The 120,309-nt window shown below is 50.6% G+C and overlaps 6 protein-coding genes, 1 non-coding gene and 1 pseudogene across 11 annotated transcripts; 5 read left to right on the forward strand and 3 right to left on the reverse strand.

The window, feature by feature from the left end:
* Positions 1 to 22,042: 22,042 nt before the first annotated feature.
* LOC141741658 (prolactin-releasing peptide receptor-like) lies at positions 22,043 to 24,668 on the reverse strand. Its single transcript, XM_074582516.1, has 2 exons — positions 24,301 to 24,668; positions 22,043 to 23,201 (listed from the first exon to the last, which is right to left on the reverse strand). Exon 2 carries the CDS (start codon positions 23,132 to 23,134, stop codon positions 22,043 to 22,045), a length of 1,092 nt encoding a protein of 363 aa, XP_074438617.1. The 5' UTR covers positions 23,135 to 23,201; positions 24,301 to 24,668.
* Positions 24,669 to 33,011: 8,343 nt separating this feature from the next.
* Positions 33,012 to 39,704, reverse strand: CCDC32 (coiled-coil domain containing 32). Of its 4 annotated transcripts, none has more exons than XM_074586649.1 (4): positions 39,638 to 39,704; positions 39,065 to 39,314; positions 36,724 to 36,880; positions 33,012 to 34,885 (listed from the first exon to the last, which is right to left on the reverse strand). In XM_074586649.1, the coding sequence occupies exons 2-4, from the start codon at positions 39,303 to 39,305 to the stop codon at positions 34,747 to 34,749; spliced, it is 537 nt and encodes a 178-aa protein (XP_074442750.1). In that variant the 5' UTR covers positions 39,306 to 39,314; positions 39,638 to 39,704; the 3' UTR covers positions 33,012 to 34,746. The 4 variants fall into 4 exon arrangements, with proteins under 4 accessions (XP_074442750.1, XP_074442749.1, XP_074442752.1 ...); XM_074586648.1 differs by having other exon boundaries at positions 39,611 to 39,675; XM_074586651.1 differs by lacking the exon at positions 39,638 to 39,704 and adding an exon at positions 39,491 to 39,605.
* A 46-nt stretch (positions 39,705 to 39,750) lies between these two features.
* On the forward strand, positions 39,751 to 45,502 carry LOC141742991 (protein-L-isoaspartate(D-aspartate) O-methyltransferase-like). Of its 2 annotated transcripts, none has more exons than XM_074586647.1 (8): positions 39,751 to 40,270; positions 41,464 to 41,568; positions 41,860 to 41,891; positions 42,396 to 42,500; positions 43,167 to 43,287; positions 44,003 to 44,088; positions 44,307 to 44,476; positions 44,811 to 45,502. In XM_074586647.1, the coding sequence occupies exons 1-8, from the start codon at positions 40,156 to 40,158 to the stop codon at positions 44,821 to 44,823; spliced, it is 747 nt and encodes a 248-aa protein (XP_074442748.1). In that variant the 5' UTR covers positions 39,751 to 40,155; the 3' UTR covers positions 44,824 to 45,502. The 2 variants fall into 2 exon arrangements, with proteins under 2 accessions (XP_074442748.1, XP_074442747.1); XM_074586646.1 differs by having other exon boundaries at positions 39,806 to 40,270; positions 45,394 to 45,502.
* Positions 45,503 to 45,860: 358 nt separating this feature from the next.
* RPUSD2 (RNA pseudouridine synthase domain containing 2) lies at positions 45,861 to 50,658 on the forward strand. The gene is made up of 3 exons (XM_074586653.1): positions 45,861 to 46,325; positions 47,090 to 47,386; positions 48,088 to 50,658. Exons 1-3 carry the CDS (start codon positions 45,876 to 45,878, stop codon positions 48,898 to 48,900), a joined length of 1,560 nt encoding a protein of 519 aa, XP_074442754.1. The 5' UTR covers positions 45,861 to 45,875; the 3' UTR covers positions 48,901 to 50,658.
* Positions 50,659 to 53,268: 2,610 nt separating this feature from the next.
* On the reverse strand, positions 53,269 to 53,350 carry TRNAS-GCU (transfer RNA serine (anticodon GCU)). The gene has a single exon. It is a non-coding gene; the product is annotated as a tRNA-Ser (tRNA).
* Positions 53,351 to 56,848: 3,498 nt separating this feature from the next.
* Positions 56,849 to 82,755, forward strand: KNL1 (kinetochore scaffold 1). The gene is made up of 25 exons (XM_074586654.1): positions 56,849 to 56,985; positions 57,398 to 57,437; positions 57,682 to 57,741; positions 59,304 to 59,365; positions 59,844 to 59,893; positions 60,374 to 60,413; positions 61,634 to 61,671; positions 62,012 to 62,064; positions 63,480 to 68,732; positions 69,522 to 69,666; positions 70,640 to 70,707; positions 70,841 to 70,939; positions 71,762 to 71,877; positions 74,030 to 74,120; positions 75,602 to 75,718; positions 76,295 to 76,382; positions 77,132 to 77,200; positions 77,592 to 77,631; positions 77,748 to 77,849; positions 78,308 to 78,408; positions 78,679 to 78,747; positions 78,894 to 79,003; positions 79,552 to 79,670; positions 81,012 to 81,134; positions 81,246 to 82,755. The coding sequence occupies exons 1-25, from the start codon at positions 56,951 to 56,953 to the stop codon at positions 81,349 to 81,351; spliced, it is 7,194 nt and encodes a 2,397-aa protein (XP_074442755.1). The 5' UTR covers positions 56,849 to 56,950; the 3' UTR covers positions 81,352 to 82,755.
* Positions 82,756 to 84,507: 1,752 nt separating this feature from the next.
* RAD51 (RAD51 recombinase) lies at positions 84,508 to 96,650 on the forward strand. The gene is made up of 10 exons (XM_074582517.1): positions 84,508 to 84,623; positions 86,036 to 86,148; positions 86,617 to 86,754; positions 87,839 to 87,956; positions 88,488 to 88,579; positions 89,459 to 89,553; positions 93,524 to 93,637; positions 94,441 to 94,570; positions 94,831 to 94,952; positions 95,425 to 96,650. The coding sequence occupies exons 2-10, from the start codon at positions 86,062 to 86,064 to the stop codon at positions 95,546 to 95,548; spliced, it is 1,020 nt and encodes a 339-aa protein (XP_074438618.1). The 5' UTR covers positions 84,508 to 84,623; positions 86,036 to 86,061; the 3' UTR covers positions 95,549 to 96,650.
* Positions 96,651 to 114,388: 17,738 nt separating this feature from the next.
* On the forward strand, positions 114,389 to 116,127 carry LOC141741660 (cytochrome P450 1B1 pseudogene; annotated as a pseudogene).
* Positions 116,128 to 120,309: the final 4,182 nt, after the last annotated feature.

A 120,309-nucleotide genomic window follows, 5' to 3' on the forward strand; every position in this document is an offset into this window, starting at 1 on the left:
TATTACATGTTTTTCCAGGGCTATTGCATGTTTTCCTAGGGCTGCTGTGTGTTTTATCAGGGCTATTACATGTTTTTCCAGGGCTATTGCATGTTTTCCCAGGGCTGCTGTGTGTTTTATCAGGGCTATTGCATGTTTTATCAGGGCTATTGCATGTTTTATTGGGGCTGCTGCATGTTTTATCAGGGCTATTACATGTTTTCCCAGGGCTGCTGCATGTTTTCCCAGGGCTGCTGCATATTTTCCCGGGGCTATTACACGTTTTATCAGGGCTATTGCGTGTTTTCCCAGGACTATTGCAAATTTTCCCAGGGCTGCTGGGCGTTTTCCCAGGGCTCCTGCATGTTTTATTGGGACTGCTGCGTGTTTTCCCAGGGCCGCTGCATCTTTTATCAGGGCTATTGCCTGTTTTCCTGGGACTCCTGCATATTTTCCAGGGGCTATTGCATGTTTTATCAGGGCTATTGCAAATTTTCCCAGGGCTGCTGCGTGTTTTCCCAGGGCTATTGCATGTTTTATCGGGGCTGCTGCGTGTTTTCCCAGGGCTTTTACATGTTTTCCTGGGACTTCTGCCTGTTTTCCCAGGGCTGATGCATGTTTTATAAGGGCTATTGCATGTTTTCCCAGGGCTATTGCAAATTTTCCCAGGGCTCCTGCATGTTTTATCAGGGCTCCTGCATGTTTTATTGGGACTGCTGCATGTTTTCCCAGGGCTGCTGCATCTTTTATCAGGGTTATTGCCTGTTTTCCCGGGACTCCTGCGTATTTTCCAGGGGCTATTGCATGTTTTATCAGGGCTATTGCAAATTTTCCCAGGGCTGCTGCGTGTTTTCCCAGGGCTCCTGCATGTTTTGTCGGGGCTATTGCATGTTTTATTGGGGCTGCTGCGTGTTTTCCCAGGGCTTTTACATGTTTTCCTGGGACTTCTGCCTGTTTTCCCAGGGCTGCTGCATGTTTTATAAGGGCTATTGCATGTTTTATTGGGGCTATTGCAAATTTTCCCAGGGCTGCTGCATGTTTTATCAGGGCTATTGCGTGTTTTCCCAGGGCTATTACATGTTTTCCCAGGACTTCTACATGTTTTCCCAGGACTTCTGCATGTTTTATGAGGGCTATTGCATGTTTGCCCAGGGCTATTGCATGTTTGCCCAGGGCTCCTGCGTGTTTTCCTGGGTTGCTGCGTGTTTTACCAGGTTGCTGCCTATTTTCCCGGGGCTGCTGCGTGTTGTATCGGGGTTACTGCCCGTCTTGCCAGAGTTGCTGCATTTTTTTCCTGGGTCGGTACATGTTTTTCCCGGGCCGCTGCATTTTATTGGGACCACTTTTTGTTTCATCAGGTCACCGGGTGTTTTGCCCGGCTGCTGCGAGTCTCACCGGGATCACCGCCTGCTTCCCTGGGGCTGCTGCGTGTTCTATCGGGGTTGTGGCACCTCTGGCCAGAGCTGCTACCCGCTTTACCAGGGCTCTCGCACGTTTTTCTGGGCTTGCTCTGTGTTTTACCAGCTTGCCGCACGTTTCGCTGGGATCGCTGCAGATTTTGCTGGGGCTGGAGTGTGTTTTATCAGAATTATTGCACGTTTTGCAAAAGCCACAGCACGTTGTACCGAGCTGCTGCATATTTTACTGGCATCGGTGGATATTTCGCTGGGGCTGCTGCATATTTTGCCCAGATTTTGCACAACTTGCCAGAGCCGCTGTGTGTTTCCTGCGCGTTGCTGGCTTTGCTTCGGGTTTTACCAGCTCACCGCGTGCTTTTCCCGGTTTGCAAATTTTTTCTGTGTACGTTTTACCAATTCGCTGCATTTTTTTCCCTATGTCCCCAGCGCGAGTTTGGCCAAGTTGCTGCGTCTTTTCCCGGCTCTCTGCGTTTTTCCCCGGCCGTTTCCCTCGGACGCTGCACGCACCATCCCTTACACCCTCCTTGGGCTCCCGGGGCTCGGATCCACCTGGCTGGAAATACGTTTAAAGCAAACACCGTCCCTTCCCGTTGGCTCCGGAATTGCCGACCGGGGGGTTGTGTTGCACATTATTTTTCCGAGGGCGAGCGGAGCCCCGGCGGCGGGGGCGGGGGGGCTCTGCCAGCTGCTCCCCCACATCCCCACGCAGCCCCGGGGGACTCGGCAGAATTCCCCATCCCGCCGGGATTGCTGGCAGGAAGCAATCTGGCAGGCAGCATCTTGAGAGGAGACTAATGCCTTGGAGCCCCTGAACCGTTTAATTGCCAATAAATACAGCCCGCGTGTAAATAATTATGGAGACCCGGCAACTGTGTCGGCTTCGGTGGAAGGAAGGAGCTGGCAGCCTGAAAACTCCCTGGGGCAAGTGTAGAAATGAAGATTTCTTGTTAATACAGGAGGAAGGAGAGTCAATAAACCTGCCCGGATACCTCCCGGCTCCAGAGGGTGACGGTCCCTGCCGGGGCAAGGAGGGCCAGGCCCTGCCCTTGGCTGAGTTTGAAGCAAATCTTAAAAATTCATCCTTTTGCCCGATCAAGCTTTGCCCAGGCTCCCATTGTAGCCCAGCGTGACTATTGCAATACCCCTTTTTAGCCGTGTTTTGGGGGTTAAAGAGCTGCAAGGCTCTCAGTCCAAAACTTTGGCCCTTTATCAGCATCACGTACACGCCGGCAGCAAATGCAGATTTTTTTCCCTTCGGAGCCTTGGTAAAACCCGCAGTGACCCTTCGTCCCCCTGCCAAAATACTGCTGCCCCCGTCGCCCGCTTCTCTCATGCTGCTGTCCCGTTTCTCTCTCAAATCCTCCTTTTTCAGGACATTGAGGAAAGCGTTACCAGCGCCGGGCTCGCTGGTGAGCTGCCCCCACGCCTGCTGCGTCCCTGCTGCTCTCGCATCCACCTTGTTCCTCTCTGAGTTTAAATTTGGCCAGTTTGGGGCTAGACGCGAGTGAAAAAAGCTGAATTTTGGCAAGTCTGGGGGCTAGGTGATTTTTTTTCCCTTGTCTGTGTGTACCAGGAGAGGGCCGTAAGCGTTGCCCCGGGTCCGTGCCAGGGTGGCTGTGTGTGTTCCCAGCCCTGTGCCCCCCGGGGTATCGCTAACGCCAGGCTGGGGGGGGTTCTCCAGACCTTCACACCCCGAAAACGCCCTGGGCTTGTGGCCGTCTCCAGGCACCGTGCCCGGTTTGTGGCGCCTCACGCGCTCGGGTCCACATACCCGGATTTCCACCATTTTTATCAAGTGCATCCCTCCGTCCCACTGACTCCCTAATTCCATTCACAGCGGAGGACAGGAGGGATATTTACAGCTGGGTTGTATTTTGGGGGGCCGGCAGCGGGAATTGGCAGAGCTGCCAAATGCTCATCCAGATTTTAGTCTCGGATCTGAGGGGGGGCTCCGCGCCCCGAGTTCTGACCTCGTCTTGTCTCTCCCCAACTCACAATTAACCACAGGCTCCCATGGCGGCGGGGGGGGAGGGGGGAAGGTTTTTCCGAGCTGTGCACTGGGGTAAGGCAGGGGGTCGCATCCATCGCTGAGCAAAACCTTCCCGAACGTCAGCGATCCCGGGGGCTTCTCCGGGCTCCTGGTGCCGGGGGTGTTTGCGGGATCGGCTCCGTGTCTCCGAGCGACGTGCGGCGGGTGGGGATGGAGCAGCAGCAGCAAAGCTCGCACCCCCCTAAAAACATCCCGTGGGTGGCACTGGAGCTCCGTACGCACGAAGTCTTTGGATTTTCTGGAAAGTCGGGTTCTCTTTAACGGTTTTCCTTTAAAGCAGCTTTATGTTTCATGAATTTAATTTCAGTGGGATATGCGATGATGCAGAGCTTTCTCTCCCTCGGCCACTTTGTCCTTATCTCTTCCATTCGGCCCCGACCTCCTTTATCACGCGGCGCCAGTTTCCTTTCGTTCTGGCCCTGGGGCTCCCGGGAACACACGGGCACGCTGCTGGCTGGAAAGCAGCTTGTGAGGAGTCACCGCCCGCCGCCTAAAATTCACCCTTGGGCCTAGTTGTGTGCCGTGGGAAGTGCTGGATTATACATCTGATAAAAAAAAGTATCCCCAAAACCCTGCATCGGCTTATCGGCGCTACAGCTTTGCGGGGAGCGGGGCTTAGAATCAGTCTGCGTGGAGGCGGTGGGCTAACTGGGAAGGCTGGCGCCGATGCTGGGAGGCAACACGGCTCTCTGCCTGGGCAGAGGGATGGAAATCAGAGACCTGGGGCAGGGAAACGGCGGATTTTGGGGAGCTGAGCTTCGTCCCGGCTCTGCCCCTTGTGCGTCTCCACCGTGGGGAGGCTCTCGGTGCCTCCCCCACCCTCGGCCGTCGTCACTGCTGTGTCCAGAGGCTTGCAGGGGAACGGGGACTATCCCTCCCAGACCGGGGATGGATTTCACCGAGTTTTAGGTGGTTCCAAGAGGCGGGTACGGCTGAACGGGCTCTCCACAGTCTTTTTATGGCCAACAGAAGCAGTAGGCACCTCCGGAGCACAACATCTGGGCAGGTTGAGACACCCGGAGCTGAGGCTGCTTCCAACCCACGTGAAAGCTGAAGCCAAGCAGCTGCCAGTGATGCCGAATTTTGGAAAGGGGTGTCTCAGGCCGTGTGTAGGGTAGTTATTGACGCGTAGCCGCGTCCGGGCTCGGAGCAGGGCTGGAAAACCTCGGCACCGCCGCGTTTCGCCCCCTGCAGCTGCCCCGGTGCCGTTGTCGGGCCAGGCAGGGTGTCACCAGAAGAGCCCCCGCTGCCACCTCTGAAGGAGCCACATTGGTCCAGCAATTTGGCTTTTCCCCCGCGTTGATGGGTTCCTATAGCAACCGAGAGCCACTCGCCGCCGCTTTTGCCTTTATGACAATGAAAGAGCGCTCAGACTCATTTTCTGAAATTAGTGCCAGTCACCCCGCACGCTGCGGGGCCGCTTGCGTGGCGTCAGCGTGATTACACTAATGAGCAGCCGGTACATTGGCTGGAGCAAAGCACAGGCTGGGACGGCCCCCCACGCCTGGGACCCTGCAGCTGCGGGACCCCACAGAGGGGTCTCTGCCCCACGGATGTAGAATCATAGAATCACGGAATGGTTTGGGTGGGAAGGGACCTTAAAGGGCATCTCATTCCACCCCCTGCCCTGGGCAGGGACACCTCCCACCAGCCCAGGTTGCTCCAAGCCCCGTCCAACCTGGCCTTGAACCCCTCCAGGGATGGGGCAGCCACAGCTTCTCTGGGCAACCTGGGCCAGGGGCTCACCACCCTCAGAGTGAAAAATTTCTTCCTCTGATCTCATCTCAATCTCCCCTCTTTCAGTGGAAAACCCTTCCCCCTCGTCCCACGGCTCCCCTCCCTGATCCAGAGTCCCTCCCCAGCTTTCCTGGAGCCCTTGAGGGCCTGGAAGGGGCTGGAAGGTCTCCCCGGAGCCTTCTCTTCTCCAGGCTGAACCCCCCCAGCTCTCTCAGCCTGTCCCCACAGCAGAGGGGCTCCAGCCCTCCCAGCATCTCCGGGGCCTCCTCTGGCCCCGCTCCAACACCTCCGTGTCCTTCTGCTGTTGGTGCCCCAGCGCTGGGGGCAGCGCTGCAGGGGGGTCTCCCAGAGCGGAGCAGAGGGGCAGAATCCCCCCCTCGCCCCCCTGCCCACGCTGCTGGGGATGCAGCCCAGGATGGGGGGCGGTTCTGGGCTGAATCACCCCGAGTTCCCTGCTGCCAAGGATGACAAACCAGGGGCTGCAGGACAACCCCCCCGCCACTGCGGTGAATGCCTGGGTCTTATCTTTTCCCCTAAAAAAGGTGAATATTAAAATGAGGTAAAAGCCTTGCCCTGGTTGTGGGGTTTTTGGGGGGGCTCTCCCAGCGCTGCTCCATCCTGGCGGTGGTACCGCCTCGGGGGATGTGGCTGTGGGTGTCTGGGATCTGGCACAAGGCACCCATCTCCCACCACCGGCTCGGGGGGCAATGTGGAACTAAGTACAGCAAAAGCCAGGTTTGCTCCGAGAGAGGGCGTGGTGACCGCGGAGCGTAATTAAGGAGCTTCTTGCCATCTGCCACGGGAGCGGAACGAAGGGTAAACTGACTGAATGAAAAGTAAACCTGGGTTTAAGACATCTTCATTAATTTGCAGCAGCAAGAGCTTGCTATGCTTAAAGAAATTAAAATGTGAGCTCTCAAAAATCATCTCGCGGCGCGCTGAGGAGGAGGAGACGCCGAGGGAATAGGGAGCGAGGCGGAAACGGGGACATTCATAAATCAGCCGCGGCACTTCCAATAATTCCCCAGCACTGAGGGATCCGGCAGGTCGTGGAGAGGGAACATCCTCCCGGAGAGGCCGGGTTTGCCCCACGCAGCGAGACCCCGGGCTCTGTGCCGCGGGGGGCAGCGGGACACGGTGGGAGGTGTCTGATACCAGGATGTGCCACGTGCCCGCTGGAAACTGCCCCCTACGGCGTTACCAGCAGCGCTTTCGGTCCCAGCCCTCGGAGGGCTTATCGTCGCAGGCTCACATCTTGGAGTTAAACAACATGATTTGTTTGAGTTAAGCGAAATAATTATCCCAGCTCTTTGGAAATCAGGCTGTTAGGCGCTGGCGGAGGCAGCAGGGGTGGGGAGGAGCATGGGCTGGAGAAAGTCCACTTTGAAAGGCAGCAGAAGAAGTTCAAGGAATAAAAATAGGCTATTGTATATATTATTTCATGGGCTATAAAACCAAGGGGAGTGTTGGGTGCTGTGATGGGTGCTTTCCCTGCAGGCTGCGTTTCAGAGGTGGTTGTCCACAAGCCCCGCGTGAGCCCGGCCAAGGGCTGTGACGGTGTCCGAGGGGGTCCCCAAGCCCTCAGTTCACCAGGCGAAATAAGGCGGGAAGGGAAGGTGGTGGTACAACGGCTCGTCCTTAGAAAGCTGCTCAGTGTTGCCTTTTGCGTGTCACGGTTTTCGTTCTCCTTAAGGTATAAGAGAGGTTGAGCGCGGTTTACACGAGCTGCATTTTTAACGGTAGAGCGAGTCTCTCCACGTAGTATCAGCTCCCTCCTTCTACAGTCCAACTTACTGCCGTCAGAAAAAGCGATCGCTCGTCTTTGTCAGCTCTATAACCCCATTTATTTCAAAAGAGACTATCTGTGGGGTGGGGTCGGCCGCCGCTGGCTCCGCTGCGTCCTTCGCGGGAGGTGGGGGAAGAGGATGGGGCCGGAGGGCTGTGGAGGCGAGCAGAGGGTCTTGCGAGGAAAGGAATTGCTTTTTAAGGAGGGAGTTCAAGGGGAGAAGGCTTTGCTCTGAGCCAGCTCTTCTGCCGGCGAGAGGTTTTCTTTGTATCGCTCCTGAAGCCGCAGTCGGTTGGGACGCAGCAGCGAGGAGGACTTCTGGGTGGTGGGAAACCGGCCGCAGGCGCTGCAGAAACACCGTCAGCGGTTGGTAGCAAAAAAAAATCTGCTGAAGTGAAACATCTGGGCTCTCTCTGGGGACGGGCTGCCCTTCCCCGGACGGTGTCTCGCCGGAGAAGCCCCCGCGCTCGCAGGAGACGGACGCCGAGGGCTTTGGAGGCCGCTCCAGCCATGTGAGTGCCCCGAAGCACGGCTCTGCCGTAACGCCCTTTGCCTGGAAATGCCGTGACCGTAATTATAATCCGTCATTGAACCGCCCGGTGATATTGTACCGGCAGGTCAACGTCACGGGGCGCAGGTGAGGCAGTCGCTGTGTTTCATGCAGTGGCTTCAGTTGGTCTGAGATAAACAGTAAGGATTCGTCTACTGGGGAAAGCCAAACTGCTGTCGGTGCATTCCATGTGCTCTGTGTGTGTCTATACTGCCTATAAACACTTCTTTTTTTTTTTTTTTTTCCTGGGAAATGCTTCTTGCAATAGGGCTTCACCAAACTAAGCTTTGCCCGAGCTCATAGGACCTCTTTTTTTGAGAGGTGGCATCCCTGTACCACTAGGCATCTTTCATAGCTAAAAAAATGTCTTTGGGGCAATTAAACCTCCTAATGTCATCTGAATAATGCTCGAGGAACACCTGCAAAAGGGGTCTGCGGCTCGATGAAGATGCACGAAAGGATGTTTGGAAGAAAAAGCGGGTAAGAGAGGCTCAGACCAGGACCCCCCCAAAAACCCCAGCAAGAGTGACTGAATAAATAATGAAATACGGGGCCCGTAATGACTGTTTCTTTTGCTCGGTCCTTGGAGTACAATAGAAAACCCCCAGCAATAAATGAAAATAGCGGTGTTTAATGAGCGGAGCACGGCATTCCGGCTTGTTGGCCACCCGCAGCCGGGGCTTTCAGGGTCGTTACCTTGCGCCGAAAATAGACTCGCCAATGGTCTCCATCAGGTTCCGCTGGACAAAAGAAGGCAAGAGGTGGTGTCGATAAAGTGAAAACGTTTCCCTGCTGCTCTGCCCCATTATCTGTTCAACTTCCATATGGTTTAGGGGAAAAAAAAAACCCAAGCCCCATGAATTCCTACCTTGAGGTAGGACAAGAAATGGGAGACGACTTGCCTCTGTCAGATTGGCTTCAGATTCATGAGTGGGGGCAAACCGGAAGGAAAAAAACCTCTTTTTTCCCCCCCCTTTGGTGGAAGCTTTGGCCAAATTCTTCTTCCTTCTGAGGCCCCACGCCACAGAGCCCCGAGCAGCCCCTCTCCCAGCTCCGGCCGAGCGCCGTGGCTCCACGGGAAGATAAACGGGGTAATAACTGCTTCTCCCGGGTACAAAGGTTTAAAGTTTGTCTTTCTGCTTCCTCACTAAAGCAGCTGCTCTCTAACCCCTTCCTGCAGCAACCTCTCGGCCAAAGCTGGTGCTGGCAGGGTCTCCCCAGCGCCACCACCTCTCCCACCAGGCTTCACCCGAGCACGTCACCCCCCGGCCCCAGCCCCAGCACCTCCATCCGCCACCAAGAGTTACCCAGAGCACCCAGCAAGACGCGCAGCTCTTGTTGCCCAGAAACAAACATCTTATGAAGCCATTGGGAATATTCTAAGCCCTTTTCTTCTCACCCCAGGGCCCTGTGGGACGGTCTCGCCACCGCAGGGAGAAGCACCATCGCCTTTTGGCCCTCCTGGAACCAGCCTTTTCGCAGAGTTTCTCCTGCTTTTCGGAGCTGAGCAGTGATTTAGTCAAATTTCCCCTCTTTTAGGTGTATCTATATTTAACTTATTCTGGAGGCGGTTTGACTTGCTCTTCCTGAGCTCTTGGAGATCTCAGATCCCTTGGGCAGAGCCCCAGCGGGTCTCCGCTCTCCTCAGCCGAGCCATTCGCACATTAGGGATAAAACACTTACTCCAGGTAGTTCCAGCGTGAAGCCTTTTTGCCTGCGGAACGGCACAAACCACATGGAAACGCAGGCGGCGATAATCGTCTTTCTTCCTGCAAATTTCCACGTGAGATGAATAAATCCAGTTCCTCGAGTTCTCCACGGAGGTGGGATTAATAGGTTATGAACCACCCTGGGTGATGCTGGATTTGGTGCACCTGGTTTCCGAGCATCTCTTGGAGGTCCCTCTGGGTTGGAAAGGCAGAAGTATTGGGGCACTGAGATTTGTATGTGATGGTCATCCCCGAATTGCTCCGCATGCTTATCTGGAAGGTGTTGCCTGCCCTGGTTTTTCCCAGCCTTTAGCTCTGTCTGAAAACCCAGTTCCTAAGGTTTGCTGGATCACGGTGTACCAGTGGGAGATGCTATTATGGTTTAATGTATCTGGATTTCAGAAGCAGCGCTGGGCCTTTGACAGCTCACCCCGTCAATGCAGGATATCGGCTTGCGGCCGAAAAGGTGACACGGAAAATATCGATGGGGGAAAATGAGGTTTGAGGCAGGGATCGATTTGCGGAGTGCGTTGCTCGGTCTGCAGCTTGTTCCTTGTCGTCCTGCGGTGACCTGGGGAGCGAGGAGCTGGGCTGTGCTCTGGCAGTTCTGATGTTTAACAGCTGTTTCAAGACTACCTACATCGGTGGTTCCCAAAGGAAGAGCTGTGACTCCAAGGAGCCCCAGGGCAGCCACAGACGATGGGGGGCAATCGCCGAACGTGCCTGTTGAGCGCGTTCATCCCTCTGCATCCCTATTCTGCATCCCGCTGCGTTACAGCATCTCCCCAAAGGCTTTATAATTCAATTCACCGAGAGCTCGTGCCTGGAGGGGACAAGCCGGAGGACCAGGCCAGGCGGGTGGGGGCGCCCCCCCCAGCCGTGGGTGTTTTGGGGCTGGCAGCGAGCTCGGCGGCTCGGCCGGCCGCTGTCTGCGGGCAGGAGGTGTGCGGTGCCGAGCACTCGGAAGGCAGCCGGGCTGGCAGCGGTGGGTCGGGCGGCCCGCGCCCAGCCTGACCCCGCCAGCGGCCTCCGCCAGGAGGAATGACTCACTTTTTCCCCGGGGTAAATTACTTGGTATTTCTGCAGAAGTGAGAGCACCGCGGTCTGCCAAGTCCCACAGGGGCTGGCGGGGAGCAAATTGCTGGAAGAGGAGCTCGACGGCGTGAGATGGTTCAAAGCCAATTTGGCTGATGATGCCAGCTAAGCAGAAACGGGGCCAACTGGCTTCCTTAGGGGTGATCTCCTGGGAACTCCAGCCCCTTTGCTACCCGAGCCTCTCGCTTAGGACCCTCACAACCCTTAGAAACTGGGGACTGTGAAGAGAAGCAAAGAGTTGTTGTTTGTGTTTGACTGTTCCCTCTTTACCTGTACTAGATGAGGAGAAATGAGTCCCAGAAGGAAGTGCCCGTGGCCAAGGAGCGAGTGTCCTGGATGGCATTGCTGGTGGAGCGAAGGCAGGACCTGAGCCTGTGACCTCTCTACATCAGGGTTAAGACGTTCAAGGCCACAGAGATTCATCTGTGGCAGAGCAAAATGACACACCCGAACCTAAACGACGAGGGAACAGCCCTTCTCATCCAGTGCAGCCCCAGTGAGAAGTCGTCATCGCCATGATGGACTCTTTCTTGGACCTCTCCCACCTGTGGGCTCCTCAAGGCTCTCCATGGCCCTCCTGCCATCCCGAAGGGGATGCTATCCCACAGTCATCGTGTGGGGAACCGATGAGGTCCTGCCAAAGCAGTCTGTGCCTCCCAAAAACACAGGAGGAGGGACCGTTGCTGAACCTGCTGACTGTAGGGGGGAGCACCAAGAAGTTGCTAGGACCAGAGCACTACTAATTAAGGTCAACCACGTACCTCCTCGACTATCCAATATTCATAGAAGGTGATTCATCTTTAGAAAGAAGCCATTACTCCTTATTTCCACAGAAATTGCTCATCTCAGCTGTTGGCGGGGCCTCTGGGAATGAGGAAACCTCCGGGAGGCTGACAGCACCGTGCTCATCTGAGTGAGGGTTTGCGCCAGGACAAAACAGGGTCAGCTTGTGACCGCAATGGGGTCCTGTGGAAGCCCTTCACTTCTGTTGTGTGACCACCTGGCAGCAATTCCCATCTCTGTAATAACTTAGTGGAGCAGGGATGGGTTTATTTTTATTTCTCTGCAGTCGGCGTAATAGAAGCAAAAGCGGTGGGGCACCTCGTTAGCCCTCCCATCTCTTCCCCATCGCTAACCACTTCTCATTCAAGCTGAACACTGTCTCCAAGGGATTTTGGCCATCGGACTTTTCCATTGGCTTCTGCTGAGCCCCGGCTACTTTAGCGTTACTGGTAAATGCACGGCATTCGCTTCTGGGGTTGGCTGGGGCTTTGGGCTTCAGCCCGAGCTGACGAGATGGGGGAGAGGGGGCAGTTGTGTTTGTCTGCGTGGGGGGCGCTCTTCACCGGCACCAGCCACCGAGGGACCCATCACTCAAAAACACGCAGCCCCTGCTTCAGACAACCCATCGCTTTGCTTTTTCAGCATCCAGGGGAGCGTCGCAGCCCTACTCTGCGTCTTTTGGCGCAGCCGGCCACGTGTCCCACTGCCGCAACGGACAATGGGCCAAGGCAAACGGCATTTCCACCGGGAAGAGCGTGACATGAAAGGAGTGTTTAGATCTGCTGCCTGCCCCGGCGCTCCTCGGGGGCTCGGCCGGGCGAGGAGCCGTTGTCTCTCTCCTCGCAGGGCGGAGGAGGGCACAGGAGATATTTATTCTGCGGCACTCGGCGCTCGTGGCTAATAAGAAAGTCAAACTGGGGCTCAGAGCCAGGAAGAGTCTTTAATATAAGACAACAGCTAAGCAAACAGACATCAGCGGAGAAAGCTTCGGCAGGAGGGAGAGGGATCAGCGCGTCTATCTGCTAACGTGCTTGGGCAACCACTGGCTTCCACCCAAACTGCTTGGGAAGGAGAGGGAGGATATTTCAACTGCGAAATGTCCAAATACCCGCCCAGCTGCACCCTCTGCTCCCACGTTTTTAATTCCCACTTTATTTGTTACCTCCAGCCGTGGCCAGGAGCCCTCTGCAGGGGTATATGTGTATTTACCGCCTGCTGCTGCCCTTCGTAGCTATCCTTTTTGCATTCCAAAATAGCTACGTGTGTGAATAAAGAAGAGACCCCTTGGGAAAGCGGCTGGGGAGAAGAGCTGCCTTTCTGCCAAGAAAAAAAGTCATTGCTGGAGGCCTGAGTTGTAGTAACTGTGTTTTTAGCTAAAAGAAGTGAAAATAAGCTTGGTTTACTCACGCACACGTTGCAGACCTGCCTCTTTAGCTTGAACCAAGACCTGAGAAGAAAGAGATGGGCACGGTTTGTACGGCCCATGAAATCTCTGCTTACAGAGAAATGCGAGAGCTATTTTGCAAGACCTGTCCAGGAAACCAGAAATTAAGGGATCCCTGGCGAGAGTCACAGTATTGTTCTTAATAAACCAGGAGACAATAATAAAATAAAATACATCAACATTTCCTAAGAATTTTCCAGCCAAGGTCCTCCACGAACAAAATTTGTCTAACGGTCACAATTCAGCAGAGGGGGTTCTCTTTTATTGGCTGTTTTGTCAACTGCAGTCGCATTCATCACTGATGACATCAAGACAGAACAAACATAGTCAAGGGGGGGCTAAAACCAGTGGAAAATTACCAGGCTAATTTTGTTTGCTGTGCCTGATTGGAAGACAAAGGAGGAAATTTCCAAGAGGCGATTCAGTACACGTGAAAAAAAACCAGTGATCCTTCATGGCCATTTATAGCTAATGCCACACCTCAATTCATTCTGAAGGGCAGGACAAAGGACTTCATCATTTGCAGCTGTGGGAGAGACCTGAATGGTAATCAAATAACGGTAATAATACCTTGCATGTATGTAAGCTCTTTCAAATGATAATCTCTCGAGCGCTTTCTAAAGAACGGCACCGTAATAAATAATATTATCTTCCTCTTAGAGCTGTAGACATCTAAACAGGCTAAGGCTAAATGGCCTGGGCCCGTGCTGTTGTTAAGCCTTCTGTAGGTTTGTCTCTAATATTTTCTTTTTCAGAGGTCTCTGGTAAGAAGAACCCTGTTGGCCGTACCCTTCCACTTCAGAAAGTTTGCCAACTTTCTCAACAGCGCGAGGCAGGGAGAGGTGAGAAATGAGCGGGTTTGGGGAGGCTGTGGAGAACGTGGGGTTGCTCTTCCACGCCAGACGCTAAGATGTCCCTGCCCGAAGGTGATGCTGGGGGCGGCGCTGGAGAAAAAGGGTTGTGATTCGGAGGACGGTCCTTGGAGGAGCCCTCAAACAACTCAGTCTGGGACGCGCCAGCAGGCTGGGATCTGGAGGGTAAGGAAGAAGCCACCACATCACCGGAGGTGGGGGACACGTTGGAGGATGGGCACGGAGGACAAAACCAGACTCGCTCGAAACAGGCAGGCTAAACTGACATACCTGAACTACTAAAATCACTGATTATGATCAACTTAAGGAGGATCACATGAGCACAAGGAAAACAGCAATCCACCCCAATGCAGTATTACCAGTTTCTGAGCCAATGACAACTCAAAAGAGATGATCTTGAATGCTCCTGGGCCATCTTCCAGCAGATGGGAGAGCTACCGGCCACCAAATCTCACTAGTGAAGAGGATCATGAGGTCTTTAGGTACCTATCCATAGTATGTTGGGAAAGATCTACATGACTGTGAGGGTTTCACTCCAAGGAGTACGTGTTGGACGTCCCATGCCACCATCGAAATGTCCTGGGTATCATAGAGAACAATTAAATAAATCAAAAATATTGTCCTCAGCTGAGAAGTGGATCTTGTACCTCACCTCGATGGTTAAAAAAGGATCAATCTCAGCATTAGGCATTACCTGGAGCTGAGACGTGCAATTGAGAAACGATTGGACATTTGCAATGTGCAAAGACCCCCAGCCCGTAGGTCTTTATCAGTTTTACCAAATCAACTGATAAAACATTTAAGCCGGATGCGAATTGCGGGGAGAGCTGCTTACAAAGGTCATACCCTGCATTCAAGACTCTCATGCTAATTAAAAAACCCCTTTATCTGTCTAACTTTTGGCTAATTTAGTACCTCTTCAGCTCCTGGCAACAGGCTGTCGCAAGGCTGTTTACGGGTTGTTGCTGAGACCAAGAGCAGCACCAAGCTGGCAAGAGCAGCGGCTCACGGACTGTATTCTAAATGACAAGAGAGTTTGCAAGGAGGAAAGTGTCTTAATAACGGAGGACAGTTCAACAAAATTATCCCTTTTATAGCCACCAGTTTCTGGTAGCAAAAGCTAACAGTATCTTCTTGAGGAAAGCTCTGCCGCATCGGCCTCCAAGCTTGTTTTCATCACCCGTTTATCTAATTCACTTTCATTAAGTAAACAAATTATGTGTTCTTCTTTATATATCCAGTTTCTTTGAATCGGAGACTGTGGCTACTGGATTTCTGGAGTGGTTCTGAATTTATTCTCAGAAGACGCTCGGGTTTGACCTCACCCTCGCAAAACAGTATTTTCCCATTTCCTGCACGTAATTTGGGGAGATGAGCAAAACATCTCAATGGGGAACCTGGGGGTGGGGGGTTGTTCTGGGTGCTCAGTAACGGCAAATTCTAGTCCGGTCTGGAAAGATGGAAGAGGAAACCTTGTACTCTTTGCGGATGGGTTCTCCAGGACTGGAGAATATATATTTTTATATTTTATTTTTTTTTTAATGAAACACGTAAATTGTTTCAGATTATGGGAATGAAGGGGGGGTGAGCCTCCCCTTTCAAAGCCGCCCACCTCATCGCATTAGCGCCTCCCAGGCGGAGTGGGAGGAAAAAAGCACAAGAAGAGCTATTTAGGGCAATTTAAGGGGTTTTAATTGAGAGTGAAGTAATAGAGTTTGAGATGGGAGGAAATTAAGAGAGAAAGAATCGACACTGGGTAACAGCCCACCGTTGGTTGGTTCGAAGGAGGACTAATAGCCCAAGGCAAGTAGTAAAAACCCCATCCTTTTAGGTCAATTAATGCTAAATGGGAGCAAATAGTAGGAAGCCTGGACAAACCCTGCAGTGAGGGGGTCCTGTCCTTCCACTGTCTAGGTTCATCTGCTGTCTGTTTACAGTTATACATTTTTATAAAACACAGAAACTGTGAACTCTGCCCGTTCAGTAAATGCCTCTCACACAACCTTGAACTTAGAAGAGGTTTGATTTGACTTTGAAACTGCAGGGATTTTTACCACTCGATGAAATTAATAAGAAAAGAAAATGGACCTGCCGGAGAGGGACGTCGTCTTTTCATTTTATTTGCCTGAACTTAAACAGATGGTGGAATGCTATTTGCATATTGCAGGGAATTGGCCCGCTTTTCTCAGCAGCCGTTGGGGGAAGAAATGGGTTTGCGTCTCTGGCCACGTCCTCCTCCCCTGGAAATGAAGCTGAACGTTGAGGAGAGCAGCAAACTTCGCATGGTCTCCGAAGAACGCAAAAACGTTGACCCTTCAGTACTCTCAAGACTTGCCGGCGCGGCTGTTGTTATCACACGAGTCCATTTTTGTGTGAAAGACGACAATTGAGCAGTTTTTGCACTCTGGTTCTTGTCCTTTCTCGCAGCGGTTGAATCCGTCGCGCTCATGGGGGACAAGCCCGCGGGAGGATGGGCTGACGCCTCTTTGGGGGATACCATGGACATGGGGATGAGCTTTGGCATCGCAGCAGCCACCTGTGATGCCAGGGGCCACAACGGCTTCATTAACCCCCACATCTTAAATGAGACCTTGAGCAGACCAAGTTTGGTCCGTAGACCCACACGTGGATAAAAAAGCATCATTCCCAGCTCCCACAAGCCCCACTCTTAGGAAATCCTCCTTCCTGCCAGGATTCTGCAGGTTTTTCCCCACCAGAACCTGCGTCTTCTGTCATTGCTGCTGGAAAAAAACACTCGGAGCCGTTGGGGATGGCAGCGTCCCCAGCCTGTCCCAGCTGGGTAGCAGTTAGAGAGGGAGAAATCCCTGCACGCGCTCCCCGCGGCACTGGGGTAAGGAAACAAGGGCTGACGCAGGAGTGAATTCCTTATGGAAGGCTTTACATCGCAAATGCTCAGACTCTTTGGTTTGTCTTCTCTGCATCTTTAGCCAAAGGTCAAAAAGATTTTGGTTTGGCTCTTGTTTGCGCTGAGACTAAGCCGGAGGAGAGCCTGGCTCGGAAAGCCCCGAGGTGTTAAATAACCGCGCGCTGATGATGTTCTCCAGACTGCTTCATCCCGCGGGGGGAAACAATCCACATGGAGCCCGGAAAAGCTTCCTCCTGCCGCGGAACAGCAGCAAGAGCCGGGAAGCGAACATCTGGCGGGGGATGCTCCAGCCTCATTCACCCCCAGCTGACCTTGACTCGGGTCCGTGCTTCGGGGTGCGGGTCCCACGGCCCCCGCAGGACCCCGAACCTCTCCCCAGCTTCTTCATTTGCTCCTCTTGGAAGCTGAAAAATTAAAATCCCCTATCGGCAGGCATGCCTGGGCTTTGCTGGCAAGACCTTGGCATGGGGAGAAGGGGGGGGCAGGCAGAGCGTGCTGCGAGCCCGGGCCGGCCCGGGGGGCGGTGGGGGCGGGGGGAAGATGCTCCCCCACCGTTCCCACGGAGAAGGTCGCCCAAAGGTTTAGCTCAGCTCGTAGGATAAGGGAAACGGGGATTTGGGGATTTCTGTGGGGCGTTGAGCTCTGCAGCCCCAAGCAGCCCAGCCCGGCGGGGGGAGTTCGGTGGGGAACGGGGAGCCCTGTGCCGCCCTCCCCCCTCTGCAACTGTTCTGAGCCTCTAGGAATTATTCTTTTTAAGCTGAGCCTCAGCTGAAGAACCACACACACCCCCCCCCCAGAGATGTGTGCGATGTGGGGGTGCTTTGGTTCCCTCCGGGGCAGGTCGAGGTGGGGATGGGCTTGTCCCGGAGCGGGGGGACATCCCAGGAGAGCTGTGGGCAGCAGGGATGGGAAAGGAGAGAGGCAGGAAAAGCTGGAGCGGGGACGGCGAAGGGAAAAGACACCCTGGTCCTCTGCCCAAAGGAACTGCCCAGGGCACCCCAGCCCCCCTCCCCCAGAGCCCCCTGAGCACCCGCTGCCACCGGGACCCCCCCCATCACCCCACCGCTGCCCCACACCATCGCAGTGTCGAACCACGGGGATGTTTCACATCCGCACCACGTGCGAGCCCCAAAATACACCAGCACGAGCCCACACCACGGGCTGGATCCAGGCGCCCCCGCACGCTTCAGCTCCCTCCTGCAGCGGCGCTGCTTTTTTTTTTTTTTTATAATAGATATTCACTTTTCCACCTTTTTAAGGATTTGTGTGGGGTTTTTTTTTTTTTTTCCTCCTAGGCTTTGAGCCTGATTTTAACTCGTGTAGCAGAAAGCTTTCAAGCCACGTGGCGAAACGAAATAAGCCGCACGGCTGGAGAACAGAGACGCAGGGAGCTCCGCGCTCCTGTTTAAAACAGGAGTCGGAAAACAGACCATGAAAGGGCAGGTTTGCGTTCGCCCTCTGTGCTCTTCGGCGTCGGCTACAGAACGCAACCGCAACAAAGCGACGCTGTAAATAAGCCGGGGGAAAAAAATTCTCATATAGATTTTTTTGGGGGGGCTTTATTTTTGCTGTTGACTCACAGGCAGCGGTTGCGCTCGGCGGAGCTGGCTCTGTGCCCCCGCTCTCCTCAGGAATCGTGGGATGGGATGGGATGGGATGGGATGGGATGGGAGGGACCTTAAAGATCGCTGGGCTGAAACCACAGCTGCCAGGGACCCAGCGACTTAATCACTTTTTGCTTAATCATTTTTCCGAGCGAATTGAAAGTAGAAATCATCATACGGCGCAAGGGCGGCTGGGTGCCAGCCGTCGGCAGGTTGTGTTGGCCGCCTCCAGCCCTGGCTCGGGTCCCCCCCCCTGCCGGGGTCTGGCAGGCAGGGGGCCTTCGTCCCCATCGCGGGGGGCACTTACAGCCACCTCCATTCTCCCCCTGAACCTGCAGAAAGGCTTTTAGTCCCTCCAGGCAATTTTGCACCTTCCCAGTGGCCGCTAAATGGAGAAAAAGCTCCGTTCCGCCCGGGCTCCTGGGAGATGGGACCGCGGCTCCTGTCCTCAGGCACTCAGAGCTCCTCCTCGCGCCGCAGCAGAGACTTAAAGCGATGCTGGCTGCAGGGAAAAGCCCCGGAATGCGCCCCAGTGAATAGGAAACCCCCAGAGTTCAACCGCAAATAAAATACAGCATTAAAAAAAAATGGCTTTTAAACCTCGTTACCATTTTCTTCGCTAGGTTTTTGCGCTGCCTGCTGACATGCTGCTATCGGTTTGGGTTTTGTGTCACTAATGGGCAACTTTATTGCAGGAGAATGTGCCCCCAAATTTGGGTTTGTGCCTTTTCCTGTAAAACACTGGAAATTCTCACTTTGCTTTGTGGCTCGTGCCATTTGCCCTGGCTCCGGCTCGCTGCGGCCGTCGGCAGCATCCCGTCCCCGTGCCTGGACGCCACGGTTCTGGTGGGGAAGGTGGAGGTTGGCGTCATCCGTCCCGTTTCCGCGGGCCGAGGCTGGGTGGCTAACCCAGGAGCCCGCGGCAGGGCTGGGAGGCAGCGAGGCGAAGCGGGGGATGACGTTTTGGGGGTCTCCTGGCTCAGCCGGGGCTGCCACAACCTGGCACCGGCGAGAAGCGGGTTTTCCAGCCAATGTGACGTGTCCCACGGGGCTGGGGGGGAAGCTGTGGGGCTGTGAAGCCCCCACTTGCCTGCAAGTGGCCACTGCCGCTAAGCGGTAGCCCCTACCAAGCCCCTGGTGGTCTGCTCTGGGATCGTAGCCCTCAGGGCGACCCGGCGGCAAGACGGCAGTGGCCCGGAGGCTGCCCTCGTCCCCGACACCAATTACTTGCTGCTGCAGATTTCGGATAGACAGATACGGCGTATTCGTTGTGCTGTGGCGAGAAATCAAAGTGAACGACAGCACGACTTGAGTCATTACCTCGTTAAAAAATATCCCAGACCCCGAACGCCCGGCCAACCTCTTCTGTGCAGCCAGAGCTGCCGCCGTGCAGAGCTCTCTCTCGCCAGCCCTCGCTTCTCCAGCCCCGGTCTCGGGCTCACCCCCGGGCATCTGCCACCGCCAGTGACGGCCACAGAGGCGAACATCTCCCAGCCCCGGGGCTGCCTGGGATGCGACTGAGCTGCCGACAAGGAGAGCTTATTTTTCTCGGATTCGAATCAGCACAAACACGCAGCCCGAGCTTTTTAAGGCTTTATGAGAAGGCGGGAGAAGCAGTGCACCGCCTGGCTGCTGCGCGACGGGCCATGCGGCCTCTGCCCCCAGCGCGACCCAGCGTGGCCACGGGGAAGCCGCCAGAAGCCAACAGAGCCGGCTGCTGTGCGGGTACACAATGATGGCCACGGGCATCCACATCGCGTTGCATTTGGCAGGTCCCCGTCCCCACTGGTTGCACCACAGACGTTAGCATGGTCGGCCTAGGGCCACCACGATGGTCCCCACAGGCAGGCGAGTGGGCAGCAGCTCACGCCCCGGCGTAACGAGCGCTGATCAGGGATCCTCTAAGGGTCCAACCAGCCGCATCTGCACCAGAGGGTGCCAAGCTGCTCTCTGAAAGCAGGAGTGGTGGCCAACGCCATGGAGAGCGTTCATGCGGCGGTGAGGACATGCTGCGCAAGGGTTTAAAGTTCTGTCCTCAGGCACAAAGAGCGGTGGGAGCTACATGGCTCAGCCCCACGGAGCACAGCAGCAGATGGTGAACTGCAGGCATGGCCTTGGGTGGCCAGCAGCTGTCGTGACCCTGAGACTTGGTGCTCATGGCGATGCTGGTGCCTGTGGGCTGTCCCCAGAGGCTCCTCCTGGGAGACCAAGAGGTTAAAACCGAGTTGGGCATCCAGGTGCAAAGGGATGGTGCCTTCTTGGTGTGCCGCTTGCAGGGACCGGGCTGAAGAGCCACAGATGGAGACACCAAGCAGCGTCCAACAAGAAACCCACCCTGTATCCGGCAGCGTGTGGGTTAGAGCAGCCCATCGCCAGTTTCCACACCTCCACCCAAAGGGTATGCAATCTTAAACTACCCTGAGAGCAGAGACCAAGGCATCTTCCCCAGCAAACACATCACTTGAGAACTTCCTGGGTGCCCCATCCCCTTGAGTCCTACTCGGCTACGAAGAACAGCGGTAATTTCACCGGCGACATCTGCCGCGTTGGCTGCACGCTAGCAGATGGAGAAATCGGATCCCTCCAGGCTGGTTACACCAGCGGCTGTCTCAGAAAGCCAGGCAGGTTACGGAAGTCACCCTCGTTCAAAACAAGCCATCTGCTTTCAGTGGCCACGCGCTCCCACACGGTCTCTGACTGAAGCATGCACATTTCTGAATGTACGCTCTCCTTTCACCAGTGAACCGCAACTTAAAAGAAAAAATGCAGAGCAATTTCACTGCTACCTGCGAGAGCCGGTGTTCTTCCAGAGGCAGAAAGGGCTATCTGTTGCTTAGGAACAATCTTTACCCTACAAAATGAAGACGTGTGCTCTCCAAAGAGTTTTTTTTAATCGCACCCAGTGTGTGTTCGTCTTGCTTAGAAGCTGATGCACCTCCTAAATAAACCACGGGGAGAAGTTTTTGGGCTCCGATATGTGCCTGCTATGCCCAGCCATGATTCAAGATACCCCATGCCCAACCACGAGTTGAGATATAGGGTATAGAATCTACACCCAACCACGAGTTGAGATATAGGGTATATACTCCATACCCAACCATGAGTTGAGATATAGGGTATAGAATCTACACCCAGCCACGAGTTGAGATATAGGGTATAGAATCTACACCCAACCATGAGTTGAGATATAGGGTATAGACTCCACACCCAACCACAAGTTGAGATATAGGGTATAGAATCTACACCCAACCACGAGTTGAGATATAGGGTATATACTCCATACCCAACCATGAGTTGAGATATAGGGTATAGAATCTACACCCAACCATGAGTTGAGATATAGGGTATATACTCCACACCCAACCATGAGTTGAGATATAGGGTATATACTCCACACCCAACCATGAGCTGAGATATAGGGTATATGCCCCATGCCCAGCCATGAGCTGAGATATAGGGTATATGCCCCATGCCCAGCCCTGATGTGCGATATGCTCTGTAAAAGCCCAATGCAAAGCTTGCTGGCCCCAGGCAGCCCCCACGTTCCTGCCCTGCCGCGGCGCTCCCTGCGGGGCTGCGGCTCAGGCATCGCTCCTCGGCACAGAGAGCAAGCACAGAAACAGAGGCAGACTTTGGCCATGCCGACGCGGAGGCATTTCTGAAAACTGAGGCTCGCAGAGAACTACACCAAGCTAGTTGCGTGTCTGGTCCTTAATCCCGATACTCATCCGTTGCTCTGTTTCAATGAGCCAAGCAAGTGTTGTTTCACGGACACATCTTCCCAGCCGCCTGTTGCAGAGGGTGAGGAGGAAACACCTACTGCTGCTCCGGTGCGGCTGCATGGGGACAAGCACGTATGTCCCGCTCTGAATTACTCTGCCTTTGCCCGGCTGCCATGTTTGTTGCTGCACCACTTTGTTTCCCCCAAAGAACAAAACATCCTTGAGCTGCGCAGAAGGGCTGCTCCTCAAGGACACAAAGCCCATTGCTTTGTTCACGCTCCTGGCCAGGCACAAGAGACGTCTTCTGGGAACAGCCACGTACCACCAGCCACCAGCTGCTAGGTCCAGGCTAAAGCAAAATGCACACCAGGTCCAAAAGCAAAGTTGATCTCTCGTGGTCCTTCGGTTAAGCGAATCTAGCTTGCAAGGCTATCTTATCCGAGACCCCGGTAGGAGCATCTGCCAGGGTGGAGCAGGTATTGAATCGAGAAGCCTTGCAGGACATAACGCTGGAGCTCTTCTTCTTGCGGTAGAAGTAGCTGCTGAGGTGGAACCAGAACTTGTCATGGAGGGAGGCATAGATGAAAGGGTTGTAGCAGGCAGAGCTCATGGCAATCAGGTGACACGAGACCTGGATGACGTTGACATACCTCTTGTCCAGGATAGTGAACTCCTCGTCGATGTCTCTGATGAAGTTCACCACCTGGAGGGGCAGCCAGCAGATAGCAAAGCACACCACCGAGACAGTGAGCACCCGGAAGGTCTTCTGCTTCGTTTTGGTCCACTTGTCTTGGCAGGGATAGGCAGCGCCCGGGACGTTCCTCCTCCGCAGGTGGTAGGTGATGGCACAGAAGGAGACGGATACCGCCAAAAGTGGGAGCATGTAGGACAAGAGAAGCATCAAGCAGGAGTAGAGCAGCCGCTCTCTCTCTTCGTGCTTCCAAAACTCTTCGCAGATGATCATGTCGTGGCCGATGGTGTTGAGATCCAAGTAGTGGGTGTGCAGCGACGTGGGAACAGAGGCCATGATGGAGAGTAACCAAATGCAGGCCACCAGGCAGACGCAGGACCGGCGGCTTATCCTCCTGCGGATGGGGTATGCCACCACGACGTACCGGTCAATGGCAATGGCAGTGAGGGACAGCACCGAGACGAAGACGGTGGCGGCCTGCATCAGGGTGACAAAGTAGCACATGAACATCCCGTAGAGCCAGCCCCGCACCTCGAAGGCGTAGGAGACGGTGAGGGGGACGCAGGCGAGGCACATGATGAAATCGGCCGCCGCCAGGTTCCCTATGAGGAAATTGGTGGTGCAGTGCAGCTTCTTGGTGAGAGCGATGAGGAGGATGAGGAAGAGGTTCCCCGTGCACGCCACTGCCACCAGCGTGGCGTAGAGCGGGATGAAGAGAGGCTTGAGCTCCAGGAGGAGGTCCAGGCCGGTGAAGAGAGGGGCCGAGCCATTCTGCCAGGAGTCGTTGGGCAGCTGACTGTGCGCCATGCCGACTCTCCTGCCGCCGATGCTGCCTCTCCACGCCGTAAAATCAGGGGAGACGAGACCGTCAGCCCTGCAGGGGAAAGAAACGTGCTCTGGTTGCGCTGGGCAGAAGAACCCGTCCCCAGGCTCTGGGTGCTCTTGCACAGCCCCGTAGCGATGCGCCGGCTGATTTTAAAGATGCTGGGACTTTTTAAGAGCAAACGTGCCCCGTGGCAGCCACAGCACAGCTCCGTGACGGAGAAAACGGGGAATCTGGCTAGGAAAGAATGGTTAAGCTGGCTAGGAAGTGGTTCACCAGCCGGGCGCAGGTCTGCGGGGAGCAGCAGGACAAGGGGAGCAGCTCGGGATGCCTCACGGAAAGTCACCCGGCGGCTGCGCTGGCAGAAAGCAGCAATAAAGGGCGCTCCGGCATGTTTTGCTTGGCGTTCCCCCCTCCCCCCCCCCCAGCCCCGTCGCGACCCGCCAGCCCCCGGCTCAGCAGAAGGGTCCTCTCCCCCCGCTCCATCCCAGCCCACCCCACCGTTCCCCGTCCCACGGGGTTATTTTTCCCCCCCACGTTGGTTTTCTCTCCGCCCCGCGGAGCTCGGGCTGCTCCTGCCCCGGGGGGGGATCTCCTCCTGCCTCGCCCTGTCGCGACAGCGGCGGGGGGGGCCGCCTGGCTGCCGGCCCCGGCGGCGGGAGGGGGGGCGATACCAGCGGATTCTGGCAGAAAGTGCAAGGAAACCAAGAATTACCCCCAGGACCCTCCTCTTGGACCCCACACTGTCACAGTACCATTTCACCCCCGCACCGCGACCCGGAGAGTCTTCCTCCTCCCCAGCGGAGAGTCAAACCAGCCTTAATTAAGTACCCCCCGGAATGAGCGGGGGGATGCGGTTTTTCCGCTCCAGGAGAGCGGTGCCGCCGCCGGAGCCCGTTCCCGGCCCGGGGAAACGCCGCCCGCTCCCGACTTCCAGCCGAGGGGCCGCTGCCGTCGGTCATTTAAAGACCAAAACACCCGGCGTCGCCCCCGCACCCAGCGGAGCCGGCACCCTCCTCCCCCCGGCCACCCCCGGCCGCGCCCCGCGGGGGTCCCGGACCCGGCTGCCCCCGAGCGCCGCCGGGGACCCCCCGGTGTCGGGGCCGGCGGGGACCCCCCGGTGCCGGCGGGGGTCCCGCAGCGCCCTTACCTGGCCGGGCTGGGGCCGGGGGGGCTGCCGGTGGTGCCGGGAAGGCGGTGAGGAGCCGCCGGGCGATCCCCAGCGGGGAGCTCCGGCAGGCGCGGGTCGGGCTCGCATCGGCGGCCGCTCGGGGGGGTTCTGCTGGGGTCGGGGTTTTTGGTTTTTTTCTCTCGTTTTCTTTTTTCCTGCGGCGACGCCCGAGCTGTCAGCCCGCCGAGCACCAGGGCGATCCCACCCCCCCCTCACCAGCCCCCGCCGTGCCCGGGGTTCCAGCTGCCGGCGGGGACGCGCACGTCCCGCCCCACCGCTCCGCAGCCGGAGCCGCATCTCCCCCGTCCCCGCATCCCCCCCCCCCCCCCCCAGCCCGGCGGGGACCCCCGGGGGCGCCCGGGGAGCGGAGCGCTGCGCCAGGCGGGGGGGAGCCACTCCGGGGACAACCCCCCCCGCCACCCGCCCCCGGGGCCGGCTCCAGGCGCCCCCCCCTCGGCAGGGAGCGGAGGGCGCTGGCGGGGGACGGGGAGGCGACGGGCTCCCGGGCGGCGGCAGAGGCCGCCCCGTCGGGGGTCCTGGCCCGGGGGAGCGGGCGGGGGCGAGGGCGGCGTGGGGCGAGGGCAGAGTGGGGTGAAGGCAGCCGTGGGGCGAGGGCAGCCCAGACATGGGACGAGGGCAGCTGTGGGGCAAGAGCAGAATGGGGTGAAGGCAGCTCAGCCATGGGGCAAGGGCAGCCATGGGGCAAGGGCAGCTGTGGGGTGAGGGCAGAGTGGGGTGAAGGCAGCCCAACCATGGGGCAAGGGCAGTGTGGGGAGAGGGCAGAGTGGGGTGAAGGCAGCCGTGGGGCGAGGGCAGAGTGGGGTGAAGGCAGCCCAACCATGGAGCGAGGGCAAACATGGGGCGAGGGCAGCTGTGGGGTGAGGGCAGAGTGGGATGAAGGCAACCGTGGGGCAAGGGCAGCCCAGCCATGGAGTGGGGGCGGCTGTGGGGTGCAGGCAGCCATGGAGAACAGGTAGCCATGGGGTGCAGGCAGCCGTGGGGTGCAGGTGGCCATGGGGCGAGGGTGGCCCAGCTGTAGGGTGATGGGCACCCACCCACGGGGTGCGCGTGGCCCAGCCGTGGGGCGAGGGCACGGTAGGGTGAGGGTGGTTCAGCCACGGGCCGATGGGCACCTGACCATGGGAGAGCGTGGCCCAGCCACGGGGGGCCACCAGCCCACAGGCGTGGGGTGCAGCGTGCGCGCCATGGAGCTGGGCTCCCGGTGCACCCCAGCACCAGCCTGTCCCCAAAACCAGACGGCTCCAGCCCAGGAGCCAGCGCGGAGGCAGCGGGGAATCGCATCCAGCCCCCAGCCGTGGGGCGGGCGAATGAAAATCCCGGTTTGCATTTTATTGAAAGAAGAATAGCGGGGAAGAAAAGCGAAGCCGGGGCAGGATCCCATCCGCCGGGAGCTGGTCCCACCGACCCGCAAGGCTCTGGGTGCTCCCCGCCTCCGGCCGATCCCCCCCATCCCTCTTTCCACCACTGGGAAATGAAGTAGAATTGCCCCAAACGCGGACGGAGCCGGGGCCAGCCCTCGTACCACTGTGTTTCTCCCCACCAAAGCACCAGCTTTTCCCAGGTTTCCAGGAATACCTCGGGTCACCTTTTCTTACGGATGCACTCGAGAGCCCCGGCGCTGGCGGGGTGGGCCCGGAGGCCCATCAGGAACGGATGACCTTTTCAATCGACAGGCATTTACCTTCAAGGTAACTTCAGCATTGACATTTTTAAGAGCTAGGGGAAAAAAAAGCTTCGTCACTAAAACGCTCTTTGCACAGACGCTCGAAAAAGCTCCGGCAACGCACAGTGAGCATTTAGGGACACGCAAGAATCAGCATTAGATTTATATTTCTTGGCTGTTTTTTTTTCTGTGTGCGTTTACAAATAATGTAAATATCTTTAAAACCAGATAAGCCCGGTCTCTCCGCGTGCTGTTGGCTCGCAGGATGGAGCTGTCAGGATGCGCAATGGCAGGCGTGCGGGGTCTTTTATGGAATTCCCCCCCCGCCACCACCTCGCTCCCCGCGGGCTGCAAGGCTCGGTTCTGCGGAGAGCGGGGTGTACGGGCTCAGGACGTCCCCCAGCCACCATCCAAGGCGATTTTCGCCAAAAAAAACCCCAGTACTTTTGGATTCAGCGCAAGCACGATCCATGCGGCTGAGGTGACTAAAGCTGTTTTGCTGTTAACCTCAGCGCGTGCCTGAGCCACGTGCTGCCCCCAGCCCAGGGCAGCCGTAGGGGCAGAGGGTGGTTGGGGTTATTTTGATGAGCTTTCTCCTTTTTAGCAGACATTTTCCGTGCAGGTGGGGCCGTAGGAGCAGGTCTTTAAACCGGGTTTAAGGTCAGGCTGTTCCGGCAGGGCTGGTGGAGGAAAAGCCCCCAAAGAGGTGGCGGAAAAGCCCCCAAAGCCGGGGCTTTCCTCTGCTAGAATGGGGCAATTAGCCCCAGGGGAGCTGCTGGGGCATCCAGCTGTGCCTGGAGCAGGGGAAGGTGCCGGAAAAGGTGAAACCAATTCCCCCAATCAGATATAAAAGGTTATCCCAGGCCTTTTGTGTGAGGAATTGTTCTCTTTCAGTAGCTCTTTTGGCTCTGGGGGGGCTGAAGCAATTTGTTAAACTTAGAAATAGCCGTTAAAGTGCTTCACAGAACTTTAAAGGGAAAAACATTATGGGGGGGGAACCCCCAAATCGGGCTTCTTCTGCTGGTGGGGAAGAGCTGTGTTCCGTGATGAGGTTTCCATCTTGCCGTTATGGAGCAAAGGGGGCTCTGGCTCCCATGGAAAAGCTGGATGAGGCGGATCCTGCGCCGCAGGTGGGGCCCAGGAGGGAGAAGGGGAGACCCAAAACTGTGAGTACCGAACGCTGGAGCTGCTGCTCTGCCTGTCCCTGTCTTGGGGGCACCTGTCTGATGGTGAGCTGGGGGGGGCGTGGGGGTGAAAATGTGAATCTCTTCCCCAAACGTGTCCCCTCTGGCTGCTGGGGAGGGGGCGGGAGGAGCCGGCAAAGGCAGGCGGTGGGATGGGGCGGCTGTAGGAGAGCAGGTGGGAAAAGGGGAGGAAAAAAAGCCTTTTGTCAGGCTGAAAGCTGGAAATAAGAGAGGAAATTAAAAAAAAAAACACAACAGGGTGGCTGGAGTCAGGCTCCTGCCATACAGCGCCCGGCACAAAGCTCTTGGCAACCGCGAGCGTCAGGGCTCTGCGGGAGAGGTGTCGGGGCTCTGGCCTGTACCCAGCCCTGCCCGGCGGCTCCAGGGAATTAAAAGAGCCGGGAAACGGTCCCGGCGAGGGGAAGGAGCTGGGGCTGGTGGGAGGATCAGCGTGGCAGAGCCCCGTGAGGGCCCCCCCAGCCCCGTCCCCCGCTCTCTGCCTCGCCAGGACCAGGGCCCCGCGCTGGGGATCCGCTTTCTGCCCAAACGGCACGTTTGTAGGGTGGATGTTGTCGCATAAGGCAGTTCCAGGGAATTCCTTCCTTTGCTTGGTGTTGCTCAGGGCCCTTCCCCATCACCCGGACGCGTGCCGGAGCCGGGGCTTTGCCGTCCCGGCAGCGACGAGGGATGAAATTCATAAAACACAGGGACCCGGGGGGAGCAGCGTCGCTCCCGCAGCCAGGCCAGAGGGTGAGGGACGAGTCCCTGGGCCCAAACACAGCGTCGGCATCTGGGAAAAGTGGTTCAGAGGCACAAAATGTCATCCCAGTGCCAGGGTCTGGACTGTCAGGGTGACTCGTGGAGGCACCACGGTGTCCCCTTGGAGCGCGCCGGGGCTGCGGATCCTCCTCATCCTCCTGCAGCCTCTGCCGCACCAGAGGAGCTTTTCCCACTCCGTTTTTTTTTCCTTTCAGAAATGATTCCCAGCTTATCTCAAGCTATTGAGTTGCCATGCGGTCGATGGATATGCGGAGAAAGACTCTAGAAAGAGGGGCTTGGGAGAAATTAGCCTTAATTGGGCAATTATTACTGAGTGGTACCGGGTGACTGTAAAAAGAGGCAGCGAGTATTGCTTTGGTATTGATTTCAGTGGCGGGATGATGTTCATAACGCACCACTCCTAACGAGATGCGAGTGGCGAGCAATAATATCAGTGCCCAGTGACTGTAGTAATTACTTCGCTTCCATTACATTATGCAAGAGTGTTATGACAAGCTTGGTGGTAACGAGAGCCGAAACTAAAGCCAGGGGTAATTACGTTGCTGGCCCGAGCTGAGGTTAAGAGAGGGCAGGTGAACGCCCGTCGGAGGCTTTGTGCCCCCTGGTCTGGTTTCGGGGCGGAGGGAGCCCCCAGCAAAGCTTTGTTTGGCTTGTGGCCGGGGCAGGGGATGTGGCAAAGCAGGGAAAGAGTAAAAACAGGTGGAAAATGTTTGGGAATGGGGAAAAGCCTCCCTGGCCAGCCCAAGGGCTGAACTCCCCTGGGCTCTCGGGTGGTTTGGGGTCGTTTACCGCGGAGCAGGGGGGTACGAAGGTGCCGGGAGGGCAACGAGCATCCACAGTCCACCCTGGGCTTGGGAAGTTTGTGCTGGAAAATACAAGCAGCCGCTTTCCCCCAACCCCCACAAACACCATCTTTCAGCTAAAATACTCTTATGAAGTTGTTTTGTTTTTATTTTACTAGAAGTGTCGGGACAAACGCTGCAATTTGAAAGCTCTCAGTTACTCAGAAATACGCTGCCGTGAAACTGCTTTGGAGCAGTTATTGCCCCCCGTGAAAAGGTCGGGGCTTTGTAATTATTTTTTTCATTTTCCTGTGGAAGGAAAAGCAAATCTTTGCTTCTCCACAGGCATCGCTTTGAAGGCAGATGTACTAATTACCGTGAGCCCCATGATAAGGGAGCGCAGAGGAACAGGGCTCCTCGTTACTTAACGTGGCCGGGGTACCTGGCTGCCACAGCCAGAGCGGGTCGTCGCCGTTTTCCTTGGAAGCCTCTGATTCCACGTGCAGGATCTTTTCTTTCGCAGCTTACTTAAATAAGGGGAAATCAAAAATAATAATAATCATCGACTGGAATTATTTTTTGGGGGGGTGAGAGGAATGGACGCTGTCAGACCAGCCCTAGGAGAAGCTCTGCAAAATTATGACTTTTGGTGAGCGAAGGCCGTGGCTTTGTCTGGATCTGATGGATGCGGGTGTTATTAAAGCCGGCCGGGAGCGAGCGCTCGGCCCCGCCACGTCGTCAGCAGGAAGAAAATCAGCTTTGTCTCTGTATCTCGGTCTGGCCGAGAGCTGCTGCTGATCTTAAAGAGCAGAACGATCCGATAAGGGAAGCAGAAGGCTCTTAAAAGCTCATTTGAGATGAGAGATGGGGTTTGAGCGTGACAAATACCGGAGCGGGGATGGTGCGTCCACCCCGGGGTTCGGCTGGGTCCAGGGCGACCCGCAGCGACGCCGGAGCCTTTCCCTTTGCACATCCTTCTCCCGGAAAAGCCTTTTCTGACCTGATCCGTACCGCTTCCAGAGACCCCGGAGGTTAACTCGCTCTTATTCCAAAGCTCCTGCAGTTTCTGTCTCGGGAGGGGTATGCAGGGCGGGTGGGAGAGCTGTGGCCCCGCTCCGTGAGCTGGCGACGCTTCTGGATGCGGCGGTGCCCGAGGAATCTGCTGTGACATCCCGTGCCCGTCCCGCCCCGTACAGACAGGACAGGAATCGGCGTTTTCTGCGATTTCATCCTTCTCTTTGTGCATCAGTCACCAGGTTGGCTTTTAGAAACAACTGCAGGTTCCAGCGGCTGCAGGACATCTCCGGAGAGTGACCGGAGCGGGACCACCCGCAGCCGCTCCTGGAGACGTCACTTTGGTCACCGTTCCTGCCAAATGGCAATCCCGGCCCCGACCTTCCTCCCGCAGCGGGTTGACGTTTTCCCAACCTGAGGTCCCAGAGAGCCCGTCAATTAAGAGGCAGCACGGAATACTCCCAGCATGGTTACGCGCTGCTGCCGGCTCAGGCTTCGCTCGGATTGATTTTGTCGGTTCAAGAACGTGATGAACTGCCTCTTTGCCCCGGGTGGGTTGGGGGGTCCCTGGGGGAGCGTGGGAGGATCAGACTCTGTGTTTATCAGCATTTATCACACACCGACAGACGGGGCCGACCCCATGTGTCCGTCTGTGTCACGGGAGGTGGGTACCCGGGCATGTTTTCCCATGAATATGCGTGAATCCGAGCGGTGGGCTTGGATTGTGCTTGATAGGGACGTTTAATGGATGTTTAGAATCCTAGAGCTGCCCAGGCTGGGAGGGACCTTTCAGACCATCGGGTCCAACCACCAACCCAACGCTGACAAACCCACCACGACCCCACGTCCCTCAGCACCGCGTCTGCCCGGCTTTGAAATCCCTCCAGGGACGGCGACCCCACCACTGCCCTGGGCAGCCTCTTCCAATGCTCGACAACCCTTTCGGTGTCAAAATTGTTCCTAACATCCGTCCTAAACCTCCCCTGGTGCAACTTGAGGCCGTCTCCTCTTGTCCCATGGCCTGTTCCTTGGGAGAAGAGACCGACCCGTTCTGGCTACCCGCTCCTCTCGGGGAGCTGTAGAGAGCGAGAAGGTCTCCCCTCAGCCTCCTCTTCTCCAGGCTGAACACCCCCAGCTCCTCGTAAGACTTGTTTGTGGTTGATTATATTCCACAGAGACACTAATCGGCCTCAGCCATTGCCTGATTATGTTTTTTTCCCCTGGTCACTCACTGGTTTAGGTGCTGCCTTCCACTGTTCCCCTCCCCAGGCTCTCCCCACTGCCCGATGTCCCCGTTGTCCCGGCTGTCACTTTGGCTGGTGACACCCGAGCGATGGCCCTTGCGTGCTCTGACGGGGCAGCACTCGGATTCTCTTACATTTCACTTTATTCCACTCCATCTTGAACACAAATCACTGGCAGCCTGAGGCTGGTGATGTTACGACACCGGAGGGATGCAGCTCCCTGGGATGTTTAAGGGGGCAGAGAAATGCTGTTTCGTGCGGAGAAAAGGGTGAAGTATCATCTTTCTGAGGTCTTTGCTTGTGCTTAACAGTCTGGACCCGATGCTTTCAGACACGGCTGCCGTGGGCCCGTCGGCACCTACTGAGCGTTCGCTTTTCCCTGTCGCTGTGTTGTTATCCACGGCTCCTCTTTTGTTCAGGTTGGCGCATCTCCTGGTGAGGGAATTATTTCCACCAGGAAGGCTGCTGTTGCTGTATAAGCAAGGAAAATCCCTAGCGGAGACACTGCTTGTACCAGCAGTAGCTTGTCTGACCGATAGGAGCGAAACAGCTCGCTTTTCCTAGAATAAACCGTAATACTTTGAAGTAAAGTCCTTCTAGTTAAACCACGTGTGGCATCACCAGCGAGTGCAGCTACAGTGCCTGGACGCGTCGTGTTTCCTTGCATATTCCCATTTTAAGTGATCTTGTAAAGTTTGTAATGGTTTTACCAGAGGAGTTCTTGCTGTCCTTCTGGTGGTTTAAGCCTAGGACCCCCCCAAGTCTGACTTCTCCTGGGCCGGTGTCCCGAGGGTGGGCTCCCAGCTGGTTCTTCTGGACGCCTCTGCGCCGCAGCCTCCACCGCACGCTCCCCCTTCCCTCGGGCAGCATCGGTCGGGCTGCTCAAGCGTAAATGCTTCTGTACAGTAAACGTGTGGTTAGGTTAAAACTAGATCAAACCCATAGCTTTTCTTTTTTAAAAAACACCACCACTGTTGTGTGTTGTTAAGCAGATAGCTCAGGTCTCTCCATCCTGCTGTTCCCGTCCCGGCTGCGCTAGAGTGAGTCAGGCAGCCTGTGGAGCGGGGCTGCAAACAGACGGGGCTGGATCTATTGCTTGATCTGAAGGCAGTCTCCAATTAAATGCCAATCTATGAGCGCGTTGGCAGGTTTAATTCTCTGCTGGGAAGATGACGCCACGGTGCTTCAGGACCTAATTTACCATCTTGCGCTGACATTACCAATCAACAGCCGCAAACCGGTGTTTCTTCCCGACTCGTGTCCAGCATGGCAAGCGAGCAAACCCACGCTCGGCTGTCCTCTCCGGCTTCCCTGGCCATACCGGAGCCCATGGAGCTGGTACTGCACCACCGCAGCCAACCGAGCCCTGGGCAGCCCAGCCACGGCGCTGCCGGAGCGGGAGCTGGGTGCCCGTGGGGACGGGGACTTCCCTTGGATCTGGATGTGGCTCTCGATGGGCTCTTGTGACCAGCACTGGTTCTCTCCTCCACCACAAAGCACGCGTGCGACTGCCTGGCCTCCATCCTGCTAGCCACCCGTTTGTTCTGGTCTCTCTCTTTTCCTGGAAGTCCCTGGACCTGAGGAGAAGGAGCAGAGCGATAGGACTGGCTCCCCGCACCCCCGGGGAGCGCCTTACCTGCAGAGCTGCTCTCCCTGCCGCGTTTAAACGGATCCTCCCAGGAAGCGACTCGGACAAGCTGGGGTTCTGGACAAATGGAGGCAGGTGACCACCTCGTTCTTCAGTCACCCGCGCAGACAGCTGGGTGTAACCAACCCGCAAAGGACCCGCAGACACCTTGCCAGAGGGTCAAGGCAAATTCATGGTGCTCGGCTAATTCTGCATTTGGACAGTCCTTCCCCAGAGCCCTTCCTAGAGCTTCAGAGCGATTTTTAAAAACGAAATGATGAGAGCTGCTGTCTCTAAGGGCCCTCCTCTAGAGGAAATGCTAGGTCATGTTGACCCGGCACCGCAAACGTTTCAGTACAGTTATTCTGGACACGCTTCTCTCTCCGATACCTTTAATGGGAATAGACGAAATAATATAAAGCGTCTTCACAGTCATTGCTAATCACAAGGAGGGAATGTATTGACTACAAAATAGCCAGGGCACAGGCAGAGAAATTGCATCTTTCTCTCTTTGTACACACCACTTCTGGTAAATGCTCGGAAGCGTCAGAGGTGAGAGATTTACAGCACTGTGTCTGTACAGGGAAGCAGACTTATTTTTGGAGATCAGAGACACTTAAAAGATGACAGAACCCACCCTCCAACAAGACATGAGACTTGTGAGTCTCGTATCACTGACATACAGGTGATTCACCGTATTTCTCAAGTTTGTTTGTTTGTTTTTTTAAAAAAAGTGTGTGTTCTAATGGAGAATTACGAGGACGACCCTCATGATGAGTGACCCCGGGGGGTGTTACGCTGACAAAGCTGGTCGTGGACACGGACACTGAGTCCTGCCACGGACGGAGACGCACCGACAGAATAACAGCTGTCAGCAGCGCAGATAACGGCATCACTTATCACTGCACAGAGACAGGCAACGCCTATCAAGGAGCTACTTTTAAAAATGTATTTTCATGGAGGTACACAATGAACCCAGTATGAATCCAGTGTGCGTAAGCTCCCAGAACCACCCCTACAATTTCTGTCCTAACGAGCTTTCTCTGACAGAAGATGTGCGCTGCTTCCCTCTACTGACCCTGCGTGTCAGTGCCAAGACAGAAAAGCCCAGGTTCAAGAAGAATCAGTTTTATACAAGTACGCGATTACAGATTCTTTGATTAGTAATGGGAAATAAACCCTCTGCAGAGCTGAACGGGATGCAAAACAATTAAATACTAGAACATGTTTAAAGTCAGATAATTCTGTGCAAATCTGTGGTGACAACAAGTTATTTGTAGCCTCCCTGGTTATTGCTCTTGGTTTCCCGATACAGAATCTCACCTGACCTTCTCGTGGAGAGGCTGAAGGAGAAAAAGAAGAGGTACAAAATGACCAACAAGAGGGGAAAAAAAAACCCCAAACCCTCCCCCTCCAGCCTATTCTACAATAGGGAGTTTGGCCAATGCGGTAGGAGGGCATGTTACACAGAGTGGAATGTTAAACAGTTACAGGATCGATGATATCATCAATTTACTGATTGCGATGGTAGCTTCCTTTAGGGTCCCAAATTCACGTAGGTGAGAAATACTTGTCTTCCTCCAGGCACAGCTCAGGGCCAACTCCGACTTAAACAGCGACGATCTAAGGAAACACCCCAGTGGACTTTGCAGGAAAGAAAAGAAAAAAAGCCCAACTGAGTAATAAAAAAGGTACAAGCCAGGAAGAAAAAATGAATCAGTGGTTTTATCTGTTCTGTTCTAGACCGTTATGTCTTCTGATGCTCCTGAACAACTGCTTTTTTATCTCGTTTAATACATCTCCTGATGAATTACAAACTAGTCCGCTTCAGACTGGAATGATTAGGTTGCTACAGGCTGGGAGAAGATCGAAGAAGGATGTCAGTCCAGCGTGCTCTGTGTCACAGGCGTTCCCCTCTTGTCCGTTACAGGTGCCAGTCACTGTCTCTGGAGGTCCAGAGCTGGGGGGTTTTCTGTGTTGGAGGTTTTTTTTTTTTTTTTAAAATGACTGATAATTGGCACTTTTGCCCCTCTACCCCCTCATTGCTACTGCTGGGTACTTCCTCAGGGTTGGGACGAGAGGCAGCTCTGCGGCACGGCTGGCGCGTAGCTCACTGCTCTGCAGCTGGCGGCTCTTCCTCGCTCTCCTGCTTCTCTGGCCGGGACTCCGGAGGGATGAGGCACTGAACCTCCTCCGTGTTGATGGCCACTTTGTCAGGCTGCAGCCATCGCTTCAGGTGTTCTAGCGTGCTGAGGGCAAGCAAAGACACAAAGTCAAACGAGAGAGCAACAAAGCCCCACAGCAATGTCTGAAAAACGTGTCTGGGAAACCCTCCTGATATATTTCTTTCACCTCTGTAGATATTCCTATTGCCGCAGATAAGGTCTGTCGTGAGACTGATCCCTGTGCTAGAGGAGAAAGCGGAATCTTTCATTCTACAAAGACGTTCTGCTGTAGTTGGGCTTTTTCAACTGTGCTTAGAGAAGTTTTACACTCAGATTTTTCTCTAGGAAAAGAATCCTCAGCAGGGACATCAGCCCTCACGTTCCTGAAGTACCGCTCTGTCTCTGTCTCTACACTTCCCTTTCCAGCCTTCTGGGCTGGAGGTAAGAAAACTAATGTTAAAACAAATCAACAGCTACTTAATTGTGATGAAAATTAGGAAATACAGGGGAGGAAGGGGGTGGAACAAAACCAAAACAGGAAGCACCTATAAAAACGTGTGAGCATTAATAAAACCAGAAGAGTAAAGAAGAAAAAGGCAGTATGTGGACACTCTGGAATGCTAACCCTGCTACGGGTTCTATAGATGTTTATAAATATATACCAGCAGAATTCCTGTCTTACAGCCTATCTCACGGTAACTGGTCTGACCAGAACAGATCTACCCCATCTTTGTTTAAATGCTGACTATAACCCTAAAAGTTTAATATTATAATTCTTAAATGTATGTGCGTGTGTGCTCATCTTCTGACAGTGTGATTCAGGCCATGCAATCCCGCCACAACAAAATTAACTTGCTCTTGTTCTTTCACAAGAGCACAACTTTGCTTGGTAACATCCTTGAAATTATCTGTGTGCTTAAAAGTTGAGGCTTGTTTAATTACGTTGGTGGGTGAGAATCACATACTTCAGAAGCATTCGGGAGTGACCTCTAACTTCATAGCCAATTCTAAGGAGGAAAATTCTTTCATGAATAACATCCCCAGCCTTTAAAAACAGAGCAGAAAGAGCACATACGTCTACAAAAGCTTGTTTTTAAATACAAATCACATTGAAGTTAACTGGTCAAAGAAAGAATCTAAAAACTCTTCATAAACGTGGATTATTTTTCATACTTAAACTCACGAACTAGCTTAAGCGGATTTTCTTCAAGGGAGAAAAATAATCTTTTCAGCTAGAGGCAATCATGAAAAATGTCAGCTCAGGAAGGAGAAAAACGGAGAGCATTATAAGCGATCGGAACTGTGAGATTGCTAAAGAAAAGGACTCTCCTCTTAATTCGTACACCATCCGTAAAAGGGGAATGGGTGAGAGAGCAGCCGCATTGTAAAAGAGGCACGGAAGGGAGAGCCACTCGGAAATCTAATCTCAGGACTGGTACCAACCCTGTAATGAACTTCAGATCCCACTTGTGTCTGAAGCGGTGCTTAACTGGGCCCTTACAACGATGGCAGGGAACGGCCTGGGCTTCACTTTTGAAGTTAAGCCTTAAAAAAAGCCATCTCAGACGCATCACACATCCCCGCCTCCACTCCGCTCCTTCCCCACCCCAAATGTGACGAGGGAAATTATCAAGTCGGTTCCAGTTGTTTCCACCCCAGTCTGAGGGATGCAAAAATCAGTGAAGAGCATTGAAGGGTGACACCCTACGTGCTCTGTGTGTTCCCCTCTGGTAGGATGCAAATGGGCATTATCCACCCGTTTCAGAATTCCCGTGACAGCCTTACCAATCTGTGCTGAGACGGTACTTTTGTTATAATGTCCTATTGCAAGTCCTGACAAAACCTTATTTGAGTCTTTCAGAAATAAAGTCTGTTCGCCAACGCGGTAAGTGGTAATCCCTTCTCATCGACTTGCTTATTACCTCTCATCAGAGTCATGTCCCTCTACGTAAAATTCAGACTCAAACTTCTCCTGCAGGAACCTGTCCCAGCATTCCTTCTTAGCCTGGGAGAGAGTGCGCAGCATCTCCTTGGAGGTCACCTCTTGCGACAAGCCTTTAATTCTCATCAGTCTTCTCTCTGCGAAGAGAGGCAAAGGAGAGGACTTGATTATCTTTATTCTGTTTTTCTGAAAGGGAAGAAAAGAAGTATTTTTTCCATAGCAAAGAAGTTAAATTCACTTTTCAAGACTAAGTCATATTTTAAAAGTCATTTTTCCCTCTGTATTTCAAGTCTGCATGACTGTATTTCTTGTATGTATACAAGATGATGGTTTTTAGGTGATGCTTCTGAAGGAAATAAGGTTTACGCAATCACTCAACTCTGCCCATTTTTGAGTTGTTTAACTTTCACACTTACTGTTCGGTTTCCACACAGGAGGGTTCGGATCTCACAGGCATTAAGTTCCCACAATGTCCATGCAAATTGCCATGGAATATAAATTACACTAATGGTAGTGTGAATCCAAGCAATGCCCAAACCAAGGGAAAAAAATGCAAGTGCAGCAGTATTATTACTGGTATTGGATATCTTGTAGGAGAATGTGGTATTGTGAGTTTCTCAGCCACAGGGGACGATGAAAAGCACCTCCTTACCAGACGCAGGGTAACCCAACTACAGTACCCAAAGCCACAAGAAAGCAAATTTAATTGATTCCTCTGGTCAAATTCCTGTTATAATGGTTTAACTCCTTAAATTGGGTCAGGTATTGACTTGTAATCACTCTTTTTACTGAAAAGCGTATCATCACTAGTTGAATTGGGCTAGTTCACAACACTGTGGGCCACCTCTTGGGCATTTTGGAGGTTGTCTCGTGTCACAGAATTGAGCTGTCACCGAAAGCCCTAGCAATTCAGATTGGAGTTATTGTTACCTGTCCAAACATACTGCCAGGCTGATGCCATGATTTCACAATCGCTAATCCTGGCCAGGTACCAACCTAGAACAGGTTTATATTTCTGTTGACTTAGCTGGAATATCCAAGAGAAACTTCTCTTGTAAGTCTCCTTGTAAAAATTAATTCACTGGCGTTTTCTGAACAAGTCAGATCTGCAGCAATAATTAATACCAGAAGAGCCATTTATGTCTTGTTGCTGTGGCACCCTTCATCTAATATTACGAGCTCTGCTTAGTGTACTGTGAAATAACAGTCTAATAACAGCAACTAAGGCAAGATGGAAGCTGTAGCAGAAATACAAGCTTAAAAAGCTCCTTCTGCCACCCATTCCTCCTGCCGTGTTTCTGTCCGCTGCTTCCTACGCACGCCAAGCCGTGTGCGCTGCACTGCAAACCAGGTTACAAACTGACCCAGGATAAAAATAACTCCACGGGAGGGAAAGAAGGGGAAAAAAAGAGCTGTAAAGATGGAATATTTTGCTACAAGCGGAGGGAGGAGCAGTCCAGCTGCTGGAGAGCAGGGGAACCCCAAAGCTTCCTCCCAACAGGCAACATGAGCATCCTCCCTGGGGCTGAATGCTGATGAGGCCTGGGAAGGGAGTAGGAAATACTTAAAACAGGGTCACAAATTCCCTGGTCTTAGAGCTAAAGACTGCAGTGCGTAGCTGTGCGAGGGCGTTAGCTCCAGTACTGGTAACCTTATCATCCCTCCTATCGAGTGTTTCTATCAGCTGTTCCGCTGTTCACAACCAATTTATGGCTTTATAGATTATGTAGGAACTAAGAGAAGCAATCACGCAAAGATGATCTGCGTGACCTGTCATCTTAAAATACAGATTCTAGCAGACACGATTTGGGAAAGCATCAGAGCTTTGTTTCCCACACCTGCCCCCCTCCTCTCCAACCAGAAAAAAGGTCACAGAAACAAATTTCACTTTTCTCTTTCCACTCAGAAGCGTCTCCCAAGACTCCATAAAAAGGATGAGACAAATAATGGTAACACAAAACACGTAGGCTCTATAGTGAGTTCAGAATGCGTTTCCCCCTCCCCGAGTCAACTACAGTGGAACTATATGCTGCTCAGAGGGAAAACAGCAGTGTCCCTACCCTACTTATTTTGCAGGAAAAAACCCCACAAATTCTTTGGTTGGTACTTGATAAAAAGTTCCTTTTTGTGGCAAGGCTGAAGAAGCTACAGCTGTGCTTCTCATTTCCACTACTGCACTTGCAGTAAATGAATCGGACGCTCTATTAAATAGCTGTGAGATGTCTTTCTCCCCAGAGCGGTGAGCACCGCCACCTCAGCCGTGCAGAGTCACAGCTGTCATCTGAGCACACGGAGCAGTCGAAGCCCTACCGGACACTCACCAAGGGACGCTAAATACACCTCGGAATCATTCAGGGGCGCCCAGGGCTTCACAGCTGTTTGGGAAGAGGCATCTGACCCCCTGCCCTGGCTCCCTCCCTCGGCGTAGGAATCCATGAAGGAGTCTGTGAAGGCGTCGGTAGCATCCTTCTGCTCGGGACGCGGCAGACAGGAGCAGATCTCAGCCCAGAGGTCTTCGCTGGACCTGGCCACCACGGAGTCAACGCTCTCCATCATCCTCATGGCGAAATCCTGGGCGGGGGGTGGGGGGAATTAAGCGATAAACAGCGAGCAGAAAACCCTCCCTCCCGGCCTCCCCCCGTCCACCCCGCTCTGCCCAAGGCGTGCCACCGGGACCCCTCACCCCCCGGGGAAGCGCGGCCTCCGTCCGGAGAGCCACCACAGGCCCCAGCGGGTGGCGTTTGTACCCGGGGCCCGGCGGGGCCTGAGGGACCCCACAGGGACAGGCCGCGCTGCCCCTGCCGGCGCCGCGCCCCTCCGCCCAGGCCCCTGGTGCCGCCGCTCCCGCGGCCGCCCGATCCCCGCACCCGCCTCAGCCGCCGCCGCAGCCGCACCGTAAACACCGGGAGCCGCAACGGCTTCCCCCCACCCCTCGACTGGCGTCCGGCTCCGGCCAATTGCCGCGCTCTCCCGGTGCCGAGAGGGCACCCATTGGCCCGCCCCCGGCGGAGGGCGGGGAATCGGCGGGCCGCCTGAGGGGAAAGTGACTCCGCCGCGGCGCCATCTTGGCGAAGGGCGGAAGTTTTCCTGCGCGGCGGAGGCGAGTGCGCCGTTACACCGGGCAGAGGGCGGGCTGGGGCCTGCTCCGGCCCTTCCCCAGCAAGGGCAGGCCGGGCCGGGGAGGAGGGTTCTCCCTGCGCCGCGGTGCGGGCCTTGTCACCTCCCGGGGCTGGGCCCAGAGCCTGTCTCGCCGGGAGCCCGTGTCGATTCTCGGGCTGACAGCCTGCCCCGTGCAACGTGCGAGCCCTGACGGCCCTCGGATGGTAGAATAAAGTGCGGGATTGTGTCGCAGTGAGGAAATATTCAGTTTGGGGGTGTGAATTCCCCCTCGGCAGGCTGCCCTCCCTGTGGGATGAGCTCTCTGCCACCCGCCGCCCTCCTCGCACTCATGGGACTGCTCTTCGCCAGGACGATGGCCTGGACTTCCAGTGGCAAGACGCACCCCGAGCTCGTCAACAACCTCTACAGTGAGTACCGGCCCCGGGGGAACCCGCTGGCACCTCAGTGTCCGGCCGTTTGGCGTGCTACAGCGGTACACTGCGATGCTGTTTGCTCTGAAATGCTGGAGTTAATATCGCCTGTGTTTCAGCATTTGTCCCAGTCTGAACTCAGTCTATTTATAATTGGAAACAAGGTGTTACGCCAGAAGTGGCAGGAAAGGCTGTCATAGAATCACGGAATGGTTTGGGTGCGAAGGGACCATTAAAGGGCATCCAGTGCCACCCCCTGCCCTGGGCAGGGACACCTCCCACCAGCCCAGGTTGCTCCAAGCCCCGTCCAACCTGGCCTTGAACCCCTCCAGGGATGGGGCAGCCACAGCTTCTCTGGGCAACCTGGGCCAGGGGCTCACCACCCTCACACCAAAGAATTTCTCCCTCTGATCTCATCCAAATCTCCCCTCTTTCAGTGTAAAACCCTTCCCCCTCGTCCCACGGCTCCCCTCCCTGCTCCAGAGTCCCTCCCCAGCTTTCCTGGAGCCCCTTTAGGGCCTGGCAGGGGCTGGAAGGTCTCCCCGGAGCCTTCTCTTCTCCAGGCTGAACCCCCCCAGCTCTCTCAGCCTGTCCTCCCAGCAGAGGGGCTCCAGCCCTCCCAGCATCTCCGGGGCCTCCTCTGGCCCCGCTCCAACACCTCCGTGTCCTTCTGCTGTCGGTGCCCCATCGCTGGAGGCAGCACTGCAGGGGGGTCTCCCAGAGCGGAGCAGAGGGGCAGAATCCCCCCTGCGCCCTGCTGCCCACGCTTCTATCCATGGCCTTCCTTCCGCTGCTCTGGAGGAGTAAATGCATGACACCTTTTAAAATGCCACACAATGCGACATCACTCTGAGCCCGTGGATGCTGAAGCATCCTCAGCCCGTGCTTCCCCTCTGGTGCGATGATCTTTGATTACTTTAGCAGCCCCAGAAACACTGTGGGTGGAAGTCACCGTCCTCTGAGAGACCGGGCTGAGGGTTGGGTCCATAACGAGTTTTCCTTCGGTGTAGCAGAAACTGAAAAGGACGCGCTTCCATCTGCGTTTTTGTTTTCTGTCCCTTCTCAGATTCTTAACACTGAATTCTCCCAGTTCCACTAACTCCCTGAACTGTACCTCCCCCTTCCAAACCTCCCCTTGCTACAGGATGGAGGATTTAAGTTATTTTTCTCCATTTTCCCTCTTCTCCCAGAAAAAGGGATAATTAAATCCCAGCGAGTGTTTGATGTGCTATTGGCTACGGACAGAGGTCACTACATCAAGTATTTCCCATACATGGATTCTCCTCAATCTATCGGTGAGTACCCATCACCGTTCTTTCGCTGTGCACATCGACGGTGCTCCTCACGCGGACAGCAGGGCGCGCGATGGCTGGGCAGGTCCCGCTCCCTGTGCTTGGTGCTCTCTCCCCAAAACAGCGGCTGGGTTTTACGATGGGTCAGGTAGAGCAAACCCTATCCCTGTTTCAGCTGTGGGATCCAGAGGAACTTTTTAGCGGAAAGTAGAGGAGAAAAAAGAACTGTTCATATCAGTAATTATAATAGTCATTTTCTGTATCACATAACTTTTGCCACTTGTTTCCTTTTAGGATACAAGGCTACGATCAGCGCACCGCATATGGTAAGATGAAACTTTTCACTTTTAACAGAAATGGAACAAATTGTTTGTTTGCCATTTCTTATTTTATTTTTTCTTAAAAACTAAAGCAGAAAGGTCAAACAGATCCCGCGGATGTGATTATCATACTTGTTTCTTTATGCACTGTATATGTGAAGCTCTTTTGTTTTTAAGAAGAGTTTGCCCTGTGCTGTTTAAGTTGCTTTAAAAGTATGCTTGGACAGGAGTTCTGTGCAACTGAGGCTAACTGTTAATCTTGTACCTTCTTCGCACGAGACCCTTTTTCCCCGCTGCTTCACATCTTATTACTGAACCTCTTCCCAAATGCTGTCCTGCAAAAACCTCTTCCAGATCAAACACTTGAATTTCACTCTGAACGTGTCAGACAAAATGCCGGGAGCGCTTTGTTGAAACCGGAGCAGATAATGCTCAGAACAAGAAAAAAATCTTAGGAGAGGAAACTAAAATGGGATTTTTCCCACCTCCTTGTACTTGTTGTCCACGCAGCATGCCCACGCACTGGAACTGCTGAAGGATCAGCTTGTGGAAGGTGCGAAAGCGCTGGACGTTGGCTCTGGAAGCGGATATCTCACGGCCTGCTTTGCCAGGATGGTAAGCTCACCAGACTCCGGTTCTAGCTGGTGCGGCACATCAGGATGGGCAGCTTGCCGCAGCGGCACGTGCTTCTTGCGGGGGGAAGGGGAAAACTCATCCCAGACCAGCTTGTAGTAAAACCAAATACAGTCAGTTTTGGAATCTAAATGGCTGCTGCACCTGCCGTGGGATGTTTTGTAGGAGCGGGTCAAGAGGAGTGCGTTAAGCCTCTGTGCAAGTCCATTGTAGGTTCTTAGTTCTGTAGACTGTCTAGAAACAGACAGTCACAGTCTGTTTCTTTGGTTTTTAAACTCCTGAAATTATTTTCTGTGAAGTGCTAGAGAGCTGGTCAAGTTACTCTTCTCAGGAGGTTGGTTAGTCAAGAACTGGCCCGGCCATGGAAGCTGCTAATTCTACCAAATAAATATTTCTTTGGAAATGAAGGATTCCCAGGAATCCCTGTAGGCGGTGTCTGTGTATCCTTCAAGTAGCTGATAGCACTGGGACTGCTCAGCCTTAAAACCAGGGGACAGGGTATTGCTGCCTCCTGTTCGGAAACTCTGCTCTTAAGTTTCTTCCTGGAAATTCTCCAGTTCTCCACTCCCCACAGTAACTTGCCCTATAAAATATACCTCTCTACCACGTGGGAGGTGTTAGGTGTTTGTCTGCTGTTTTTCTTTTCAGATGGGCCCAACGGGGAAAGCTGTGGGCGTAGAGCACATTAAAGAGCTGGTACACGAGTCCATCAGAAACGTCCAAGAAGATGATCCAACGCTGCTCAGCTCTGGCCGTGTAAAGCTTGTGGGTGAGCTCTCTGGGATCCTGGTGCTTCTTCCCCCCCGGGATGGGGCATTTGCTGTGGCTCCTGCTGAGCTCTGCTTCCCTGAGCAGTTGTTGCCGTTTGCGTTGATGCTTGCCAAGGTGTTGCCAGAAACCAGTGGCTGAGTAAGGCCCGTGCCACGCTGGCCTGAGCACTGCCGTGTAAACGAGTGGTATTTAGTGGTACAAGCAGTCTTACCATAGCCCTGACTACCTTAATTCAGCAAGAGACGCTCTTCAGAGCAGAGGGGTTGTATCGCACCTGGGTTTTAGTTTATCGGAATGAGTCTGCACACACTGTTGTGGTTTTTTGGGAGGGATAACTTGAGTCAGTTCTTCCTGTGTCTGGAATCTCAGGCCTGCACAAAGTCACTGTGTTACTGGAAGGGCCTCCTGGCTTTGACTGTTCCTCCTCCTCGCGTGGCTCAGTTCCAGAAATCTCACCCCCTTTTTGAAAAAGTAAACCAACAAAATTCAAATTCCCATCGCAGCCTCGTTGCAAAGTTTTCATCATCTAGAGTTCAGCTGAAAGGATATAGGAAGAATCTAGTGGGAGGTGTCCCTGCCCAGGGCAGGGTGTTGGAACTGGATGATCCTTAAGGTCCCTTCCAACCCAAACCATTCAATGATTCTATGAATTATTTTTTGTGGGGAGTTGTTGTCAGAACAAAAGTCTTTTCTGCATGTTTTTCCTGCTGCAGTTGGAGATGGCAGGCAGGGATATCCTGAAGAAGCTCCATACGATGCCATCCACGTTGGCGCAGCAGCAGAAACTGTACCAAAGGAGGTAAGAGTGGTCCTGCTGGGCGTCTGTGGCCGTGGGCTGCCTGTGCCAGTAGCTTTGAAAAAACCTAATAATTAGGGAACCACTGGAAGCTGCTTTTTCTGTCTGTCTAATATGAAGCTGCCAAGCTCGTGCTTTTCAGGGTGTTACAACCTTCGCAGTGTGGCTTATTTCTGTTGTCTCTTCTCGGCTCTGCTGATTCTGGTTTCTCTGCGTGCCAGCTGCTGAATGAATTGAAGCCGGGAGGCCGGTTGATATTGCCTGTTGGTCCCGAAGGCGCAAACCAAGTTCTGATGCAGTACGACAAAACGAGTGATGGGCAGATCGTCGAAACGCAACTGATGGGCGTCATCTACGTTCCCCTGACAGATAAGGAAAAGCAGTGGCCTCGGTAAAAATTTGCTCTCCCCTGAGGAACGTTTCTTCCTCACGGCTGTCTGTGTGAGCTCGCTGTCCGTGATGCTGGCTTTACTGACAGAGTCCTGCATTCCCAGCAGATGCTGGTTGTGAAAGAGAGAAGGAAGAGTTTGGCTGTGGTGAGGCACAGCGGGGGAGCAGGATGCATTTTCTATTAGATAGCGCTTGCAGAATGAGGACTTGAGCTTTTCTTCTTTCTTTTTTTCTTTTTCTGGAGCCTGTGCACTTTCATAAACACTGTAGCCGTGTTGATTCTGTTGCTGAACTGGAGGCCGTGAGTAGTAACTGTTGGTTTTTCTTTGCCTCAGGGATGAATTCTGACAGCGGGATGGATATCTCTAGCGTGACCTCAGAAAGCTCGGGAACAGGACTGGTGACTGTAGATGGGCTGCCTGGTTTTGCTTTTTGAGCAGAAGCTTTCTCAGCAGAGGTGCTTGCGAGGGCAAATCCTGCTTTCGCAGAGCTTGTTAGGGAGGGATGGACGGAGAAAAGGGTATTTCTCCGGCAGCAGGAGCAGGGGAGACTCTCGGAGGCCATGTCTGCTCCCAGGCAGCACGTGGATGCAGATAACTCCGGCTGTCCTCCTGGTAAGCTGTAGGTACCATCTATTCACAGGGAATTCCCAATGCAGGCAGGAATACTTAAATCTTCACTAAAAATACTCTTTAATATTGACTACTCTGCCTAATGCTTGAAGAAAACAAGACGCAATTACTGTTTCAGAGCGGCGATCTACCCTGGTTCGTCAAAGTTTAATTACGAGAGCATGTTCTCTTCCCCTCTTGCATCAACTAATTTAATCGCTGGTTGCAACGCTGAGAATTTTGGGGTTCAGAAAGATTACAGTCTCTCGTTTTTTTTTCCTCCTCCCGCTGGCACTGGGGGGCTCAGGTGGGCGCAGGGAGGCATGAGGGCTCTTCTGGAACCGCTGGAATGATGGAACGGATACTTTTTCGTGGAAATAAAGGTGATCCTGCCATGAGCCATCTGCAGCAGCTCACGTTCTGTGCCAGTTGTCTTCCCGTTGAATCGCCGGTTCCCCTCACTTTCCCCTCCGCCCGAGGCTCTGTGCTTCTGTGGGGTTTTCTCTTACCCCCCCAAGAAAACAGAATGCGGCTTTGAAAAGTAAGAGCCGTGCATCCTTGGGAACTGCTCATCGACTTTGAGCCCAACAAAAAAAACTATAAATAACTGTACAGCCTAAATATTAAATGAATGCTTAGAAAATACAATCTTTTTTCAACTTTTTTTCAGTTATTCCCCTGAAATGGGGGTCCGCGCCGGGCTCTCCCAGCGCGGGAACGGGGGCGGGGAGAAGCGGGGGGGGGGGCGTGGCTTCGCGGCGATTGGCCGCGCTGCCGGTACGTCACGCCATGCGGCGCGCCGGCGCGCTTTGGGCTGCGCGGCTGCGCGGGGTGGTGCGGAGCGGGGCCCGGCCGCCCCGCCCGCTCCTTCCCCGCCCCGCCATGGCCGAGCCGGGCCCCGGGGGCGAGGGGGAAGCGTCGCCGGCCCCCAAGAAGCGGCGTGTGGCGGGCGGGGAGCGGTACGTGCCCCCTCCGCGGAAGCTGAGCACGGGGGTGAGCTTCGGCCCCGCGCACTTCGCCGAGACCTCCTACTACTTCGAGGGGGGGCTGCGCAAGGTGCGCCCCTACTACTTCGACTTCCGCACCTATTGCAAGGGGCGCTGGGTGGGCCGCAGCCTCCTCCACGTCTTCAGCACCGAGTTCCGCGCCCAGCCCCTCGCCTACTACCGCGCCGCCGCCCGCGCCGGCCGCCTCCGCCTCAACGAGGAGCCGGTGCGGGACCTGGACATCGTGCTGAAGGTGGGCACCCCCCGGGGCTGGGGGCCGCGGGGGCCGGGCATGGCTTCATAGAGTGGTTTGGGAGGGAAGGGACCTCTAAAGGGCGTCCAGTCCAACCCCTGCCATGGGCAGGGACATACTCAACTAGAGCAGGTTGCTCAGAGCCCCGTCCAACCTTGCCCAGAGAGGGGCATCACCCACCTCTCTGGGCAACCTGGGCCAGAGTCTCACCACCCTCAGCGTAAAAAATGTCTTCCTAATATGTAGTCTAAATCTTAGAATCGTAGTAGAATGAATCACAGAATGGTTTAGGTGGGAAGGGACCTGAAAGCCCACCCAGTGCCACCCTCTGCCCTGGGGAGGGACACCTCCCACCAGCCCAGGTTGCTCCAAGCCCCGTCCAACCTGGCCTTGAACCCCTCCAGGGATGGGGCAGCCACAGCTTCTCTGGGCAACCTGGGCCAGGGCTCACCACCCTCACAGCAAAGAATTTCTGCATGAGATCTCATGTAAATCTCCCCTCTTGCAATGGAAAACCCTTCCCCCTCGTCCCACGGCTCCCCTCCCTGATCCAGAGTCCCTCCCCAGCTTTCCTGGAGCCCCTTGAGGGCCTGGAAGGGGCTGGAAGGTCGCCCCAGAGCCTTCTCTTCTCCAGGCTGAACCCCCCCAGCTCTCTCAGCCTGTCCTCACAGCAGAGGGGCTCCAATATGAAGCCCCCATTGTGCGTGGCCAGATGGGGTTGTTATGCAGGCTGGATTCACGTTAATTGTCCGTCTGTCTTGCAGAATAATGATTTTCTCAGGAATACGGTGCATCGCCACGAGCCGCCGGTCACTGCCCAGCCTATCCAGATCCTGGTGGAGGACGATGAGGTGGTGGTTGTGGACAAACCCTCCTCTTTGCCGGTTCATCCCTGCGGCAGGTTTCGTCACAACACGGTCATCTTCATCCTGGGCAAAGAGCATGATCTGAAGGAGCTGCATACCATTCACCGACTCGATCGCATGACCTCGGGAGTACTGATGTTTGCCAAGACGGCAGAGGTGTCCAAGAGGATCGATGAGCAGGTTCGGGAGAGACAGGTGAGAGCTAAGAGACGCAGAATTTGGGGCTCTCTTGCATGGTATTTTCTTGAAACAGGTCCAAAGTCAGCCAAAGTTTTGGTCTAAATGAGCACAAATTCCCAAACCAGCTTGCGGTTGTCTTGCTGTTCTTATTGCATTAAGCATGAGAGGCATCAAGAGAAAAAGACTGAGTAAAAAATTAATTGATTTTTGGTAATATTAGATTGAAAGGCATCTGCTTCCCTAAGGGACTGTGCAGACTGTCTGGGATTGTGCAAACCAGTTAGAGAACAGTTTTATTTGTAAGTGGAAATGTGTCAGTCATCTAATATTTTTTTCAGTTTTAGAAGTTTTTCTCATTTTTCCAGTGGCTCTTGACCCATAGAGAGCTGTAGCTGTAGGGTGCTGGCTTCCAGGATTTGCTTCGAGGCTGTAAACTGAAGGTCGGCGAGAGATGGCTCTTGAATTTAATATGAGGAAAATAGGCCAGGCCCTTGCGCTCTTGATTTCCTGACTAGTTGGGGAAAGCATGAGAGAAATTAGGCTTTAAATTCTGGTTTTATTTTTTCCCTTTCCTGTTCACTTGTAATAAAATTTGGGCGCTATGTTGCCTACAAATGTATTGCATTGCAGAGGAGGAGAGAAGGGGATGGGACTGGGCTGTAATCGGGCCAGAGACAGTTTTTTGTTCTGAGAGTTACTGTTGTGTCTCCCGGTAGCTGGAAAAGGAGTACGTCTGTCGTGTGGTGGGGGAGTTTCCAGAAAACGAAGTGGTCTGCGAAGAGCCCATACTGGTGGTGTCTTACAAAGTGGGAGTGTGCCGCGTGGACCCCAAAGGGAAATCCTGCAAAACCATCTTCCAGAGACTCAGTTACAACGGCAAGACCAGCGTGGTCAAGTGTCTTCCGCGTACTGGCCGCACGCACCAGATCCGGGTCCATCTGCAGTATTTGGGGCATCCTATCGTCAACGACCCCATCTATAACATGGAAGCCTGGGGCCCCGCCAGGGGCAAAGGTGGCAAGATTGATAAAACGGACGAAGAACTCCTTAAGGCGCTAGTAGAGGAGCATCGTTCCAAACAGAGCCTGGATATCTTGGGTATTTCGGAGGAGGACTTGAACTCCGGCGCTGAAAATAAAGACTGTGGTAATTCAAGTGACTGCACAAAGTCTACGCGGGCTGATCCGATACATGAGAGCTCCTGCCCTGCCGAGGACACTGAGGATCCCGAGAGGGATGCAAAGGATCCTGAGAGAAATGACGTGGCCGCCTGTCCACCGAACTCTGATAGCGACCTGGAAACGCTGGAAAAAAATAAAGAACTTGGTTCCTGTGAGAATCAGGATGGGCAAATGGGAGAAAAGAGCTCGGAAGAGAAGGACCCTTTGTGCGCGGAGTGTAAGATCACACGGCGGGACCCGTCTCCCAAGGAGCTGGTGATGTTCCTGCATGCCTTGCGCTACAAGGGAGCGGAGTTTGAGTATTGCTCCAAGATGCCCGCGTGGGCAATGGAAGACTGGGAGGAATGAGTGAGGACATCCGACACCTACCGACATCGCTGGCCGGGAAAGCGTCTTGTAAAGACCTAAGAGTCGCTTTCCAGCGTGGTTGAGGTGAACAAACTGCCCGTGCGCTGGAGGTGGGGCGGGAAGGCGGCCTGGCTGCACACAGGCACTGGGAAAGATGAGTGGGAGGACGGGGCTACAGCGCTAGAATTATGTTGCCCTTTAGTGAAGGAGCACTTCAGGGCAGCAAACGCCACCGCGCACGGGCAGCTTTGCCTTTCACCTCAGCCTCTTCTGGGTCTGCTGTCAGTTACCCACACAGATAATTAAGTGCCTGCACTTAAAAGTCAGCAACTGATTTTTCTTCCGGCCCGCTATGTGATGTTCTTGTATCGTACAACGAGAGCTGCTGGAATGTCGTTCATGTGCTGGATGTCGTGTCATACACACAACTATTTTTACTGTATTTTATTGTCAGACTGACTTGAAAACCCAAACGTTATCACCGAGAATGCCGTAAGGTAAAATCAGAGCACCGTGGAGCCGACCCGTTTTCTGCCTGTTGTTTGTCAGCAAGGTGGACTTTGCTTTGAAATTGCTCTTTCAGAACTGGCTCAGATAATGACTTAATTTAAAGTTAGTGACTCTAGGGATGGATCTGTTTCGATTTGGCCTATTTTTGGAGGTACTACTCCCCAGTTTCTGTCTGTATGAGACTTATAAGGAGGCCCATTTAGTAGATTTTTTTGCTTTTCTGTTCCGCCCCCTCCCCTGCGACGTTTCTCCTGCCTTCTCAAACACGTCTGGCTTCTCTTCTGAGAACCTATCGATCTCGGTCCCTTACGCCTCATTGAAAACGTCCTCAGACTTCAGCAGAAATCCAAAGTAGAGATCCGTCTGCTGACTTCAATCTTTTTTAGTTATTTTTTTTAAATCATACTATAGGCGAGTTGTTCCTGATTGGTGCGGAATTGTTTTTAATATCGCTTCAGTGTGACAATCAGCTTTAAAGAAAAACAAAAGCTATTTTATGAACCAGATGACTTTTTTTTTTTTAATACATTTTATATTAATACGTTTCCAGGATGATAAATATCACTATAGTTCTTACCTTCACCAGTGTTTATATGGTCGCTTCTTGGCCTCTGGGAGGGTTATTATAATAATTCTGCTGTCTCAGGTTCTTTTTTATTTTATTTTTTTTCTCTTTTCCGTACGTATCGCCAGCGGTAATGACCAGCTCCAGTGGTTGCTGCAGACAATCAGAACCTTTACCCGGGAGGAGCCTCAGTGTTGCTTGAGGACTGTTTGCAGCTGGTGGTTTCCAGCTCTGTCGCTCCGTACCCCCCTCTCTGCACCCCTGTCCCTACCTAGGGCGCAGGTGTAGCGTTCTACACTTCCACAATGTTAAAGAAGCCCTTTTTAAAGGTGAAGAAAGGAATCCAGAGGAGCTGATACTTTCAGCAAGCGTGGCAAAAGCCTTGCTGGAGTGTGGTTCGGTCTCAGATCACCTCTCCTTGTGCTGTGCTCTTTCTCAGACCCCCATGACCTGAAGACCACTTCAGGCAGAGCTTTTATTACCGCTTTGCCCGTTTTGCACAGGTTACTGGAGGACTCCCTGCTTCCCCGGTGTCTGTGAGCGGGGTGCTGGGGCCCTGAGCTTGACCAGGCCCGCAGGAATGACTGCCTTCCTCCTCGGCAAGGCTCCTGCAATCGCGTGTTGATGATGTTACCAGCATCAGGACTTGTGTACCGAAACAGAATAAACAAGTGCTCACTTCATCCGCTAGCTCAGAGTAGCCAAGTGATTTCTTTCTCTCCTGGATCATCCAGTTGATCACGGAATCTTCAGAGTTGGAAGGGACCTCTAGAGATCATCTAGTCCCACTCCCCTGCTGGAGCAGGATTGCCCAGAGCACATCCCTCAGGGCTGCATCCAGGCGAGTCTTGAAAATCTCCAGAGAAGGGGACTCCACAACCTCCCTGGGCAGCCTGTTCCAGTGCTCGGTCACCCTCACCGTAAAGAAGTTTTTCCGTGTATTTGAACGGAACTTCCTATGTTCCAGCTTGTGCCCATTGCCCCTTGTCCTGTCACTGGGAACCATTGAAAAGAGCCTGGCTCCATCCTCCTTAAACCCACCCTTTAGATACTTGTAAACATTAATCAGGTCCCCCCTCAGCCTTCTCTTCTCCAGGCTAAAGAGTCCCAGCTCTTTCAGCCTTTCCTCATAAGGGAGGTGCTCCAGTCCCTCCATCATCTTGGTTGCCCTACGCTGGACTTGCTCCAGTAGTTCCCTGTCCCTCTTGAACTGGGGAGCCCAAAACTGGACACAGTACTCCAGTTGTGGCCTCACCAGTGCAGAGTAGAGGGGGAGAATGACCTCCCTCGACCTACTATGATGTGTTGAATCTTTCCATAAAAGTTACTCAGGCTTGAGCTTTGCTCTTCCGCATCCTGCCGCGGGTCCCTGGCGATTCTAATTTAACCACAGGCTGGATTTTCTGTTTTTCCTGCCATCCTGCATTAAGGCCAGGCCTAGTACTGAGCAGGCAGCTTGTTAAACAAAGGAGATAAAGGGTCCCCTGTGTTTGAGAGATGAGGCTAAAAGCTAGTGTCGTCCACATTTTTCATGCACTGAAATACATATTTCATGTAACTATAAATGAAACTTGGGCAGCTTCAGCATATAAATAAGGGTGTCTGCAGCTGTTACTAGCTTTAGACGCAAGGAAAAGGTAGCAGATTTAGGGGCAACAGTTTTAAATTAGACTTTGAGATGCCCCGAGTCATATTGTCTGGTTTTTGTTTAGGGTTTTTTCCCCTCTCTGCAAGAAATAAACATCGGAAAGGGGTTTTACTGACTTGCGCCAGTAGATGGAGACTTGATGGCTGAAGGGCCTGGTGTGGAGCTGGAGCTCAGTGCTGGTTTTCCTTTTTCTGGCTATGCATAATGACTGCAGTGAGCATCTTTTAATTATCACACCTTGCTGGTGAAGAAACCCCGGGGCTTCTGTTTTCTAGATGCTTTGAACAATGAAAATTTGAGATTGATTTCACAAGGAGCCTGCCACCGATTGCATCGTATTTCACTTTATTTCAGTTCAGAGCTGGTGTCCAGCCCATATGTCCTGTAAAATTGCAAAAGAAGTTGGTGTTTGCTGTTTTGCTAATAGGGAAAGTGTTACGATTAGCGATGCCTTGTGATAAATTCCCATCCAAGATTAGGTTTGAGGTAAATGTCCTGGTTGTGGGCATAAAGTTACCTGTACAAAGTGTAGGTCCTGGAAGAAGTCCTTTCTCTAGTCCAGTTTTATTTTGATACAGCTCTTTATGCTCCAGCAAAGGACCAGGAGGATGTGCATCTTCTGGCAAACCCTGGTGGGAACTTTGCTGCGTAGGATTAACTCAGCGTTAAACCCCTAAAACATCACCAAGACGCTCATCTTCCACAGGATCACGCTTTTCCAGCCGGGTGTTAACTGGTCCGTTATGGGTGCCACGTGAGAGGCTATGGAGCCGTGATCTGGCCGTTCCCTGCGCAGGGTTTAGTATAATCTAATTTCCAGACGGACTGAAGCGTAGTTAAACCTGCCCGGCGTGTGCCTGGAGGGCTGGCGCAGCTGCTCCAGCAAAGAAGGTGCCCGCGGCCCCTTCCCGGCCATGAGGTGTTTGAGGAAGGGAGTTAATCGTTAACTTCTGCCTCCAGACTTTTTAAAAGTTAACTATTGATGGACTAGGCAGAGAGGAAAAGCCTTCCTCTGTCTCTTCAATACAACCATTTATGCTTTTTAGATCGCTATAACTTCGTGAAAAGGTTGGCCGACTGCAATGATTACTTTTCTAAAGCAAACCTTGACGTAATTTTCCATGAGGCGCTGCAATCGCTTTGGCTGGAGCTCCCTCGGCCCCCGATCTCTCCAATATTCACCCCAAGCTCCCACTGGGGACCAGGCCAGCCTGAACACGGGGCTTTGTTGGGACTGCAAGGAGAGATCCAGAGCGGTTTGTTCCCAGCGGGGCTGCGGCTCCGCAGCCGGATGCTTTCTGAGGAGAGGGATGGCGGCCGACCCTGTGAATACAGACCCCTGCGGCCATGAGGCCTAAAGCCCGGCCACCATGACGGCACCTCCATGGCTGCCCCAGGCGGCAGCTTCACTTCTCCATCTTTCCATAAGGGTTGAAGTATCATCCCGAGCAGGCGGCAGCCTGAGGGGTGTCGGCCTCGACTGGGGCCTACCCCCGAGGAAGCGGCCTCCCCGCACGCCACGGAGCGCGGCCCCGGCAGGGAGGGAAGGAGGGAGCTGGCCGGGGCCGTGGGGCAGCGCAGCGAGCGCCTCGGCCCTGAGAATTGAGGGGAAAAAAAATGTTGTTGGGAGGAAAAGTTTAGTCTCCGACGAGGATGGGATTCGAACCCACGCGTGCAGAGCACAATGGATTAGCAGTCCATCGCCTTAACCACTCGGCCACCTCGTCACAGCATCTGTCTTTTTCGCCGGGCCTATAAGAAGGTACGCCGACCGCTCGTGCCATCCTTTCCTGCCGGCCGCTCCTCTGCGAGATGGCGCCAGCGGCTCGACCCTTCCTCGGCACGCCGAGGGGCAAGGCCACCGCGCCGGGACTGAGCGACCCTGTGAGGGCCGGCCGCTGACCACCGGCCTCACCGCCGCGGCGGCGGGGCGCGCTGGCGAGGGCGAATACCGAAATGTCAGGCAGCGGGCTGATTCTGCGGAGGCCGCCATGTTGTACGGATCGCTAGAGGGGCGCCATGCTGTACGGCGGCAGCTGCGCCGTCGTCACGGCGGCGGTTTGGCGCGCGGCGCAGGCGCGGCGGGCGGCGGTTAGATTTGAACGGCGGAGCGGCGGCGGCCCGGCCCTACGGGAGAGGGGGCGGCGGAGCCCAGCGGAGCTTGGGAGTGCCCCGCCGGCGGCAAGGCCCTGCCCGGGGCTGTCGGTGAGAGCGGCCGCGGACGGGTCGGTGGCGGGACGAGGCCGGGCCGGGGAAGCGCGGGAGCGGCTGAGGCGAAGGCCGGTGTCTGGGGCGGACCCTGCGGGGTAACGGGCGGTGAGGGGAGGGCAGAGAAAGGGCGGGAGGAGAAGATCAGTCCTGCCCGCGGAGAGGCTTCCCCGCAGGCCGGGCGCTCCATGGTGAGGCGGGAAGAGGGGTGAGGGACGTCGGGCCCGCGCCTGAGGAGATTTCGGCTGGGGCGGCCGGAGCCGGGGGCGGCCTCCAGGCGTGAGGGGAATCGCCCGATAAACTGGCAGATAAATGCAGTCCTGATCGATGCGAAGTAACTCCCGTCGGGGAAAACAGCGATGTAAGGGATAGTGAGGTGTAATTTGGCATTTGGAGGTGGTTCTGGAGAGGGCTCCCGGGCTGTCAGCCCTGTCAGGGCGGTAAAGGAAACAACTCGGGGGATTGCGAGGGAAACAGCGAGAGATCGAAAAGGAATCGGAAACACAGACCAAACAGGGTCTTACTCACAAAGAAGGGAAAGACCGAAGAGGGCTTGGGTCGGCATCTAAAGATCAGGAATGAATTTTTTAAAATTTTCTTCATGTTCACAGTGTGGAACTGGGAGGTACTTACCGAATATACAAATAATAAGAAATGCTTTTTCACAAACAGAGTAACAAAGCATTTCAACTCGCTGCCATATGCTTGTAGGTCAAAGATATGTAAATGGGTTCAAAGAAGGATTAGAGAATGGTATGAAGCTGCGGCAGGGGAGGTTTAGGTTAGATATTAGGAAGAATTACTTTACTGCAAGAGTGGTCAGGCACTGGGACAGCCTGCCCAGGGAGGTGGTGGAGTCACCATCCCTGGAGGTATTTAAGAAACGTGTAGACATGGCTCTTCAGGGCATGCTCTAGTGCCCAAGATTATTGTTTGTGGTGGGGTGTTGTGTGTGGGGTTGTGGGTATGGAGTTTAGTAGGTGGGTGTTGGTGTGGGGGGTTTTTTTGGGTTTTTTTTTTTTTTTTTTGGTGGTTGGACTCGATGATCTCAGAGGTCCCTTCCAACCACTAAGATTCTGTGATTCTGTGAATGACTCCTGAGCGTGTTGATTGGTTCGTGAACTCTGGATGAATAGACCTAATAGCAGACTCCTGGCAGACTAGATGGGGCTTTCAATAGCCATGCTCTGTCCTTTCCCTTTTCTCCAGACACCTGTATGCAGGGCCATCTTCTGTGTCCCTTCTTTGTTGTGTTCATCCTGGTCCAGCATGTCAGGCTGCTGTGGGGATGCCAGCCTGGAAGCAGCGTCTCGGCTTTGTGGCCTCAGAGCTGCTGATCCCGAAAGCCAAGGCCTCTTCAGATGCCTTTTTGGCTGGTACTAACGTAAACCTGCTGCAGGTTTGGCAAGAGGAATTACTCTGCAAAAATAAAACAAGAGATTAATAAAATTCACGTCAGCAAATTGGCTTCTGTGTTCAAGTACAATGTCATTCTGGAAAACTTCTCTGGCTCTTATTTGTTATACCTTCACATGTAATGGTGTCTTCAAAATAGTGCTTTTTTCTGTTTAAGCAAACAGAAATTCACTGGAAAAAAATGATCTGTTGGCTAGGTTTTCTCATTATGCTTTTTGCTCTGCGTAAACATCATCTTTGAGCAAATTGATATTTCTGAAAAGATTTTTCCTTTTCCCTTCCCATATAATTTGAACTCTGCTCTGCCTTGTGAGCAATATCCCAATACTATGCAATAGCATTTATGTGATTTAGCATTTTGCTAAACCTAGAGCTTGCTTTTTCCTGCATAAGGCTTAGTTTTAGCTTGGAAAATAAGAGACAATTTGTGGCTTAAATCACCTCCAGTGAGGTAACTGGCTTGGTGGACAAGGGCGAGCAGTGGATGGGAGGGTTTAAAGAAGATGGAGACAAGCTCTTCTTGGATGTATCTAGTGAAGGAATAAGAAGCAATGGGCACCAATTCAAATGCAAGAAATTTGATTTAAACATAAGGGGGGAAACAAACGCAGTGAAGATGGGGCCGGTTGTCCAGGGAGACCGTGTTCTCTCTGGGAGATTGCTTCTCTCTGGAGATATTAAAAACTGGACTGGACAACGTCCTGAGCGATCTGCTGTATCTTTGAGCACGGAGGGGACTCCCATGATCTCCGGAGGTCCCTGCAGACCTGAGAGCCTGTGATTCTGTGAAATGTAGAAGCTGAGCAGTTCCGTGCAGATCTCTCTATTTCTAATTGTAAAACTTGTTAGTTACAAATCGCTTGATCCTTGCTTAGGCAAGTGTTTCTCTTACAACATTGCTTGCTGGGGTTTAGCGAGGGGAGAATAAAGTAATGTGATAAGTGTTGTCAAATTGCTTATAGCTGTACTGTAAGTATACTTTGTGTGGTTATTGATGGACAGATGTAGGTAAAGATCATCGCTGAAATACAAGAAATAGCACAGAAAATGTCACGTATTGCTCTTGTAGTGTTGACCCTGTGGTACATTTTTTGGTGATTTTTTGTCAGGTCCATGGGAGACTGAAGTTATGAGGAATATTGACCTGGTATTGAAAGGCCTGAATTTTGTTGCGGTTTACAAGAAATGTTAGGCAATATTAAACCTGTGTAAGCACTGGCATCCTGTCAGCGTGGGTTAATTCATTTTATCCCCTTATGCAACTTTTGAGAAGTGTTGTAGTTTTCTCTGCTAGTGGGAGCTATTTGCATTTGCAGAAGACATTCTTGGGGTGGAGGGAGAAGCAGCGACTGAAAAATTGTCTTGTGTGTCAGAGCAAACTAGCAAACTTTGTATTATATAAGGTTTGAGCACATTTATCTCCAACAGTTACCAGAATCTTAACTTTAAATAAAAGGATGCCTAACTAGTAAGACTCAAACTGTTAGCACAGTTGTTTTATAATATGATACGTAATAGAAAACATGGGCTTGAGAGGCCTATTACACTTCGGTGCATTCCTGTGACTAAAGAAAGATGGAGAGAAAAATTATAACATCTAAGATTAGTATCTAGTTGTGGTTGTGTGCTACTTTCTTACTGAGGTTCATTAATATTTTTGGATTTCGGTACTGTATTTTCTAGGAAAAGCACTTCCTTCAGAAATGTACAAGATTTACACAGACCCTAACATGGAAAAGTAAGTTGAAACCTTCTAAGAATTTTATTGTGGTATAAATATTATCATTTAGAGGCAAAACTTAATCTGTGCATGCACTTCAGCATCTCTTGAATGCAATGTGTTATCCATTGTGATGAAGAACAGGGAGTTTCTTTGATGGTGTGTAGGAAGGCTCACGGCAGCGGACTCTGGAGACCAACTGACCATGGGGGCTGGAGGGCAATCTGCTGAACTTTCCAAAGCTTATTTTTGGGAACTAGTGCTGAAATGAATGATCAATTCTAAGCAAGCTTGTTTATTTATTTTCACACTTGTAAAAACATCAGAGAAATGAATTTATTAACCTTAAAAGTGTAGCAGTACTGTTCAAGAAATACGTCTTGGTTCAAGTTTATACCCTAATACCCATTTCCCTTTTTTTCCCTTCCAGTGATAATACAGAGCACATCAAAGGGAAGCGACTGTCCTCTGTGAGTAACTTAAAGCATTTCTCAAAAGAAAACCCTGTAAGTGAGTGAAGGAAAGAAAGGGCAGCTGTAAAGAGGAACTTGTTTTCTCATCACAGTTGAAGAAAAGAATTCCAAATGCAAAGAAATAGCCTATTAGATTGATATGATTGACTGGGGCACTGGTGGCTCTTAGAAACTCTCTTCAGCCAAGTAATCAGCTCTTGTAGCTGGAGCTGATCTTCTCAACTATTATATTTCCTTGTAGATTTTAAAGGCTCCGCGAAATCCTCTTGATGATCTGGGAAATGGGAATGAATTGACGCAGGTAGGTTTATTAAATCCTTTCTTGCCAACGCTCTTAACATCTTCAGTTTGCTCCTCAACTTGTTGCTAATTTAACTGTATCACTTGAATAATGCAGATGTAAAAACTCTTGTAATAACTGCTCTGGAAAATAATGTTTGGAGTACTAAATATTATAAGAAATCAATTGAGTTTTTCTTACACTTCTGTTTTACATCAGAATATTTCTTCTATCAAGAAAAGAGGAATAAACAGAGATTAACTGGCATAGCTTGCTGTTGTCCATTTGACTTGAAATTTGATCCACCAGAGTACAAACTGGTATAGTCAGTGAGATGGCTTTACATCTGAAAAAATTCACCCTTCCAATTTATTTAAAGTAAAAGCTAAAAATTAACCATTTTCTTCCAGAAATACGTACAGAATATATTTCACGTTTATAGTGTCTGTTGTTTCTTAGAAATTGTAACTCTAGGCCTGTTCAGTTTGGATGTCTCTTGAAATGCCTTTTCTACCCAGGGCGTGTTCTATGGACTAATGTTGTAGCTGCATCATATATTTATATGATTTATCTGCTGCTGCTTGCAGAACTTGAAAAGTCATTTTTAGCATATAAGGCTTTCAGTGAAAAAGCCTCTAATAATTTCTTTAGAATATGAAATATGAGCCTGAAATACTTATGCACATCTATTTCAAAACTTTGAGTATGAAGAGTGGCTCTCAGTGTTCATTTAAACTTGAATACCTGTTAACAATGATGGACAGTATTGCTAATGAGCAATGTAAGACTATCATATACAGTAGTGTGACATCATTCATAACTGTTTGTGTTGCTGATGTGATTTTAAAAAAATTAAGTATTTTACCAGCTTTGTCTGTCATGTGCATATAACGGGTAGTGCCTGGTATGTTAATACTTTGTGTTTTCTTAACGTGTGTTGCACTGTCCTGAGACTGAGCTATTTGGTTAGGGAAGCTTACTGCAGACACCTGCGCAGCAGTGGTAGGATGAATTAGCTTTCCAGTGGATGTAACGTTGCATTGTTACATACCTTGGGACATTGCATTAATATGATCATGCAGTCAGTGACACCATTTAGACATTTTGAGAAAATGGTGACTTTGATTCTTTCATGAACCCTTCCCTTTCTCCCATAAAGACAAACGAGTATCACTATTTTTTTTTCAGCTCTTGTAATGAAAAACTAAAGAAAAAACGTCTCGCAGCTCTCTTGCTAAGCAACTACATAAGCTTTCCCTAGTATGCCAGACAATATGCCAGACAAAAATCCTTATAACTGGTATTCTGTGCCTTGTGTTTGAAACTAGGCAGGTCTCACAAAGTGATCTTTAGATCCTAATTCTTGTGAGATGGGTGTCTTTATGTCAGGAGAAGTTGGAGAGCTATAAAGTTGTTTAAGAATGTTGGTAAATATCTGTTGTACTTGTTGGGATCATAGATTATTATTTTGAGAAGTGTGTGTGGTTTTGTTTGTTTTTGTTTCATTAAAAGCTATGCTTATTGTGGCTTATGGGATAAGAACAGTTCTCTGTATATAAAAGTGTTGTGTTCTTTATTGTCAGGACATCAATGTAGAAAAACGTAGGAAAAACTCTCGCCGTGTCAGCTTTGCGAACACCATAAAGTAAGTTTGATCTGAAGGACGCAGATCTACATCCTTTATTTAAGCATAAAATGCCAGCTATAGGTAATAATGTGGTACCCCCTAAAACGGCTGTTTGCATATGTTTGTGAGTACTCAGTGAAGGCATACTGGTGATTGTTGTTATTTTGTGTTGTTTTTGAGACCCAGGAGAGCCATTATTCATTTTCTCTTCCTAGCTAGAAAAAAAAATGGTTCAGTGAATTTAATTTATTAGAAATTTTTGTTTCCCTTTAAAGTTTTTTTGTGATTTCCATCTTAAATATGATAATGGCATCTTCCCGCTGGAAAATATGGTTGGGTTCAGTAAGCTTCTGGCTTTTGATAGCTCATTTCGGAACATACTACGGTGAAAAGATTGAAATTAGGGCTGATTTTTTTTTACTTTGTTTTTTTTCTTTGCTTCAAAACAGATAGTCTTGTGTTTTTCAAAAACTGTTTTGTTTTGTTTTTTTCTTAGCTGCAGAGTCTTCGAGTCAGATGTTAAGAATAACACAGCAGAAAGTACAGGTAAAACTCCATTCTCTTCTCCTGATAGGATTCACAGACTGTTAGCAAAAAGATTTTTAGCCTGAATTCAAGAAGTCAGGCCTGTCAGTCACAGGTAAGGAACAATATGGTCAGCTGGCTATCATGGACTGGCTGAAAAACCATTAGTTACTGGCACTGTGGACCTTGTAGCTCAGAAAAGGAATTATTTTCTTAGACAAAATGCACCTAGAACAAAATCTGCCTTGGGGATTTAGATCAAAAGAAGGCTGAGGCTGAGCAGAATGTCATATTCACTCTGTCAAAGATTACCTAGGAAGAATCTGAAAAGCTAATGCACTTTCAAGTATTTTGCTTCCCTGGGGTTTTGCCACGATAAGAATGCACATCAAGAGTGAGAACTTGAGAACATTCTTTTCTGTGAAATTTACTCGTCTCTGACGTTTTCATCATGCTTCTCACATTGTAATGTCTGATTATTTTTTTTTTTACTATTTTTAGAGTGTGCAGCAGATACAAGGAATGATGTGCTGCTTAATCAGTAAGTTTGAAAAAAATTCCCATGACTATAGAGTTCTGTCCTGCAAATACATATCTTCACGTGACACGCAACCGTCAAAATACTACTCTTCAAAGAAATGCAGCATACATATTTATTTAGATATAAAATTGCTCAGTGCTTTTGATTGGTGAAAGAAGGGATACAGCAAAAAAAGGATATAGCTGTGTTGGTGGTCACTCACCAAAAGATAGCGGTTTCTGAAAAATTATGGCTTGAAACTGCGTCCTTCCAAAGCTGATTGCTTGGGAATGCTTTCCAGGAAAGACCCACCAGATTCCGTATGTGATAGACATAGTCTTTGATATTTATTGCTATAACTTTTTCCTTCAGAGGTAGATAAAGTGTTAGTCTGGCCTTAAAGTTCTTGTCTAGATAAAACAAGATGATGGGATTTTTAAAATTAAAATGACCTGGTAGGTGAAATAACAAATTCAGACAGTTTCTATGTGTGAAGGGGAATTTCTTACATTTAAAATGTATAGCAACGAATCACCTTATGTACAACTGTTATTAACTCATGCTTTTAAAGTTATCAACCCAATATAGTACCATGTATGTGTATGCATGTGCGAATAAATATAAAAATCAGTCTCTAGCAAAGGCTTCTTGGTCTTGAAAACGCCTGCCTTCATACTCCTATGTACTATTTCTTAAGCAATTTATCTTTCTTAGACTTTAGCTGTTCTTAATCGTAGAATCACAGAATGGTTCAGGTTGGAAGGCACCTTAAAGCCCACCCAGTGCCACCCCCTGCCCTGGGCAGGGACATCTCCCACCAGCCCAGGTTGCTCCAAGCCCCGTCCAACCTGGCCTTGAACCCCTCCAGGGATGGGGCAGCCACAGCTTCTCTGGGCAACCTGGGCCAGGGGCTCACCCCCCTCACAGCACAGAATTTCTTCCTCAGATCTCATCCAAATCTCCCCTCTTGCAGTGTAAAACCCTTCCCCCTCGTCCCATGGCTCCCCTCCCTGATCCAGAGTCCCTCCCCAGCTTTCCTGGAGCCCCTTTAGGGACTGGAAGTGGAAAATAAGATTGCAACTCAAATTAGAATATATTGCAGACACGTAAGTAGTGTCTGGTATCTGGTGCCCAGTCCCAGGTGAGCTATGCAACAGAATTCTCTGCCTTTTCAGTATATTGCTGAAGCCTTCTGTTTTGAAATCTTTTAACAAACTCTTTACCTAACCTGCCTTTTGTAGAAATGAAGAACCTGAGGCTGTTCCATGTGAGATCACTGGTGAGTTTGGAAATAGTTTTAATAGCAAAATGAATATTCAAAACTATTGATTCTGTTTGAATAATTTTAACATGCTTAGAACAGCCTTCCTGAGCGAGAGGACTGTTGCGTGAATGGGCTCTGTCCCGTAAAGCTGTTTACAGGCATTGTGTTGTAGAAGTACAGGTGGCTCTTGCACGTGCTGAACAGAGTACTGAAAATACTTTCAGGTTATATTTGTTTTTAATAGTATTTACTTACTTAGCAGAATTTGTAAAATGAGTGCATAGGTCTTCAGCTCAGTGGATAAAATAATAAGAAAATAGTTCAACAACTGGAGTATTTCCTCTTCTTTTGACAGGGATGAACACTTTGCTTCATGCTCCTATCCAGGCATCGGTGCAGCAGACTGAGGTATGGGAAGGCTTTTATTTTTTTTGATGCTGAAAATGTCAGTGTCCAAAATATAATCAAATAATTTGTGTAGTAAAGATGAAAAATGTAACTCAGCTGCCTAAAAAATAAATCCTTGTATTCACATAAAATTCTTCTGAAAGCTAATCTATATTTTGAAGTATTTTCCTAATCTGATAGGCGTTATACTGCAATATTGATAAGTCTTGCTTCTAAAATTGCTTGCTAACTTTTCATTACCCGAGCTAATTCCTCCATTCTTTTCAATTCTTATCTAAGAATATGCAAAGGAGCTTATGTTTCAGATAGGTCTGCTTGTGTATTTTTCTTCCCTGGGTAGAATGGATATGCACATATGTACTCTCTGTTCCTGCTGTTAAAAAGCTTTAGACAAATTGCAATGATTAGCATGAACTGGTAACTGAATTTCTTCAGTTGAATCAAGCGACAAAGCACAGAATTCTTAGCCGAGACCTTCACAGGCACAATTGCGCAGAAATCCTGACCCGCGTTACACTTCAGTGATGATGTTACGGCGCTGTGTTGTCAAACAAAGCAATTGTCAAAACAGTCTCCCTTATTGCAATGGCTTCTGACTTTTTTATGTTGAGTTTAAAGATAGGGCTTAAAAACATATGTTTGCTGTTGTTAACGAATGTTAGAAACCAAACAAACCAGTTCAAATCTAGTGTGGATGAGAAGATATATACCAGGAGGCTATAACGATCCGTTTGAAACTCTGTCTCTCCTTGTTTTGGGTAATGTATATGGTTGTGCTTCTTCTAGTATATTTCGTTTCTTGCATTTATAAAATAGCGTATGTAATTTGAAGTAAACATGAAGCTGTTCTTAATCAATATATTCATTATATTTGATTAAATATAGTATTATAACTTGTTACTGCCAATTTATTTTTTTTAAAAAAATAAGTCTTTTAAACCACACGCATACACCAAGCATACCACCTTGGTGCTGCTGCTTTGGGGCACATGCATGATAAGCTGGGCAAGGTTTTTGCCTGCAGCTGGGGGAAGGGAAGGGTGGAGACTGCACTGTAGAGATTTAGAAAATACTGATCCGTAAGACTCAGTAATTGTTCCATGCTTACCAAGATATGTCTAGATATGAAGTCTTTGCCCAGCAGTAAAACTGAGACACAGTCTTTCCAAAAAAGTGATTTAAATATGATATGCTGTAATATGATCAGTTGTCCTTTTCTTGAATGTCCTATTGCTTATTGAGGAGGACTGAAATCGATAATTTTTTTTTTCCAAAAAAAGATGTAAAGATAGAGCTATAACCTTAGGACTGCATTAGTTGACTTCTGTTTTAAATAGAATAAACTATTGGATCATTTGTTTTAAGTGTCAGTAACTGTAACTTCTTCCTCTTTTTTTTTTTTGTTTTTTTTCTAGTGGCATGATGCAGACAACGCCATTCAAAGAACCAATAGGCTTGACACCACCCTCATCTTTTCTGATGAAAATGAAATGGATATGACAGCTAGTCACACTGCAGTGATTACACGTAACCTGAAAAACAATCAAGCTGACACAACTGAGAAGATAGATATCACATCGTTTCTAGCTGGGTTAAACTCTAATAATGGAAAGGCAGAAACCAGCGAAGAATCTGTTTTTTTCTCTGACCCTACAAACCATTTGTGTCCATCTTTTGAACAGAAGGAAGATGCTACTACTGTAAAAAAAATAAATTTCAATGAATTTTTGATGAGCTTGAAGTCAAATGAAAAGGCACTTAATCCTATTGGGGGACCTGAAAAAGAGAATGTTTTTTTTGTCCCACCACAAGTCTCAGAAGACATGGCACGATCATCAGTGGAATTTATACATTCCAATGAACCATCAGACACCTGCAATGTAACAAAAGTCTTTAGAGGGCAAGATGATGGAATGGAAATGACAAAATGCCAGGCATCTGATGTCAAAGCTATGTTTTCTGGTGGTTGTGAAGCTCCACCAGAGCAATTACTGTGTGGGGATGTTACTGAGGCATTCGTAGATGATGGAATGGATATGACAACTAGTCACACTGCAAAAATGTCTTTTCCCTTCTCCAGCGTTGGGAATCAAAGTCTAAACTTCAAAAAGGATTTCCCGTCCACAGAGTTAGATAATCCTGTATTAAAGAGAGCAACTAATCAGCACTTAACTGTTCAGCAGGACCCTCAACTTTGTACAGACAAAAAAGTAACTGTTGCAGACAGACGAGATCCTACAGTGCCACGAACTGTTAAACAAGAGGCCAGAAGAACATCTTCCATCCCAGGATCCATTTCATCTGAGACTGTATTCCGAGGTGATAAAACTCTTGTTTTTTCTAAATGTGATGACATGGAAATTACTGGGAATTATACAGATGTAATCTATAGTGACAGTACCAAAGAAATGAACAGTTCACATCACAGAACTTTTGAAAAGCCAGTTAATACCAACCCTTTGCTAGCGGAAAACAGACGTCCAGCACATGGTGACGGGGACATTACAAAGAGTCTAACATCTTTAGATAATCGAGCTTCTGTGTCATATAAAAATAGTGCACTTGAACTATCTGCAGGCTCAGGTGAACAAATCGAAAAAGTGACCCAAGATCACAGGACTGCTTCAGTGAATGTTAGTTTGGATTCATGTACAAATTCAGTGCCTGCCGGTGTTTCTAAGAGCAGACTTCAGCACAGACTGGCAAACTCTCAACCTGTTTCCCTGCCAGGTGAGAAGACGGTAATATTCTCAGGAGAAGATATGGACTTGACTAAAACCTGTATGGTCAAGGAGGATGGAAAGAACGTTGAAAATGAATCTGCTGCTGCAGTGTTCTCCTCTGTCACCCACAAACCTCATTTTCTTGATAACAGATCTACATCTCTCAATTTAAATGAACAGAAAGAAATGGAAATAACTAAATGCCACGCTGTTGTCATCGATGATCAAAGCAATGGGATAACTGCAGAAGCAAAACAAATGCATTGTAAAATAATTCCAAGAAAGAACCAGAACAAAAATGTCAGTGAAGCTGCAAATTCTTTAGATATGGACAAAGAAAATCTTGAGGTGACCAGTATCACTAGGAATATTAAAAGAAGCCAGGCTATAGAAATGAATACTGAAGATCTTGAGGTGATAGTGGTTGATAAGAAGCTTGGAAAAACATACTTTCAGGCAAGTGGTCCAAGTTCCTGTGCAAAGAGCGTGCGTCCATTACAAGAGCAAAAGAGAGAAGTCCCTGAGAGTATTGTCACCGAGACCTCTGCATTCATGTCTTTGCAAAGTCAAAAAGTTGTTACATCACAAGCTTTGGGAAAAAACCTTCTAAATGCTTCAGTTTTCTGCACAAGTGACAAAATGGGCGTGTTTTCAGATGATCAAACCATGGACATAACCAAAACTCATCCTGCTGCCTTTGATGTTGCCCCTATTAATACAGTACAAGAATACGAGAATAATCATAACCAAAATAATGAAATATCCAAGCAGCTGCAAAACCAGACCTTCCGGTTTTCTGGTGGAGATATCACAAGTCAGACTCCAGGAAGAGAACGTGGGGATTTGAAAATGAACACAAATAAGCAAACTGTTACTCCTTTGGCTCCAAGTGGTTTGTTTATTTCCAGTAATGAGCCCGCTCCCACTGGAATGAAAGGAAATGAACAACTTGGAACAATATTAGGAATAAATGCAAATTGCCAAAACTCAGCCAGGCAAGAGAAACCCCATACTATGAGGGTAGTAAACAAAGTATTGCCAACTCGAGTAGATTCTGAGAGAGATTTTTCAATTGGTAAAACAATTTCTTCTGAAGAGGGTTTTAAAAATCCTCACTCGGTTGATGGCCTGCCCTTGAGGGGTGCTGAAGAGCCGTTACGAGCCAATGCGTGTGAACCACGTAAGGGAAGTTCCCACTTGCCTTCGTTTTCAGAAAAGTCAGTTGTGTTTCCTTCTGGTGAAAACATGGACTTGACTGGAAACAGTGCAACAGTGGCTCCTGATTACATCATCAATGCTGTTTTATCAGAAAGAAAAGCAGTACCAGGATACCTTGTTCAAGATGAAAATAAAATAATGTCCTTAAAAAAAGGGGCCATGATGACAAATAATCAGGAGCAGGCCACGTGCGATGTGTACTACTTGGTATCTGGCAAGAAAATGTTAACCATGACTGGTTTAAAACATTTGCCTTTTGCAGGTGAGAAAACGACCATATTTTCAGAAGATGCTGATATGGACATCACCAGAAGCCATACAGTTTCAGCAGAAAACAAAATAATTTTGCAGCGTAAAAGTTCAAATGATGACATATCCTTAATTTCTGGAGATAAAACTTGTTTTTTTACCTACAGTGATGACATGGAAATAAGTAGACTCGATACTGTTGCAATTGATGAATCTATGCAAAAGGCCGCATCTCAGGGGATGCTTGCCATGGCTAAAAGGGCTGGACGGAAAAGCTTGAAGGGAACAACAGGGGAAAGGACTGTTCTGTTTTCACTGAATGATGAGAATAATGACATGGAGATCACAGAGAGCCATACGGCTGCAATAGGCCATGAAATTGTCTCACGAAATGAGGGAGAGCTTCATTCTGTCTCTTCAGCTCATCCTGTTAAAACTGTTTTTTTCACGAGTAGCCAGGCTGACATGGACATTACCGAGTCTTGCTCTGCTGATAAAAATACCGTCAAAGTTGTATGTGATGCTAAACCAACCTTGGATAAGGAGGCTGGACGGCAAGCACTTTCAAATAGCGAAGCTACTACGTTTGTTATGGATGACATGGAAATCACTAAAACCCATAATGCAGCTCTGGAAGAAAATTATCTGCAAGGCAGGCAACCCAAACAGTCTGTTCCTTTAAGTTCCACAATTATGTTTACGAGTTACCAGGCTGACATGGAAATGACTGAGTCTCACTCTGTTGATGAAAGTATTGAAAGAGTCTTTTGTGAGGATAGACGAAACCTGGCTAAGCAGGTTGAAACAGCCTCCTGTCCAGAGAGCAAAACTGTCATTTTTACTTTGGCTGAGGATATGGAGATCACTAAAACTCATACAGCTGTATTAAGTGGTGAAATTGATGTACAGAACAGAGTGTCCATTCCAGCCACTTCTGCAGTTCCTCCTGATAAAACCATTGTGTTTACCCACAACCAAGATGATATGGAAATAACTGCATCCCATACTATTGCTGTTAATAACAACATTAATGGATTTGAGAACCAAGAAGTGTCACATAAAAGCACTCAGAAACCAGACTTGCATAGTGCGTTGCTGTCTGGCAGAGATGAAATAGATTCTCCGCATACAAATGACCTGAAGGGTGAATATCACACAAAGTCTAAGGATAAGACCAGCATTGCCCCTTCTGCTTCATCAGCCCCAGCATTCCCTAGCGAGAAAGGAGCTCTCAAAGTCCCCAGTGGCGCAACTTTGAGACCAGATTCCACTTATTCTGTCTCACGGCCAGAAGAGACTATGGGTGTGAAGACACCACAGGATCTCGACCTTCCCACAGATAATTCTGTCCCCATGAACAGTCAGCAGGATCTCATACCGCCAGAAAACCTGAAATCAGAGAGAGTATCTTTCAAGCTTCCAAGTAACGGGACCATGGATTGCAGTGAAGAAAGTGGCGATTTGGTATCCGGTGTTTCGCTTCCCACCCAGCAATCAGATTCTTTGAAGGCTTCTTCAGATGCACGTAGTGCTCAGAGAAACCAAGTATTGCAAGATGATTTATCTAGATGTGAAGATTTAGGTACAGATTCAGGCTTGGCTGGAGGAAGCCTTGCTGCAGTTTGTAACAAGGAATCAAAGGAAAATGAGGGACTGCCGGCTGAAGGGGAGACACCTCCAAAAGACTTTCAAATAAACTCTGAACAAACTGAGCAACGTTTGGTCAGTGACAGTCCAAGAGATCAAACAGATCCTACTCTTGCACCTGAATTATCAGGTATTTTAAATGTTTGTTCAAAACTGAAAAATATTAGAAGGAAATCTGCAGTTCTCTCTGTTTCTGAAACTGCTTTTTCTGACCAATTGCCCAAATCAATTCAGCCACAGGATACCTTGAGGTTAGGAAAAAATACTGTAAATGAACCAAATAATTTATCTGATAATAAAGAGCAGGAAAACACAGGTCTTGAATCTGGAGCTGCTCCCATAGATGCAAATTTAGGCATGGCACTTAAAGATAAATACCAAGGAATAAATATCCCTCTAGGCATCTTCCAGCCTAAATTACCGAACAGAAGAAATCCTTCTGTTTCTAGTGTACAAGACATAAACGCAAAATCTTCAGACAAAAGAGAAGCACCAGATTCAGAAGTAGGTGAAAACCCTGGTGAAGCCCCAGGTACCAGCACATCTAGTAGGCAGAACTTCAGCCCTTCTCAGTTTATAGCAGAAGAATTTCTTCCCGTCTGCCTAGAAGAAATGGATTCAAATGAATCTGTGAGCTCTGAACTCGTGGAAAACGCTTGCAATGAGATAAGCCAAAAAGAAATCTCCCCCAATGAAGAGAATCAATTTGAAGAGACAAAAACTTGCAACAACACAAAAAGAGCTTTGGAAGAAGATAAGGAGGATCTTCAAAGTCCAAAGAAGGTGAAGAGGGATGAAAACTTGGGTGGTGAGGCCTCCCAAGACTTGCAGGTGAGCCTAATCGATCGTTATAAAGATACAGTCAGCACTAACAGGCGGGACTTTTGTTTAAATTTTGGGGTGTAAGCAGATCTATTGGTAAGTTTTCTTGTTTCTCTTAACTACCAGTTTGCGGTCATTTTGCTATGTCATTCCCCGTATTTTTCATTGTTTTGCCAAAATAGAACAATCGGGTTGATCTGTGCAACTTTCCTGAGCCACACACAACAGACAGGATAAGGGATAAGTCAATTGTAAATCACTCTCTCCATAGTGTCCTTTTAATCCTTTCGCAACGAAATACTCTTAGTCCTCTGAACTCAACTATTTGCTAGATGTTGCTGAAGGACAATGAGTAAGGCCTAAAGTAATTATTTAAAGTCCAAACATGGATGTCAAGTTTAAATTAGTTTTTTTATAGACAGCACAAATTGCAGCTCAGCTGAATCAAGAAAATCTGTGCAAATAGGGAACATTAATCTCACCTTAAAAATAGGTTTGTACATCATCAGTAGAAACTTTCTAGTTCCAAAAGGTGGAAGAGGGTGCTGTGGTGGCGACTGCTTTGAGGAATGAATGAAGGATTTTGCAGCTTTACTTCCTGTGTGGCATCATAGGAAATGGCTTAACTAGCTATACACTGGTTTGTCATGCTGATTAGATATAAAATGTGCCGATACTAAAAATGAAACAATTCTGAATGTCAAGAAACAGCTACAATAAACTGCTGATCGACTTACTCCTGCATTGTTTCATAGAGCACTCTTAATATTTCCTTGTTTTCAAACTTGCTAATATTAGGTTACTTTTGGCGCTGTGTCTCAGAGCCAAGTAGAAGTTCGTGAAGGTGAAGACCCTCCAAATCTGGCGGCTAAAAGCCCTGACTGTACTCATGCCAGCACCAGCAGCTCTCTGGATTCTGTTAAAGCTGACACGGAATTAACAAGTAAGGCTTCCTTTGTGATAACAGTCTGAAACTCGTGTTCTTTACACTTAATCAAGGCAGAGCCCTGGCCGTAGTATTTATTTCATTTGGGAAAGGCCTTGAATGCCTGTGTCACAGCTTCCCACCCGGCCCGTCAGTGGTTTACATTCTGGCTAGGAGTCCAAGCTGTTCAAGGAAAACCGGGATGGGAAGAAAAAGGAGCAGAGTTTAAGTCCAGGTTTAGTTTCAAGGGCAAGTTGGGCTGATGAGGCAGTTTGAAGCCCCATCTCAAACTCTGCTGGCCCAAAGATGATTTTAAGCTGGTTCTGTGCAAAATGAGACTGCGTGTCTCAGCGCTGCGCTCTTGGAAAAAGACTCCTCAGAGCGCGTTGCAGGGACAGGCTCTAAGCAGATACAGCCCCCAGGTTTAATTAGCTCTTGCTAATTAGCTGATACCTAGCAATGAGGCAGAAATCTGCCAATCATCTGATAAGTGATATCTTGCTTCTATTCACAAAACCAATTCCAATTTGGCCCTCTGCAACCATGAAAGCATGTGCCTTATCCAGTAGAAGCTGGGCTCCTTCCTTTGAGTGAGAAACTAGCCCTTGTTGGCTCAGAACTCGAATGCCGTGTTTTCACCTTGAAAGCTCAGTCTATGCAGGATGCCCTCTGCAAACTGGTTGGAGCCCTTCTTCACTTTCATTACTTTTTAGTGTGTTACATGTGGCTTTCCTCCCATAGAAAAGTGAACTCTGTCATTTCGTTACTGCTCTGACACAGACTTTATTCTACATTAGATTCTTAATCTAGTCCGGCTTATTTGTCACAAGTAGTTGTTTCCTCAATGACTTCATTCAGCACTGGAAATGCACAGAAAGGTCAAACTCTACATTAAAATAGCTTTTTTTCCAAAGCTAATGAACTTAGGTACGTATTTCTGTAAGAATATTATTAACCCCAGCAATATCCCCCTTTTGTTTTTCCTGGCTAGTTCAGCGGAGCAGTCAGATGGAGTCTCTGCTTCTCACAGACAGCATTTGTGAAGATAACTTACGGGAGGTACGTAAACAGCTGAAAGATGCTAACTTCTTGTCCTAACAGGAAAAATACTTGTGCGCATATATGCAAGTAAGCGTTCTTGCTTGAAAAATGTACTTACTACTTACCCGGACGTTTTCCCTAATCTTTACAGAAATTTCAGAATGGTGTTATCACAGTTGGGGAGTTTTTTACACTTCTTCAAGTCCATGTTACGATTCAGAAGCCCCGGCATAGCCATGTTCCAGCCAATGTGAGTATCTGTCCTTTGAGATAATGATATAATTGACCTTAAATTATATTTGTCTTTTTTTAAAAAAATTTCTATCAACTAACCAGTTTGTATTAAAGGCCTTTAAATGAATTAAGCCAGAAGTCAGTTCCGCCTTGACAAGTGTGTTAGACCCTGTGTGCTTCCTCCTCTCTCTTTGCTTGTTCACTTCCGAAAAGTCTGATGGTTTTTTTGCTCAGTACTGAGAAACAGAATAGATTTCAATCTGTTAACGAAATACCATATATTCAGGATTATCTGTTCTTGGATAAATACGGCAATTCTTGCCTTTTTAACTTGTTTTAAGGGTGATAATTTTGAAAGTTAGAATTAGAAGCTCAGTCTAACCTTTTCACTTTATCTTCTTACCATGTCCATCAGCCACTGAAATCAGAACCCTGAAATGCTGCTCTGCCTCCTCCTACCTCTTCTACTTTCTCCCTCTTAAGTGCTTCACCATGACATTACTACTCTTTATTTCTTCCCCTTAAGTCTGTTCTGCCTGAACCCAGGTTCAGTATCTTTATCCCAAAAGGTCTCCGCTGAATTCATGTAGACATGGGAACTATTTTTTTGTGTGCAGACAAGTACCACTCGCTCAGCACCAAGTTACTACCAGTAAGGCAATAATCTTACTTTGCAATCGTCCTGAACACAGGGCTGTGTAATGTTTCTGTTCTGCAAAAATCAAGCTTCCGAGTCTTTTACTGGCTCCTGTACATGACTTAATTGGAAGTTAGTTTCTGAAAAATATGCATCTTTTTTTTCTTTTTCTTCACAATCTTCCCCTCTGTTTTTCCCCAGTGTGCAGTCAGTGCACCACCTACTCCAGAAGACCTCATTTACAGCCAATACATTTATCGCCCCAAGCTGCGTATTTATGAGGAAGATTGCCAGGCCCTTTCTCAGAAGATAGACGAGTAAGTGTTTTTTCAGTCAGAGTATATCAGTAATTTTATTTTTTCAGCTCTGGTTGCATGCAAAGTGGCCTGAAGACAGTTCATACACTACATACAGGAAAAATAAAAAAATTATAGTTAACCTACTTCATGCTGGCAGCCAGTTTATTACAGATTCAGATGGTATAGGGCTAACTCTTGGGGAGGAGTTGTGGTTATGGAGATAATTAAAGTTTGATTTTCCTCAAGTAATTTATCTTTTACTAAGTCCAGTCTTCAAAAAGGGCAAGAAGGAGGAGCTGGGGAACTACAGGCCGGTCAGCCTCACCTCCATCCCTGGAAAGATGATGGAACAGCTCGTTCTGGGCGTCATCTCAAGGCATGTGGAGGAAAAGAAAGCTATCAGAAATACTCAACATGGATTCACCGAGGGGAAATCATGTCTGACTAATCTGATAGCCTTCTATGATGGCGTGACTGGATGGATAGATGAGGGGAGGGCGGTAGATGTGGTCTACCTTGACTTAAGCAAGGCGTTTGACACAGTCTTCCACAGCATTCTCATAGGGAAGCTTAGGAAGAGTGGGCTTGATGAATGAACAGTAGGGTGGATAGAGAACTGGTTGAAAGACAGAGCTCAGAGGGTGGTGATTAGGGACACAGAGTCTAGTTGGAGGTCAGTGACGAGTGGTGTTCCCCAGGGGTCAGTACTGGGCCCAGTCCTCTTCAATATATTCATCAATGACCTGGACGAGGGGACAGAGCGCACCCTCAGCAAGTTTGCCGATGACACAAAGGTCGGGGGGGTGGCTGACACCCCAGAAAGCTGTGCCACCATCCAGAGAGACCTGGACAGGTCGGAGATCTGGGCAAAGAGGAACCTTATGAAATTCAACCAGGGCAAGCGCAGGGTGCTGCACCTGGGGAGGAATAACCCCCCGCACCAGGACAGGTTGGGGGTGACCTGCTGGAGAGCAGCTCGGTGGGAAGAGAACTGGGAGTCCTGGGGGACAACAGGATGCCCATAAGCCAGCAATGGGCCCTTGTGGCCAAAAAGGCCCATGGCATCCTGGGGGGCATCAAGAAGAGTGTGGCCAGCAGGTGGAGGGAGGTCATCGTCCCCCTCTACTCTGCCTTGGTGAGGCCGCACCTGGAGTACTGTGTCCAGCTCTGGGCTCCCCAGGTCAAGAGGGACAGGGAACTGCTGGAGAGGGAACAGCAAAGGGCTACCAAGATGCTGAGGGGACTGGAACACCTCTCTGATGAAGAAAGGCTGAGGGATTTGGGTCTCTTCAGTCTGGAAAAAAGACCGCTGAGGGGGGAGATCTTATCAAGGCTTGTAAATACTGAAAGGGTGGGTGTCAGGAGGATGGGGCCAGGCTCTTCTCAGTGGTGCCCAGGGACAGGACAAGGGGTAACGGGCACAAACTTGACCATAGGAAGTTCCATCTCAAGACGAGGAGGAACTTCTTTGCTGTGAGGGTGGCAGAGCCCTGGCACAGGCTGCCCAGAGAGGTGGGGGAGTCTCCGTCTGGAGACATTCAAACCCACCTGGACGCGTTCCTGTGCCACCTGCTCTGGGTGACCCTGCTCTGGCAGGGGGCTGGAGGGGATGATCTCCAGAGGGCCCTGCCAACCCTATGATTCTATGATTCTATAATGGTGTTTCGGTTGCACATCAGAAGAGTTGGAGTAAAATTTTTCAAATTATATCAAAAATGCTCAAACATAGAAAGCAGGATTGTAACAGGTTACGATCTGTTGTTCCAATCTTCCAGTGTTTATTAGATTGAAATACAGTTACATGACTTATTTTCTTATCTGAAGGTCACTTCTGGCCTGATTCATTATGCCTTTTACAACTTATTTTGCAGAAACAAGTTTTATGATAAAATTCAGAATCAGCGGTAAGATTTTTCCCAGCCTCGTTAGCACCACTTCCTATTTCTTTGGCTCTCTAGCTCTCTACCTCCTCTTCGGACCTGCCCTCCACGCAAAGACTATAGGAAATGAACTTTATACTATGTGCTAGAGTTTAACAAACACGGGCCCCATTTATTCAAGGCTTTAGAAGGTCTCTCCAAGATGTAAGACCCAACTACCAGCGTGCTGCTTTATGTGCTCGGTGCAGTTGCAACAGGACTTCCTTTCAACTTTTTTTTCCACATTTCAGGTTAAAAGTGTATGCAAATATCCAAGATGAACTCCTGGTGAATGTGAACAAGAGTTTGTGGGAAGTAATGAGAACCTGCTCTGATGAAGAGGTAATACTGCATGAAGAGATAATGTTGTTTCTTACATAATGAAGAATTAAGGTTAATTTATGTATTTAAATAAAATAAGAACCAGAATGGTCACAGAATCACAGTAGGGAGGCAGGTGATACAAAGCAAAATATTTTCTGAATGGACAACTGCTATGAGATCTTCTAATACATCAGGAGAATGCAAGGATATGTGCCCTTTAAATATATTAGAGGGAATATGTTGTTATAAACCAGAAAAACTTGATAATTCAAGTTGATAATTCAGACTAGTTTAGGGCAGAAAAGAGAAGAGAAACTAGAGGGGCCTAAGCAAACAGTGCAACTTTGGGAGGAAAAAATGAACTGCTCTTACAGAAGAGGCTCTGGTGCTTCATTGATGCAGCAGAATTGGCCATTAACTTAAGTGCTTATTTAGTTCAGAAAGACGTGTGACGTTGCAAGACATAAAATGAACAGAAAATAAAACTGCATAGGGGATTTGGAGTGTAACAATGTTGTTGTGTGCCAAAACAAAAGAGGAAGCCAGAGGGTATTTAAAGGAGAATGTTAATGATTATGGGCACAGAAAAGTACAGCAAAGACATTTGCATTTAAAACCCAGAAGTATTATGAAAGTATCCCAGCCAGAACTGAGAAGTTAGATGAAGAGATTCTGTTTTCTGTGGGTTTAATGCCAAGAATAAAAATCTATTCAATGAAAATAAAGTCTCAAAATTGATAAAAGACAGTATTTTTCATAGTTCATAATTAGATTGATATAGGATATCACAGAGGCTAGGTTCTTAACTAGATTTGGGAAGAATTGTGCTTATGAACAATGAAAGCACCTAGAACACTTAGCTAAGAATAACAAATTTGAAAGCTTATTAAGCAAATCTCTACACGCTACAATTAGAATGATACCACCTAGTGGAAACAGGCAGATGGCAAACATTGTAGACAAAAGCTTTCTGTACGTTCCTCTGCAGCTTCTGGAGTGACAGCTGTCAGAGAAAACATGGAACTGCATGATCTGTAGCTATGTTCTGTTAAAAGAGATTTTAAGCTTTACTACTCTTGGTTTGGGTTCTGCCTGGACTTCCGTGGGTATTCCAGTTAGCCTCCTTGACTGAAATGGGGCAAGCGTTCTAAATACATGTCTTGAACAACTGGGAGGAGAGACATCCGATGTATTGACTGAAATTGCTCTGGTTTTTGGTAGAAGCATATCTTTAGTTATTTGTGCAGCTCCCTATTTGAGTAAAAATCTTGTTGGGTCTTTGCGAATAAAATCAGTTACTTTAGTAGGCGACTGTGCTTGAATTTACAGGGATTGTCCAGTCTTAAATTTGATTTAATTTGCAAGTGTCATGTAATACTGCTACTAGAGAAATGGGATATTTGGAGGAGCAGAGAAGGGAGAAAGAGTCTAAAGGGTCAGTTGAACAATCTTGTGTTGCACATTCCCATTCACTTTTCTGTATTTTCCACTCATTGCAGCTGAAGAGCTTTGGAGCAGAATTGAACAAAATGAAATCCTATTTCACCAAGGAGAGTAAAATCTTGGCTCACAATGAGAAAGCGACATTGTACAGCAAACTGCTGCAGAGCGCGCAGGTAAAGTGCCGCAAGGCTGCAGGGCTTTAGCTTCAAAAAAAAAAAAAGGAACTTTACCATATTTCATCCTTTTTTTGACTGTCAAGCCTAATTATTGTATGTAAGCGTGCATTCTCTTGAAAGTTTCCTTCTTATTAAACATACTTCCCTTTCATTTATATGCCCATCGGGACAGTGACTTTCTTGCACTTACACCACGGGAACCTTCTGCCTAAGGGTTTTGGCAATTAAAGAAACAGTGAAAAATGGGAATATTAAAGGAAATGCCATCAGAAATCAGCTCTTCATACTGCAGTAACATCAATATTAGTAACTAACAAGGAAATGCAGATGAATTTATTTATTTCCATGTCTCGTCTTATCCCTTCATAAGGAAAGTCATTAGGAAAGACACATTGTTCCATATCAAGTACTTTCTTACTCACAGCTACTGCCGTAGTGTTTGTCAGTCTGCCTCTTCGTTCTAATCACAGATTCTTTAATTGGTTTCTTAGCAAGCAAAGATCCACATGGTGGTCCCAGAAGACAATTCAGCTTTTTAAAAAATGTCATTGACTTACAATTTTCCCATCTTAGGAACAACATGAAAAGCTACGGTCAAGAATGGAGAAGGTGGATGAATTGATCAAGGAAGCGGAGAGCTGTCTTGTTGCTCTGGAAGCAGGTGTGTGTTTCCAAACTGGTGACTGGTATGCTGATTTCTATATTTTTCTGCAGAGCTGCTCAGTTCAAGATTCTGTGTTTGGTGGTTGCTTGGAATTTTACAGTTCCTTTGTTGCAAGTATTTCTTAGGCCGGAATGCCGTCATTTGTGCCTGCAAGCTTGTCTCATGGGAATCACTCACGCATCACATGAAGAGTAGGAGTGTATCTGTGCTGAAATACAGAATTATAATTGTAGTCTATGAACCTGTTAGCAAGCTGGCTAGATCTGCTAGCCATAACGGCACATAACTGCTGGCAGCACGCGGTTCAGAAGGGCTGCACAACCTGCCAGCGATCCTGCTGGTGGGCAAGACTAAGCTTTGCACTCCAGGAGTGTCCTGTTTTCAGCATCGTAGCTGGATGCTCTAAAACTTGCTCAGCCGTGTTCGCACAAGCTGCGCTCAGTACTTGGCGTTGCTGCATAATGATATTCTCTGTATTTGTGCTTCTTTTCTTCCAACTGAATTTTCTTCCAATGCCTTAAGCAGAAATCAATTGCACAGTAGCAACTTTGAAACAATGCAATAAAAGGAGTTTTCCTTGTTATCTGTTACTTTTTGAGGTTTTTGGTAGATACCCTTCCAGCTTTTTGTACATTTTTCTTAGTTAGCTTTGAAATACTAAGATTTATAGAACCCACAGACAAATAAAATGGAATCTAAGTTTGAATCTGGGAGTTCTGCAGAGACCTGATACTTCTTTCCCATAGATTCTGACTGGGAAGAATGGGAAGCAGACTGCGGTGATGAAACAGCAGAAGGGAAAAACCTAGGGAAAGGTAATGCTACCAGCTGAATGGCACTTTTTGGTTTGTTTTTTAAATTCCGATATATTAATTCTGACATGGATGCAAACACCACTGCTTTCTTTTCCACATTGGATATAGCTAATTACACAGATGTTAATGTATGAAAAGGACTGTTTTTCCTCTGGAAAAATGGAACTTTTGAACTTGGTACAGTGTGACTTGAAGAATGTGCATTGGCTGTCATGTTCGGCACTTTATTGTTCAATAATTACTAATCTTAGTTGACCGCATATCTATATCCAGGTAGGAGTAACAGCCCTCAAGTTGAGATATTTCCTGTTGTTAAGCACAGTGACTGCAGAGCAAGTCAGGGCTTTCTCTGCTGCTCTCTTCTCTCATAGCTTTTTTCCCTTTCTCTTAGAATTGAAAAGCCTGCAAGCCCAAGAAGAGGAACTGCAAAGGTGAGATATCAAAGAGGGTCTAAAGAGCTTAAAAATAACATGTGCACATTCAGGTTTTAGAGGGTTGGTGTGCTTTTAACCAGTGTGCTACATCTCATGTTGGCTTCTCTTTGCAGAGAACTGTCGGATCTGGAGGCTGAGAATGAGCAAATGCTTGTTCAGATGAACCAGCTAAAGGAAAAAGAAAAAAGCTGCCAGGAACTCCTGGAGAGATATGAGTAAGGAAAAGACCTCCAGGTTTTATTTTTGTCAGCTAGTTCTGGGGCCTCGCGTTTGTATGTAAATGTTTCTGGTTTGGGTTTTTCTTGTTATTTGATTTGGGAAATCTTTGGATGCCCATCTCCTCGCAGCCTGGGATAAGCCATAAAGCCTCGGGGAACTTCCCCGTGTGATGCGCTGTTTTTCTGTTAACTACTTTGCAGTGATACTCTATGTTTAGTCTTTCTATAGCCAACTCGCCTCCAGTTCCAAAATGAACATTTATGTAAAATGAATAGTATTATGCTTGTGTTCCCAACAGATTCTTACATTCTGTTGGAAAGTGAAAATGTCATTGGTATATTATGTGATAATAGCTGCAGGTGCACTTAATAATCTGATCTTTGTCCTTCAGATAATTGTGTTGGTTGGTTGGTTGAAAGTTAGGGTGATGGTGTTTTCCCCCCCCTCTTTTTAGCTTCTCTGAGTGGGAGATTACTGAATGGAGTGAACAGCAGGCGGTCTTTAACTTTCTGTATGATGCCATTGAACTCACAGTTGTGTTTGGACCCCCAATAGGTAAGTTGCAAAATTGGTAGGTTTTATGAATTTGAAAGCTTAAATAGTTACATAATAGAAACTTAAAGTTTCCGTATTTGTGACGATCTGCTAAAGGGAAATAGAAAACGTACAACAGCAGGAGAAGTCGCTTTCGATATGTTTATCAGTGCTTTCTGTGAAAATTCAGGAAAGTATGTAATGAATGGCTGTTTCTGAGGAGGATGAGCTGTAACTCCAGAACTAAGTATGGAAATAATTACTGTTTGCATTTTTTCCTTTCCTTCTCAGATGGTGATGTTTTTGGTGAAGATCCTTCCCGAAAGATAGTTAGCCTGAACTTTGAATCTCTCTTGGACGGTAAGATTTTTCGAGTAGCTTGAAAGTAGCTGCCCTGATAATCTCTTCTTGGGGAAGACATCTGTAAATGTGTGGGTTATCTGCTAATGTATTACTGTATGGCTTTTAAAAGATTTCTGGCAACGTGTTTTTCTTTTGCATTACAGAGGAAAAAGCTCCACCCTCCTCATGTTTAGTCCAAAGACTCATCTTCCAGTTTATTGCAAGTCAAGGATGCTGGCAGGAAAAGTGTTCCACGCTGTACTACTTGCCCCAGGTAATATCCCAGGAAAAAGGGCTCTGGAGAAACATCTTAAATCTTTTCTGTCACAGAGAATAGAGCTGATACTGAGAGCAAAAGCATCTTAATGAATGCTTCATCAGTGCAGATCAAAATCTGCCTCCTGAGTATTCTGAGGTGCCTGGGCAAGAATCCTAAAAGCTGTGATTTCTTCTTTGTTTGCTGCATCAATGTCTGCCTGTCTTACTGATATTTTTTTTAAAATCCATTCTTTTTCCGATAGTAGCAATTAAAGAATTGAGCTGAATGCCATTCTGCTTCCTAAATGGTTTAAATCGCCAAGCCAAACTCGGTGTTCCTGCATGTCAGTGTATTCCTGTTTACAAAGCTGGAGGGAGAAACTTAGGGCAAAGAATGTATATTTGTTGTTATGTTTGTACAATTGCATTTTTGCATCCAAACTGAGATACCAGTTAAACTACATTTTTTTGTGTGTGTACTTTCTAGGATAAACTGCATTTTCAAGTGTCACACAGTTTACCAGCCTAGCGCCAATGCGATTGCTTTTCTGATTGCCCACTTAGGTTCTTCATGATGCCTCTCTGGTGGTGAGTCGTTGCAAGGTCTTAGGAGAGGAGATTGAATTTCTGGAGAGATGGGGTGGAAAATTTAATCTTCTGAAGACAGAGGTCAATGACACAAAGTGAGTAACTTCAGATGGAGTTTACACCAGTCCCTCAGAGAGTGTCTCTAAAAAATCAGGAACCAAACACTGAAATATTTTCAATTTGGTTTTCTTGAAATTGAGATTTTATGCCACTGTTTTTAACAACAATCTAATTTATTTTAATATGATTGCACTATAATACTCAAATGCATGAAAATTAAGCTGTTCTTGGATTTAGCCAATTTCCGTACTATCACGTAACCTCTCCTTCCTTGCCGCTTTCCTGTTTCACTTGACTCTCTCACTTAAAACTTTACACCAGAGTGTAGCAATGCAAAGGAAACAGAGACGGGAATTTACCTGTAGCTCAATGCTTTGTTTCTTTTAATCTTCCATTTGTTTCAGGCAAGCAGAATCAGTTGTTGAAGGACAAATGCACTTACAGCTAAAGTTTATTTTCTTTAGTTTTCATTTTCTCATACTACTACCCGATTTTGCGGCATGTCCCAGTGCAACAAGATAAATACTACTTCACCTTATCCTTCTGTTATCGATGTATATCCTTAACGAAGAAGTGCCCCGTGAGCCTTGCTCTGCCTGTCTTGATGCTGTTCCCGTTGGTTGTTCTAATTTTGTTGCACCCTTTGCAAGAGTGGTGTTGTACCAGATGCCAAAAATCTCATAAAAGCTGTATTTAGTTAAGTCAACAAAACAAATGCAAGGGCAGCTTGCGCTCAGGATGTTGCAAATCGTGGGAGATTTACCTAGAAAAGACCTGGTTTGTGCTTGTTCTAGTTTACTATCCCAAAGCATCTGCTTCCTGGGCGTTGCGTCCTCGGTGATGGTCTTACCCATATTTCCAAGAAAATTCAGCTCTGGCCTTCCTGCACATTGTCATAGGCAAGAGTACTGCACTAGAGAGAAAGCTGCCCTGATTTAAATAGGATTGGATTCATGAAATAAGCTTAGAAATTTGGAATTGGAGGTAAATCAGTCCCACTTAAAACTTCAGAAAACTTTAGCTACCTAGGAGTATTTTATGTTACCTAGAAAACGTGTTTTTGATTATTACTCTACACTCTCCCATAATTTTTGAAAGGCTCTGTGAATTATGTGTGTATTAACTTTTTCTGCGAGGAAAGCTGGGGTTTTGTATTCTAACTCAGTGTCAGAATGCTGACAATATGAGAGTGGGAAGGTTTTATCAACCTTATTTATGAAGTTCTGTTAGTCTGTGCTGGAACTCTTCAGAAGTTACTGAGCTTGTTGCATCAATTACAACATTTGTTTTCACTTCTGGAACCTAATTCAAAGGCGGTAGCAGTCCACTTGAATATTTTGTATTGATCTTTTTGTTTGTGTTTATTTCGCATACAGAGTGAAGCTTTTGTTCTCCGCTTCCACGGCTTTTGCCAAGTTTGAATTGACCCTGTTTCTATCTGCCAACTACCCGTCCGCTTCACTGCCTTTTACTGTCCAAAACCACATTGGGAATATCGGGTGAGTTGCACAGAAAGAACCACTCCATAGGACTTCCATTTCAAAGCGAGGGATGGGGAATTAAATGCTCCGTATCCTCTCAAACACGTGTGATAATTTTGTCGTTCCCAGGGAGGAGGAAATTTCTGCTGTTCTCTCCAAAGTACCAATCGGTTACCACTACCTGCGGAGAATCGTCAGCTCGATTCATCAGCATTTGCTGCAGGATCCCCGATGACTCGCTAGATCCGCAGGCGGCACTGAAGAAGTCGGACTGTGGATATCTTTGATTTTAGCCTTGTGAGAATTGAAGCTGTCTCTCACCAGAAGGGGAGTGCTGTTCACTCCTCGGCTCTTTAGTGATCTTCTCTACTAATCAATTTCCAGGATGCTTGGTGGAGGCCACAAGTTTTCATAAAAGCAGAGGTCTCTAAAAAGGAGAAGGAGGAATTTCTTATGTTCTGGATTTGTCCAATCTGCCTTTTACCTTCTTTCAGTCACGGCTGGTCTTGGCCTCCTTGTACATATAGTCTGTCCTAGTATGGATATTCTCCTGACGTAACATGTTCATTGTGTTGAGAGTTGATTTACAGAGCTCTTGTATAAAACAATGACGACTATCTTCTAAATTAACGTGACTGAAATTTACTTTCAGTATCATTACTTCACTACTTCGTAGCATATTGCATCGCGTCTGATTTTTATCAGTTTCCTGGAACCCCTCCCAAAACGCCAAAACCACAGCCCTGCTTCTGATTAACCAGCCAACCTGTAGTAATTGGCGAGGTGGCCAAAGTCGGGGTGCTTGTCTCATGGAGAGTGAAGATCCCTGTGCTCGACCACAGCCTTTGCGGTGCAAGAGGCTCCACGCCAGGGGGTTCCATCGGTGGGATCCTCTCCCACAGGAAGTTTGTCCTGACACTCGGTGTCTCTGTCCATCCAGGACAGCCCGTCTCTCGGCGCTGGGCCCTCGAGTTTGCGAAGCGTTAGGATGTCCGTGAGGAGACGGAGCTATTTAAATTCAGGCGGTCTCTGTAACGCCGTCGGCGCAGCCCAGCCTGCTTTTGTATATATTTTGTATATGATGTGGCTGAGCTGCGGGAACTGGGCCGACCCCGATCGTGTAGACGTGCCTCAGTGACCATTTCTCAGCTCTCCCTTCGGTAGGCAGATGCAGATTTTTGTATCTGTGTAAAATATGTTGAATTTAAAGGTGTTTTCATATGTTTGTGTTTAAAAAAGTTTGTCTTTTTACAAATTTTCCTTCAATTTGAAGGTGGAAGTTCATTAAACATTTGAATTATTTCTCTTCTTTCTTCAAGTTGTGATTCTTGGCTGCTCCATTTCGACCTGTGACGGAACATTTCCCTACTTTATTGAAATACTTTGTTAGCTCTTTGGGAGGACGTTTTGGAATATGAACTTGTTTGGGTGGGGTTTGGGTTTTTTTCCTTGCATTTCCTAGTGTTAGCTTTCTATGGCCTGGATTTTGCAGGTTTTGTTTTTTTTTTAATTAGAAAAATAGTGCCTAAGCTGCAAATGACTTGGGAATTGTACCTGGAATTACTCTGAAGTGTGCTGGGGGGGCTGTATCAGTACCTGGAATTACTCTGAAGTGTGCTGGGGGGGCTGTATCAGCACGGCCAAGCAGCAGAGGGTGCTGCAGCAGAACCTGGGGAGCGCGATCCAGCGTGGGCTTTGTTGTCCCTCTGGGTTAGTTCTCTTTCGACGTCTTTACAAGCCAGAGAATCTGATAGTTATCAGGTTCTTAAATTCACTAAAGACTGAAGTGAGGTTTTGGTAGAGTTTATTACTGGGTATTGAATCAAAGTAGCAGGGGAAACAAAGCAAAAGAAAGCCATGCATTTGCAGCAGAAAAAGGGGATTTGGCAGAAATTGAGCCGCTCCAGTTTTATTTTTGATTTATATTTGTACTCGATGCTCATATTTAACCTCCTTTCAGGGCATCAGGACTTAGAGATCATACCATCTGTCATCTATAGGGCCTAATGTCTTACTGTTAAAATCTTCACAGCGATAACATATTTACAGAAGCTATATTCTTTTGCACGCCAAATTTGGATGAGAATGCCATTGCTAAGCTTGTCACACGGGGTGCTGCTGTCACCATTGCTCAGTCACAGAGCCGCGTCGCCAACATTAGAGAACCCGCTGCCATCAACAGGCCCCCGAGCCTCACAGAGTAGAGCTGGGATGGGGGAAAAGGTAAGGGAGAAGAAATTAATTACATTTCAAGAATTAATTTACTTATCGGGAGGGGGGGAAGTCTATAGATGAATTCTTATTTCATATTTGTTAATGTAATACTAGCTGTGAAGGGCGGAGCGCTATTGTATTTTTATACTAATAGGGTTGGGACGTTGTTTTGACTGTGGCTTTAGTGATTAATTCACAGCTGTCAGTAATAGAGCACATCGGTTTATTGCATTTAATTTAAAGCACGTGTTCTTGTCAATTTGGAGATCATCCATGAGCACTTGTGCCCCGGCGTAAGTGTCAGTTCCAGGAGAGCGTCAGCCACATCCAAGTTCTAGTACGTTATGGGAAAAGAACCTTCAATATTGCTAAGCTCAGGCCGAAATCTTTCTGTATATATAAATGCAAAAGCCTCCTGCGATCGCTGGTTTGTCGTCTTAAATACATATTACATTCTTTAGCTCGTTGGCAAAAGGTTAAGTTACGAGGATGCAAATTCTTTGGCATTATTAGTAATGCTCTGCTTTCCTGTTCCAACCGTAGTTTCCATGGGAAACGTTCCAAGATCTGGAGAGAGGATGGAAACGCTGGTGGAGAACGTACCCATTTCAACGGGGCAGCGCTTTGAGTCAAACGTGAAGTACCGAAAGTAAAATAAGCGATTGATCTGTTTTGCAGCCGAGAGTTAGAAGAAAAGACAGTGTTTCCAAGAACTGCGAGGGGAGGGGGAAAAAAAAAAGAGTTCTGAGTGGAAAATAATTTCTAAATCGGATATTTATACAGGATACGCCGCTCTGAAGATATAGCAGGTAAATTCAACTGTTAGGTGTGGAAGGTTTGGCTAATTTAACGGCTCAGATTTGTACACAAGCCCATCATCTTTAATTCTTTTGTTTATGAAGTTTTATAACCCTTGGGCGTGAGATTCTGGCGTGCTCCGCGTGGTTGGGTTTATCCTAAATACGCTTAAAAGAGTTCTGTAGGGACCCATAAAATTCCCCTTTTGATATTCTTTTTACTGAGGGGTGGGCTCAGTTAAGTCACTCGAATTTTTCTGCGGGTTGATATGGGATTTTTAGGATTTTAAAAAATAAAAAAGACATTTTTTTTATGGCCGTCCCTTTAAGGCGCGCCGAGCCCCGCCCCTTCCCCCGAGCGCGCGCGGACGCGCGCGCTCGGGGGAAGGGGCGGGGCTTGGCGCGCGCCTCCCTCGTCACGTGAGGCCGGTGGCGGGCTCTTCCGAACCGCCGGCGGCTCAACAACGGTAACGGGCGGCTCCGTCGCCGTCGCGGGGTGAGTGAGCCCCGCCCCGGCCGCCCCCTCCGCCCCGGCCCTTCTGGGACTTACCCCCCCACCACCACCCCCGGGCTCCTTCTCCGTCCCGGGAAGCGGACGGGTCTCAAGGGCGGGAGGCTCGGCCGAGGGAGGCCCGCGGAGGCCTGAGGGGGGTCGGTTGGGGCGGGTTTATGAGGGGAAAATTTTTAAAAAACTAGGTTTAGACGGGGGGAGGGCAGGCCGGGTAGGGAAAATAAGGGAATTGTGAGACGTGGTGCGTGGAGGAGGCGGTGCGGCGGCTGCGGCCTGCTCGGGGGGGGATACTGGGCTGACAGAGGTGTCTGATGTCGCGACTGTCGCCGCTGTCGCAGCTCGTGGCTCTCCTCTGCTCCCGATGGACAGTGGCTGTCGGTGATTTCACCGCCAGACTCGTCCAGGTCCCTGGGTGAAGCCACCTGAGGAGCATTATCGACAGGCTGAGAGAGCTGGGGAGGTTCAGCCTGGAGAAGAGAAGGCTCCGGGGAGACCTTCCAGCCCCTGAAGGGGCTCCAGGAAAGCTGGGGAGGGACTCTGGATCAGGGAGGGGAGCCATGGGACGAGGGGGAAGGGTTTTACACGGGAAGAGGGGAGACTTAGATGAGATAAGAGGCAGAAATTCTTTGGTGTGAGGGTGGTGAAGTACTGGAACAGGTTGCCCAGGGAGGTTGTGGCTGCCCCATCCTTGGAAGTGTTCAAGGCCAGGCTGGACGGCGCTTGGAACAGCCTGAATCTACTGAGAGGTGTCCCTGCCCAGGGCAGGGGGGTAGGAACTAGGTGATCTTTAAGGTCCCTTCCAACCCGAACCATTCTATGATTATATCCATATATACGTGTACATTTCCTACACTTCCTTCTCCCTGTCAGCTCCTGTGTGCTCAGAAGGGTGGCACATGCCTGGTGGTGTTAGCAGGGTCCCGAGGGAGAACCCAAAGCTCCTTCCTGACTCTACAAGGTGCTGGCATTGTGGCTGTCACCAGGGCAGTCTTGTAGGCACAACCAGTCCAGAGCATCAAGTGCCAGTTTCACGTAATACATTTTCTAACGTGACCACCTAACCTTGCTAAAATGAGATACTGCTAATGGCAAGTTAATTTTGTTATATTATACTCCTAAATGCTGTGGAACTCTCTATTAAGCCTCTCTTATTATTCCTTACCAGGCAACATGAGAGTTGTTTGGGGATTTTTTTGTTTTTAACGTTTAATACTACACAGGAAAGCACACGAGATGTTTCTTATAGCACTCGCGTACCATGAGCTAAGAGATATGGGAAGGGAGAAAGCCGTCACATACTACTTTGGGTGATCTGTTGAAGTATTTTGAAACACTTTGCACGTATATCTTCTTTGAATGGTGTATGTTGTATCACAGTTATTTGTTTTTTCTTCCAGTGGGGCTGTACTTATTGCCTGCTGCGATGGCGATGCAAGTGCAGTTCGAAGGAAACGCAGATACCTCGGCAGAGGAGGAGAGCTTTGGGCCACAGCTCATATCTAGGTTAGAGGTGGGTATGGAGTTAGCTCGAGGGTAAGTTTTCAAGACATCTGCTGGTCTTTTTCCTTAAACACAAGTTGTATCTGAAAATTGTGTTGATAAATTCTTACTCATCTTCTGTCAAAAAATCGAAAACAAAAAAAGCAATGTGTTAACAGTTATGTTTTATATTACATTGCCTTTCCTAACGTGTATTGGTCACCTCCAGCATCTATTAAACCAAACAGGGAATGATGTCTTCTGCCTGTTCTATGCCATCTCTATAAGTTAATAGCTTATGCAAACATTACACTGGTAAAAGGATATTATTTTTTATGGTTCTTTGTCTATAAGTGAATAGGGACGTAACACTCAATATGCTGACTTGTAATAACAGAGTTTGATCCACGTATGATGGAGGCAATTGAAGGTATTTAGTGGAAGTTAGATTAAGGTATTTGTGTCTTAGTGTGTCCTTTTTTTCTCCCCTCCCATTCAGCAATGTGGTATAAATGCAAATGATGTGAAGAAATTGGAAGAAGCTGGATTTCACACTGTCGAGGCTGTTGCTTATGCACCAAAGAAGGAGCTACTAAATATTAAAGGCATCAGTGAAGCCAAAGCTGACAAAATCTTGGTAAGGGTGTTACGGAAAAGCTTTAACCCAAGAGATTCAAGAAATTTTCTTTCTGCTGGCTTAAAGTGTTCTGGTGATTTTGGAAGGCTCCATTAAAGATATACTGAGAAGGGCGTTAAAGACGATTAGAGGTATGACATGACTTCTGGTGAGAAGAGACAAAACCTACTAGGACCAGCTTCAAGAAGTGAAGAAGGAGGTCTGTAAAAATTATGGAAGCAATGGAGAGTATACCCGAGACTGACTATTATTTCTAGCTCAGTATTTCTCATGATAAGAAGGCTTATGATAAGCCAAAAGCAAAGAAGGTACTTTTTTGTTCAAGTTGTAATTAAGTTATGGAACTTCTTGCCGCAAGGCACAGTGGCCATCTGTAGCATAAATTGGCTTAAGAAGGGGCTACGTGCAATGTTGGTGGGGTGGTGTTCAGATCAGGAGCCTTGCTCACTCAGCCCAGAGGGTCACTCCCTCGTTCCCTGACGTGTTACACTCTTTCCCTATGCCTCCGCTGCTGGCGGTTGTCGAGGCAGAGGATACTGTGTTATGAATGGCTGGACCAACCCAATATAGCTGTTCTTCTGTTACGGTTTTTTTAAGCATGTTAATTGCATACCTCAGGCAAGTATTTACCTGGGGTTTACTTCTGGGGACTGAGAGTGAAGCCTGAGTTGTAACCTCACAGCATCTTCTTAGTTCAGGATGTGGAGTTCCTGCCAAACTGGTTCTCATTTATCAAAATCTGTCCTAGCACAATGTTTAACTCCAATACTTTTCTTTGCACGTTGATTTACTGTTAGGAAGACAGCTTTCCTAATAGACTGTGTGCCCATTCTAGCTATTTCAGGTTTCACGTGGGGAAGATTTCCATAAAATACACAAAATGGTTGAAGATTTTTCTTTGAGCAGAATTTCAGTTCTGTTCAGAGGTACCAACTAATATATGGTCTATAAAATAAAACGTACGCCTTGAATTATATAGGTGCTTCTACCATTTCACAAAACAGAAAATTACAATATTAATTAGTAGAGAGGGTAAATGCGTGGGATGAACGCTTCTTGCACTGTTTAATTTGGTTTTCTTCAGGCTGAAGCAGCCAAACTGGTTCCAATGGGTTTCACCACCGCAACGGAATTCCACCAGCGAAGGTCAGAGATCATCCAGATCACCACTGGGTCCAAAGAACTTGATAAACTCCTTCAAGGTAATAATTTTATTTCTCTTTATTGATTAGCCTTAGTTGTCTGCTTTTTTTTCTATGAACGAGATCACTGCACAAAAGCACATAAGACACACCAGTTGTAGTTGAACTAAAAAGTTCTGTTGTCTTGTATCACAACTGATTTTGTTTTAATAGCTGTAGAAATAGTTTTAAAACCTTTTAGTCATGATGCAATACCTAGAGCTATTCATTTTGGATGTCTCTATTCTAGTCTGTGACCTATTTCAAGAAAACAAAGCCAAGTATGACTTTTTCCCCATTCTTACTTGTGATCAAAAAATCAAAACAAGTTGTTTCAGCTTTTCAGCGTCTTCAAAAATACACTTACCTAAGCTTATCTGCAACAAGAACAACCCTCAATATGAAAACCAGTTTTTCCAATTAAGAGTTTTGAAACTTTTAACCAAAGTGTTTTACTGAGTCTCTGTAAATGTAATACTTTAGATGTGGTCTTCATTTGAAGTATGCGCCCTATTAAAACTTATTTTATTATTATTATTATTTTCCCTTCAGGAGGAATAGAAACAGGGTCCATAACAGAGTTGTTTGGGGAGTTTCGTACTGGAAAAACACAGTTGTGTCATACCCTGGCAGTAACCTGTCAAGTGAGTGGTCCACTTTATTAAAATTAAGTATTCGGGATATTTGCTCATTTGTGCACTTTTCTCAACCAATAGAAATGTGATGCATATAAACAGCTGCAAAGAATGTATTTGCAGCACCCTTGTCTGTACTTGCAGCTTTCGAGGATCTTTTGTTTCATGCTTAATCTTCCTACTAGGATTGTGTTAGCAGCAGTTCAGTCTGTGATGGTTTTTACCTGTGTTTGACACGTTCTGTAGCTTTTTTTTCCCCTCCTCACTATTCTGACAACAACACTTAAGACCTCAGCCGTGTAGCATAATTCTGGGTCTTAAATGCCAGGAAGCGTTTGATCTCTCTTCAGGTGCTCTAGACTGCAGAGAACCTATCTTATCACCAAGAGTGTTGAAAAGAGAGAATAAACTGCGTTGGTTTGACAAGTTTCCTTAACTAGCTGCTTTTTTTTTTTTTTTTTTTTTTTCACTAACATATCCCGAGCTTACTTCATGTTACTTTTGCAAAAGCCTTCAGCTGGCTCTTGCTTTCAAACAGTAGATCGGTTTTGGAGGAACCTTTTTTCTAATCCTAGTTTAAAAAAGTAGTAGTGTTTATTACTTTCTAGAGGTTGCTATTTCATAAAATACAGAGGCTTTGGCCTTAATGTGATCATTTAGTTCACACCCTTATGCACCGCAACTTACCAGCTCCGAGTTAAGCACCTGTCCTTTTATGTAGGTATCAGAGATTGACAATAGGAGTCTCTCTTCTCACTTTTCCCACATAAGTGACTTTAATCGCAATAGCTTGGTATGTTATTTCTTGTATCAGTTGAGAGCGTAAGGCGGTAAGTGGATTATTTGTTGATGCTTTATTTCACGTTCATTCATCTGCTTTTCCTTTAGCTTCCCATTGACCGAGGTGGTGGAGAAGGAAAAGCTATGTACATTGACACAGAAGGGACCTTCCGCCCAGAACGTCTTCTTGCTGTGGCTGAAAGGTCTGTACTTAGGGCTGGAAGTAAATTGGCATTAGTTGAAGAAAGGAATACTCGTGGGACAACTTAGTTACTTGATAAGGATCAGTGTGTAAATCAGCCTGTTGCCTTAAATTCATGGAATTGTTGCAGTAAGAACTGTCCTTAAAAAAAAAAAACACAACCAACCAAACAAAACAGTTGCCTGCCTACCTACATGCATGTTAGACCGCTTCATTACATGTATTTTATAAAAACTAAGTTTATAGTTTTACTTAGATGTGACAGTAGCTAATGTCATTGCTCCCTGGAATATTTCCTCTGCACTTCTTACTAGTGTCTCTTTCAGTTTTATTGTTAGTGAAATAAATTCAAAGATTTTTCTTAAATTCTGCCAATAGCAAACCAATGATTCTTTGGTAAAAAGGTTATCGCAACAGCAGCTGGAAAATTTTTGTTAGGAAATACAAGAGCATCCACTGACCAGTTGAAAAGCTGTTTTCTCATCTCCTGCCTCTACCTCAGAATGTTCTGATGTGGTTTTTTATAGTAATTGGCAAGTAAAACTTAATTACCCAAATAAAAATTCTGCTGTCTACACAGAGATTCTGGTTAGACTTGAGAGCCTGAAGTACTGGTTCTGTACGTGAAAAAAAGGAGCTACTCTGGTCTTGTGATTCTTTAGGCTTTCTCAAAATTAAAACTGCTTCTGTAGGGCTTAACTTTCCATGATTGTTGTTTCATAATCATCACGGTACATATGCAACTTCAGTGAACTTGGGTTGAAGTATTTGTTTATCTTGCAGTGTTTATCGTTTGCTGAAATTGCGTCAGCTTGAACAGAACAGTAGCCCATAACTTTGGGAAATGGTGTGAAGCACATCACACCTGACTGAAGTAGGAGACGAATTTTAAGGATACAGAATGCAATTGTTCAGATTGGAATTTGGGCCTAAGCTTCAGATTAACAATTTCAGTCATATGATAGTTTTAAAAAATATTTCCACCAAGATCCTGATTAGAATGTTCGTGTCAGTAAGCTGTGTGCTTTCTTCTGGAAGTAATAAGGTGACAAACATGGTTGTTTCTAAGCTGCGAGCCCAGATCGTGCAGCAAGGCTGGGCTGGTGTGAATACAGAAACTCAGATGTTCTGCGAAGATAAAATCAATTGGCCCGTTTTCTGCTATGCTTCTGCTAGTCTGATTTAGGTTCATAGGTTTTCAGGCTGCATATGTGGGGCTTTCTAAAAAGCATTTTAAAAACTTTTCAACAAATTTCCTAGCTTAAAAAGCAACTGTCCTTTTTTTTTTTTTTTTTTTTACTGTGCATTTACAGAAGCAAGACTTAATTGCCAAGTGACTGTTTCCTTCAAATAGCCTTCAAGTATATGTCAAGGCCTGGCCTGTTGTTACAGATGTGTTCTCCACAGTTTCTTTGTTTTTATCCTTTGTCATTCCTCAGCATATATTTTTTTCGTGAAGCTCTTTTGTTGCCAAGACTGTGTGTAGGCAAAGCTGCTTTCTCTGTGCTGTAGGCTGATTTCACAGTATGTCTGCTTTGTAAGATCATGATGCGTAACTAACAGTCTGCATGGGGCAGAAACTTAAGGTTTAATTGGGTTTAATTCAGGTCAATTCTGTGCGGCTGCAGGCGGTCCTGCCATTCCTTTTGCCCCCCGGTGCTGGCATTAGTGGCTGCTGGGCTGTAGGCTGGAGCAGAGCGGTGGCTTGTGTGGTTCACTGCAGTGCAGCATAAACTGCTGGAGTGAAGCAGGGAACAAGAATGAGCAGCTGGGAGCAGAAAGAATGAAAGGGTAGAACTGCTGCTTTTTAGTAACACCTCAGATGTATGAGGTAAGGCCAGTATTTATGGGCCTCTCCATGACTGTGGGTAGAGAAATCAAGTAAGGTTTAATACCAAACCAATATGACATGTTAGTCCACAAAAGTTCCTTTTCATAGAATCATAGAATTGTTTGGGTTGGAAGGGACCTTAAAGATCACCTAGTTCCAACCCCCCTGCCCTGGGCAGGGACACCTCCCACTAGATCAGGTTGCTCAGAGCCCCGTCCAACCTGGCCTTAAGAACTTCCAGGGATGGGGCTTCCACCACCTCTCTGGGCAGCCTGTGCCAGTGTCTCCCCACCCTCATGGTGAAGAACTTCTTCCTAACGTCCAGTCTGAATCGACCCATCTCTAGTTTTAATCCATTCCCCCTAGTCCTACCATGACCCAACATCCTAAAAAGTCCCTCCCCAGCTTTCTTGTAGGCCCCCTTAAGATACTGGTAGGCCACTAGAAGGTCTCCTCGGAGCCTTCTTTTCTCCAGACTGAACAACCCCAGCTCTCTCAGTCTGTCCTCATAGGAGAGGTGCTCTATATTTTCTTTATAGAGGGAGATGATCTAATTGACATACCATCCTAAATGAGTGAAGTAAGGTCAAGTTGCTTTAAAATAGGAAGCTGAAGATTTGTGTCAGTACTGGATTTGGATGGTTTGGTACTGGGGGGGGAAAAAAAATCTTTGGACGACATTTTACACAGGTCCTAGAGGTTAATTTGACAAATGTTCACTTTGGAAACATCTGGTATTACTATTCCTCCCTCTCTGCTGCTACTCTCTCCCCGCAGCTATCGAGTAATCATCCCCCTGCAGGAAGTAATTTCCCTCACTTGTTTGCTACTGGAAGGGAATGCGCGCCTCCTAATCAGCCGGGGACAGTTCCAACTAAATCCTGTTAACTCTCTTTGAAGACAATTTAGCCTAACCCCACTGGCTTTTCCTGCCGCGAGTAGAGGAGTACTCCCATACTCCCTGTCACCAGTGGATATTTGTCAGCAAAAACCTCTTGGGCGCCGACGAGAAAGTGAAATGATGTTTGCAGTGGTCATAGGTGCATCTGTAAGAGGGTGCCTGTGCGTGGCTGTGTGCATAGAGTACTTCCAGTCGGTTCCAGCCCTTCGATACTGAGCCATATACTGGTTCATCCCTTTATACCCTGAGCATGACGTCTGTGGTATGGAGTATTCCTTTGGCCAGCTTGTCCTGTCTGTGCTCTGTCCTGGCTGCTGTGGGAAGCTGAGAAAGTCCTTGACCAATGTAAACATTACTTAGCAACAACTAAAGCAATATGCGTTATCAGCGCTATTCTCATACTAAATCCAAAACACGGCAGCTGCTAGGAAAAAACATAGGTCTATCCCAGCTGAAGCCAGGACAGGTATGCCAACGGTAGCAAGAAAGGGTTTATAGTGTGACCAAGCTTTAGAAGAGGTTCCCCAGAGATGTTGTGGAGACTCCGTCCCCGAAGAGGTTCAAAACCTGCCTGGACACAGTCCTGAGCAACCTGCTGCAGCTGGTCCCGCTTCGAGCAGCAGGGTCGGACTGGGTGATCCGCAGAGATCCCTTCCAACTTCAGCATCTGTGAAATATGCTCAGTGAGAAATGAAAAATGAGACAAATTATGTATGTTCCCTCTCATTGGAAAAAATATTATTACATTTCAGATCCAAGGAGGGTAATCAGCTGTTTCTCCAAATTCCAAGGGATTTCTCAAAGTGCTGTATAAATAATTTAAATACAAGATGTTGAATGTAAATATCTTTTTTTTATTTTGGTAGTAAAACACTGACAGAGGTATTGCAGATGGAAGGCTGTTTATCACTGGTTTTCATTAGCAATTTACTGCTTTCAGAATATTCTGTTCCAGAATGGTAGCTTTCCTTGCCTGTGGTTCTATTTTGAGGAAAATGCCTGGTGTTCTACTTTACTATTGTTCTTGGCAGGAAAATATTATTTGAAAAACGGTTTCCAATCATTCTGTTTGCTTTTCATCGCTACGTTGTGTTGCATTTTTTTGCTGCCTGTTCTTGTCTCTTAAGACTCTGCCAGGAATGTGAATTTCTGTTCCGGCCTTTAGGCAAACCTGATAGATAATTCCTAGCGATGAAATTGTCACTTTAAGATTTATTTTTTCTTCACTGATTTCTCCAGGTACGGCTTGTCTGGCAGTGATGTGCTAGATAATGTGGCGTATGCTCGAGGCTTTAACACGGATCATCAGACCCAGCTCCTGTATCAGGCCTCTGCCATGATGGCTGAATCACGGTAATTAGACTGATTAGATGGAGTGATTTGTGTGCCAATGCATATCCATATTGCAAAGCTGCCTGTAGATGATGAACAAATGCAAGTATAGATTACAAAATTGTGAAATGTCAAAGCGAATGTTTACTTCAAAAGTTAACTTTTTTGAAATATACTTGCTTTGTGCAGTGCTTAGCTCTGTTAGGTTTTGTTATTCTCAGACCGGATTATTCTCCGGCATGTCCAGATAATGAGCTTGGTGGATGAGCCGGCGGTCGTCAGGTAATACCTCCTGCCTTTGAAACGTCGGATGGCAGCGACTGACTTGAACTATGACAACTGATGTGACTGCAAAGAAAAGTGCCAGCCTGAGAAACAGTTCTAAAGATCAGCTTATAGTTGCTTCCAGAGCTGAAGAGTGTTGATTTAGAGCGTGCCACGCACCGAAGAAACCTCTGCAGGCAGCTTTAGTTTGAAACTAAGATTGACGGGCCTCTTGAGAGGGAAGGAGGGTGGTATGAGGTGTGTAGGAACCTGTCCACAGAAAACATTAAGTTCTGGGCTAGTTTATAAGAGTACAATAAATCTAACTTTTTAGTCATGCAGCAACTTCTTTTGGGTTTACTGGGTTTTACTGTATAGTTGGTAATCTGAGTGTTACAGAACAAGTCAGCGTTGTGAAAAACAACAATTCTGCTAGCTGGCAGGTGAGAGGAGCTTACATCCACGTCTGTGCAGCCTCACTGCTCGCCGTCCGCTGCCACGCTCCAGGGGAGGCGTTATTTGTCCCTGGAAATGTTTATGGGAACCTTGTACTTCTCCAGATACGCGCTGCTGATAGTGGACAGTGCCACGGCCCTTTATCGGACGGATTACTCGGGAAGAGGTGAGCTGTCAGCCAGACAGATGCATCTGGCCAGATTTCTGCGTATGCTGCTTCGACTTGCAGATGAGGTAAGCTATGAATTCTGTTTTATTTTGTGGTAATTAGCTTTCTTTCTCTTGTAAAGCTTGTCAATTCTGTACAAATGGCTTCCTGCCCGCTCAGTGCCTGCTTCCATTTTGTTTTGAGAGGCATGAGAGCGTGGTTATGGACAGCAGAGAGTACAGCAGAAGCGCATGCATGGCTCTCTTCTTTTTTTCTTTCTTTTTTTCCCCTTTGTTCAGATTATGGACAATAAACGTATTTTGATTTGTTGCTTTTCTCCTTACAGTTTGGTGTGGCGGTTGTGATCACTAACCAAGTGGTAGCACAAGTAGATGGAGCAGCCATGTTTGCTGCAGATCCCAAAAAACCTATCGGAGGAAATATCATAGCACACGCTTCCACCACGAGGTGAGAGATCAGATTATCAGCTGCTATTAGCCTTGTTTTGAAAGATTTTATGAAACTAGCTCAGTACCTTTAAATTCAGGGTTTCTACATAGTCTGTCACTGGCAAGTCTGCGATTCTGTTGTGGCTGCCCCATCCCTGGAGGGGTTCAAGGCCAGGTCGGACGGGGCTTGGAGCAACCTGGGCTGGTGGGAGGTGTCCCTGCCCAGGGCAGGGGGTGGCACTGAGTGGCCTTTAAGGTCTCTTCCCTCCCAGACCATTCCATGATTCGAAGTCCAGCCTGCTTCTCCACCAATGAATGCCACTCTGAGCGCTCATTCATCGGCATAAAATCAACACAATGTTTTCAGAAGTTCTTCCAGCTCGGCAGTGTGCTGTATTCACGTAATAACATAGAGTTTTAATGATTATGATAATGATTTACTGAAAGTAGGCTGTACATCCGTACCTGTTTCCTTTCTTTCTCCCTATTAGACTGTATCTGCGAAAAGGCCGAGGTGAAACCAGAATCTGTAAAATTTATGACTCTCCTTGCCTTCCTGAGGCTGAAGCAATGTTTGCCATTAATGCTGATGGAGTGGGCGATGCTAAAGACTGACGACTCCCTCTCGTCTCCCCCGTAACCCAAGGCTCGGGCTCCGTAGAGGACTCCTTTCTTTGCTCTTTGCGGCACCTTACGGATGCTTCCCCAGCGCAACTGCTCTTCGGACGCTGGTGTTTCAGCACAGAAGTCCATCAGATGAACACGCTTTGAGACCCATCTCGAGGTGTAGCTTGGGAGAGACCTACTCTCTTGGGCTTCAGGCACGTGTTAGAGTAACCTGAGTTCTTGAGAAGGTTTTCAGAAGACCACGGCCTTTGTGTTCTCCTCGTGGCTCTTGCTCCAGCTGGATCCTGCCAGCAGACATAGTGCGGTAACCTAAGAGTATGGGGCCATAGTTCATAACTTGGTGAATTTGAAGTAGCATTGATGGGTTTGTCAAATAAGAAGTGATGACTTAAATATTTAATGGATTGCTTTGATTATAAAATAAAGCAGAATGGTATTCCACAACAAGAATTTGAGGATGTTGCTGGGATTGATGATGATCACAATCCTTAGTCTTTATGTTAATTTTGTTTTGGATGCTGCAACGTGCTGGTTTTTGGGAACTGTTCATTTACATGTCAGTTACATTTTTTTTGTATTTCATTAATTCTCCGTGGAAATCTGCTTTTAATAAAAAGGACCATGAAAACACTGACACCATTACAGGTTTCTGGGATTCAGCCAGGTGTTAATTCATACTGAGACATTTTTTTATCTGCAGGTAGCAAGAAGATGCACAAATCTTCAATGAATCTCAGTCTGGATTTTTTTTTTTTCCTCCTAACGCTAACAAAATGCATCATCTCCTTGATTGGAGGTGTGCAGTGCAACTGTGCTCTGAGTGCCTTGTAGATGTATTTTAAGAGTTTTTCAGGTTAAAAAGGTTCTTTTATATTATGCGCTATTTTTATATAAGCTATGCTATTGTGAACTACTCTAAACTTGATTAAAGAGAATAATATCACAGTGGTAGTTGGCAGCAAAAAATATTTTCCTTGTTCTCTGGCACAATTTTTCTGGGACAAATAATGAAGAATACAGAGGGGGCTATAGCTGAGCAGGCATAAGCTGCGTTTATTCGGGTAAATAAATACTTGTGCTGTATTGACGGATGAGTCTCGTGAGGTGGTAACTTGTCTGCTCTCTCCTTAAGAGGCGAATGCCTTTGCTCGCAAGTTGTGCACAGCCACGCAGCTCTGCTGTTTCTATTCGGCAGATGCACACAAACGGCCGTGGCCATCACCATGGCCTGCAGCTGATTTTCAGGAATCAAAACTCACGTTAAAATGTTACTTTGGGGATTAAATTGGGGTTGGACTCTCAGTAAGGAACCGAGCTGTTCAGTCTTTAGTGACAGAGGTTCGGCACTTGTAGCTCACGCTTGCCCTACGTGTAGGTGTTGCCCTGCGTTGCTGTTGGCTGACGTGGATAAGATCCCGTTATTGCCTAAAGCTAGATGTTAATTAACGGTGTTGGCTGGGTCTGCTACAGGCTGATAAATCTGGGAGGGTGGGGAAATCTGGCAGATTCCAGCTCCTCGGGACCGCAGCTGGAATTAAAGGAAATGTTATGCCCTGTCAAAGACGTGGCTTGAGAATGGGACTGTGACAGCTGTCCTGGTTCTGTTCGGGTGAAACACAGCTGTGGCGTTCCCTGTTCTGGCGCTGGGTTCAGGTGTGAGAGGGGAAAACCACTTCCCCAATTCTTCATTGAGAGAAAAGGGACAGGCTGGGAAAGCCAGCAAAGTGCAGGAGCAAGGGAAGAGAGGAGAAACGGGTCAAACAGATGCCAGGAGGGGGTGTGGGACTGGCCGGGGGCACAGGCGAGGTGGCCCTGGGAGCTGGGGAGAAGCAGCGCAGATGGGGAGAGGCACTGGAGAGGACGTGGACGGATTCAGGGCGATCCGAGCTCCAGCCTCTGCCCCGTGCAGGGCTTTCCGTAACGTATCTGCCTGTAGTACGTCTTCAGCTGCCCCCAGTGTAAAAGAGAACGTTAAAATCTTATTTCAAATTGCAGGTGGGGTTTAAATGCTCTGAATACGAACTTTGAACAGGCTGAAGAATCCCAGGAGGACCGGAAGGCTGAAAGCAGCGCTGCCTCCGTGCCGTCCTGTGGCACTCGGCGGGGCAGTTACCCCGCTCTGCAGAGCAGCAGCGTTGCTGACGGAATTGCGCTGCTGGCCTTTTCTCCCAGGCTTCACCAGTGCCATCCGTATGTATGAGGACGGCTTGAAAGCACGCAGTGCGCGCTTTGCTGTGATTTCCAACAACCAGCCGTGCTGGGGGGTGGTTTGGTTTTAAACCCCGCTTTGCAGGCGTGTCCATGTCACTTGGTATCGTTTAGGTATAAATGACACTTCAGGGACAATGGAACGTTTGTTTTATTGCTTTGGCTACACCAAAAGTCAAAATGTTGTGTTTGTTTTCTGCTCTGCTGCTTCTTTTCAGAGTCCTCTGCAGAGAGGGAGATTAGCCCTGCCTGTGTCATCGTCCCCCGCTGCTTGTACGCCTCTGTGTGCTGTCGCTGGATAACTCCTTCCAATTCAACCTCTTTTTTTTTTTTTCCTCCTCTTCAAAGTCTGCTGAGGCTTTGAACAGCTACAACTGCACCTGAAGTCCTCTCTGCTCGTGTCGTGCTCAGCATGGAAAGGATTTTTCCGAGCAGCCTGCAGCGCTTCCCTCAGCCGTGAGAGGTTGGTAACCGACGGGGGAGCGAAGGGCAAGAAACGAGGAGAAATTTGTTCCTCTTCTCGGAGCTCTGACACGGCTCAGGCTCTGAACGCAGAGGGGTTTGGGGGCCTTTGGTTTGTTTCTTTTATACACAACAACCCTTTTTGAAAGATCTTTCTCAAGTCATGACACCCGTAGCAGCTGCACAGCCAAGTATTCCCATAGGGGGGTTAAGTTGCTTACGACACAATGCTATGAAACGCTAATTAAATAAGCTTATTGTCAACATTGCTTTAACCTCAAGGAGGCATAATTAATATTCCTTTAGTAAACATTTCTCCTGCTGTCTCCTTGAGATGCTTCTCTCAGCGTTTCCCCAAAAGTTCCTCTGGAGGCAGTGGTGTATGAGTAGCAATCGTGCTCACTTTGCCGTTCTGAAGCGTGTGTGTGTGTGTGTACGCCGTCGTCCAGCCGGTCTCTGCTGCGCTCCAGCCCCCGGCTCCAGGTGAGGAGGGCATCCTAACTGGATTGAAACGTGTACGGAAAGACGGGCATTACTCTGAACTACTAATGCTCACGTTAGAGCGCGGTTTGATTAATTAAACTGACAACAGATGGCCTGCAGTGGTTTGTTTCTGTGTTTCCCGGGGAGTTGCCCGAGCCCCCCGGCAGCTGCCCTCTTTGCTCCTGGTTTGGGTTTCCCGGGGAGCTGGCGATGCCGGCAGCTGCCCAACCCGCCTGTGGTACACCCATTAAACCCCTTCGTCCACAAAGGCACGGCACGGGCAGCGAGGGAGGCTCCCCGCAGGAAGGACGCGGGCGCAAGGTTGTGCTGGGGAATATTCCCGTGTTTTCTCGAACAGCCCCGTCTCGTAACCCCGCCTGCTGCCCTGCGGGCAGGAGCTGGCTGCCCCCGCAGCCTGGGTGCGCGCAGTGTGTTCCTGATCCCCGCCTTTAGCAGCAAATCCTGCATTTTTGCAGCGTGTGGTGCGAGTGCAAAGTGCGGCCGGGCGGCTCCACTTCTCCCTCCCGTGGGCTTCGCAAATACACAAACCCGCCGTGTGGCAGCGGCGCAGCATGTGCTTTTAGTTACGGGGAGGAATCTTTGTTAAAAGGTCAGTCGTGTCTCTGCGTGTGGTTTATGTTGCCCTGTGCCTCCGAGACCCCAGGGCGCGGGTTTGGCCTCGCAGGGTGGCCCCGTGCGACCCCCACTCAAGGCCTGAGGTACGGCTTGGTTATTGTCACCGCGTAACGAGTTAATTGAACTACACAAACTCGTGCTTGAGCTCAGCGTTACCCTGCTGGCCTTGGCCGTGTTGGTCTTGGCGGCGGCGTGAGATCGATGTGTGTTTATGTGCTGAAATGCAGCTTTAATTCCCCGTTCTTCAATTCCTCATCCTTCCTGGCACAGACCCCTCCGTGGTCAGAAGAACTGAAAAGACAAATTGCCGACTCCTGCTGTGACTACGACGGCCATGTACCATCCACTGTTTCCCTTTCGGACCGTCTCAGCCTTTATTTTCAGCAGAAACTGTAAAATATAAATGGGTTTCTCCGTGCCGTAGAGTTACGTGGTTCTTCGCTCCGCCTGGCTCCAGCGGGCTGTTTCCAGGACAGGCAGAAAAAACGCATCACCCGGACTTGGGAGCACTGGAAGCATCAAACACAAGACGCTTGGGCGGCTTTAGTAACTCTAACCTGGAGGCTTCGAACCAGGGAAGAAGAAAAGTGAAAGGGGGGCAACGCCACAGCTGAAAGTTAGGTCCAGAGCACGGAGCAGGTCTTACAGACCCGCAGCGAAGGCAGAGGTTTGCGCTTTGGGCAGGGAAGGGTTCGTTCCCCGCCGCAAAGGGCAGGGCGTGCTGGCTGGGCACGGGGGGGCGCGGGAGCGAACGGAGGTTGGGGAGGTGCAGGGGGAAAGGGGAGGGGGGGTAGCCTTCAGAAAATAAAAACGCAAGACTTCGAATCTCGCTTGAAGTCATTTGTTTTTATTAAAGTAGTTGTATTCTTCTGCTTCTTCAATTTCTCCTGAGGATTTTCGTCTTTCTTCAGCGGAAGTCTGTAGGATAACTTGCCTGTACTCCTTTCTTTGTCCGTGCTTTGTATAAAACATGATCCTTTCATCCCTGATGGTCCATCGCGTATCTGAAAACCATCTACATCCCCTGGAAAAGGAGGAAAGTACAACTGTGTGCAAACCTCCACCCCCCGCAGGGACGGGCTTTGCCGGCGTCAAAACTCTGCCATGAAAGGGAACCTTTGAGCTCGTCAGGGTTAACGAGCTCCAGCGCGGCCCCAGCCTGAGCCCATCAGCTCCAGCCCGTAGCTGGGGGGTCACGTCCTGCGCCACCCCTCGCTCAGAAAAGTGAGGTTCGTGTTCCTGACACTCGGTTAAAGCGGCCCCGGGACAGCAGGCGCGATAAAAGGCAACTCTGGACGCTTTGCTCCATGACTCGCCTGAGTAACGGGTTTAGACACTTGGGTGTGTGGAACTGAGGGAAACGCAGAGCAGCCAGGTGGCGCGGGAGGGGGCAGAAGGTGGCCATGGTGAGGGGGATGATGGCCACGGCAAACAGAAGGTGGCCATGGTGCAAGATGGTCACAGTGGAAGATGGTCACAGCAAGCGGCAGGTGGCCATAGTGAGGAGGATAACGGCCATGGCAAGCAGAAGATGTCCATGGTGAGCAGGTGGCAGCCATGGTGAGCAGAAGATGGTCACAGTGAGTGGAAGGTGGCCATGGTAAGCAGAATGCAGCCATGGTGAGCAGAAGATGGTCACAGTGAGTGGAAGGTGGCCATGGTAAGCAGAATGCGGCCATGGCGAGCAGAAGGTGGCCATGGTGAGGAGGATGATGGCCGTGGCAAGCAGAAGATGATCACAGTGAGCAGAAGGTGGCCATGGTGAGGAGGAGATGATCACAGTGGGCAGAAGATGGTCACAGTAAGCAGAAGGCCATGAGGAGGAGGATGATGGTCATGGTGAGCAGAAGATGGCCACGGCAAGCAGAAGGTGGCCATGGTGAGGAGGATGATGGTCATGGTGAGTAGAAGGTAGCCATGGTGAGGAGGATGATGGTCATGGTGAGTAGAAGGTGGCCACGGTGAGGAGGATGATGGCCACGGCAAGCAGAAGGTGGCCATGGTGAGGAGGATGATGGCCATGGTGAGCAGAAGGTGGCCATGGTGAGCAGACGAGCTGCCTCATGGAAAGGGGACGCTCAGAGCTGCCCGTGTGAGAGCCGACTCCTGCGGGAAAGGCCGCCGCTGGGATGTTGGGGGTGAAGCGGGAGGCGCAGGGGCTGCGCTGAGCGAAGCGTGGAGGGCTTGGAGTTCCAGCTGCAATGGAAGCCTGAGCGCCCACCCCTGTGCCACGGCCCACGCTCAGGAAAGAAGGGGGTAAGTGACTTCGGATTCGTAAACCCCCAACGGCGCGGACTAAGGTGAGAGAAATCTAAAGGTCCGTATACAAACATTTATTAGTGTCCCAAAATGATTAGCGTAGCTCTTAGCAAGTCCACGGCACGTGGTTAGGCGTGTGACAAATGATGGCAAGGGCTGAGGTGCGTCCGTCGTGTTCCTTAACAAGGGGAAGGCAACAGCTTGTGGCAAGCGGTACTTGAGGTCGTTACTTAATGACTCCAACCGTTACTTAACAACTCTAAGGGAAAAGAGAAACTGAGGGACAGAGGAAGGAAAAGACAGAGAAGACGACAGAGATAAAGAGATCACCGGTCCTGGTTCCAGCATCTTTTTCAGGGAATCTTCCCAGGCATAATCTTCTTTCTTGGAAAAATCTTCCCGGGTACGGCCTTCTTTCTTGGGAAGCATCTTCCCAGGCAGGATCTTCTTCTTTTGTTTCTTCTTTGGTCCCCCCTAGGGGCACTTATTTTCCCCTTTTCTGTTTGCTGAATTAGCAGGGTCCACCCCCCCCTTGCCCAGGACGGCCTCGGCTCAGGTTTCGCCCTTCTCCCAGTGACGTGTAGCGTGATTTGGGTGGAGAGGCGAGTGCCATGGTCATACATGTTCAGCATGAGCTCTACAATCCTCATTAGCACATGCAGGGGATGTGCTTTCACATGCACTTCCCAGATAATGAAGCAAAGGTCACTCCTGGGACACAATGGCCTTGAGAACTGAGAACTAGCGAGCTCACCACACGAGTGGCAGAACGATCCCGTCTTCACAAGACAGTTCTCCCACACTTTCAGGCGCCAGAAGCATGAGCCTCATCAGCTCTTTGAAGGCCAGGCCTGCGTTATTAGTTTCCTTGCGAGTGTTTGAGGCGTTCCATGGAAGGCTTGGAGGGGCTCCTGCGCCTCGGCAGGGACTGTACGGTCCGTCTCTTACACCTGCCAGAAATGGGGGGGTTTAGCAGAGACTGGGCAGAAGGACGGTGGATGCTGGAGGTGTCGAAGGCCTCCGTAGGAACGGGGGGTTGTTTTCTGGCAAGGGTAACGAGTGAACGAAGCCGTCCCCAGAAAAAAAAAGCATGTCTGGGGCATTTTTGTTCTACTTCTGACCCTGGTCCCAGGTCTGCTCTGCCCGCGTGTGCGCTCCCCATCCATGGGCGGGCGGGGGGGATAAAGGCGCCTTTCCCAAGGTGGGACCTGCTGGAAGAGAGCAGGACGGCCATCAGTCACGCCAGGCAAACCGTGCTGGCCGGAGAGGGGCTTCTCACCCCTTGCTGTGTTACCCCGACATCTGCCCCGCCAGGACCCCCCCATCGGCGTAAATCCCTGCGGGTGGCGGATTCACCTCTCCTCCCTCCGGGGGGGTGGCCCCGGGCCAGCAGCCCGCGCTGCCCGGCCTCACGCTCGCCCAGGACGAGCCGCCGGCTGACAGAAACCGGTGATTATTTCCCCGTTACAGGGGCCAGAGGGGACTGACGCCCTTCTTCTCGCTGGCAGGACGCTCCTGTCCCTCTGGCTGCCAGCAAACACCCCTCCAAGAGCTGTTAATTACAGGCGAAGCACGGCGGGCAGCCCCTGCCTGCCATCCCGGGGCGCACTGCCATCCTCACCCGCTGGCATCCTCTTCCTCGAGCAGGACTTTCAGGTCTGGTTTATTAACTGGTCTACTCTACTCCACTCTGGTGAGACCCCACCGGGAGCACTGTGTCCAGTTCTGGAGCCCCTACTACAAGAGAGATATGGATGTGCTGGAACGTGTCCAGAGAAGGGCCACGAGGATGATCCGAGGGCTGGAGCACCTCTCCTGTGGGGACAGACTGAGAGAGCTGGGGTTGTTCAGTCTGGAGAAAAGAAGGCTCCGAGGAGACCTTCTCGTGGCCTACCAGGATCTTAAGGGGGGCTACAAGAAAGCTGGGGAGGGACTTTTTAGGATGTTGGGTCATGGTAGGACTAGGGGGAATGGATTAAAACTAGAGATGGGTCGATTCAGACTGGACGTTAGGAAGAAGTTCTTCACCATGAGGGTGGGGAGACACTGGCACAGGCTGCCCAGAGAGGTGGTGGAAGCCCCATCCCTGGAAGTTCTTAAGGCCAGGCTGGACGGGGCTCTGAGCAGCCTGATCTAGTGGGAGGTGTCCCTGCCCAGGGCAGGGGGGTGGGAACTAGGTGATCTTTAAGGTCCCTTCCAACCCAAACAATTCTATGATTCCATGAGTCTAAGTGACAAAGAAGCCAATGAATTCCCTTGGCCGCCTGCAGCTGCCGGAGGAGAGCGAGGGCTGTGGCAGCCGGCCTGGCAGGAGACGCGCGCACCCTTTCGGGCCCGTTTCAACACCGTTCCCAGAGCCCGAGCCCAGCTGGTCTGTGAGTGCGGAGCCGAGGGACGAGCTCTCTCCAGCCTTCGCGCAGTTGCTCCGTTACCGCAGCCCTCTCGGGGCCGGGACTACGCTTCCAGCTCTGTTTTTCCTCCCAGACAGAGCCCTTCTTTCACCACAACGCAAAAAAGGCCCTTGAATTCCTGCTAGCGATGGGGGCGAAAGTCGAGGGAGGTGGAGGCTTAACCTTCCTGCCTGTAAATCCAGCCCTTCGGAGGTTGAGCCATTTATCTCTCCTGTTACCTCCGCCAGCCGGGGAGATTGACGAGGTTCCTGCCTTCTCCATTGGGCAGAGCCGTGGCCATCCCGGCACCGCAGCGCTCGGGCATCGCACCCAGGTTCCGCCCGCACAAATGGGGGGGGGTTCGGCTCTCCCTGCGCCAGGTTGGCAGCTTCACCCACCAGAATTCAGCGTTTGTGCTAGTACGGCAGAGAAAAGATCCTCAGGAGGAAAGGGATGGGGGGGGTTGGTGGATCCCTGACCTGCAGCTGCTGGGCCACCAGGAGCCGTCACCACTGCGTCCCCCCGCCCCCCTTGGGCTGGTTTGGAGGCAGCAGGACCCCCCCGCTGACAGCCCCCAGACGCAGCAACGCGTCTCCCTTCGCTCCGGGTCTTGCCGGGGGCAGATCCCCAGCGACGCTGCGTCCCCCGGCAGCTTTTCCAGCGCCCCCGAGGTCCAGGTCTCCCCAGCTCCCAGCCGGCCGCGCCGACGGCCAGTTCCTCTCTGAAACGCAACGTCCTCCACCCCGGTTTGTGGTGAGCCGTGTGCGATGGGTAACCCCGCCACTGGAAAGCCCACGGCAGCGCGGGATGCAGCGCAGGCGACGTCCTGGCACCCATCCGGGCTGCAGCTGCCCTGCAGCTCTTCGGGTCGGGTTTAACAGATGTGGATGATGGGCTCCACGGTGGGATGATCTGCTGCGGGAAAACACGCTCCCCTTCGCTCAGCCCGTACCGGCTCCTGCGAGCTCCTCGTCCGCCGGCGCGACCGTCCCCAGCTCTGCCCGCGCTCTCGGCAACGCGCAGCTGCCAGCAGCACCCGACGGAGCCTCCTGAGGACGGAACTCATCGCGCCTTCGAGAAGACCTCAAAGGTCCCCAAAAGACGCCTCCAAGACGCTCCAGGCAAACCCCAGCACTGCCCTCTGCCCGCTTTGAGACGCCGCTTGTGTGGGCGCAACGGCAGCCGGCACTGCACAGGACCTGTAGCGACGGCCCTCGGGAGCCGGGGGGGGAAGAACCCAACTGGAACTGCCCAAAGCGCTCGTGGGGGCGATGGGACGGAGCAAGGATGGCACCGGGGGGGGCTCGCTAACGGCGGGGGCTTAAAACAAAGTGCTGCCCTGGGGTCCTGTGCCGTGCTCCGCTGCCATGGCCACAACTTCTGCATTTTTTTATATATATATTATTTTTATTTATATTAAAATACATGTAATACATAAAACCAAATATAAATATATATTTATTTATCTATATTTAAATATATATTTTTTTTTAAAATATATATGTATATCCTGGAGAAGAGAAGGCTCCGGGGAGACCTTCCAGCCCCTTCCAGGCCCTCAAGGGGCTCCAGGAAAGCTGGGGAGGGACTCTGGATCAGGGAGGGGAGCCGTGGGACGAGGGGGAAGGGTTTTACACTGACAGAGGGGAGATTTGGATGAGATCTGAGGAAGAAATTCTGTGCTGTGAGGGTGGTGAGCCCCTGGCCCAGGTTGCCCAGAGAAGCTGTGGCTGCCCCATCCCTGGAGGGGTTCAAGGGCAGGTTGGACGGGGCTTGGAGCAACCTGGGCTGGTGGGAGGTGTCCCTGCCCAGGGCAGGGGGTGGAATGAGATGACCTTTAAGGTCCCTTCCCACCCAAACCAGTCTGTGATTCTATGATTTTTTTTATATATACATATATACACACACACAGAGCTATATATTTCTATACACACATATATGCGTGTATATATCTCCACTTTGGATGGAAGTTTGGCAGTCTCAGGAGGAGGGAAAGGGCCTCCTCTCGCCTTTGGCGGGGAGGAAACCGCCCTCGTTGCTTTTTAACGGACGAGTGAGGCCAAAGTGGCCGGAGTCCAGCGGGAGGGTGAGAGACGCCCTTCGTTCCCTGCTGCTCCGTTGGCATGAGCCCCCGCTGCCTGCGAACAGCTTCCGAACACCCCAGTGCTCCTCCTGGTGACCCTCAGCCCCCCGAGGGATGCGGTGCCCTGGCATCGGCTCCCTCCGCCGCCCTTCCCACCAGCGCAGGGGACCGAGTCCATGGCACGGACGGGCTGCGTTCGGTGGGACCTCATTTCGCCCAGCGCCTCACGTCAAGCGGGACTCTGCAGCTACGGTTTTGCAGGTTGCAAAAGCCCGATTTTATGGTTGGGGGGTGGGGGGGGGATAAAGCTCAGCCTGGTGCAAACAGCAGGGACGAGCCCAAAGCATCCCGCAGGGTGGGTACCCCAGCGGGGCTGGGGCGCTGGGTCCTGCCTCTGCTGCTGCGGCTAACGAAGGGCCGGCAGTAACGAGCTCTGGCTGGCTGCACGGCTGCAGGAGGACGGGCAGACGCATTTTGCTGGTGCGTTAGAGCTGACACCCCCCAGCGGTGCGCAGCCATCTCCCCCCCACCCAGGGCATTTAACTAAGCTCCCCATGGGCGCAGCAGCCGCTGTGAGCCGGGCACACGGCCGAGAGCCCCCCTCGAAGCCCCTCTTCAACATTTCAGCGTGACACTGCCCGTGTTTTCCCCCTTTACAACCTCCTTCACGCCCCACCCTGCGTCCCCTTTGGGGACCCCCCCCCCCCCCCCCCCCGACTGCCAGCCGCAGCACCCGGAGGGATGCGATGGTGGGAGCTGCAGCTCTGCCAGCGTCCCCGGAGAGCCCAAACTGGGTCTCCCATCCCCCCCAACGCCTCCCCCGAGCCGCCCTCCCGAGCACGTGGGGGGGACACCGCTCCGTCAGACCCAACTATCACCAGATTTGGGGTATTCAAGGCAAATAATTTCCCGACGCCTCCGGGGTGGGTTTGAGCATCCCTTTGCTCGAGGCTTCACCGGCTGCTTCCCCGGCGCCTTTTCGGGCAGGTTTAATTAGTGCTTAAGGGCTGGCCGTCATTAAGGTTTACAATAAGGAGAAGAACATCGGAGCGCTCCTTGGGTTAATAAATCTGAGCCCAGTTCACTGTGGCGCTTCAGGCCGGGGAAGCGGAGCCGTGAGTTGAGCCACAGCCGTGTGTCTGGGGGAGTAAATGGTGGGGGGACAATAAAAAGCCTCTCGGTGCTGTTTTGCAGCCAGGAAACGTGTTTTTGGTTCCCCTCACCCTGAAAAAAAATAACCCCAGTCGAAGGGTACCCGGGGAAGCAGCTGGATGGCCCCGGGACCCCCGGCTGTGGGGCAGCGCCACCCCCCCCCCCGGTGACACCCCACAGGCGCCAGGGCCCCTGTCACACCATGGGGTGCCCACACGTCGGGCTCCTTGTGACCGCGTGGGAGGAAAAATCCCCCCCGGAGCAGTTCGACATCATCCCAGATAACGTGGGAGCCAACCCGGGGGGGGAACGAGAGCTTACAGCAGATGGACTCGTGCAAACGTGTTCCCCATTCAAAGAAGAACCCTCTCCCCCGACCCCCCTCCTCCCAGCTGACGCTCTGCATTTTTGGCATTTAACTCGTCTACATTCGCTTTTCTGGTCAGGGCTCGTGGGCGGTCGCAGCCCAAGGGGCTCGGCTCAGTTTGGGGGCTGGGGGGGGGGTTTTGCTTCTCTGATTGATTTCCTGACCGTCTCCTGTATTTGTTTTTCTATTTTTCTTGTCCTTGATCCGAAGCTCGCCGCTGGCAGCGGGAATCTGCAAAGCCTGAGCTCAGCCGGCATCGACTCCGGCTCCTCACACAGCCCCAAAACGCGCCTGGTCCCGGTGCTCCCGAAAAAATGTGTTGATGAACGCGCTGCTTACGGAAACACGGGGAACCGGGGACCGGCTCCTTCGCAACGGCCCAGGGCCCCTCGGCATCCCCTTCCCCTGGGGACGGCACCAAAAAGTCCATGACCGAGTTACCAAATTAACAAGAAAATGGCCCATCCGTGTCTCACCCCGCGGTCAGGGGTGGGCTTCACCTCCCCGGCATCGGGGGCTGCTCCGGGTGAAGCGGGTACATCGCATCTCCAGAGAGTGGGACGAAAGCGGGATTAAAGTCTCCTTGGCGATGCCGAAAGGGAGAACACCTTCCTTCTTTCTCCTTCGGGAGCACCCCCCGACCAGCAAAAGCAGAAGGGAAAAAGGCAATACCGTCTATCCGTGGCCAACGCGGCCGAGGAGCAGCCGTCGGAGCGGCCGAGGAGCAGCCGTCGGAGCGGCCGAGGAGCAGCCGTCGGAGCGGGCACGGAGCTGGCCGGGATGGCCGTTGCTCGGGCTGAGTTTGTCGCCTGGATCCCGGCGGAGAAAACGCACCATCTTTTGTGTCCAGTGACAACTTGAACCCGGGAAAAAAAAAAATATCCAGAAAACAAATTTAAAAATTAAACAAAATAAAAGTATAAAATAAAAACATTTATAAAATCAATATTATTGGGGGTCATGATTATTATTATTATTATCTATGTTCTCATATTAATAATTAATGACGTTATTACCCGTAGTCCCTCGCTTGTCACCCCAGGGAACGTTCCAAGGGCAAACCGTTTGGATTCCGCGTCCGTCTGGTTTCGGGTCCCTGTTTTCCTTCCCGGCGTCTCCTCCCGCTCCCCCCCCCCGCCATTCCCGACACCCGGGTCGGGATTTGCTGAAGGTGGGAAAAAAAAAAACCAAAAAGCCGGGCCCTTCCCCCCCCCCCCACCTCCACGCTCTTAATTCCACCCGGCCCAAACCTGAGGCTTTTGGCGCGGGAGCAGCGCCGGGGCTCGCCCCCCCCCCAAAAAAAGAGAATTATTCCCCAGCAAACGGCTCGACACGTTGGGCCCCCCCAAAGAACCCCCCGAGCAGCAGCAGTTCTGCCCCCTCCACACCCGGACTCCCCCAGCACGCCCAGATTTTCATTTATTTACATGTTTATATATTATACGTTTATATTTTGTGTCGGTATTGATATCTGTGCGCTTATATGTTTATCCGTATAATACAAAGTATCATATTTTATTATTGATATTTGTGTGTTTATATATTTGTGTGTGTGTGTTTATATATTTGTGGTTGTGTGTTTATGTGTTTATATTTCTATATTTCTGTGTTAATATCTTTATATTTAACCTTTTCTATTTTATAAACAAAATTTTGTTTGTTTGTTTGTTTGTTTATAGACATTACTCTATTTACATCATTTCTGTATATATTTATATATATATTTTTATATATATTTATTCCCTCGCTGCCAAGCAGGGAACTGGAGCCGCGGTTTTCAAACCAACCTGCGATGCTGGGCCAGGGAGGGGGAAAAAAAATAAAATAAAAAAAAATATATATAATCTCTGAAGTGTTGTATAGAGTTACAGCACACCCACTCGCAGCGTAACTGCTGCTCATCGGCACGAGGATTCAGCTGGTACAGAAAGACATTAAAAATACGTAGGTAGATACATAAATATGTAACAAAATAAAAGTTTTTCACATAAAATGGGTGACACGAGGTTGGAGGAGCCCGACAGGAGCCCCCACATCCTTTTTCCCTCCTTTCCCCCCCCCGAGTGTTTGATTTCACCCCGAGCGGCCCCCGCTGTCCCCCTCCCTTTGCCGGCCCCGGGGGCGACCGGGAGCTGCTCTCCCCCCCCAAATCCCAAACCGGGAAAAGAAACCACCTCTGCCGGAGACTTTTTTCCCTTTTCAAACAGCTTACTTAATTATTAATAGCGCACCTAATTATTAACAGCGCACCTAATTATTAACAGCGCACCTAATTATTAACCACTTTATTAATGATCAGTAGCTTCATTTCAATGGGTTAATGACATATTTCTGATACTGCAAAGACCAGACGTTCACCAAAACCCGAAGTTTTCAGCCTCCACGGCCGTATCTGACGTTTTAAGCCGTTTCGGTCCAGCCTGGGAACCTGCCGGGAAAAACCTTCCCGCTGCTGCCTCCGAGCCTGGAAATTCCCATCTCCTGCCTCTGCCCACCCAGAAAGAGAGGAATAACCCCAAGAAGGGGACTGAGGAGCCAACCCTCGAGGAGAAATTCCCCGTTTTCTCATGGTGGGGGATTTTTTTTAATGTCTTCTTAATTTTCTCTTCCGCCTGCCCGGTGGAGCCTCAACCCCCGCACGCCGGGGCGCGGACGGGGGCTCCAGGGCACCCCGACACCGTCCCTGTCACCGTCCCCCGGCTGCTGCCCGCTCCCCTCCGGCAGCAAAACCTCCCGCAGGCCCTGGCCAAGCACCAGCATCTGGACCACGGGACCAGGGTTTTTTTCCTGTTGGGAGCTTTGAGGAAAATAAGGAAGAAAAAAAGCACAAAAGTTTAAAAAAAAAAAAAACCAAACAAAAACCAAAACCCCGCAGAATTGCCCTGAAAAAAGGCTCTTTGGGGAGAGATGGCGTGGGCTGAACTGGTCATTGGGGTGGCGGAGTGAGGCTGAACACCAGTGTGGTATCGCTCTAGATCATGTCTTCCTCCTCTTCTTCTTCTTCCTCTTCTTCTTCTTCCTCTTCTTCCACTTCCTCTTCTTCTTCTTCTTCTTCCTCCTCTTCTTCCACTTCCTCTTCTTCCTCTTCCTCTTCTTCCACCTCCTCTTCTTCCACTTCCTCTTCTTCTTCTTCTTCTTCTTTTTCCACTTCCTCTTCTTCCACTTCCTCCTCTTCTTCTTCTTCTTCCACTTCCTCTTCTTCCTCTTCCTCTTCTTCCACTTCCTCTTCTTCTTCTTCTTCTTCCTCTTCTTCTTCCTCTTCTACTTCTTCCTCCTCTTCTTCTTCCTCTTCTTCCTCTTCTTCTTCTTCCTCTTCTTCTTCTTCTTCTTCCTCTTCTTCTTCTTCTTCCTCTTCTTCCTCTTCTTCCTCCTCTTCTTCTTCTTCTTCTTCTTCCTCCTCTTCCTTTCATTTTCTTTTCTTCTTTATTATCATTGTCATCGTTATCATTATTGTTATGTTCTGTCTCTGGCCCATCTCCACAGGTTGGTTTGAGAACGGCAGCCCCATTCCCCCGGGAATGGGCGTCGCCCACCCGCCGGAGCTGCTGCCGGAGCCAGCGGGGAGCACGGAATGACCCCGAGACACTGCATTTTGGGGTGACCAGCGTGGGAAACGGCCACGAAAATCTCACATTTCACCCTAGTCATGCAGAATTCATTTTCCTTTGCCCAAGCGAATAGGACTTGCCGCTCTGCTGCGCCCAACGCTCCTTTGAAGCGAAGCCTTTGCGGCGCCAGGAGCCCTCGCCCGTCCCTGAGCATCGGGGCAGGGCTGCGGAGAAACGTCCCCAAGGCCAGCGCGATGGGCGCCAGCAGAGCCCAAAAGCTGCACACTCCAGGGCTTTCAGTTAAAGGAAACGCCAACAGGAATCGCAGCCCAGCCTCACGCAATGTTGTGTGCCGGAAAACGGCGTTTCGTGCCATAGGAGCCCAAAAATTGCAGCTTGATCTCATCAAGCATTATGGCTTTGCGCACCTATAACGATGAGGAAATAAAGGATGGGTTTTCCCTCGCAGTGGGCGCCGGGCTCCCTCGCTCCAGCAGAAACCCCACGTGATGATGGGAAGTTTAATTCCTGAAAAATGGAGCTGGATAACAGGCGTGACAATGTTCCGAGGTGTAAAACCGCACGTGAGCCCCAGGCTGAGCCGCTGGTCTCCAGGCTGCCGCAAAGCTGGTGGCGGGAAGGAGGGGACACGTCCGTCCCCGTCCCCGTCCGTCCCCGTGACCGCACACCTCCCCACACCGATGCCCGTCAGCTCGCACCCACCGCAGGTTGGATTCCGCATCGCCTTTCCCTCAGGATCCGCCTGGAGAATGCCCGTTCCCCAGCACCCAGAGCCCACGCGACCCGCGGAAACCCCAGCTGTCACAGGAAAATGCGGGAATGACATTTGCTGCTCCTCTGGGAGGCACAAACGCGCTGCTGCGGAACCCTAACGCCCCGACAAACAGGCAAAGGCTCCTGAGGAGCCCCGGCATCACCCGCCGGCTTCGCTTTTTTATTACCTGCTTTTTGCTGCTCCGTGTGTCTCTGGCCACCGCAGGGTCGTGGTTTTCGGGTCCCCCCGGGAACACCCACGGGCGCTAACGAGGGCGACACCTCGGTGGCCGTGCTAGAGCTGAACCACAGGCCATCTGCGGTGATCGCCCGCCGCAGGACTTGCTGCGTGGGGACTGTGGCAGCGGCGGCCAAATTCTGTTGCGTGAAACGGGGCCAAGTGGGTTTGGCAGAAGATAAACCCCCTTGCGTTCTAACGCTCCTCACCGAGGGGGGAGGCCAGGTGCGGCTGGGTTTAAATTCGGAGTGATGCCCAATCCAGCACTATCAGTCCAATCGCGTTTAATATGTATTAAACTATTGCTATCTGGATACACTAACAGTGGGCTGCACCTTCAGTCTAGTCGTGCTCCTGAACCAGCACGGCCACCCTCCAGTCTTTGCTCGCGTTCAGTGAGAAAGCGAAACGACCAGCTACTGAAACAGTGCAGGTTATTTAAACAACAGAAATACAGGTTCTTAGGATTGCCGGTGATAAATACACTGTCTGCAAAGCACGTGCAAATAAGGATATTGTCAAGTATACAAAACACGCGACAAAGTTATAAACGATACAGCCTGCCTCTAAACGCAGGAGAGAGATTCCCTAGAGAGATTTCTAAGTCCCCGAGAAAGCGCTCGGTATAATTGAAGTCTCACCCAAAGGCGTCCCTACGGGGGGGCAGAGAGGCTCAGCCCGGCGACTGATCCCGGAAATCAGCGATGGAATTCTTCGCGATGGTGTCTTCCCTGGGTATCCCCCCTCTCTCGGGCTATTTTTATACTATTTTTTTATCTTCAAAGCGGAGTTTGAGTGACTGTAGTCACAGGGTGGATTATGTGGAATAATTACTGAATTGGCCAAGAATACAGAAGTACAGCATTGGTCACACATCAGGCCGAGGGACGCTCCTGCGCAGCCCCCGCACTCGAATGGAGCCGGGGGGGGGCAGCAGGTCTAACCCACCCCCAGACGACCACGTAAACCCTATGGCCATTTTGCCAGCCCCCATCCACTCTGCGCTTTTTTTTTCTTTTTTTTTTTTTTTTTTTTTTTTATTCCCACCGACACCAACATCCCACTTTTAAGAAGAAATCCAGTTTTTTTCTTTCGGGGGCATCGCCAGCCCCCATCTTCGCTGCATCCCCGCGCGGACGCCATGGGGGGGCTGTGCCGGGGGTGCTGCCCCCCCCCGCAGACCAGGCAGCCGACGCCAGGGCAGCTTCTGGGGGCGGGCGGGGGATGCTCGGCGGGGGGGGGGGACGCGTCCCCGCTGTGACAGCGGCGCAGAACCCCCCGCAGCGCCGCCCTTTGCTCCCGTTTGGCTCGACGGGACCCTCTTCTGCAGCGTCCCGGGGGCCGCGACACGCGGGGGGGGGACGCGGGAGAAAAACGCCGCCTCTGCCGATGACACCCCCCGCCCCCCGCCCCCCCCCAGGCGCTCTGCGAAGCGGCTGCCGGCGGCTGCGGGGGGCGAGGGCTCCGCGGGCGGGTGCCGGGGGGAAAAGGGACCGGGAGCTTTCGGGGCGCCCGGTAACGAGCCCCTGCGGGGGCCGCGCATCCCTCCCCGCGTCCCGCCGCCTCACCTCCGACAGCCCCCCCCGGGCGATGCTCAGGACCAGGCGACGTCGGGGGCCCGCGGGCCCCTCGGGGACGAGCCGAAAGCCAGCGCCGGAGTCACGAAAACCCGCCCGGAGCCCAAATTCCACCGAAAAGGCGCAGCGCGGGGCCAGGCTCTCAAAAACCGCAAGCGCCGAGGGGCCCCGCAGCCCTGCGCGGGGAAAGAGGGGAAAAGCCCGACGAGGAGACGGGACACCGAGCCCCCCCCGCCCCCCTGCCCCGGGCGGGCTTTGGCAGCTCAATTTTCGCGGGGGGGGGGGAGGAATAGGGCATTACACGAATTCCGCCCCCCCCCCCCCCGATAAATTTCGGCCGCCGCTTGCCTCTCCGCATTCCCCCCGCGGCGCCCGCAGCCGGGCAGAAAGCCCAGCACCCCCTTTTCCATCATCACACCCCCCCGGCTTCTCCTCGCCCCCGCTCCCCCCGCGGCTCTGCCCGGCCGCGGCCGCCCCGTCGGGGCCGCCCCCCCCCCCCCGCTCCCGCCGCCCCGCGGCTCTGCCCGGCCCCCTCCGGAGCTGGGGGCGGCCGGGGCCGCTCCGGGGGAGGGGAGAGGCTCGTCCCCCCCCCTCGGAGGGCGGCGATAAAGCGGCGGGGAGCGGCGGCCCCCGGGCAGAGCGGCCGCGGCCATGAGCGCGGCGGGGAGCCCCGAGGGGGCGGCGGCGGGGCCGGTGCTGCTGCTGGCGCTGGGCGCCCTCCTGCTGCTGGCCGGGGCCCGCCGCCGCGCCCGGGGGTCCGCGGGCCACCGCAGGAGCCCCCCGGGCCCCTTCGCTTGGCCCGTGGTGGGCAACGCGCTGCAGCTGGGCCGCCTGCCCCACCAGGCCTTCGGGCGCATGGCGCGGCGCTACGGGCCCGTCTTCCAGCTGCGGCTGGGCCGCCGGCGCGTGGTGGTGCTCAACGGCGAGGCGGCCATCCGGCGGGCCTTGGTGGGCTTGGGCACCCGCTTCGCCGGCCGCCCGGATTTCCCCTCCTTCGAGCTGGTGTCGGGGGGCCGCAGCGTGGCCTTCGGGTCCTGCTCGCCCCGATGGCGGGCGCGCCGGCGCCTGGCCCACGCCGCCCTGCGCGCCCGCTCCACGGCGGCCGAGGTGGAGCGGCACGTGGCGGCTGAGGTGGGCGAGCTGGTCCGGCTCTTCCTGCGGCGTAGCCAGGGTGGTGCCTACTTCGAGCCCTCCCCGCTCTTGGTGGTGGCCAACGCCAACGTCCTCTGCGCCCTCTGTTTCGGCCGCCGCTACGGCCACGCTGACGGCGAATTCACGGCACTGCTGGGCCGTAATGACCGCTTCGGGCAGACGGTGGGGGCGGGCAGCATGGTGGACGTGCTGCCCTGGCTCCTGCGCTTCCCCAACCCCGTGCGCCGTGTCTTCCGCGACTTCCAGGCCCTCAACCGGGAGCTGCACGGCTTCGTGCGTGCCAAGGTGGCCCAGCACCGCCAGACCTTCGACCCGCACGCCCTCCGTGACGTCAGCGACGTCATGATTGCCGCTGTGGAGCACGGCGACAGGCCCCCCGAGGGGCTGGGACCCGAGGACGTGGAGGGTGCCGTGACCGACATCTTCGGCGCGGGGCAGGACACCACCTCCACGGCACTCTCCTGGGTCCTCCTGCTGCTGCTGAAGCACCCGCGGCTCCAGCGGGACCTCCAGGCCGAGCTGGACCAGGTGGTGGGACGCTCCCGGTTGCCCACAGCCGAGGATCGGCCCCACCTGCCCCTCCTGGAGGCCTTCATCTACGAGACGCTGCGCTACAGCAGCTTTGTGCCCATCACCATCCCACACGCCACCACGGACGACGTGGAGCTGGAGGGCTTCCACATCCCCAAGGGCACCGTGGTCTTCATCAACCAGTGGTCGGTCAACCATGATGCCAGCAAGTGGCCTGACCCTCAACGCTTCGACCCCACGCGCTTCTTGGATGCCCAGCGGCGCCTGGACCGCGATCGGGCTGGCAGCGTCATGATCTTCTCGGCCGGCCAGCGCCGCTGCATCGGCGACCAGCTCTCCAAGCTCCAGCTCTTCCTCTTCGCCGCCATCCTCCTCCACCAGTGCTCCTTCCACGCCAACCCGGCGGAGCACCTCACCATGGACTGCATCCACGGGCTGGCGCTGAAGCCACGGCCCTTCACCCTCAGCGTGCGGCAGAGACAGCCCGCGCTCATCCAGCCCTGAGCCTCGGCCGGGGGCCCCAGCTCTGCCGCAACCCTTTGATTTGGGGTGGGGGGGAGGGATCCGGCTTTGCCAACAGGCAGATCTTGCCCTGGACCATCCCTGTCCCCGTTCAGAGGGTGAAGCCGGCGAGTCCCCGCAGCAATAAACGCCTTTGGCACAGGACTGGCTCCACTCGTTTTCTCTGGGGGTGGTGGTTGGGGGCGTATTTCACGCCTGAGCCCCCGTCCTGCATCCCCTCAGCTCTCCCCCACCCCACAACGGGTCAAACCCACCTCCCCACAGGGACCTCCCTGCAAGGACCGGAGCCCGCCTTGCCCCGGGGTGCAGCAAGCGGCTTCACCCATGGCAGCAGAAGGCTGGAGGAGGGTATTGGGGGTGGGGAATGCACTTCCCAAGGCCAAGGAAAACCACGTGGGAGCTAAGGGAGGCTGGGGGGGGTCCTGCTGGTGGAGCTTAAGCAGCATTTAAGGACCAGTTGCAGTGGGGTGGGAGGATGGCACCACCAGTTTGAACCCACAAGCACCTCTCCCTGCTCCGGTTTAGGTGTAGGAGGAGGTTTGGGAAGGTTTTGGGAGGGCTTTCACACCCCCTTTCCCCAGACCCCACTGGTGGCTGGGGAGGAGGGACACGTCCCTGGGGACAGAGCACCCAGGGAAGGTATTTCTCCTCTGCTTGAAGCAGGAAGAGGCTTTGGGCACCCAAAACCAGGCTCTGATAGTGTGCCTTGAGCTGCTTCGCTGAAACGGGACCCGGCCCATCTCCAAAATCAACCTTTCCCCCCCAAATTGAGCTCCTGAAGGACGCCCGGCAGCATGACCTGCAGCTGTAAAGAAATCCTCTTTTCCTGGGCACGAGTCCCTCCCGCACGAAGTAAATCCGTCCCCGCGGGGTGGCCGGCGCTGCCTCAGACACTGACAGTACCGCCTCGCACGCCGCCGGCACGCGGCTGTACCGCACCATGGAGTCGCTAAAGCAGATAAACCGCAGCAATTCTTAAGGCGTGAGGGAGCTAACAGAGCGCGCTTTGCGTCAGGGCGTCCTCAGCGTTACACGGGGGGACAGAAACAGCCCCCCCAAGCTGAACCCGTGCTTATCTCGGCGCCACCAGCCTGTGGCCACCCCGAGGAGCTTCGGAGGATGGCACAAACCCCTCCTCACGACAACAATTTACCAAGCGCCCATTTATCTCCCTCAGAGGCGGTACCAAGCAGCAAGGCTGGATTTGGGTCCTGTTGGGGGATGATGAGGCAGAAGCAGTTTTGCACCTGCCCGTGCTGGTGTTTGCTCTCATCAGGGAAACGCTGGTCCTAAAAATCACGTTGGGATTTCCCGTAACTCCTAAGAGTCTGGCCGCAGCTGCCCTTCCCCTCTTGGCTCCATTTGCATCTGACTCATTGAAATCCCGCCCCAGAAAGGTTCTGTGTTACGGCGTGTTTTAATACCCAGGCGCCAGCTCTGCAAGTATCGCTAACGGCGCCAACGCAGAACAAACATCCCCCCTCGCCAACAGCGCAAGCGGGACCTGACGCTCCTCCGAAGGGCAGCACAGAACCGCAGTCGTGGCCGTGCCCTGCTGAGCGTCAGGGCTGGGGGGATCCCCGTGCCACCGCGGTGTCCCCTGGGCTGTCTCCCTGGGCAGCCGGCGGGTTCCCAATGCCACCACGGTGTCCCTGCCCATGGCCACCTCCGTGAGGGTTAAAAATCACCCAGCACGACCGAGAGAGGGGTCAGCAACGGCTCCGCGGTACGGGGGTTTGAGAGCAAGCGCAAGCTTTCTCCTCGTCAGACACAACCGTGAAAACATCCCTCAAGATGTCGTAAGACAGAAAACAGCAGTTCTCTGGGCATCGTATACTGCCCGCTCGGAGCTTTGCCACCCAGGGTCATCTCCAGCTTTTATGGTCCTGCTGGAGGCCCTGGGACCACAGGCTGGTGTTATTTATTCAACCTGATTTTATGGGTACACCAGAACAGAGGAACGAATACAGGAACAGCCCCGGGGCCTCAGCCCTCCTCTTTAAGCCATCTCAGCACACGAGGACGCGTTGAAGGCCATCTCGCACCGCAGCGCCAGCGGTGGCACCGGTATGACCACGATGCCCACGGTCAATAGAAGCAACACCCCCCACAGCCTCCCGGGACCTGGCGCGGAGCAGGGGCAGCAGCAGCCCTTGGAGCTGGAACCTCAAGCCGAGGTTCAGACCCCAGGGCTCCGTGCAAAGCCCTCGGCACCGTGTTTCGCTCCTCCTTCTCGGCCCCCACCCCTCAAAACACAGGTGAGGCGGCTGCCGCTCACCAGGAGCATCATCTCCGCGGGACGCTGAGAAACAGCGCTTGGTTTTCCCATGTCCTCGCCTTACTCCCTGCTCACCCGCAGGTGACACAGAGCCCGACACAGAAACGCCGTGTCCAGGCCATCCTCTGTCCTTAGAACTAGACAGCCCCTGCCATTCGAACTAAACATTCTTTACGTAACGAAGGCCAAGGCGGAGGGAAAGGCGCTGGGCTAAGGAAGAGCATCACGAGGGCCGAGCCGCGGTGGCGCCTGCCCGCTGCCCAGGAGAGTCACGGGCCGCCGGAGCATCCCACCCGCTCCCCCAGCCCCTTTCCCTGGCCCTGCAGCTCCAGCCCCCCCATCCCCGCCCATAAAGAATTTAAAGCCGGGGCTCTTTGAGCCCAAACCGTGGAGATTTAGGCACCCGCGTTTGCTGCGGCACCGCAGTGCTGCCGGGCAGGAGGTCGCAGCCCCGGCGTGCGAAGCCCAGGACCGCAGCGTTGCTTTCCGCGGCCGGGGGGGAGGAATCCGCTTCCAGCACTCATTCGAGTGGTTTTGCAATACTTTGACCACCTCATTTCTCATGTTTAAGGAGAGGCGCTGCCAGGAAATATGATGATTAATTTTTTTTTTTTTTAATATGGCAGCGGGATGCTGGGAAAGGCGCTGTGCACTTACCGTCCCCCGGGCCCAAACTCATTCCCACTCCTCGAGCGCGACGGCAGCTGTCGCTGCAGGCAGGCAGGTACCCGCTGCCACCGCAGCTGCCGAGCCCCCGAAATGCTGGAAGACGCCCGTTATCGTTAAGGAAAAGACACACGAGAGCCCTGGCTGCAGAACGGAGCCTTTCACTACAAAGAAACGCCATCGGTCCATCATCAATCTCGCCCTCAAAACGCTTCACTGCAGGTACGTAAGCAACCCTGAGCCCAGACACACCTGAGCCTCTTCTGCTTTTCATAAACAACTTCATTATTAAAACTTGATCCAAAAGGACTTGAACTCGGACGTCGCGCTCGAGCTGACGCCAGGCCAGCGAGAAGCTGACTTGTGTTAGGGGATACGCTTGTGACGCCGGGCTCTCCAGAGACAGCACAACCCTGCGTTCTCTCGCCTGCCTTCAGCGTCTCGGGCCCTTCTCAGCTGTTTACTTTGGAGAAAGCAAAATTCTTGTGAAAAGAATGAAATCTCTGGCTACTGAAGCTGCCGAGATGATGTTTTCATGCCCGATGCTGCCTGGATGTGCAAAACCAGAAGCGTTCAACATTATCCCCCCGCCTTTCTTCCCCGGTTTTAACCTTGTGTTTTCCCTTCACAGTGAAAGCACTTCCCTGAGGTCAGCTTTTTCTCTGATTTTCCTGTGCTTTGCACGCCATACCCAAACATTAGCCAAGTCAACTTTGGTAAACCAAAGCAAGAGAGCGAGCCCGCAGCCCCCCCGCCGCAGGTTGTCTCTCCAACCGAGCTGGGTCTCTGCAGGTCAGATTTTACCAGGGAATTTCCAAGGAATTACAAGTGTCATTGAACCAAAGAAATCCGGGTTCAGCAGAAAAAAGCCGGGGTGGGAGTGGGAATGAGTGTCCGGCTCCTGGGAGGCAGCGATGTTGACATCTCTATTCCAACCCTGAGCCAGAAGCTTCCCGGCACAGGGGAGAGGTGGCCACAGCTCTGGTATGCTCCTTTTATTGGAAACCCACTCCGTAACCCAGTTTGCCGGCTCCCAAATCCCCCTTTCTGACCAGGCTACGCTGTCCCAAGGCTCGGGTCAACACTGACCTCCTCCGAGATGTCCGAGTTGCTTAAAACCATTTTCCCAACCACGCTCTAAGCCACCACTCCCGCGATCGCCAAGTTAACACTCAAGTGTCACAAAACGTCCCTCTTAAAAGTCCTTCAGGAACTTGTGATGGTCCAAGAGCCGGAGATTCACACCGAATCACAGTGTCCCCACACGTCCATCCCCGCCTCGCTGTCCCCAGCGAGTCCCACCTTTGGCCAAGCCAAAGTCCTGCCCGTGCCACGGGTCTCACCCCGCACAACCCCGACGTCTGCTCCGGGGTCCCGCTCCCTCCGGAGCCGCAGACCGTGGCACGATGGCCCTCGATCGGCT

Source organism: Larus michahellis, chromosome 4, assembly GCF_964199755.1.
Source record: "Larus michahellis chromosome 4, bLarMic1.1, whole genome shotgun sequence".
In the NCBI taxonomy this organism is placed as follows: Eukaryota; Metazoa; Chordata; class Aves; order Charadriiformes; family Laridae; genus Larus; species Larus michahellis.

Excerpts from the sequence above, each read along its gene's own strand:
- RPUSD2 (XM_074586653.1), top strand. The coding sequence starts at position 45,876 with ATGCGGCGCGCCGGCGCGCTTTGGGCTGCGCGGCTGCGCGGGGTGGTG. Across the intron at positions 46,326-47,089 it reads ACCTGGACATCGTGCTGAAG|AATAATGATTTTCTCAGGAA; the intron begins GTGGGCACCCCC and ends TCTGTCTTGCAG. Across the intron at positions 47,387-48,087 it reads AGCAGGTTCGGGAGAGACAG|CTGGAAAAGGAGTACGTCTG; the intron begins GTGAGAGCTAAG and ends GTCTCCCGGTAG.
- CCDC32 (XM_074586649.1), bottom strand. The coding sequence starts at position 39,305 with ATGAGGATGATGGAGAGCGTTGACTCCGTGGTGGCCAGGTCCAGCGAA. Across the intron at positions 36,881-39,064 it reads GGTGTATTTAGCGTCCCTTG|AGAGAAGACTGATGAGAATT; the intron begins GTGAGTGTCCGG and ends CTCTCTTCGCAG. Across the intron at positions 34,886-36,723 it reads GGACATGACTCTGATGAGAG|CACGCTAGAACACCTGAAGC; the intron begins GTAATAAGCAAG and ends GCTTGCCCTCAG.
- RAD51 (XM_074582517.1), top strand. The coding sequence starts at position 86,062 with ATGGCGATGCAAGTGCAGTTCGAAGGAAACGCAGATACCTCGGCAGAG. Across the intron at positions 88,580-89,458 it reads CCCTGGCAGTAACCTGTCAA|CTTCCCATTGACCGAGGTGG; the intron begins GTGAGTGGTCCA and ends CTTTTCCTTTAG. Across the intron at positions 94,953-95,424 it reads GCACACGCTTCCACCACGAG|ACTGTATCTGCGAAAAGGCC; the intron begins GTGAGAGATCAG and ends TCTCCCTATTAG.
- LOC141742991 (XM_074586646.1), top strand. The coding sequence starts at position 40,156 with ATGAGCTCTCTGCCACCCGCCGCCCTCCTCGCACTCATGGGACTGCTC. Across the intron at positions 41,569-41,859 it reads GGATTCTCCTCAATCTATCG|GATACAAGGCTACGATCAGC; the intron begins GTGAGTACCCAT and ends GTTTCCTTTTAG. Across the intron at positions 44,477-45,393 it reads AAGGAAAAGCAGTGGCCTCG|GTGGGCGCAGGGAGGCATGA; the intron begins GTAAAAATTTGC and ends TGGGGGGCTCAG.
- KNL1 (XM_074586654.1), top strand. The coding sequence starts at position 56,951 with ATGTACAAGATTTACACAGACCCTAACATGGAAAA. Across the intron at positions 69,667-70,639 it reads AGCTGACACGGAATTAACAA|TTCAGCGGAGCAGTCAGATG; the intron begins GTAAGGCTTCCT and ends TTTCCTGGCTAG. Across the intron at positions 74,121-75,601 it reads GAACCTGCTCTGATGAAGAG|CTGAAGAGCTTTGGAGCAGA; the intron begins GTAATACTGCAT and ends CACTCATTGCAG.
- LOC141741658 (XM_074582516.1), bottom strand. The coding sequence starts at position 23,134 with ATGGCGCACAGTCAGCTGCCCAACGACTCCTGGCAGAATGGCTCGGCC.